The sequence below is a fragment of the Xenopus laevis genome, chromosome 2L (assembly GCF_017654675.1).
Source record: "Xenopus laevis strain J_2021 chromosome 2L, Xenopus_laevis_v10.1, whole genome shotgun sequence".
NCBI classification, from domain to species: domain Eukaryota; kingdom Metazoa; phylum Chordata; class Amphibia; order Anura; family Pipidae; genus Xenopus; species Xenopus laevis.
In genome coordinates this window covers 88079518-88223696 of record NC_054373.1, presented here as the reverse complement: position 1 = coordinate 88223696, position 144179 = coordinate 88079518, and the positions used below count along the sequence as shown (strand labels likewise).

Here is a 144179-nt window from a genome sequence, read left to right as displayed (position 1 = left end):
ACACATTTTGTAACTGAGCAGGTGCCAAAGCTCTCCAAATCTTCCACCAAATCAACATTGAATGGCAGTCACCTGAAAGTCCCTTTTTGATTGACCACTATCAATGCTGAATACTGAATCACTTATAAATTAAGCACACCAATACTTGTTAGGTGATTGCGTTCAGAGAGAATGAGAGGAGATGTTTGAGCATTTTCTCTGCTCAGAGCTTAAAAATGATTGTCAATTAATTGCCATGTGTGCCATCACCCTCATTGTTTCTCGAATAGATGATAGAAAACCAAAACTATTGTGCCTTGGATAATCTATAAGAAGGACTTCCCTAGTACAGCAATGAATTTGGTAAAGTAGCATCTATGCTGCAGCGAGAGATGCATATCATTGTAATAATAGTAATATAATATACAATGATGAATAACAGAATAGACTTGGCTTGTTGATTATAGTAGGTAATAAGCTGATATTCAACATCAGTTAAGATTCATTTAGATGCCTAGAATATATGGTTTGACAGTGATGTCAATTGCGTTTGGTTCAGTTGTGCATGGCTGTTATGTTAAAAGGCATTTAAAGGCTATTTTTTTCATTTGAATTTTGAAACAATTACAAGAAATTGAAGTTATGAGCAATTAGAGTGTATATTTATAGTGGCTTACTGGTCTATTAATATAGTCACCATTTTTCCCTGCTGTAAGCTACCTGCCACTGTAAATGTTCCTTGTTATGCCAGTAGCTGTACACTCTTCTGTACTACAGGTATGGGACCTGTTATCTAGATTGCCTAGAACCTGTGGTGTTTCTGTAATTTGGAATTCCATACTCTAAGCATGCTAAAAAAAGCATTTAAACATTAAATAAACCCAATAGGATTGGTTTGCCTCCAGTAAGGATTAATTATATTTTAGTTGAGATCAAGTACAAGGTACTGTTTTATTATTATAGAGAAAAGGAAATCATTTTTTAAAAACGTGAATTAGTTCGTTATAATGAAGTCTTTGAGAGACGGCCTTTTCGTAAATCAGAGCTTTCTGGACAAGTGGTTTCTGGATAACGGATCCTATACCTTGCAGTTAGTTTCTCTCTTAGTGCATTCAACTGCAGCCCACATAGGGACCTATTTATTATAGTGTATAATATGATTAATGTTGAATTTTACAGTACTGCTGACACAACTTTAGAAACAGCAGATCCAAATTCACCTGGAGAAAGTGTATCTGCCTCAAGTTTTTGTTGGAGGGATCAATAGTCTCTTCTCGTTTCTTCTTGCCATTGTTCCATTCTTTGGTTTGACCTCATGTGATTGTATAGAGTTTAGGCATAGGACTTGTGTAATTACTTGCCAGGTAGATCCATTCCAAACTCTGACTTCATCTTCCATGGGTTTGAATTTTTATTATGATTTATTGTTTGTCTCTTGCAAATGTTTTGTTTTTGATGCTTGTGCTGCTCATGTAGTTTCTTGTGAATGCAGTAATACTTCTGTTCCAGTGTAGGTAATTTTGTTTTTATTTGCCTTGCCAGAAATAGTTCAACCGGAGATGTGATTCCTTCCAGCCCTGTAACTCTCTAGTTTAAAGAGTTACATACTCGGGTCATGATCTGAATCAGTCACCTTCTACAACCTTCTTTTCTGACACCTTATTCTGAGGTCAATTGTGTCGAAGAAACCATTAAAGTAACATGCCTACCCACCATGTTGTATTTTCACTTCTCTTGCCAAAGAGCATCTTCATTTTTTTCCTGGAAAATTCAGTTGATCTGTTATATTTCAGAGTAAATTCTGCTGGAAAATAGATTATGCATCAAAGATTACCAGATGTTCTTTTTCTACCCAAAGTGAATATATTACATCAGATGATATCTTTAGGTCTGTAAGACATTTCTCTTTGTGTTAAAAGAGGATTTACACTTTCCATATGGGAAGTGAAACATCAATTATGTATGCTAGATGATTCTTTATTAACCCAAATATGTAATAAAAGGCACTAAGTTTGCCCAGGAGCAGTAATCCATAGCAACCAATAAGATGTTTGCTTTTAAAGAGATGACCAGTAAGTTCTACCTGTGGATGGGTTTCTGCTCCTGGGTAAACTTGCTGCATTTAATTACATAACCCCAAAGAGTCCTGCCTTCTGCCTTAATTTAAAGATTATGAAAAACTAAAACAAGACTGATTGTTCCCCAGCTTTATTCTGGATAACACATCCATTAACCCAAGATTAGGGAACCCATATCTATAAACCTTTGTCTTGGTTCTGGAAAATGGCAACCAAGTTCCCTTGATCTCTAATGACATATGGGGGCAGATTCCCTAAAGGGCGAAGTGGCTAACTCTAGCATCAATTGCTAGCGTTACCGCCCACAGGGATTTGACCGATTTCCTAACGGGTACAGGCGTCATTTCACTAGCGAAGCATTCACGCTAGCATTGCTTCGCATTCGGATGCCAGGCGAATTTTTGCACTGGCGAATGGACTTAACTCTGCAAATTCACTAAGATGCAGATTTTACTAAATGTAACCTCATTCATCAGACTTGCCTTTGCCAGCTCAGACCAGGCGAAGTGCAATGAAGTGCATAGGACTTCCTCAATTTTTTGTGCAAAAAAACTCTTTTTTTCCTTTTTTCTGAGTGATAGCCTGCAATTTCTAACATATGGAACATAAACTACACAGTGGGCTCATGTGTAGGGCATTATAACAACTCTATTTTATTTTATTAAGGTTACCTGGACCTGGTGTAATGTAATGTATTTGTTGCAACATATACGTCCATGTAACTTTATCATTTCCCCCAGTATGCAAATTAGGCAACACAAGTGCATCTTCATTTTGATTGCCGAAGTAACGCTAGCGAAAATTCGCCAGCGTTCTGAAACTTGGACGCAACTTCGCACTTTAGTGAATTAGCGTTGTCCTAGCGAATTTACACCTGCTGAAGTGTTGTGATGGCTACGAAGCCGCCCATGACGAATTTTGCCCGGTTAGGGAATTTGCCCCATGGAGTCAGATGGAATGGCTCAGTCATGTAAAAGGGGGTTTACATCTTCAAATTGATAGATGAGTGTGCAAATGTCCGACAAATCTTACACAATGTAACTAAAGTGGTTATCATTTTCATGAGGCGATTGTGCACCAGTGATAGGGATCTGAGCGTGTAGGTATAGGTTTAGTTAGAGGGGACCTATAGTATAAGCTTGAGCACTGAACGTGCGGTCACAGCATTTGTGCATACATTTCGGTAGGACATGGGCCCTGGAGGCTTTGTTGAGATAAGCTCTAGCTGTTTGTGTGACAGAGCGCAGTATAACAAGAGGAGTAATAAGTATTGTATAATTATCATCCTTGTATGCAATCAGTCTTAAAGGGATACTGTCATGGGAAAAAAATTTTTTTTTCCAAAATGATAATAGCGCTGCTCCAGCAGAATTCTGCACTGAAATCCATTTCTCAAAAGAGCAAACAGATGTTTTTATATTCAATTTTGAAATCTGACATGGGGCTAGACATTTTGTCAATTTCCCAGCTGCCCCTGGTCATGTGATTTGTGCCTGCACTTTAGGAGAGAAATGCTTTCTGGCAGGCTGCTGTTTTTCCTTTTCAATGTAACTGAATGTGTCTCAGTGGGACATGGGTTTTTACTATTGAGTGCTGTTCTTAGATCTACCAGGCAGCTATTATCTTGTGTTAGGGAGCTGTTATCTGGTTACCTTCCCATTGTTCTTTTGTTTGGCTGCTGGGGGGGGGAAGGGAGGGGGGTGATATCACTCCAACTTGCAGTACAGCAGTAAAGAGTGATTGAAGTTTATCAGAGCACAAGTCACATGACTTGGGGCAGCTGGGAAATTGATAATATGTCTAGCCCCATGTCAGATTTCAAAATTGAATATAAAAAAATCTGTTTGCTCTTTTGAGAAATGGATTTCAGTGCAGAATTCTGCTGGAGCAGCACTGTTAACTGATACATTTTGAAAAAAAGTTTATTCCCATGACAGTATCCCTTTAAGTCTGCCTACCTGCAAGAAGCTGTTCATCAATAAAGTGTGTTTGAGTTTATTGCACTTGACGATGTCTACTTCTGTCAGTACATAGAAGTAGAGTGATAGCCTGCAATTTTTATGTGTATCTTACAGAAATGGGTACCAACCAGCCACAGTTGAACCCTTTACAAGCTAGCAGAGATATTCTGCACTGAATTGGTGGCAGTATCTAAAACAATAGGAACATAGATGGTGCTGCAGTTCTTGTATGGCAAGAAATCCAGTGTATTTATAATTAATAGGCTTACTGCCCAAAGATTTAGCAACTAAGGTAACAGGGGAGTGCCTTATAAATTGGTTTTTAGAACTGACTTGTCCTTTAAGTTAATCACAGATAGGGCAACACTGGCCAAGATCCATATGTGTGACTGATAAAAGAATGATCCTTAAGCTGGCCATAGACGCAAAGATTTCTGTTGCCGAACGACCGATTTTAGCGAAGTCCGACCAATCCTTCGAAATTATCGTGCGTTCAGATCGAACATCTTACGATTTTTCGGCCATCTGTCAGGAAATTGATCGGCCAGGTTAAAAAATCTTTGTCGGTCCCAGTGCAATCTATCTATGTTTGCAGGGCCAAGCAGGCAGCTCCCCTTTGTTTTCCTGGCAAATTGGTCTTGTTAGTCGATGGACAATTCGTACAATTGCTCCGAGATAATCGTGGTCTCACGATGACGATCGGATCTTTTAAAAATCTCAACATCTATGGCCAGCTTAATGATAGCTATGATCTGTGCAAACTTTGAATCTGTCAGATGTCTGGTTTCGAACAGCAGAGCAGTCAAGGCTAAAATGCATCATCTTATTGGTTGCTATGACTTACTAGAATGAACCAATCATTGCACCTGCTATTATCAACCTCATTGTTCATTTTATTTTATAAAACCTGCATTTCTGTACTTCTAGGATGTCTACAAGCATTCTTTTTTGCTGCTTCCTATAACAGAAACATTTTTGGGTCCGTTGTCATTATGTTTCTATAATGAGTGACTTTACATTTAAAATCATGTGTATGTAAAGATTTGGCAGACTATTTTATCTTCTCCTGGTCAACAGGTACAATATTTCACAGAATTGTTGTGTGGAGGCTTCTTTACAGAGAAGGTGACATTGCAATTTTCTATTATCTATCTAATGACACCCTCACTCTGACCCTCATCTCTCCTCCCCCGTGATTCCAAATGATAAAATAAAGAAGACTGTGGAAACTATATCTAAATAAACATTAGGAGAAGTAGAAATTAATCCCTTGCTTGTCAAACAAATGAATCCTTGCTTTTTTCAAAGACCGCAAAGCCAACGGATTTCTATTTTTGCAGCGCTAACATCTTAATTTTTCTTTTGCGGATGCCAATATCAACAAGCCATGAAGAGACGCTCCAGCCGGACAAAAGTACATGAAACATTTTCGGATGGGGAAGTATGAAGGATGTGTTCCTGGAAAAGATGGTACGGGAAAATCAAGAACATAGATAGATTTGTAATTTAATCCCTTCCTGTTAGTAAACACGTCTAAAATGAAACTGGGCACAGCACAGATTGAAAGCAAAAGTTACAAAACAAGTACTTTATAAGGGTAACACTTTCTCAGCTAGATAAACATCCCTTTTTCAGAGAAGCTCTTGAGTTTGTTGCCTTATTATTCTAACAGTACTTCCAAGGGTTTTAAATCATTAAAGCTGAATGATACAAAAAAACAGTTTGCAGAATATAAACCATCTATTTATGCGAAACTCTACTTTGCATTTCATACCTAATTACTTGGTGTGCAACAAAATCCATCCTTGTAATTGTTTGCTTGTTTTATTCTGACACCATTTGGTTCTGAGGATTTTATTATTGGCTTCACTAACATTTGAGGGTTATGTAAATGACTGGACAAACCGTACACGCAGCCATTAAAAACATAAATGTAGAACATAAATTAACAAAAGCAGCAAAGAGTTTGTTAACTTGTTATATGATCCATACTCTGCTTCCTCTTTGGGCTGTATGGAGTCCACCTTAGAAGTTATATTTTTCATATATTAATATGGCCCACCTTAAAGTGATACTGACATGTTCCTATTTTGGTTTGCTTCCAATACCTAGCGGTCTTATATTTTTTGCTGCTGGACTCCTACATTTCTTCCAGTGGCATTTTTGCTATAGGCCTCTATAGACAGCACTATATCGGGGCGTCAGAAAGAAATCCATGGTAACTTTATGAGCTGAATTTCTGTTTTCAAAGCTGTAAATTTGACTCTTTAAGTTACGAGGTCTTTTTGACCCTCCCTTACCCTTGTTTACATATGCAAATAAGGGTATAGATTTCATTCAGATTTGTCAGTGCTGTTATCTTTAAAGGGATACTTTTTTTTTTTTTTTTCAAAATGAATCCGTTAATAGTGCTGCTCCAGAAGAATTCTGCACTGAAATCCATTTCTCAAAAGAGCAAACAGATTTTTTTATATTCAATTTTGAAATCTGACATGGAGCTAGACATATTGTCAATTTCCCAGCTGCCCCAAGTCATGTGACTTGTGCTCTGATAAACTTCAATCACTCTTTACTGCTGTACTGCAAGTTGGAGTGATATCACCCCCTCCCTTTTCCCCCCAGCAGCCAAACAAAAGAACAATGGGAAGGTAACCAGATAACAGCTCCCTAACACAAGATAACAGCTGACTGGTAGATCTAAGAACAACACTAAATAGTAAAAACCCATGTCCCACTGAGACTCATTCAGTTACATTGAGAAGGAAAAACAGCAACTTGCCAGAAAGCAAGTGCAGGCACAAGTCACATGACCAGGGGCAGCTGGGAAATTGACAAAATGTCTAGCCCCATGTCAGATTTCAAAACTGAATATAAAAAAATGTGTTTGCTCTTTTGAGAAATGGATTTCAGTGCAGAATTCTGCTGGAGTAGCACTATTAACTGATGCGTTTTGAAAAAAACATGTTTTCCGATGACAGGATCCTTTTAAAAAGGTTTATTAAAATGTGCCGACCAAAGGTTTAAACCATGTTTGGGACAACCTGTTTTATACTTCCATGAAACATTAGTAAGCAGAAATCTAATATGGGACATGGCAGTGGCATTAAATAATTGTCACATTTTTTTTCCGAAAAGATTAGCCTTTTTGCTAAGGTTGCAGAGCCTTATTGAAGGCCTAACGCCATTAGAAAGAGCACACAATCACTGTGGGATTAGGATGTCTGTGTGGCAGCTTGTATTTGCTATTATATTTTTCCAATGATGTGCAAATTTAGTTTTCAGTTGAGGGAAAACAAGAGTCACACTGGGAAGTGGCACAGAGCTGGCATGTGTGATGGAAGCAGCTTATTCCCTTGTGTTGTGTCTGGCTGAGAGGTCAAAATACTGAGAAATATCATACCTATTCCCCCATATAGGCTATTTTTTTTCGATTTGCCTTGTTACTGGTATAAATGATCGCCAGAGATATTTATGAATGATGAACCCTAGAAATAAAAAAAAAATATTTTCACAAGCAGAATTACTTTTTTGAGGCGAGGGGAATTTTCTTTTTTTCTTACTCTGAAAGCCTTGGGTACAGCGCTGACTATCTGCCTCCTTTACTAGCAGAATCACAGTGCATTATGCAGACATGTCAGGAGAGGGGAATTTCAAGGACAGACAATCCTTTGTACTTACGGGTTTAATGATGGAGGAAATACCATCAAAGTTTTGTAAATACTTAATTTGCCCCTGTTTAAAATGTAAATATTCAAGTATTGTATATCTACTATTTTCAGCTCTTTTATATCTAGACAGTGTTTTAAAAAATATATACTTTTTTTCAGGTGATACCAGGCTTATAATGTATTCTGCAAAGCCCAACCTATTGCATTTGAAATAAATATCCATATCTAATCGTGGCTTTTCAGAACATCTGCAACCTATACTTAGATTCCCAGCATGGCCAGAGTTAGAAACTTGAAATGAGTTGGGTGACAGAGCAGCCAGAGATAGATTTAGTCCCTAAGCCAGCATGCCATGCATTTAGTATAAACTGCTATGTCTCATTTTAATGTTTATGGAAGTTATGAAGGTTTAGTAGCTGCTGTGAATATTTCATCTTTCAACAGCACTGTTTCTGCCTTAAATGTAGACTTTGCTCTAATGGAAAATGTTTTGATGCCTGCAGATGCTTCTTCGCCCTGTATTTGATAATGAATAGAAACTGCATTCCTGACACACCTGATATAGAACTTTTAGAAGCTCCGAGGCCTTGTCTCCATACAAAATGGAGTTTACAGTTTGCCAAATCTCTGTGGAAGGTATAGCCCCCAAAAAAGATTTTATAACACCATATGCCATTCAATAAAATGTCTGAAACAGGTACAGATGAAGGATCAGATCTCACAGTAGAATGACAAGTAGTTAAAGAACAGATCAGCCAATGTTCTACCTCTGACAGCAATCGTACGATAGTTACAGTGGTGTGAAAAACTATTTGCCCCCTTCCTGATTTCTTATTCTTTTGCATGTTTGTCACACAAAATGTTTCTGATCATCAAACACATTTAACTATTAGTCAAAGATAACACAAGTAAACACAAAATGCATTTTTTAAATGAGGGTTTTTATTATTTAGGGAGAAAAGAAATCCAAACCTGTGTGAAAAAGTAATTGCCCCCTGAACCTAATAACTGGTTGGGCCACCCTTAGCAGCAATAACTGCAATCAAGCGTTTGCGATAACTTGCAACGAGTCTTTTACAGCGCTCTGGAGGAATTTTGGCCCACTCATCTTTGCAGAATTGTTGTAATTCAGCTTTATTTGAGGGTTTTCTAGCATGAACTGCCTTTTTAAGGTCATGCCACAACATCTCAATAGGATTCAGGTCAGGACTTTGAATAGGCCACTCCAAAGTCTTCATTTTGTTTTTCTTCAGCCATTCAGAGGTGGATTTGCTGGTGTGTTTTGGGTCATTGTCCTGCTGCAGGACCCAAGATCGCTTCAGCTTGAGTTGATGAACAGATGGCCGGACATTCTCCTTCAGGATTTTTTGGTAGACAGTGGAATTCATGGTTCCATCTATCACAGCAAGTCTTCCAGGTCCTGAAGCAGCAAAACAACCCCAGTCCATCACACTACCACCACCATATTTTACTGTTGGTATGATGTTCTTTTTCTGAAATGCTGTGTTACTTTTACGCCAGATGTAACGGGACGCGCACCTTCCAAAAAGTTCAACTTTTGTCTCGTCGGTCCACAAGGTATTTTCCCAAAAGTCTTGGCAATCATTGAGATGTTTTTTAGCAAAATTGAGACGACCCTTAATGTTCTTTTTGCTTAAAAGTGGTTTGCGCCTTGGAAATCTGCCATGCAGGCCGTTTTTGCCCAGTCTCTTTCTTATGGTGGAGTCGTGAACACTGACCTTAATTGAGGTAAGTGAGGCCTGCAGTTCTTTAGATGTTGTCCTGGGGTCTTTTGTGGCCTCTCGGATGAGTTGTCTCTGCGCTCTTGGGGTAATTTTGGTCGGCCGGCCACTCCTGGGAAGGTTCACCACTGTTCCATGTTTTTGCCATTTGTGGATAATGGCTCTCACTGTGGTTCGCTGGAGTCCCAAAGCTTTAGAAATGGCTTTATAACCTTTGAAATTGAACTCAGGTGTGATAAACCACAGTTAAGTTATTTTTTAACAAGGGGGGCAATCACTTTTTCACACAGGCCCATGTAGATTTGGAGTTTTTTTTCTCCCTTAATAACGTAAACCTTCATTTAAAAACTGCATTTTGTGTTCAATTATGTTATCTTTGACTAATAGTTAACGGTTTTTGATGAGCAGAAACATTTAAGTGGGACAAACATGCAAAAGAATAAGAAATCAGGAAGGGGGCAAATAGTTTTTCACACCACTGTATGTCTGACAAAGCTAATGACAGTCTCCCACTGAAAATCATACGATCTGCAATACATGCAGAGATATTATCGGCAGGCGACAGAAATTTTCTAACATGTCCAATCGACCAAACGACCGCCGGATGAAAAATGACGGGACTCTCCACACACAGTCCGAAAAAAGTAAGAATACACTATTCATATGATCGGATCGTTGCGTCTATGGCCAGCTTTAGTCCCTATAAAAACTCATATTGAAATACTAATTTCTTATTTATGCTATGTGGGGTTGAGGATTGCGCAGACACCAAATTGTATTTGTTAAAGCTGCACCACTGGTTTTTGTGGATCCACCTGTCCACTATGTTCAAATGTGAATATTTTAGGGTAGAGTGCGCTAGTTAATGCTGAAGAGTTAATTCCCAGGAACCTAGATAGAGAGACAGATATATAGAGTAGTACGCCTGGAATAGATATCTTAAATAACTTTCTATGGAACTACTCACATATTTGATGTTTAAAATGCGTGTATATCGTCTCCGATGTAATCCTGAAATACAGAGGCTTCAAATGGTGTTATATCGTCAGAGCCGCAGATGTCGGCCCTGCGAGATGTTTTGCACTTACCAGATGGTAGTGAAGAGAGAGCTTGGGACCCAACGTGTACTCCTAGAGGTGCCGTGTCATCAGATGTTGCGCTCCCTTGTCGGCGGACAAGAAGCAGTGTCACCTATTCGGAGCGGCTGCTGGATCAGATGATTGCGGCGTCTCTGCACATATGTTGGCGTTCGTATCGGTCTCGTGGCTCGTCTCTCTCTGCTTTATCAACTCAACGGTCCGGTATATTGGAGAACAAACTTTTCAGCAAAGGTTTAAGGATCAATTTAAGATAAATTTTATTTAGTTAATTTCAAGCCCAACACGTTTCATATCTCCGAATACTTCCTCAGGGGCATCACACGTGTATCTTCACGTCATAGATTAAATAGAGGTTTAAACACATTAGCCTAATTGGCAATTAGCTAATTTGTGACAATCCCATATGGTTAAAAACGATCACAATTAATTTATGTTCAATAAATACATTAAAACTAACAATGAAATATAATTAATTAATACATGATTAAGAGGGTAAAGATGAATCAAATTCATAAAAGACTTATTCCATTAAAAAACATTTTAAATCGATTTCTATATTCAGGCCCTTTGGAGTTAGTGTTTTAAATTTGTGTATCCAATACGTTTCCTCTCGTGATATAGTCTGTACAATATCGTTTCCTCTCCAATGATTCTTCTTTTGTACAATACCTATAAACTTTAATAATGAAGGGTCTGAATTATGGTGAGTTTTAAAATGAGCCGACACACTATGTTACAATAGCCCTTTTTTAATATTATTCATATGTTCCCTTATTCTAATTTTCAATGTTCTGTTTGTCCTTCCTATGTACTGCAAATTGCAGGGGCAATCTATGTAATCTATGACGTGAAGATACACGTGTGATGCCCCTGAGGAAGTATCAGGAGATATGAAACGCGTTGGGCTTGAAATTATCTAAATAAAATTTATCTTATATTGATCCTTAAACCTTTGCTGAAAAGTTTGTTCTCCAATATACCGGACCGTTGAGTTGATAAAGCAGAGAGAGACGAGCCACGAGACCGATACGAACGCCAACATATGTGCAGAGACGCCGCAATCATCTGATCCAGCAGCCGCTCCGAATAGGTGACACTGCTTCTTGTCCGCCGACAAGGGAGCGCAACATCTGATGACACAGCACCTCTAGGAGTACACGTTGGGTCCCAAGCTCTCTCTTCACTACCATCTGGTAAGTGCAAAACATCTCGCAGGGCCGACATCTGCGGCTCTGACGATATAACACCATTTGAAGCCTCTGTATTTCAGGATTACATCGGAGACGATATACACGCATTTAAAACATCAAATATGTGAGTAGTTCCATAGAAAGTGATTTAAGATATCTATTCCAGGCGTACTACTCTATATATCTGTCTCTCTATCTAGGTTTCTGGGAATTACCTCTTCAGCAATTACTGGCGCACTCTACCCTAAAATATTCACTAATTTCTTATTGAATCAGATTAAGATGAGTGTAGGACTGGTCAGACCATGGATAACTTTGACACAGTGTCCATCTTAAATAGATTGCAATCTAAAAACAATCACTGTTGTGCCCTTTAATTTAATGATATGGGTGTATTCAGAGGCTCTCTTAGTCCAAGTAAATATTGTTAGACCAATAGCAAACTTTACAGTATTTATTACATTACTCCCATGAAGGCGTCCTTACTATGTTCCACCAAATGGTGCAATGGAGCACCACAAATTCAGATGCATGTAAATTGCAGGGCATTGATCACTAATAGTTTGGTATTTGATTAAACCACCAACCTAATCAGGAGCATGGTTAGATTATAAAAAGAAAAAAACAAAATATCCTGAGGCTTAAAGGAGAAAAAGAATGGTCTTTTAACTTGGGCTGCCAAAAATTAGGCACCCCCCAAGTGATCACATGTACTTACCTGAAACCCCGGCCAGTGCATCACAGAGCGATCGTCTTCTGGCTTCTTCTTTTTTCTCGCTGCTTTGCATGACTATTTTGTTTTACTGCACATGTGTCTGCCCTGGGAAATTTGAAGATAGAAGGAGCCAGAAGACAATCAATCCATGGTGCTCCCTTAGAAGAATTTCCGGACTTGTGCAGTTTTCTCCTAATAGGTGCACTGGCCCGGGGTTTCAGGTAAGTATGTGTGATCACTTGGAGGTGCCTAACTTTTGAAACCCCCAAGTCAAATGACCATCTCCTTTAAAACTAATTCAGAAAAACAGAAATTAATTCAAAGCATAATGTTATAGACCCCAACAGTTGCCTAGCTATTTCAGAGACAGTGACCATGTGAACCATGCTCTGAGTAACTTTAACAGGAAGAATGACTTGAAAGTGGGCCTCTAATGATATAGCTTCATTATATTACTTCATCCCTCATCACCTTGGTCTAAGAGTTATTGAATATTACCTCACATGATGTAGCAGTTATTGCTCCAATCTTATCACATATATTTTGCAGTCTATTTAATATTTACTGACACACCGTTTTTTATGTTTGATGGCAGGACTCGCACTGTTGTGGCACAGCAAAGGGAGCTCCATCCTGTTCCAATTATTTTTAGGCTGGTGGGAGGATCTATGCATCTTTGGAGAATGTTGTCAGGCTTACCGGATAGTTTATGAAGCGATGGACCTCTTCTAGATGATAAGGACCCACAAGCGGCTCACACAACACAGAACCCACACGGGGATGAGACAGGGGGAAGCCGTGAGTGGAGAGAAGCCAGTGAGGCTAGGCCGAAGCGAGGTACCAGGGATTCAGAGAAGAGAATAGTCAAACCGGATCCGTAGTCAAATGGCAGGCATTCAGCAGGAACGAAGGGTAAGCAGAAGTCTGGGCAGGCAGCGAAGTCTCAGAAGTCAAAACACATCAAGGTCATACACAGGAGTCAATCAGAAGTAGTTAAATCTGTAAGCTAGGTCTCAGGACAAACCACGATAACCAGGCACAGTTTCAATACAAAAGCCAGTTTAAATACCTTTAATCTTGGCGCCAATTCTGCAGCGTCAGAACGCCTGCGACGAGGAGCCAGCGTGAACACGCTCTGCACCGCAACAAGCCTGCGCCTGAATGCGCGCTGATGCGCATGCTTCTGCGCGCACACGTGACCCGACGCCCGTGACGTCAGGAACGCCGGACGGAGGCACATCGAGGGATCCGCTCGGTAAGTATTTCTTACATTGCCCCCTACCGAGATGCGACCTCTGGACGCAGACAGTTGAAGGCTTGCCAGGATGAGTCTTATGAAACTGAGTCAAGAGTCTAGGAGCATGTATATTTGAAGAAGGTTCCCAAGAATTTTCCTCTGGACTATAGCCCTTCCACTTAATTAAATATTGTAGCCGTTTCCCTCTCCTACGAACATCCAGGATCTGTTCAACCACAAATTCTTCTTGATTGTCGACAATAACTGGAGGAGGCGGAGGAAAACTTCGTCCCGGAAAATGGTGATGTACCACAGGTTTAAGCAATGCTGCATGAAATACCGGATGGATGCGATAGGACTTAGGTAACTTCAACTGGAAAGAGACAGAATTGATTTGACGACAGATAGTAAAGGGCCCCAAAAACCGTTGACCCAACTTCTTACTGGGACAAGATAATTTGAGGTTAGCCGTGGATAGCCAGACTTGGTCCCCAACTTTGAATTCAGGATCTTTCCTTCGTTTGCGATCCGCATATACCTTGAAGTTTTGTTGAGCTCTAACCATTGTCTGTTGCAACAGTTCAAAAATTTTTGTTAGAAAGGTGAGTCGGTCTTGGACTGCTGGAACCGGGATCCCAAAAAATGCAGGAGCTGAAAAAATTGCAGGATTCAACCCATAATTAACAAAAAACTGAGATTGTTTGGTCGAGGAGTAGGGATGTAGCGAACGGCGGAAAAAATGTTCGCGAACATATTCGCGAACTTGCGTCAAAAATGCGAATGGTTCGCGAACGTCGCGAACCCCATAGACTTCAATGGGAAGGCGAATTTTAAAAGCTAGAAAAGATATTTCTGGCCAGAAAAATGATTTTAAAGTTGTTTAAAGGGTGCAACGACCTGGACAGTGGCATGCCAGAGGGGGATCAAGGGCAAAAATGTATCTGAAAAATACATTGTTGACACAGCGCTGCGTTTTGTGCTGTAAAGGGCAGAAATTACACTACGTCACTCAGGTGATGTTTCTGGACACGGAATGTGAAAAAGCTCACACAGCTAGGTGGCACTTGGTTAAAGACTGGGCAAACAATGCCTGCAAGGGCAACGTATACAGTAGTGGGTACGGAATATATTATTGCTGCTGTAAAAACATCACTCAGGTGATGTTTACGGACACGGAATTATTATTGTTATTTAGACAGAATGTGAAAAAGCTCACACAGCTAGGTGGCACTTGCATACCTTCCAACTGTCCCTCTTTTGACCACTCAACCCCCTGTCCCTCTTTTGTACTGGAAAGTCCCTCTTTTCTCTGAACCGAACAGCCAGAAAAAAAACAGTTTCTAACTTAATTAGCTTTTGGCAGAGAGCTCAGAACAGCTAACAGGTGCAAATAAGATACTTTGTAACAATTTTGACTCTGGTTGGTGCTGGTAGTGGTGAACTACTAGGAGGAGCAGCACACCAGTCCCTCTTTTCTCTGAACTGAACAGCCAGAAAAAAAACAGTTTCTAACTTAATTAGCTTTTGGCAGAGAGCTCAGAACAGCTAACAGGTGCAAATAAGATACTTTGTAACAATTCTGACTCTGGTTGGTGCTGGTAGTGGTGAACTACTAGGAGGAGCAGCACACCAGTCCCACTCCCCAACACAGCTAGACTAATAGCACTGGGCTCTTACAGTAGCAAAGTAAAAAAAAACAAAAAAGAAAATAAAAGCAGTCCTTACAAGGACTATTGGGTTACAGGCAGCAGTCAGCAGATGAGAGATCAGCAGCAGGACAGCTGCCCACAGCAGCTACATACAGAGCACTGCAGTAGAAGGTAGATTACTAGCCAGCAAAGCTACCTAACCTAAAATTTCCCTCAAATCCCTGCAGAGTTCTGTCCCTACAATACAGAGCAGTATCAAGTAGATTACTAGCCAGCAAAGTTACTATCAACTGTCCCTCAAATCACTAAACAGCTCTCTCCCTACACTAGCTCTTCCAAGCACACACAGGCAGAATGAAAAAACGCTGCAGGGCTTCAGTTTATATATGGAAGGGGAGTGGTCCAGGGGGTGTGGGGGTGGTCCAGGAGGGAGAGCTTCCTGATTGGCTGCCATGTATCTGCTGCTCTGGGGTGAGAGGGCAAAAATAAGCGCCAGCTAAGGCGAACCCAAATTGGCGAACGTCGCGCGACGTTCGCGAACATTCGGCGGACGCGAACGGTCGATGTTCGTGTGAATTAGTTCGCGGGCGAACAGTCCGCGACTTCCCTATCGAGGAGTGGCAAGAATTATTGTAAGCAAATTCTGCTAGAGGAAGTAAGCTTACCCAGTCATCCTGAAGATGAGAAGAGTAACATCTTAAGTATTGCTCAAGAGTTTGGTTTGTTCTTTCTGTTTGACCATTAGATTGGGGGTGGAATGCAGAAGAGAGAGATACTTTAATCTGTAATGCTGCACAAAGAGTTTTCCAGAATTGTGAGGTAAATTGAGGGCCGCGATCAGAGACCACTTCATCATGTACTCCATGAAGTCTCACTACTTCTCGAATAAACACCTCGGCAGTCTCAGAGGCAGAAGGTAATTTAGGTAATGAAACAAAGTGAGCCATCTTAGTAAGACGATCCACAAATACCATGATAACGGTGTGCTCTTGAGAAGGTGGAAGTTCAGAAATAAAATCCATAGATACGGAGCCCCAAGGACGAGAGGGTATGGGAAGTGGTTGAAGAAGCCCAAGTGGTTTACTATGAGAGGCTTTTGATCGGGCACAAGTCTCGCAGGAGACCACATATTTAGTACAATCCTTGATCAACCCGGGCCACCAAAACAATCTTTTTGCAAGCAAAGAGGTTTTCCGGATTCCAGGTTGACCTGCTAGTTTAGCATCATGAATAATATTGAGTGCTTCAAGGCGAAGATCTTTAGGAACAAAAAGCTTATCATTAAGAAAATAAATCCCATCTTTACAGATTATTTCTTGAGGAAGAGAAGAGCGAGGAATATTTTCAGAAATACTTTTAATCTGATCCAAGAAAGAGGTTTGGAGGAGAAGAAAATGCTTGGGTCGAAGAATCGTTTGAGAGGATTCTTGTAAGTCTGGCTGCGGTGAAAACATTCTGGATAAAGCATCGGCTTTTGTGTTCTTGGTACCAGGACGATAGGTGAGATGAAAATTGAAACGCATAAAAAATAATGCCCATCTGGCTTGTCTGGGCCTAAGTCTTTTAGCTAAACGGAGATATTCCAGATTACGGTGATCTGTAAAGATAAGAATAGGGTGTCTGGCGCCTTCAAGAAGATACCTCCATTCCTCCAACGCAAGTTTAATCGCCAACAACTCCCTGTCAGCTACGTCGTAGTTACACTCGGATCTTGACATTTTACGTGAAAAAAAAGCGACTGGGTGAAGTTCTTCTTTAACACCTGACCTTTGGGAAAGTATGGCTCCTACTGCGGTTTCCGATGCATCAACTTCTAGGACAAAAGGCAGTGAAGGTTCTGGGTGATGAAGAATGGGAGCAGAGACAAAGAGACTTTTTAGATAATCAAAAGCTTCTTGAGCTTCAGATGTCCAGATGAATTTTACATTGGTACGAGTGAGACTGGTGATAGGTGTAATTATATGAGAGAAATTTTTAACAAATTTCCTATAGAAGTTAGCAAAGCCAATGAATCGCTGAACGGCCTTTCTAGATGTGGGTATAGGCCAATCTAGGATCGCCAAAACCTTCCGAGAATCCATCTGGATGCCTTGAGGAGAAATAAAGAACCCTAGGAACTCCACAGAATCGTGTTCAAAAATGCATTTTTCTATCTTAGCATACAGTTGATGGGTACGAAGATGAGAGAGGACTCTTTTCATGTGAATTCTGTGATCTTCAAGGGAATTGGAAAAAACAAGAATATCATCCAAGTAAATAATGAGAAATACGTCTAGAAAATCACGAAACACATCGTTTACAAAGTGTTGGAACGTTGCTGGAGCGTTGCATAGACCAAATGGCATAACGAGATATTCAAAGTGTCCATATCTTGTACGAAAAGCGGTCTTCCCTTCATCCCCTTCACGAATCCTGACCAAATTATATGCTCCTCGGAGATCTAGTTTGGAGAAAACCCTAGCTTCACGTAGCCGCTGGAACAGATCAGGAATAAGCGGGAGTGGGTATCGGTTCTTAATAGTAATTAATTAATGGACGGATTGTGCTTCCGGAGCCATGGCATCCCCAAAATAACTGGAAATAAAGGTGACGCCGTAATATCAACGTTCAAGATTTCAGCGTGAACTTTATTAAGTGACATAAACAGAGGACAAGTCTCTTGGGTAACTGGACCGGATAATATGGGCGAGCCATCTGCAACTTGAAGTAGTATGGGATTCTTCTTCTGGTGCAGGGGAAAACAATGAGCTTCAGCGGTTACAGAGTCCAGGAAACACCCACTAGCCCCAGAGTCAATGATTGCTTGTAGACTCACTGTCTTGCCTTCCCACTGTAAAGAAAGCGGAACAGTAAGTAGGGGAGTAAAGGAGACGTAAATACCGGTGACTTGTTAAGAAGAGTTTTACCCCGAGGAGAAGGTCGTGTGGGACAGTCACGGAGCAAATGGCCAGCTTGTCCACAGTACAGGCATAAATTGAGCCTTCGACGTCTCAGGCGTTCCTCTGGGGTTAGAGCTGATCTAATGGCACCGATCTGCATTGGTTCAGGGTCCACAGTAGCAGATGGAGCAGCAGGCAACCGGACTGGTGGAGTAGCATGAGGAAGAACCCACATTTGAGAGCCTTGGCTCGACCTCTCAGCTCTTCGTTCACGGAGTCTCCGATCAATTTGGATCTTCATATAATACAGCCATTGCTTTAAAGAAGGACTCCACTGTGGCCAGTTCCGGACTTTGCATATCCATTAAGCGGAAGGCCCAAGCCTGAGGGTCCCCCGCCAAGAGGGAAATAATAGTGCCTACACGGGCCTGTTCAGTAGGATAAATGCGTGGTTTTAACGTAAATAAGAGTTTGCAGTTATTTTTGAATAGACGAAAAGTCTTTCGATCTCCCGAGAATCGCTCAGGAAGGTGAACCTTGGGCTCTGGTTGGTCAGAAGAAGGTGCAGAGCTGCTAGAGGAAGATTGTTCGGCCAATGGAACTGTGGCTGAACCACCAGGAGGTGACTGCAGTGTCCTCATCTGATCCAGCATTTGAGCGTAGCCCCCTTGAAGCTCACGGACTGCTTGCGTAAGCGTAGATAACTGTTGTGTGACGACTGAAAATGGAGATGGCCCTTCAGCTTGATCCATCTTTGGCCTGGTTATACTGTCAGGCTTACCGGATAGTTTATGAAGCGATGGACCTCTTCTAGATGATAAGGACCCCTGATGAGACAGGGGGAAGCCGTGAGTGGAGAGAAGCCAGTGAGGCTAGGCCGAAGCGAGGTACCAGGGATTCAGAGAAGAGAATAGTCAAATCGGATCCGTAGTCAAATGACAGGCAGCAATTCAGCAGGAACGAAGGGTAAGCAGAAGTCTGGGCAGGCAGCGAAGTCTCAGAAGTCAAAACACATCAAGGTCATACACAGGAGTCAATCAGAAGTAGTTAAATCTGTAAGCTAGGTCTCAGGACAAACCACGATAACCAGGCACAGTTTCAATACAAAAGCCAGTTTAAATACCTTTAATCTTGGCGCCAATTCTGCAGCGTCAGAACGCCTGCGACGGGACCCGACGCCCGTGACGTCAGGAACGCCGGATGGAGGCTCATCGAGGGATCCGCTCGGTAAGTATTTCTTACAAATGTAATGCATTTTTGAGACACATACAGTAATATGGAAGATATATAGATGATATTTTGCTACATTTGACAGTTACTTGGACAAACAGATCCCTATCTTTTCTAAATGTCACCGGTGTGCATGGAGTTGCCCCTGGACCAAGAGGGGGAAAAATAATTCCAGACCTTTTAAAAAGGGAAGCTAGGGGTATTTCCCATTTTGGTACAGGGCAACAAGATGGCTTAAACTTCGAATTTGATGTTTCCTGTTATGTATAATCAACATCACATTTGATCTGCCACTAAATATATTTATATATATAACTTTATTTATTAATTATTTCTCATCTGTATACGGTAATCCTTATAATCACATCTTTGTACATGCTTTATCTGCAGCCAATTAAAAGTGTTCCACATTGTGATTGGTATTTCTCTTCTCCAATATGACTGGCTTTAATTCCTTAAAACTCTTTGTGTATAGTGGTGATGGTTAGCCTATGATGAAGTGCCCCTGGATGGCAAACAATTACTACATTTTCTGTTATTATGTAAATGATGTAAAATAAATTAGAATAGAATCTATGACAGTTTTTGGAATAGCCTACTTTTTCCACTTTTCATTCATGCACCCAAATTGTAAAGAAACCACAAATTAAATGAGGGAATAAGGCACAAACATACTACAACGAAGCATTCAGATTCATCTCGCAAAAGCATTCAGAAAGATACAAATCAGAGAAACATATATAAATGTCAAAAGAAAAAAAATTGAATTATTCTTTAAAAACATTATGTCATTTATCTGTTTTATTTCAATCCAGATGACACATAACATGTGTAAGTAGCCTAGTTAGATCATATTTGTATTATTCCTGGTGCCTGTGTATGTTAGCGGAGCCTGTCTGGAAAATTATCTTAGGTCTTCTGACCGCCTATACATTTTGATTAGTTTCTATAATGCATACTATCACACAACATCATGTTGAACCCCAACAACTGTTGTATCGCAAAATTTCTCTAACAACCACTGTTTTCGACTGTCATATTGTATTTTCAAGTGCTAGAAGCATTACCTGGTCATACAATAAAGGATACACAAAAGAGTATTAAAAGAAACCAAACCATCCAAAAGGCAACTACACTGATTAATCTTATTCCAGGTATGGGACCTGTTCTCCAGAGTGCTTAGGACATGGGGTTTTCTGAATAAGAGTCTTATGGATCTCCATACCATAAGTCTACTATTAAAAAAAACATTTAAACATTAAATAAACCCAATAAGATTGTTTTGTCTCCGATAAGGATTAATTATATCTTAGTTAGGATCAAATCAAATGTACTGTTTTATTATTACAGTGAAAAGAAAATCATTTTTAAAAGTGTGAATTATTTGATTCATGTCTATGGGACATCCTGTAATTCAGAATGTTCTGGATAATGGGTTTCTGGTTAACAGATCCCCTACATGTCATTTGATTGCCATTCAGCAGTATATATCAGCCCTAAAAGAAGTCTGACAATAAGCACTTTCATGTGTTAACAACGCAATAGGAATGAGCTCAACAGAGACCCAAATACTCAAACTGCAGATACATCAGTCACAACATCATTAAATGTGTAAAGAGGGGCAATCTCAAAATCATGAATAGTGATAACTGCAAAATTTTGATTAATTTGAGCAATTTGAGCTTTTTTCCGCAGAAAACTTGTTAATTTGAGTATTTGGGTCCCCCCCTCCCGAATTCACTGATTCGAGTTTTTATGTTTACGTTTTTCATAAATTAGAATACATTTGAGTTGTGCCTTTATTCGAGGTATTAAAAACCTCACAAAGCTCACAAGTTTGACCTTTGATAACTAACCCCTAAATGTGGGATACAAAGCACCCAGATATTATATGTTCATGGTCAGATTTATTATTAGTTGTTAGTTATAGTGTAGTAGTAGATATCATTACCAGTTGTCCAGAGGTAGCACAGTGTATAGGAGGTTCTCTACCAATGTAGGACATGTGTGTAGCAGTATACTAAGTGCATGTGATTTTGTCCTCCCAAAGCATAAACATGGTGCCACAAAAAATGCCCATAGAAACTAATGCAGTTTTCTGCAAAAAAATATTATATTATAATATATACAAAAAAGTTTCGCAAATTTTTCGGCAAAGCGAAACAGGACAGATTCACTCATTTCTAATCATGAAAACATATGACACACACAGACAAACTGTTATCAGTAAAATGTGAAAACACGCTAAGCACAAAATTTGAACCCTTGATCAATGGAAAAAATGTATTAAGAGACAGACCGGGGGTCATTTATCAACACTGGGCAAATTTGCCCATGGGCAGTAACCCATGGCAACCAATCAAATTGCTGCATTCATTGTTCTACTTGCAGCTGGCTTCAAAAAGCTAATCACTGATTGGTTGCTATAGGTAACTGCCCATGGGCAAATTTGACCAGTGTTGATAAATGAGCCCCGGTGACTCTCTTCCCTACATCCAAACATGTTTAGGTTTGGAGAAAAGTAAAATGCCTTCTTGCATTAGTCCTGAGGGATTTCTCTTCATGATTTTATAATGATACAATGCCATGTTACAGAAGCTGGTATATCCAAAGCCATATATACTGCTACACAAATAGCCTCATGAACACAAGAATGATATCAAGTGGCTTTCAACTACCAGATCGATATATTTTTAAACATTTATAGGAAGTTCTGAGGCACAGATATCCACCGCATTCTCTCTCTTCACTATATTTTGACATAAACTCAGTCAGTTAGGCTTATGCAGAAAAAGTAAACATTTTCATATAAATATTAAAAATTTCCAGAAATAAATATACATGTATTTTTACACACACATATCAGATTCCTCGTTTCTCAAAGCATTTCCCAAGCGCCCTTAAGCCCACAATGCAGCCCCTGCCTGACCTTCTACTATTGTGAAGTGGGTGGTGCACAGATTGTCTGTCTGGAAAGGAATGATTCCTCCAGAATTCTTCACTTCAAAATTGAACAAGGTGAGGGAGCTCATGTCAAAATGGGGGGGGGTTATAGTCTCCTTTTAATGATAGTCCAATATCCTACTACACACTCTTCAGGGATTGTTTTATAGTATTGCAACAGGGTGACTCTACTCCTTATTGGGAACTTGATATCAAGTACTCAATAAAGCATATTGCTTGAGGTGGTTATATTTATAAAGCTGGTTAATTAGAATAGACTGTCTATGGTTTTCCCCCAGATTTTACCTTAAGCCTTTTAGGAGATCTAGAAGCTATTCTACCAAAATCTGTCTCTTAGCATCAGACCACACTATGGTTGGCCAGCCACAAAGTCTGGGCATTAATTACTGCGTCAAAAAAATTGTTCATGGCTGTGTTGAGCATAGCCAATGACGCAAGTCTACTAGCAATAATATATTGCAGCTCCATTTTCTGTTATGCGAAGCAACCATAAGCAATCCTCTGCATCTATTTTTATATTTTTGCAAATATATTTAGAAAAGGTCAAAGAAGTTATTTGGTGATATTGTCAGTCATTGAAATGGTTACTAACTTTGCATCCAGTTGCAGCAAAATACAATATTCTAATTCCTAAAACCTTTCAGAGAAGAAAAAGATAAACACATGCTCACCAGGCACTGAGAAAGCATGTCTAATGATAACATATTAAAATTGTGAGGTAGAATATCTGTGAATTTTCACATTAAAATCAACGGAAAAAACAATCTTGTGATCCTTCCCATTTCAATGCATGACAGCATGCCAGGAAAGACAGCTTCATTTACAATTCTGGCATGGCTTTCTGTTGTGCAGACTCTAGGCTGAAAAAGTGACTTGATCCAAGTATATCTCAAGTGAAAAGTTCATTCAGCTTAGTTTATGCAGGGTTGGGGCACATACATGTATTATAACATTCATTCAGCAATTTACTGTCTGGATGGCTATGCAGAAGAGCATGGTTTAAAATCAGTTCTCTTATGTCAGGCAATGTTTTTGTCTGTATAATAAAGAATGGCGGTTCTTAAATTAGAAAAATGTTGGACAACAGTGGTTCTTAAACACGTCGGGATTTATTCAAAAACTCAGCAATAAAAAAACCAGATCAATAGTAAAACATTTCACTAAACTGACCATAGTTAATAGGGCACCTTGCCATACTGTAATGCAGCTCTAGTTATGTCTCATTTTCTACCCTTCCATTTAGCTTCTATTAGTATCTACTCTGGCGAGTATTGGGGTCTATACACACCAAGATCTGGGCACAACCTCCCCCATTGGTGAATTCAAACAGAGCAGTCTAAATTCCGCCACTGTCGTATGTGAAGATTTGTAATCTAAATAAATGCTGCAAATTTAGATGGTGTGGTAAACATGCAAGTCTCTGTTATCTAATATTTCTATCTATCTTTCTGTCTGTCTGTCTTTCTGTCTATCTATCCATCCTAGTTATTATGAATAATGTACCCACTATTGTAAAATATTAGGATATACTAAGCGACTGAGAAATTAAATGGCCATATAAAAGCACAAAGTCAAAAGCTGATTTTACATTTTCCCAGAATTGACACTTTTTTTTTGTGGTCCCATATAGTCAAGGATTGTCTTTTATTCCCAGATTTTACACAGTTTTGATGCCTTCCCCTGGGAAATGTAACCCCTGGCAAATGTAAAAAAAAATTGGGTTTCTACTATTTTACAACTGGGGGAACTTTATTTATTATAATACACAGATGTAAGAGTGCCATGTGACATTATTAAGCACTGATTATATGACTAAGCATAGTTTATTTGTGTAAAATATATGCAGTCATATCAAAAAGTTTGGGAACCCCTCTTAATACTTTGGAATTTTGTTTATCATTGGCTGAGCTTTCAAAGTAGCATATTCCTTTTTAATATATAACATGCCTTATGTAAACAGTAGTATTTCAGCAGTGAATAAAGTTTATTGGATTAACAGAAAATATGCAATATGCATCATAGCAAAATTAGACAGGTGCATAAATGTGGGCACCCGAACAGAGATATTACCTCAATACTTAGTTGAGCCTACTTTAGTAAATGTTACGGCCTCTAGACGCCTCCTATAGCCTTTGATGTGTGTCTGGATTCTGGATGGCGGTATTTTTGATTCCATCCATACAAAATCTCTCCAATTCAGTTCAATTTGACAGCTGCATGGCATGGACAGCCTGCTTCAAATCATCCAATAGATTGTCCATGATATTCAAGTTGGGGGACTGTGAGCCATTCCAAAATATTTTACTTATCCCTCTGCATAAATGCCTTTGTAGATTTCCAAGTGTGTTCCATTGTCTTGTTGGAAAATCCAACCCCTGCTTAACTTCAACTTTGTGACTGATGCTTGAACATTATCCTGAAGAATTTGTTGATATTGGGTTGAATTCATCCGACCCTCGACATTAACAAGGGCCCCAGTCCCTGAACTAACCACACAGCCCCACAGCATGATGGAATCTCCAAATTTGACAGTAGATAGCAGGTGTTTTTCTTGAAATGGGGTGTTCTTCTTCTGCCATGCAAAGCGCTTTTTGTTATGACCAAATAACTAATTTTTTGTCTCCAAAATGATTGTGGCTTGTCTAAATGAGCTTTTGCATACAACAAGCGACTCTGTTTGTGGCGTGAGTGTCGAAAGGGCTTCTTTCTCACCCTGTCATACAGATGTTCAAATTGCGCTGAATTGTAGAACAATGTACAGATACACCATCTGCAGCAAGATGTTCTTGCAGGTCTTTGGTGGTGATCTTTGAGTTGTCTGTAACATTTCTCACAATTATCCTCATATGCCGCTCCTGTATTTTTCTTGGCCTGCCAGACCTGGGTTTTACAGCAACTGTGCCTGTGGCCTTACGTTTCCTGATTCCATCATGATACTGAACAATCTTTGTTTTCAGATCTTTTGAGAGTTGCTAATTATGTAGTCAGTGCATGGGCATTGGGTTTCCCATTCTGGCACATAAACAAGATTTTGAAAAGATGCAAAGCTGCCTTAATAAAAGTGTCCACAAAATGATAGCTGCCTGCCTGCTGTGACTATGAATTCCCAGACTGAATGAAACAATATTTAAATAATTTAAATAGTGTAAGTAAAGTTTATTTGGTTTGAGTAACACCAGAGAAAGGATTAGGAATTATTTCTTAGGGAAGCATTTGAGAGTTTTGAGAGCTAGGAGTCATGCATTCTGTCTGCCTGCTGCATTGCAGCGATTCTAGCTAGTGAAGCTGGCTTGTTTCGCTTAACTGAAAAATTAGCAAAACTATAAAAAAAACTTGTAAGATTCTGCTTTTCCCTGAATCTACCCACCCACCAAAATAAAAAAAAATGCAGCCCTGATTCTTTATGGGCTCCAACATATTAATTCTTAAACACTAGAAGGAACTAGGGAACTCTCGAGGTCATGATTTGACCCAGGAAGATGAGACAAGCTTCTCTATTAACTATGAGGGCCCTTACCAATTTGTAGGAGACTGCTCAATAAAAAGATCAAACTATTTACCAATCCCCTACAATTGTATTGAGGAGCCATGCTGAAGCTCTAAATTAAGTGGAAATGCTGCATGTTACATCCCACCTGCATTTGTCAGTTAAGTGCAGCCCTATCAGTACAACTTACATAAAAACAAATGGTCTCCCTTATCTCCTGCATTCCGATGTAGTGGAATGCATCAGAAAGCCACTGCACAGGAAAGCATTGGTGAACGCTTGTGTGTAAGAGTCCAAAAACACAATAACAGCCAAGGCAGGAGGACACATTTGTGATGCTGGCTAGAGGATTTAATTCTTCCATGGTAAATAATACCTATTTCCAACATTAGTTGATCTGGGGAACAAAAACAAGCAAAAAAAAAAAAATTCTAAAATAATCATTATTACTACAGAAGTATTTTACCTGAATAATAAAAGTAAACAAAAAAGAAGCACATAGTATCCCTTTAAACTGGGAGAACTTGGCAAAGCTAGAAAGACCATTGGCTTAAAGGAGAAGGAGACCCTGTAGAAAAAAAACCTGTACCCCCCACCCTGCGTAGACCCCCCTCACTCCTCCCCCCAGGCTAACTGCCCCCCCGGGGGAAATGCCCCATACGTTATACTTACCCCTCGTCACAGATACTGGCAGCGGACTTCATGGCATCCATCTTCCTGGTCCTCTGTAAGCTGTCTGGGAGATCAGCAATCTCCATCAATTTTGGTGCATGTGCAATTGTCGAAAACCGGCAAATTGCTCCAACTGCACATGCGCTGACATACCGAACTTCCAGTCAGCTTACCGAGGACCCGGAAGATGGATGCCATGAAGTCCGCTGCCAGAATCTGCGACAAAGGGTAAGTATAAAGTATGGGGCATTTCCCCGGGGGGGCAGTTAGCCTGGGGGGAGGTTGGAGGGGATCTACATCTGGTAGGGGGTACAGGGTTTTTTTTGTACAGGGTTTCCTTCTCCTTTAAATGAAACAGCCTAACTTAATTTCATATGTAGGCCCTTATCTGATGATCGAAGCATAATGTACTTTTATTATAGTATTTGTGTGGCCAGTAATAGAATCTCATCTGCATTCACTTTGGTCTACTATGACAATACTCTCATAAAAAGGCAACTGTATTTCTTTCCATAGCTATGAGGCATAAATACACTGTAGCACTCGTAACTAATAGTTGGTCGCAGACTTTTTCACTTTGAAGCCAAGGCCTTATTACTTATCATTTTTGTCCTAAATCCATTAACAACATTGTAATATTTCAAAAGTAAACAACAAAGGCTTTAAAATGGGATTACAAGGCACATAGGAAATGTATCTAATCATTGTTAAAAATGTAGGCATGTTTATTCCATTAGCCGTGATGTCAGAATTTCTGAGCCAGACACTGTTCTGAAACACTTGGAGGAAGCTGGTTAACATTTGCAAAGAACAATCAGAATAAAAATGTAAGTGGTTTGTTTGAAATTAGGCCTAGGCGTTTCAGTCCAGGAGACTTGGACTGACTTAAAGGAGAAAGAAAGGTTAAATCACAGGGGGTCCAATGTAAAGGCACCCACCAGTGATTATAATTAGGAATGCACCGAATCCAGGATTCAGTTAGGGATTTGGGCAGGATTTGGCCATTTTTTCAGCAGGATTCGGGCAAATCCTTCTGCCAGGCAGAACCGAATTCTAATTTGCATATGCAAATTAAGGGCGTGGAGGGAAGTCTCGTGACTTTTTGTCTCAAAACAAGGAAGTAAAAAAATGTTTTCCCCTTCCAACCCCTAATTGCATATGTAAATTAGGATTCAGATTCAGTTTGGTATTCGGCCAAATCTTTCGCAAAGGATTCAGGGGTTTGGCCGAATCCAAAATAGTGGATTCGGTTCATCCCTACTTATAATCACTTAGGTCAGTGCTGTCCAACTTCTGTGGATGGTTGATAATGGAAGCCAATGTTAGCCACTCCCTGTTACCACACCCACTTTAAACCACACCCATGTTACTACAAGAACTTTTAAAACTATATCAACATTAATGGTGGTAGCACACCTAAAAACCAAATGTCTGGTTCTCACTGCAGGGATATCACTCATATGTGTAAACAGTTAAGCCATATTAACACATACCCTTAAATCCATATGCCTCCTCCTCCCCTGTAGATAACACAGCACCTCCTGGCACATGATTAAACACCTTAGGGCCCCCTAACAACAACTTTCAAATGCTAACAGACCCCTGAAACAAACCCCTACCAGGCTTATGTTCCACAGGCAGAGCAGGGCACACACAGGCAGAGCAGGACATACACAGGAAGCATAGGGAGGGCAGATCATGGCACACACAGGCAGAGTATGGCACACCCAAGGAGAATATGGCAGGCATTGAATGGCACACCCGGGGAGCATAGGACAGGTAGAGTATGACATACAGGGAGCATGCTGCAGGCAGAGTATGGCACACACAGAGCATAGGGCAGGCAGAGTATGGCATAACTAGGGAACATATGGAAGGCAGAGTATGGCACACAGGAAGCATAAATCAGTCAGAGTATGTCACACACAGGGAGCATATGCCAGGCAGAGCATGGCACACACAGGGAGCATAGGGCAGGCAGAGTATGGCACACACAGGGAGCATAGGGCAGGCAGAGTATGGCACACACAGGGAGCATAGGGAAGGCAGAACAGAGCAGGAGACAGGGAAACCTATTAGGACCACTTTAAGATGTACTACATACAGTGACACAGAGCTGGTGTCCAATTAGCATTTTGTAAAAAGTGTGAACAAGGTGAACAATGTGGGCAGTTTCAGTCTGGGTCTCAGATGTGAACAGTTAGGGCTTTAGGGTGTGAACAATAGAGGTGTCATAGGTGTGAGCAATACATTATGTGTGAACAATGCAGGATTTTCATGTGGGAGGCCACACAAGGGGGTCATTTGGAAAGCACTGACTTAGGTTAAACCACACGTTGGTGCTTATATTAGCAGAGAACTGCACCAGCCCAGGGTATTTCTAAACAAGCACCACACTTACATGAAAGATACAGCCAACTGCTGTATCTTAACCCTAATTTGCATATGCATCAGGTGTGTATGTGCACCCGATGCAAACCCCAGCCTGGTGCAGTTTTTTGCTAACAGGGGTGTTAAACTTTCCTTCTCCTTTAAGAAATTAGGCAATGAAATGGGAGATAGCGACCTTTTATACTATGGCCATCTGTATTCAATCAATTCAATTATTCAGTTGAAAGCAAGTTTACATAAGTTAAAAATATTACTAGATGGAGGCCTTGTGCTCCATTCTGCGGCTGGATGCAAAGTGCAAAAACGTGAGTCTTTTAATTCTTTAGGCATCAATGGATTACAACAGATAAAGCATGGTTCTTAACTTGGCACATAAATAATATACTGTATTCTAAATTCCCTGGCCTATTACCTTACAGTATGTGACACTGATGTTGAAAGGTTTTGAGGCCTTTGTGTTCTTTAGGACCTTCTCTCACGGGAGTGTCTTTTCTCCCACCCACTCTTTCTAGTCTAAAGTAGGCTTGTTTTATACTGTTTTATCATATATCATATATCGACTTAAACCCACCCATATATATATATATATATATATATATATATATATATATATATATATATATATATATATATATATATATATATATATATATATATATATATATATCTCCATGAAAAGGTTTATTCCAAACTCAGTCCTGCAAAATCATCAGTCATCCCCAAATGCCACCTGAGACTCCACATTCACACAGTGTTATTAGTAGCTATAATTGTCATATATCTAACATTACCATGAAACCAGACTTTTATTTGCAATAATGACTCCATACTGGAAAATAATAACTGCTATGGCATTATAAAAAATTCACTAACAGGGCAACTAGCCTTATTACTTAATACTGAATCTGGTTGTGCAGGTATGGGATCTGTTATCCAGAAACCAGTTATCCAGAAAGCTCTGAATTACTGAAAGGCCATCTCCAATAGACTCAGTTTTCCCCAAATAATTCCATTTTTTAAAAATGATCCCTTTTTCTCTGTAATAATAAAACAGTACCGTGTACTTGAACCAAACTGAGATATATTTAATCCTTATTGGAGGCAAAACAATCCTATTGGGTTTATTTAATGTTTGTATGATTTTCTAGTAGACTTAAGGTATGAAGATCAAAATTACAGATATCTGGAAAACCCCAGGTCCCAAGCATTCTGGATAACAGTTCCCATACCAGTAGTTAAAGTCATATTTGTGTATCTTGAGCTTCTCATCTGTGTCTGGGTATTCCTTTGAAAGGCCTATTGGCTGAACTTGACCCTTTTTCTCTCTTTAAATGGTGCTATAATTGTTTTGTGTGGGTGCAAATGTACAGCTAAAGGTGGCCTTACATTATAAGCAAGGTCGCCAAACGAGCGGATCTTAATCCAATATGCCCACTAACAGCTGGGCAATATTGGATGAATGTGAACGTTCGGTCCTGGGGTCGAATGATCGGATTCCAATACTACGAATAGGCTCCGATGGGTCGCAGGACCGCATCAACTCCTGGATCGTACAAAAAAATCAAACTTGACCGAGCGATATCTGGCTTTTTTTTTTGGCCTGATATCGATCGGGAGGACACGTCGGGAGCCCCCACACATGGGCAGCTTTAATCTGCCCTTCTATGGCCACCTTAAGAGAGCACATTGATGTAGCTAAAGATATGGTGAGTTTACCAAACTTTGTAAAGGAGGCTAACTATAAAATTAAATAAAATATTATATTGCAGCAGGCTTAGTACATCAATACAGTACAGCAAAATAGATGTTACCGCTTCTTATTTTTTTTCCAAACCACTGCCTGGAAAAAAAAAATTGAAAGGCTATTGTGATACTAAACTCTATAGTTAGTATAGGTATGGGTATATAGAATTTAATTAAAAGTAGAGAGGGGTGTGTGTATGGATGCTGGGTTTTCATTTGGAGGGGTTGAACTTGATGGACTTTTGACTTGATGTCTTTTTTCAACCCAATTTAACTATGTAACTATGTAACGTGGTGAAATAAATTAGATAAGAAAAATGTTTAATTCATGCTTTGATCAGCTAAAAGTTGATGCACTGTAGAAGCGTTTCAGGATTTCTATTCTAAACAACATGCCTAATGGATTCCATCTAATTGTTCTGGAAGCCCCTTTTGGGAATACATGGCTTAGCATGTCCCTTGAAGAGGCTCATTTTCTTTTAACTGAGCACAGTGCAATGAATTATTTAAGCATGTAGTTATGGTATAACCTCTTGCAAAAGGGATTGGAGAGGCCATTAACATAGGGTAAATTATCTGTAGCAGGTTGCTAATCAATAGTGGGATAGAAAAAAGAGATACATGTAAGGGTCCAGTCATTACCTATTTATGTTTAATGGTTTGCTTTCATCTTAACTCTTTCTTTAATCAACAGTGCTTCTATGGTGATACATTTATAATACTTGGAAAGTAAAAGAAATAATAGTTTTTAGTAAATAATAAATAATTAGATAAAATAATTAATTTTAGGTTTTGAAATTCAAAATAGAGACTAAGACAGCTATGATTTCCTTACTGCGCAGGCTCAATCTGCCAAGTCTCTTACTAAAACTCCCTATATTTGCCATCTACCCTTCCTCATTGTTACCAAACACTTCACCCAACCCCTTATATAGAGACAATAAAGATGCCATCCAGCCACATTCTATTTTTTCAGGAGCACTGGGGACACACAGCCCTTTAACTCTGCTGCATGTGTAATCTGCAGTGCCATATCACAAACCGCCGTGAGTGAGGGACATGCTCAAGCTGGGGGGGGGGGATTGTGCACCTTTTGACACCCATGTGCAAAATGCTGGGGCCTAGCCCCCACCCCCTAGCAAACATCCACTGCAAGGTGTGAGAACATAACCAGTCACTCCTTACCTGTTGTACTCAAGGGGAGAGCAGGTGTAAGGCTACTCACAGCTGTGTGGAAGGGATGTCTGGTTCTGTTCATCCCTGCATGCATGTAGTTGGTCGCAGTCGCCAGCGAAGACAAGCCCGTGCGTTCATGCGCGAGTGTGCGGCTTGATGTGCATGCGCATTGTCGCACGCGTGTCTTGGCACGCGTGCGTACGTTCGTGCATGCGTTGCGTCGCCCTGCGTTTCTGCCCATGCGAGTTTACGCTGGGACTATATCAACTCAGTTGACATACAAACAAATTGCTAGGTTATCTTAGTTCATTTCCAAGAGACCCCAGCATTGTATATTTGATCTCCTGTTGTTGACCTGGCTATTCCTGACTCGCTTGAACTCTGCCTGCACCCAACCTCGGCCTGATATTAACTACGAACCTGATCTGCCTGCATCTGACCTCGGCCTGACTCCATTACGAACCTGAGCTGCCTGCCTTTGACCCGGATCTGTTTGACCTCGTCCTTCTCACCCTTGTTACTTTGCCCGGACTCTCCGGCCTCTTTTCACAGCGCATTCTTCCTGTCACACCTTCAGGTTAGTCTGTCGCTGGTTGAAGCTGCTTGTGAGCCCTCCTCTGCAAATTGATCCGCATAAAGCCTTATAGTATAACCTAGCCATGGATCAAGAAGTAGAGGAATCTGTGTTAAGCCAAATGACACAACAACTGGCTGCTCTTACCCAAGCAGTCCAAGAATTACAAGGAGGGTACAAGCAACTCCAGGATCAGCTGCAGAATGTGCAACCCGCTGCTGGACCGCCTCCTTAACATACAGCAACCCAGTATCTCTGCCTCTTCCGCTGCTGCTGAACCCAAGCTATCTATTCCAGAGAAATTTTACGGTGACCGGAAGAAATTTAGACTTTTCGTTAATAACTGCAAGTTGTTTTTTATGTTAAAACCCTTATCTTATCCGACGGAACAAGTGAAGGTGGGGTTTATTATCTCCTTGCTTCAAGGTCAACCTCAGTCCTGGGCCTTTCGTCTTATGGATCAACAGAACCTTGCACTCTCATCTGTGGAAACCTTCTTTTCAGCTATGGCTGTTATTTATGACGATCCCCATCGCACTGAAACTGCTGAAGCTGCATTAAGAGCTCTCACTCAGGGCCGACGGCCTGTAGAGGACTATGCTATGGAGTTTCGGGAACTCGCTGTGGAGACTGCGTGGAATGATGCTGCACTCAAACATCAATTCCGTTTGGGGTTATCCATAGGTTTAAAAGATGAAGTTGCCGTGTGGGAATTCCTGACTCTCTGGAGGAGTTGATTCTTCATAAGACATAAGATTACGTGAGAGGAAAACTGAAAAAGTTGCTGAAACTTCTCCATTTTGGGTCACTCCCAGAGCTCCTCCTCCAGTGAGAAACGTTCCTGTGCTTCCTGACTCTGAGCCAATGCAAATTAGGGCTATCAGACCTACTCTTTCGACTGAGGAGAGATTGAGAAGACGAAGGCTTAACTTATGCCTTTATTGTTGGCTAGCAGGACATCTTCTATGAACCTGCCCTATTCGTCCAGCTTCCACAAGTAAAAGAACTTCCTTTTCCGTTACTAACCAGTCGTTAAGTTATTCTCCTTTACTGATTGTGTCCCTTTCTTTACAGTGGGGAGAGGAACAGGTGAATCTTCCAGCCCTTGTTGATTCTGGTGCAAGTGGGTGCTTTATTGACTCTCAAGTAGTGGATAATCTTCACATTCCTCTTCTGTCAAAAGAGAGTCCTGTCTTTATGAGAGTTGCGGATGGTTCTGCAATCAGCTCCGGACCTGTGACTCAAGAGACTATTTCCCTGATCACTTGTTTGAATAAAATTCACTTTGAGCAATTGAGTTTTGATGTAGTTGCTTCTCCATTATTTGCAGTCATTTTAGGTTCCTTGGCTTTGTAAACATAACCCTGTTATTGATTGGGTTTCCGGAAAAATAACTTTCTATTCTGAACTTTGTCAAACGTCTTGTTTACAACCTCCTGGGAAACAGTTATGTGCGGTGCCTTCAAGTAACAAACTTAATCCTCTTCCGGAACAGTATCAAGAATTTGCTGATATTTTTGACAAGAAAGGTGCGGACATATTACCTACTCACAGAATATATGATTGTCCGATTGAACTTTTGCCTGGCAGTCAAGTACCCTTTGGACGTATTTATCCGCTATCTGAGCCAGAATTAACGAATTTGAACGAGAATCTAGCCAAAGGGTTCATAAGATATTCTACATCCCCAGCAGGAGCTGGTATTTTCTTTGTGGGGAAGAAGGATGGTTCGTTAAAGCCATGTATTGATTAATAACCATTATAAATCGATATCCGCTTCCTCTTGCTCCAGAACTTGTGCAACAGCTTCGAGGCGCAAAGATTTTTTCAAAACTTGATCTGCGAGGAGCCTATAATTTAGTGAGGATCCACAAGGGAGATGAGTGGAAGACTGCTTTTCGTACCCGATATGGGCATTTTGAATATCTGGTTATGCCGTTCGGGTTTTGCAATGCGCCCCCAACATTTCAGCATTTTGAAAATGATGTTTTACGGGACTTTCTTGATATTTTTGCAATTGTTTATTTGGATGATATTCTTATTTTTTTAGTGTCACTTCAAGAGCATCGAATCCATATGAAAAAAGTCTTGACTCGTCTCAGAACCCATCGTCTGTACGTGAAATTAGAGAAGTGTGAATTTGAAAGAGAATCTATGAAATTTTTGGGTTTTATTATCTCTTCTAAAGGAATTCAAATGGATCACAAGAAGGTCTCTTCCATTCTGAACTGGCCAGTCCCTACTAATCACCGATCTGTTCAAAGTTTTATAGGATTTTCTAATTTTTATAGGAAATTTATCAAAACTTTTTCTCAGATTATTCTTCCTATTACTAAACTTACTTGTTCCAATAAAAAAAATTTTTGGACTGAAAAAGCACAAGTAGCTTTTACTACACTGAAGAAGACTTTTACTTTAGCTCCTATTTTTGTCATCCTGATCCAGCTCTACCTTTTGTGGTAGAGGTAGATGCATCGGAATCTGCAGTGGGAGCCATTTTGTCTTAAAGAACTACAGTTAAGGATGAGCTACATCCTGTTGCTTTTTTTTCTAGAAAATTGAATAAAGCGGAACAAAACTATGATGTCTCTGACAGAGAACTGTTGGCAATTAAACTCGCATTTGAGGAATGGAGATATTTGCTTGAGGGTGCTAAACATACATCATGCAAAACATGTGCTAGATTCAATAATCCACGTTCCAAGCCAGTGGGGTTACTCCAACCTCTTCCTATCCCAATGTGTCCTTGGGGATCCGTTTCAGTGGACTTTATTTCTGAGTTACCACCTTCACAAGGACAAACTACGATTTTTGTTTGTGTCGACAGATTAACCAAGATGGCACACTTTTCATCATTACATAAATTACCTTCGGCTGCAGTCACTGCTTAAACATTTATTAGAGAAGTGATTCGTCTACATGGGGTTCCTGATGAAATTGTGTCTGACCGTGGTGTTCAGTTCACTTCCCAATTTTGGAGAGCATTGTGTAAGGCACTTCAGATTAAAGTTTCTTTATCCTCTGCCTTTCATCCACATCCTTTCATAACCAGACTCTTGAGCAGTATCTAAGATGTTTTTCATCCTTTGCTCAGGATGATTGGGTAGCATTATTACCTCTGGCAGAATTTGCCTATAATAATGCTCATCATTCTTCTATACAACAGTCACCATTTTTTGCAAATTTTGGTCTTGACCCTGCTATTTTTCCAGCTTCTGTACCTGAAATACCTGTTCCCGCAGTCCAGGATCGTCTTTCTTTCTTGTCTTCAAATTTTAAAACTCTACAAGAGACAATGGCCAAGGCACAGCATGATTATAAAGATTATGCGAATCGTAGACGTTCTCCGGGGTCAAAGTTCAAAGTTGGAGATAAGGTATGGTGATCTTCTGTCAATTTGAAACTAACTTGCCCTAGTAAGAAGTTGGGTCAGAAATACCTGGGACCTTTTTCCATTATTAAACAGATTAATTCTGTTACATTTCAACTTGAACTACCGTGCTCATGGAAGATACATCCTGTTTTTCAAGTGGCTCTTCTTAAACCTGTGATTCCTAACATCTTTCAAGAACGGATTATTCCTCCTCCTCCTGCGGTTTTGGTTGATGGTCAGGAGGAGTTTGAAGTTGAGAAAATTTTGGATTCTAGATTCCGAGGCAAACGAATCCAGTATCTTGTCAAATGGAAGGGGTATGGTATTGAAGAGAGCTCTTGGGAACCTGCATCTAATCTCCATACTCCCAGTCTTCTTCAGAGGTTTCATCTGGCTCATCCAGAAAAGCCAGGTTCGTTTTGCGTCCTGAGGCTGCTCTTTGGGGGGACGCACTGTAAGGCTACTCACCGCTGTGTGGAAGGGATGTCTGGTTCTGTTCGTCCCTGCAGGTAAGTAGTTGGTCGCAGTTGCCAGCGAAGATGCGCCCGTGCGTTCGTGTGCCTTGATGTTCATGCGCATTGTCACGCGCGCATCTTGGCGCACGTACGTTCGTGCGTTGCGTCGCCCTGCGTTTCTGCGCATGCGAGTTTACGCTGGGCCTATATCAACTCAGTTGACATACAAACAAATTGCTAGGTTATCTTAGTTCATTTCCAAGAGACCCCAGCATTGTATATTTGATCTCCTGTTGTTGACCCGGCTATTCCTGACTCGCTTGAACTCTGCCTGCACCAGACCTCGGCCTGATATTAACTAAGAACCTGATCTGCCTGCATCTGACCTTGGCCGGACTTCATTACGAACCTGAGCTGCCTGCCTTTGACCCGGATCTGTTTGACCTCGTCCTTCTCACCCTTGTTACTTCGCCCGGACTCTCCGGCCTCTTTTCACAGTGCATTCTTCCTGTCTCACCTTCAGGTTAGTCTGTTGCTGGTGGAAGCTGCTTGTGAGCCCTCCTCTGCAAATTGATCCGCATAAAGCCTTATAGCAGGAGGGCAAAGTTGCCTCACTTCTAGTAGGTAAAAGCGGCCTCCTCTTCCATTTTCCCACTAATATCTTCCTCTATCCGGACCTCATTTCCTACATGATTCAAACCCTCTTCTTCCAATACGTTTCCAGTTCTATTAGCCCTCCACTTTTTATTAATCATGCTGTGTAAAAAGTGCAGTGAAACATTACCAGATATTCGCTCTTGTTTTCTAACTGTTGAAATTTACTTGCTGATTGATTTCTTTGGGCAACGTTGATTGTAATACTTCACTCCGCTTTTTATACAGCATGATATATAGACAACCTATTATGACTATTACAAGAATTAAGCAATACTGACATTGTTCAAGGCATCTCTCTGTAAAGGCTAGGTGCCTAATTAGAGAGTTGTTTCTGTGGATAGTATGTCTATATATTACCAGCCATTTTCACTGATCATCTGACCATCCCTACTTAGACAGTAGGCCATCCTGTTGGAAGTAATAATGGATACTAAGACATGGGCTAAGGTATTATCTAGAATCCTAAAAGAGACCTCGCCAGTTATTCTGATGCCCAATGTGAAAATGACTAGAAGAGTAAATAATATGTTTTGGTTAAAGTAACCATTTATTAAAATAAATTCTCAATTTATCTCAGTGTGTATTAATTTCATGTATAATTATTACATATGTACTTCCACAACAGGCATTTTAGAATGCTTCATGCAAAGGGATATATCATTCATGTCTGCAATCTGAATCAATTATCTGAATGTTCGTGACTTGGGTGCTCTGCATAAGGTATATTTCTGTAATTTGGATTATTTACAGTACCTTTCCGGTGGAAGACGCTAAAAAAAGTGCATACAAAATTGACACCATGTTTACACTGTTTTTTAAATGGCTATGCCTGACGATGTGTTGCGAATTATTTTGCCATTTTTTACAATTACTCATCCTTCCAGTCATGCACATTGAAAGATTTTAACACCTGCCTCATTGTACCATTGTGACTGGATCACACTTTTACACATTTGTTAGTTTTAGCCAACACCTTACTGAAAGTGGAACCATTGTGATTGGATATTTGTGACTTTACTATCCTCAATTCTTTACCGCATCAGTTGAACTGAAGAAGCCACTTGAATGAGTGATGAAACATTTTCAATTTTCTTATTATCTTCTGAAAAGTACTCAGACAAAATTCACACAAGTTTTTCCCCTTATTTATCAATACATTTCCATACATTTTCAAGAAAATTTCCTTTGCAGGAAAAAACACGAAAAAAATATGAATTTTTCAGATTTTCTGCACGAAAATTCAGACTGTTTTGGATTTTTGCCAGAAAACCATGAAATTTTAGGATTATTGCATGAAACCCAGCACAGATCAAGATATCTTTGGGACTTCTTCCATTGACTTACCTGTATATGCAACCACGGCAGGTCTGAGAGGCCAGATTTTCGAATTCTGACTTTTTCCATCCACGGGTATAATAAATCCAGAAAAATGTGAGGTTTTTTTTCACTAAAAATTCAGATTTTATAGTTAAAAAAAAACACATTTTTTTTTTTTTTTTGCCATTTGGACTTTAATAAATAACCCCCTAAATGTCCAGTTGCCTTTGACTTAATTCTACTAGATACAGTATAATTTAAATGGCAAATTTATTCACGTGTGTTATTTTACGCAATGCGAACACCAGATTTGCCGCTGTTATTTTACACTGCTTCTGGTGGAAGACGCTAAAAAAAAGTGCGTAAAAAATTTACATCATTTTTACACTGTTTTTTAAACGGCTATGCCTGGCGATGTGTTTATTTTGCTGTTTTACACCACATAATAAATTTGCCGTAAGCATTCTCCCTCAAGTATTAGTTAGGATTATTATCTCCTATCTATGTGACAGCATATTTTTACACTTTACAGAGTTTGCAATTAATTTATTGTATGTTTTGAGAATATAATACTGAGCAAATACAACCCCAGTATTTTCTATAAGGATTTATACAGTTTATTTAGCGGGAACTTATGGCTCTTTGTATCTGATACACATCGGGATCTCCCTGTGTCTGTTGGGAATATTGCACACATAATTTTTTTAACCTCAAACCTTATAGCTGAATATTACTCTCTTTTTGTGTTGCACTTCTTGTTTAATGTATACCATATATTCTCCATGGCTGCTTCCTCAAGGCAAATGTAACTTTTTTATTACATTATCCACATTACCCAGTATGGTGGCCAAAGAACAATATCAGCATTAGGGGGCGGAATTCAAATGTCAGTATGTATGCCCAATTTGAGAGTATGCCTATTGATTCAGATGACTTGTTTCCTGTGGAGCAGATAATCTAAAAAAGATGATCCAGCAGTTTATTGTACAGCAAAAAGCAAGAATAATTGTGACTGTGTGCTTATTAAACAGATATAGTCGCAGAAAAGTAGATAAACAAATTTACTCATTTGCATTTAAACTATATAAATGATTACATATACAGGTATGGGACCTGTTATCCAGAATGCTTAGGACCTGGGGTTTTCCGGATAATGAATCTTTCCGTAATTTGGATCTCCATACCTTAGGTCTACTATAAAATCATTTAAATAAACCAAATAGGCTGGTTTTGCCTCCAATAAGGATTAATTGTATCTGAGTTGGGATCAAGTACAAGCTACTGTTTTATTAATACAGCGAAAAACTAAATACGTTTTAAAGGAAAACTATACCCCCAAAATGAATACTTAAGCAACAGATAGTTCATATCAAATTGAATGATATATTAAAGAACCGTACCAAACTGGAATATATATTTACATAAATATTGCCCTTTTACATCTCTTGCCTTGAACCACCATTTCGTGACTCTATCTGTGCTGCCTCAGAGATCACCTGACCAGAAATACTACAACTCTAACTGTAACAGGAAGAAGTGAGGAAGCAAAAGGCAGAACTCTGTCTGTTAATTGGCTCATGTGACCTTACATGTGGTTTGTATGTGTGCACAGTGAATCGTACGATCTCAGGGGGTGGCCCTTATTTTTTAAAATGGCAATTTTCTATTTATGATTACCCAATGGCACATACTACTAAAAAAGTATATTATTATGATAATGGTTCATTTACATGAAGCAGGGTTTTACACATGAGCTGTTTTACTCAGTATCTTTTAATAGAGACCTACATTGTTTGGGGGGTATAGTTTTCCTTTAAAAAATTGGATTATTTGATTATAATGGAGTCTATGGGAGACTGCCTTTCCGTAATTCTGAGCTTTCTGAATAATGGGTTTCCGGATAACGGATCCCATACCTGTATTATGTTTATAAGCAAATGGGTCATACTTTTACAAGATATGGTTGGTTTGCTTCATAGTGGTGACTAAGTATAAAGAATTTATTTTAGTATACAGACACTTTTTCTGATTTTTCTAGTGCTCACTTTCATCTTGTATGGTACCTATGGATCTGAGGAAAATTGATGTAATAGCAATCTTTAAAAAAGGATTGTAATCTTGGCTTGGCCGTTATAGGCCTGGAAATTCAACATCTATCATGGGCACGTTATTTGAAAGCTTGTTAAGGTATCATAATTAATATTCTGGAGAATGGCATTATATGTAAGCTCCATGGCTTTATGAAGGACAACTTTGTACACACAAAACAAGATCCATAGAAAGAAAAAACATGCTTCTGATATGTATGTATGTATATGTAAATGACACTGAGTTTGGTTTGTGCTATCTGTTTGGCTTTATGTAACACCATATCCTATTGGCAGTAAAGTTTTGAGGCCTCTTGCAGTGGTTAAAGCGCTTGACCACTGCAAACAACAACAACATGGTGAAAGCCCAAGTGTAAAAAAAATTTAGGTACAAGTTGGGTTGCACAGCTGGAACTATTGCTAGTAAAAGCAATATTATCAAAACTGCGGATCATTTGTAAGAGCAAAAATTATGTGACCCAATTTCTATTTTAAGAAAGTTGTACAGAACATGGATTCAAAATGGTTTTGGATGTTTTATTTGTCCATCAATGCTGGATATTAAACATTTTCGTTGAGAAATACCACAGTGATTTTTTGTCTTTTTATATTTTGCATTGATGGGGCCAGGGTGGTCACACTTGGACCAGATAGAAGCCCTAGTGAGTTCTATTATACATCTGTATCTATACCTATACCATGCTCAGGAATCTAAACTTTTGTGCAGGGTCTGGGCATATGCACCCAGGCTACTAACTTTATATGGTGAACATGTAACAAGTGATTAGTTTTAAACTCAATTGATAGACCTGGGCTATATACTGCCAGGACGTACCTGGGTTAAAGTTCTTATTTTTAAATTCCAGATATTTGCATTTTCTTTCTTTTTATTCTATTTCGATGGAAAAAAATTAAAATGTCATACAAGTAAACAATGTCACAATATTATGGATGGTCACATAGAGCATGATTAATACAATCTTTGAATGCAGCTGGAGCATTGCATAAACTAAAGGCATGACCAAGTATTTATAGTTATCATCCTGAGTATTGAAAACAGTTTTCCATTTATCAACCTGACAAAAGCAGGTGAGATTATACGTCTCACATAGATCCAATTAGGTTGAAAGCCCTCAAGATCTTTACCAATCAAATAGCCTGGGCAGAAGCACTGGTGCCAAGTGCAGCTATACAGAACTGCAAAGAGCGTGTTTTAGGGCATATCTTGGTAATACTGCAGAGGAAGAAGTGGCAGGTCTTGCCATTATTATTAATATGATTAGAGAAGGAGAGAGACTGGTCGAAGATGACCCCCAGGTAGCATGCTGAATTAACTGGGTTAATGGTCATACCATCAATAGTAATGGTTAAAAGAGGAGATAGGCTAGATTTAGATGGGAAGAACATGAGTTCAGTTTAAGACAGATTGCACTTGAGATGGCATTGGTTCATCCAAGAGGCGATAGCTAGAAGGCAGTTTGCCAGTGAAGGGGTGTCTACAGGGTGGACTGGACCGCTGGCACTTTCCCAGGCAACTGATCTCACTCCCCCGACATGCTGAAGGCGGCCCCTGTAGGGGGGCGTGGGTGGCCCTGGGGTGGCAGCCATGGTGGGCCCTGCACACAGTCCGACCCTAGGTGTCTACATATATATTGGGCTGTGATCATAAATAAACTGGAGATAAACTGGCAAGGCAAAAATAATAAGGCCACTGATCAAGGCATTCCATTACATTTTGAATTTCTTACAATTCAACTTTATTTTTCTCTAGACATATCTTAAAAATGGGCAGATGGTTTGCTTTGGAACTTGACAGGAGTAAATAACTCACCTCCAGGCTGATGGAAAAGAAAATACTGAGTTTGTGTTGGCAACATGTTCCAGATCTGAGGCTTGTACTGAGCTTATTTCCACCTTATCTCCCACGTATATTGAGAAACAAAATACCTTATGGATTTTCAGGAATTTTAGTTTTGTTGATCCTGCTTATGCATAAATCTTTTTACTGCTTTGTATCATGTCATCTTAGCTAGCAAGTAGTTAACTATGTGATCGTTTTAATCCACCAGTTAAAACATAACAATACTACTATGGAATTGCTATAGAATATTATTAGTCTAATAATCACACACATGGCCAACAGAAATGCCAAGAAAGGAATGTAGAATTATTTGTAGCTTAATTCATTTGACACAAGGTCTTAGGATGCTCCAGGGAAGAAAATGAGCTGTGAACATGTTCTAAATATGAACGTCTGTGTAACTCCTTGTAAAATTGGCCACACGTGGGCTGTTGTTTGGAATATCTGACAACCAGCAATCAAATATATTTGCATTTTACAACAAATTTGTATAGCCACAGGCTAGTTGATCACAATCGTTCAGATTTTGGGATTCATTTCACAAAGCGCTGTTGCAAGGAGCTTTAAGAATGGAAAAATGGGCTCTACAAAAATGTTGCCTTTAGAAATAACTGATAATATTTATAGTATTGTGTAAGAGTCACTATGTGCACTGACTGCTTAAAGTGTTTAGGGAGAGGGGAAAGAAAATATAATTTTAAATTAAATCTGTATCAATATGATTGAAACTGGCAACTGTCTGACCATATCTAAGCATGTATGGCCAGCTTTAGTTGCAGACAGGGTTAAAAAAGTTAGGTTGAAGAACTCTCAAATAAATCATTAAACATTTAAAGCTATAATAAATATAATAAATACTGTTTGTAAAGCAGAGGCTGGAGGAAGTTGTCAACAACTGTCTTTGGAACTGCAGATGACCTTATAAATAGTGAGGGCAACTTATGGTTGCCTCCTGTCTGATTTGACCCTGGCAGCCCTGTTTTCGGAAGGGCTGTCTGGGTTTAAAACTGCCTGCCCAGTTTTACAAATTGGAAAAATGGGACAGGACTCTTCTTGATGTGATGATCGTCCACTAGCAGATCACCACATCATAGTCCCGCCCCCTAACATCACAGGTCAATATTTGGAAAAATAATTTCAAACTTAATTTATTCTGGCAATTTTGGTGACTTTGTTAGTGATAATTTATAGAATGCTATAAACATTAACTATTTGATTATAGGTATATGGCACTTCAAAGCAAGCTAACAATTTTAGATTAAAAAAAACATCAGGGAGAACTTATGTCTTACCAAAAGTGAAAGAAATATTTGGGATATTTTTTTTTTTAAAAAACTATTAGGATTTACCAAAAAAACAACCAGTGAGCACTGTAGGAATTTTTTTGTGAGGTTTTTGTTAGATCCAAGTAAACACGTTCAAGTCAACAACTGCAAATTTTGAAATGGTATTTAGAACCATGAACAAAAAATGTGCTCATGGTGTTAGCCATTAAAACAAGGTTCCTGTAAATATTATGGGACAGTAGCAAAACAGAAATGTTTAACGATAAAACTAAATCGAATGTGCTCTGCTTTCTTACAGTGATGAGTGGATCAAAAATCACATACCTTAAATCATCGTTTCACCTCCTAAACCTGTACAGTATATAGTTATTTTCTGACAGATCTAGTGATCTAGAGGAAAAAGAGCAAGAATGATTAGCAAGGGAAAATGCATAAGGGGAAGAAAAATAAAGGCGGAAATAGTGATGGATTTGTGATGCATATAACATCTTACTGCAGTGCTCTGCAAAGCATCTCTCTGCAAAAAGCCCCTTATAATGGGTCCAGAAAAATGTTCCTAACTGGCAATGCAAAGAAAGACAATTGAAGAAATTGAGAAAGCCATTTGGATGACAGGTGAAACGTCTTCAAGAAAAACACAGCGAGTCCAGTTGATTTGACTTATTTCTACAGATATACCATGATCTGGATGAATGAGAATCTTCAGAAACATAGAGAACAAAGACATTTCCCTCTTTTCTCTCACTTGTCTATAGGAGGAATAACTGTCTAAAGAGCTGCTTACTGATGTGCCCTCAGTCTCAATGCAGTTTGTGTAATGCAAAGCTTTAGTGGCAAATGCTTAAACATGGCTTTTGTGGTACCAAGTATTGACTTTTGCAGTATGAAAAACTTTTTTCCATTAACTTTGCAGTATAATATATTTTGGCGCAACACTGCCTAATGTAGTTCCCCAAGTACTATATGGATAATTATAATGGGAGGGAATGTGTACAGAAATACCCATCCAATTCTGGTTACTACTGTAGTTCAGTACTTTTCCCCCACATAATGTTAATGGTACAGGTCTTATCTGTAAACCCATTATCTAAAAAGCAGGAGGGCTGTCTCTCATAGGGGCACATTTACTAAAGAGCAAATTGTGGTTTTTGACAAATTTTAGCTAAAAAATCATTTCGCAGGAACATCGGCAATTTACTTCGTTAGCAAAATACCTTGAGAAGTTTTATAACATCTTGATTGTTTTTGCTTCATCACAGTCATTCATATATGTATATGGTTTGTCCATGCATTAATGAACTCAGAAATTTAAAAATCCCTTTGCTGCAATTTTTTATAAATAGAGTATCAATTTTGTTATTGAACTGTAACAATAATTATTCATTTTAGCATGTGACTTTGATGTTACTGCAGCTGACAAGAGAATAAGTGTTTTTGTTATAAACATGTTTTAATGTTTTAAATATATCTCCTGAGACTTAATAACACTAGCCAACAATGTGTACATAATTTCTTAAATATATTTATCATAACACATTTAATTGTGTACATTATTTCTTACATATATTTGCCATAAAACATTTAATTCAATAGAGGATCTCTGTCTTCCTTAAAAGAAGTAGCAGCACCATCCAGTCAATATCAGATCATGACCCTGCAAATACTACACCAATCCTACCTGACCCCACTAAGAAGGTTCAAAATGGGATTGCTGGCCAGCCCATCGTGTTTGAGATGCTCAGCAGCTGATGCCTCCCTAATTCATAGCATGTGGTCATGCCCAATTATCAAAACCTTCTGGTTGGAGGTATATGAATATTGGCATTCACTGACCAAAGAACAGTTCGAACCTAAAATCGAATGGGCTCTATTTAGTAAACTCAAGGACACCCAACAAATTACCAGGGCCAATAAAGCTCTAGTAGAACGGTTAGCTGCAGCTACTAGGAAAGCTATATTACAGGAATGGTTATCACCCAACCCACCCTCCATGAATCTAGTGAAAACTAAACTGCATTTCCTATTCCACATGGCTGGAAGCATCCCTAAACAAAATATCCCATACTAGCAAATTTTTTGACATATGGTTTCTAGATTCTACAGAACCACGTGGTACGACCTAGAAAGCCTCCGAGGAACTAACTAACGTTCACAGCGAGGAACCGCTGTAACGGAGGATAGCCACTCCAAGGGGAGTGGATATGGTGGGAGCCCAGGGGTGTAGCCATAGGTGATTGTAGGCAAAGACATGATGAGGATGAAAGTAAATGGTAGGTTTATTGGAGTCGTAACACAGAAACACAAAAGGCAGGAACAGGCAAAAGGCTAATCGAGGTATCCAGATGGTGAGGGAAAAATGGGGAACACAGGAACAAAGGTACTCACTCAGGAAACAAGGTAACAAGGTTTTCAGGAACTAGGCTTACAAGGTTTTCAAGATTCAGGTTCAGGTTCAGGTTCAGGTTCAGGTTCAGATTAGCAGGTCAGGAACAAACAGAATACAATCAATGACTCAGCCCTGAGAAAAGCTCAGGGCGGGGTTTATAAAGGGAAGGTGATTAGGAAATGGGAAACACATGAGTGTAAACGAGGTGGGTGGAAAACACTGAACAGGCATATAACAGAAACAATAGACACAATAGTTCAGGACCAGTCCCGAGAGCCCCCAGTGGCTCATGAGGTAAGTGCTACAATGAGCAGAACAGCACCACTAGAGTTCAAGTCCCGGGCTGATCCTGACATTACCCCCCCTTGAGGATCGACCTCTGGGCGATCCCAGGATCAAATGGTCCCCCAGCCTTTTTAGTCCAAACCCTGGGGAAATGGACAGAAGCCTCGCCAGAAACGAGAACAGGAGCTTCTTGCGGATTGACCTCTGGGTGATCCCAGGATCAAATGGTCCCCCAGCCTTTTTAGTCCAAACACTGGGGAAATGGACAGAAGCCTCACCAGAAGCGTGAACAGGAGCTTCACCAGGATGGGAAAACAAAACAAAGAAATCGCTGGGGTCAGGAGCCAGAACATTGGCAGAATTAGGAGCCAAGATATCATAGCCAGAGTCGGAAACCAGGACATGAAGACAGACAAGACCAATACAGGCACCCATTACAGGTGGCGGATCAGGAGTTTGGACACCCATCACGGATGGCGGATCAGGAGTTTGGACACCCATCACGGGTGTCGGACCAGGAGCACGGACACCCATCACGGGTGTCGGACCAGGAGCACGGACACCCATCACGGGTGTCGGACCAGGAGCACAGGCACCCATCACAGGTGGCGGACCAAGAGCACAGGCACCCATCACAGGTGGCGGACCAAGAGCACAGGCACCCATCACAGGTGGCGGACCAAGAGCACAGGCGCCCATCACTGGTGGCGGACCAGGAGCACAGGCACCCGTTAGAAACAGGAAGAGGCAAGCCAGGACAGCAATACCACCACTTACAGCAATAGACCTGATAGAGACAGGATTAACCGCCCTACCAGGTCCAGTAGCAGGGAAAGTGGCACTATCCAGGGCAGGCAGGTCCTCAGGCCCGGAGGCCAGGGCAAACAGGTCCTCAGGCCCGGAGGCCAGGGCAAACAGGTCCTCAGGCCCGGAGGCCAGGGCAAACAGGTCCTCAGGCCCGGAGGCCAGGGCAAACAGGTCCTCAGGCCCGGAGGCCAGGGCAAACAGGTCCTCAGGCCCGGAGGCCAGGGCAAACAGTACAGAAACTGTCTCAGGAAGAAGCAGTCGTCTGGGAGCTGGCACGGGAACGGAGTCAGGCTGGGCTGCAGGCACGGAGACTGGAACCGGCTGGGCTGCAGGCACGGAGACTGGAACCGGCTGGGCTGCAGGCACGGAGACTGGAACCGGCTGGGCTGCAGGCACGGAGACTGGAACCGGCTGGGCTGCAGGCACGGAGACTGGAACCGGCTGGGCTGCAGGCACGGAGACTGGAACCGGCTGGGCTGCAGGCACGGAGACTGGAACCGGCTGGGCTGCAGGCACGGAGACTGGAACCGGCTAGGCTGCAGGCACGGAGACTGGAACCGGCTGGGCTGCAGGCACGGAGACTGGAACCGGCTGGGCTGCAGTTACAGAGGCTGGATCCAGCTGCCTTGGCATGGTAACGGGCACAGGCAGCTTTCGGGGAGCCGGCACAGGCAGCTTTCGGGGAGCCGACACAGGAGCAAGGACTGGCTGGGAAGCCGGCACAGGAGCAAGGACTGGCTGGGAAGCCGGCACAGGAGCAAGGACTGGCTGGGAAGCCGGCACAGGAGCAAGGACTGGCTGGGAAGCCGGCACAGGAGCAAGGACTGGCTGGGAAGCCGGCACAGGAGCAGGTGACTGAAGAGCCGGCACAGGAGCAGGTGACTGAAGAGCCGGCACACAAGCTGGAGACTGGAGAGGGTGCTGGGAAACCGTAGAAAAACTAATAAACTGGGGTTCAGGTCTGAGAGAAAAAGAGGGTGACCTGGGTTTGGCAGCTGCCACAGGAGCAGAAGGTTGTGGAGGAGACAAGGGCCCAAAAACTGGAAGTGGCCGATCTGACACAGGCCAGATAGCAGTTTGTAGTTCATCTTCATCCGAGTCTAGATCCTCCCAGTCCTCATCGAAGACTGAATCCTCCCAGTCATCATCGGAGACAAAATCCTGCCAGACATCATCAGTGAAATGGATGGCGTCTTCTGCCTTATCCTCTCCATCCCAAGGGAGTTGCAGTTTAACAACAGAGACAGAAGGCATGGAGGGCTTTCCCAAAGGCTTCTTGCAGTTCGGCTGAGTCATTCTGTAACGTTCACAGCGAGGAACCGCTGTAACGGAGGATAGCCACTCCAAGGGGAGTGGATATGGTGGGAGCCCAGGGGTGTAGCCATAGGTGATTGTAGGCAAAGACATGATGATGATGAAAGTAAATGGTAGGTTTATTGGAGTCGTAACACAGAAACACAAAAGGCAGGAACAGGCAAAAGGCTAATCGAGGTATCCAGATGGTGAGGGAAAAATGGGGAACACAGGAACAAAGGTACTCACTCAGGAAACAAGGTAACAAGGTTTTCAGGAACTAGGCTTACAAGGTTTTCAAGATTCAGGTTCAGGTTCAGGTTCAGGTTCAGGTTCAGGTTCAGGTTCAGGTTCAGATTAGCAGGTCAGGAACAAACAGAATACAATCAATGACTCAGCCCTGAGCAAAGCTCAGGGCGGGGTTTATAAAGGGAAGGTGATTAGGAAATGGGAAACACATGAGGGTAAACGAGGTGGGTGGAAAACACTGAACAGGCATATAACAGAAACAATAGACACAATAGTTCAGGACCAGTCCCGAGAGCCCCCAGTGGCTCATGAGGTAAGTGCTACAATGAGCAGAACAGCACCACTAGAGTTCAAGTCCTGGGCTGATCCTGACATTAACCCTCTTATTCTAACAATAACGATCTAAATAAAATGGATGTACTGGCTGCCTCCTAGGACTCACGGACGCATAGATAAAGGAAAATGTATACATGCCCCTTTAACAAGGGCCGAGTAATGGGCATAACTGATCTAAATATTTTATTTTATGTTGTTATTTTGTTAATACTTATTAGGATTTGAAAATAGAAGAGGTCTCTCATAGTCACCTAGACAGAAATAGTGGCAAATTTATAAATGTGACCGCCATTACCAAGTTTGCTATAATATGTTTATATTATCTGAGAACACGCAAACAAAACAGGCTTTACTCAAAATGCTTTTATTATTGTTTAATAAATGTTCAACTTGTAACAATGAGGACATCAATGTATGTAAGTACATTTAAATCTGTGACGAGACTTCAATAATAAAAATAAAATGTAAAAAAAAAAAGAAGTAGCAGCAGCAATTTCACCAACATCACTAATAAATACATACATATGACTTTTATATACTCACTGAATTTGAATTAAAGTTAACAAAGTTTCGATAGGAAGAAAGTAACGTAAGAGAAAATTAGTTATGATATTTTCATGCCAATGAATCATCGCTGATGAAAACAAAAGTAACATCTGACGTAGTTGCACGAAGTATGGCGGAAATTTCCGAAGCAAAAATTTGCAGGTAAGTAAATGTGCTCCATAGAGTCTATTTTAAGCAAATAATTCTTATTTTTAAAAATGATTTTCTTTTTTTCCATAATAATAAAACAGTACTGTGTACTTGGTCCTAACTAAGTTGAATGAACCCATATTGGCGGCAAAACAATCCTATTGGGTTTATTTAATGTTGAAATGTTTTTAAGAAGAATTAAAGTATGGTGATCCAAATTATGGCAAGATTCATTAACCAGTGTCAGGGGCCTATCAGGGGCCTATTGGCTCCTAGCGGAGAAGTTCGGACCAAGGAGGAAGCCCAGGGGTTAAAGTCCAAGTTTGCAGTATCCAACAGGGGTCAGGCATAAGCATAATCAAGTTCAGGCAAGTGTTCAATAAGTCAGAATCAGGGTCAAGCCAAGGGTCAGGAAGCCAGGAAACAGTAATTAGGGAATTTAGGAAACCCAGGAACAAGATTCAGCAATTCCTATAATTGGGCATCAAATTCCGTGACCTGGAAGTCCTTTTATTTTCTAAGGTCGTGCCGGGTGCGTGACATCATCACGCCGGCCCACGAGGGTCATGGGCGCCGCCATATTTGAGATGACGCCACCGGAGGCGGGATCACCATCAGGCGCTCCTGTCACCCAGATACCAAACATTCTTATGATCCTGTACCTTTATCAGTTTTTATTTAAATTCATAACACATAGCTTTGCACTGCTGGAAGCACCACCTTTTTTGTACCCAACTTCCAGAAGCAAGAGCAGTGCAGTGCACTTTAAATATATGATTTAACATCACTTAGTCACCTATTTGTCATGCTGTGTAAAAATAGGAGTGAAATATTATCAGTGATGTTGTTCATAGCAACCGATAGCAACCAATAAGATGCTTTTGTTTTTTAACTATTGAAATGTATTTGTTGATTGGCTGCTATGAGCAACATCACCGGTAATGCTTCACTCCTGTTTTTACACAGCATGATAAATAAGTCCCTTAGTATGCAAATAACACAAATACCAAGCATACATAGTTAGTTATATAGTTAAATCGGGTTGAAAAAAGACAAAGTCCATCAAGTCTCCCTCCAAATGAAAACCCAGCATCCATACACACACCCCTCCCTACTTTCACACAAATCATATATACCCATACCTATACTTACTATAGAGTTTGGTATCACAATAGCATTTGATGTTATGTCTGTCCAAAAAATCATCCAAGCCATTCTTAAAGGCATTAACTGAATCAGCCATCACAACATCACCTGGCAGTGCATTCCACAACCTCACTGACCTCACTGTGAAGAACCCCCTACGTTGCTTCAAATGAAAGTTCTTTTCTTCTAGTCTAAAGGGGTGGCCTCTGGTACGGTGATCCACTTTATGGGTAAAAAGGTCCCCTGCTATTTTTCTATAATGTCCTCTAATGTACTTGTAAAGTGTAATCATGTCCCCTCGCAAGCGCCTTTTTTCCAGAGAAAACAACCCCAACCTTGACAGTCTACCCTCATAATTTCAGTCTTCCATCCTTCTATCCAATTTAGTTGCACGTCTCTGCACTCTCTTCAGCTCATTTATATCCCTCTTAAGGACTGGAGTCCAAAACTGCACTGCGTACTCCAGGTGAGGCCTTACCAGGGACCTATAAAGAGGCATAATTATTTTTTCATCCCTTGAGTTAATGCCCTTTTTTATGCAAGACAGAACTTTATTTGCTTTAGTAGCCACAGAATGACACTGCCCAGAATTAGACAACTTGTTATCTACAAAAAACCCTAGATCCTTCTCATTAAAGGAAACTCCCAACTATACAATGCCATTTAGTGTATACTAAACATTTACATTTATATTATTTATATTATTTATATTATTTTTTCCAAAGTGCATAACCTTGCATTTATCAACATTGAACCTCATTTGCTGCCCAGTTCTCCAACTTAGACAAATCACTCTGCAAAGTGGCAGCATCCTGCATGGAACCTATAATTCTGCACAATTTAGTATGATATGCAAAAATAGAAACAGTACTTTCAATACCCATCTCCGGTTCATTAATACATAAGTTGAAAAGCAAGGGACCTAGTACAGAGACCTGCGGTACTCCACTAACAACACTGGTCCAATTAGAAAATGTTCCATTTACCACCACTCTTTGTAGTCTTTCTTTTAGCCAGTTCTCTATCCAGGTACAAATATTCCAGGCCAACATTCCTTAATTTAACCAGTAACCTTTTGTGTGGCACTGTATCAAATGCTTTAGCAAAGACTAAGTAAATCACATCCACTGCCATCCCAGAACCGAGGTCCCTGCTTACCTTCTCATAAAAAGAAATTAAATAAGTCTGGCAAGATTTATTACGAATAAAACCATGCTGGCATACACTCATAGTATTATGATTTGCTATAAAGTCCAGTATCTTATCCTTTAATAAACCTTCAAAAAGCTTTTCTACTATGTCAGACTAACTGGCCTATAATTTTGAGGCTGGGAACGGGATCCTTTTTTGAATAGAGGCACCACATTAGCAATTCGCCAGTCTCTCTGCACTATGCCAGACTTAAATGAATCCTGAAAAATTAAGTAAAGAGGTTTGGCCATCACAGAGCTAAGCTCACTAAGTACCCTGGGATGAATACCATCTGGCCCAGGACCTTTGTTTATCTTAACATGTTCTAGTCTCTTTTGAATTTCCTCATGTGTGAACCATGCATCATTAGTTGTATTACTAGAATTAGGACTATAAAGAAAGAAACCTTCAATAACTGGTTCCTCGTTTGTGTAGACAGACGAAAAATATGAATTCAGTATCTGCGCTTTTAATTTGAGTTATCTGCAACCTAGAGCATACATTTAACACAATTTCAAAGTGAAATCCAGGACATATGTGTGTAAAGCTTGAATTGCAGCATGCAAAATGTTTTTGACCACTTCTTTTTTAAACTCACCTACTCACAGTCAAACAACTTTTTTTCCTGTGATGTTTCAGCCTTTCCTAGGGGCACTATAGCAGAAAAGGTAAATAGCTGCCTGTAGTAGTAATTACAAGTGCTAACATAGTAAGCATGTAAATGTAAAAGCTAGGAACTAGAAATTTCAGTTCTTACTACGCTATATGGCTAATTTGCATAAGCCTCAGACATAAGCAGTAAAGCACTAAGGGGCACAATATTTTTTCAGACACCTTGCACTATGCATACATTTACTACAATATCTCAATGTACTTGCTCAGACCAGCCAGCCAAGCTGCTCACATATTGCATAGTTTCCAAAACATTAGCATATTTCTCTTGACCAACATCATTGTGCACTGGATATTTATTGTTACGAGCTGGTTTCTTTTAAAATATTTTCCTAGAGAATGACGTGTTGTAGTTTGTAATACAGAAAACCACATTCAAATAAAGCAGACAATTACAAAATAAATACAAAGAAATGAAAAGTATTTTAAATGCAATACCCTTTCATTTATATAGCAATGTTTCATAGTTCATTATGAAAGCATAAAAATGAGCATATTGTTTAGTGTGCTTTTACAGGGACAACGCTGCTAAATATATGTTGCTCTTGGGTAAAAGGGAATGTCAGAGCAAGTATAAATATATCTTTAAACTGTTCAGTGTGCAGATTGAATTAAAGATGAGTAATAAATAATTACACACTCCTTATTTCATGCACGCTTAAGAAAAGGACACACGTAATAATAATAATTAAAATAATTAAAAACTGTATGCTGCAAATGCTAAAACGATTAATCCAATTAAGCTCTGAGTTATAGTAATGATTTAACGCTGATGTGCAAGTGCTTCTACTTTAAAGCCAAATAACTGGAAAACAAGAACTGGAATTTTATGTAAACAAATGATCTGGAATTCTTTCATTAAAATGATGCGTTGTGCATTGCAGCAGAGAGCGCCCTCTTGTGCTCATTGGAATGTGATGATGAACATACCCCACATCACCATCTTCAGTTCTCTGGTGCTGGACACTTGCTTTGTGTCCTGGTAAAGTGAATTTACCTTAAACATAAATTTAAAAAGAAAAAAACTTTAGTTACAGATAGTGCTACATCAATACCAATAAAGTGCCTACCTTATTGTGCGCATATACAATACATATTAATAAGACCTGCTATATTGCTTTCACTATAACAGAAAGCGACTTTTATTTGTGCTCACTATGGTTCATGTATTGAAGACAAGTAGATATCCACAGGAAAGCATCCAGCTTGCTTGTCTTGTTGGTATGACTGAAAATGTCTACAGGAGAATTATGTGTCCACAGGATGCTACGCTATTATATACATAATCTCAAGGAAATTTGATTAGAAAAAATTCTCACCCATGGAAAAATATCATAATGTAACCTTTTCTTCCCCTATGCACTTCCAAAAAAATAAAAAGCAGAAAGTTCTTGATTTTTTGTTCCGTGGCTTTTATTTAGATGTTATTGCATTAAGTAAAGCATCCATTGTTTTCTATTTGGCTGGCCATTACTGTGAAATCGTATGCAGGGAGCCTATACATATTGTAATATTCCTGCCACAAAGGCAGTTTAATAAACTGTTAATAAACATGGTAAAAATTACACAAATGTGGTAAATTAGTACATAGTATATCCCCTTTTAGCCAAGACTAAGCAATCTGGATTTTGCATAATTTCAACTGCAAGTATAAGTGCTAAAGTCCATATAGGTGAACGCACTCTTACCGGATTTGATGAAAATGGGTGCGTTCATCAAAAGATTAATACATCAGGACAAATGGACCCGCACTCCAAGATATTTTGTGAAAATAGTGTTTTGTTTTATTCACAGATGCATCTGTGAATAAAACAAAACACTATTTTCACAAAATATCTTGGAGTGCGGGTCCATTTGTCCTGATATATATATATATATATATATATATATATATATATATATATTCACTTTGCACAATGCTAACAATTATCATACAGGTACAGTATGAGACAGGGTTTCCAGATAAGGCATCTTTCTGTAATTTTGATCTCCCTACTTTGTCTACTTAAAAAAACCATTTAAAAATGAAATAAACCCAATAGGATTTTTTTGTCTCCAATAAGGATTAATTGCATTTGAGTTGGGATCAAGTACATGGTACAGTTTTATTACTTTAGAGAAAAAAGGGAATAATTTTTCTAACAAATTAGAACTGTTCGATTATAATTGAGTCTATGGCAAATGGCCTTCCCATAATTCAGAGCCTTCTGGATAATGGATTTTCCGGGTAATAGATTCCATATATGTTAAAAATAAAGTAAGAAATCACCAATTTTCTTCCCCGCAATGCAGGAGTTTAGTTGTTATTGCGAGTCATATATCTTGTTACAGAAGAAAAATTACGAAACAAATTCCGATTTAGAAATCTAGTTTGTCCTGAAAAATAAAACAGAATATTGTGTCCTTAGTAAAGTAAAAGTTCCCACCAGGGAATGCCTCTAAAATGAAAGAGCACAAAATGTTCAACAATCTGCTGGCAGTTAACGCAAATGAGGTGTGAAAATTGGCTGGCAGCAAAAGGGTTAAATAAAGGTTGTGTGTCACAGTTGCATTAATTCTGCAACTCAGGAAATTATTCATAAAATAGTTGGTCTGTAGCTCCCATTCTTTGGCAACTCATTTGGAACTTTTTCTGCAGTTAATTGCAGCAAAGTTCTTACACGTCTGCATTCAATAAACACCTTGTGGTTGTCCTACAGCCAGGGGCGATTCTGGCTATAATGCCGCCTGAGACGGCCTTCTTTTGCCGCCCCCACCCCTCCCCACGGCACTAACCTTTATAGCGCCGGAGAGGGCAGGGGCGCAATAGCGCTCTCTGCACTAGAAGAGCCGAATTTCCGGTTTGAAAACCGGAAATTCGGCTCTTAGTTACCAGGAGCAGCATTTTTGCCGCCCCTGGCAACCAGGGGGGCGCTGCCGCCTGAGGCGAGTGTCTCAACTTGCCTCATTGGTGGAGCGCCCCTGCCTACAGCCCAACTGTTCTTCATCTCTGGGGCAAGGCAAATTGAAAAGGATCTCATGAAAACTGCACCAAGCTGCAGGTTCCCCAGTCATTTTGAAATGATTCTCAGCTACCATCTGCTGCTATGCAGGGAATGATAGGGTTAATATAACATATTTAATATACAGCATGCACAACAGAATCATAAGAAACCTTAAAAGGTTGACATACATTATTAAATAGTTTTAATAACCCATGGAGATACCATGGAGATATGTTGAGTAAAAATGGCATTTTAGCCAGCCTTATAGACTACTACAGGGTATCTGACATGCTAGTACCAGTCCTTTTTTTCCAACAGAGATAGTAATATACCTACCCAAATCCATTTAAGCAAAGAACTCTACCCAACCTTTAAGAAAGGGTAAGGTTCTAGCCAAATATACACTAGTAGTAACTATTGTAGGGATCCATTTCTTGCACCTCCCTGCATGTTTGTCCTTAGGCTTTTCAGAAAATATTTGCACCCTCACATAGGTTCCTGTTGCAGCAGCATTTACAATCTTATTTCCCTACCAGAGGTACATTGACTTTGAGAAGGGCATTCAAAGTTATGTACAATATCTGTGTTTTCTAATGACTTATTATTATTATGCAGTACTGCAAAATATATCCAGCATGGGTTGTTCTTGCAAAGGGATGTTGACAAACAATTAAAAAATATGCAGTTTACATACACCATTTTCAGGACTAAGGCAGGGAATCCTTGATATAGAAGGTGCTAGGTCTTTAAATAATAAACGTTGCTGTAGCAACGTATGCCAGTCAGAAACAAGTGTATTAAAGGATAAAGGCTCATGGGAGGGGTGCAAGAAGATATTGGAAAATAAGACTTGCCAAGATTATTAGCAGTAAACAAGAGATTATGGGGCAAAATCCCCCCTACATTTCCTAACATATGGCAAATAAACTATACACCGGGCTCATGTGTAGGGATTATAACCCGCTCCGATGCTATACTTTTAAGCGCAGAGCGGGAGAGGGGGGCGGCATCAGGGTTGCTGCCTCAAGCGGCACTAGCAGCCCATGGATCACTGCTGACCCTAGCGCAACTTCACTTCGCTGGGCACAGTAACGATAGCGCAACTTCGCCAGTGTTCGGCGCCCTGGACACAACCTTTAGATTTTAGTGAATTAGCGTTTTACTGACGAATCTACGCCTGGCGAAGTGTTGCGCTGTGATCGATTTTACGGAGGTTAGTGAATTTGCCCCTATAAGGGGGTCCCTATGATCACTACGTTTCAATAAACCATACAATAAACTTTGTTCATGATTTGATCTTTCCAGAGGAGTAATAAAGTCATCCTTCAGATTAGAAGAAAGCATGTTTCATTTTAAGGTGCAAATGTTTACAGTTAGGGGCATATATAATATGCTGTGTTAATATGAAATTTGCCAAAAGAACAGTGTTAAAGGCTCTGGAAAATAAATGGCAAATTGATTGTGTGTGTAATTTTACTCCATGCGAAAACCATAAGGAAGGTTTCGCCTTGCTTAAAGGAGAACCAAACCCTTGCTAATAAAAACCCCTACCCTACATAGACCCCCAATGTTGGAATAGTGGTTTCCAAGACCACCAGTCACTTAGAATGTTTGCAGACCAGACACATAATTGCATAACAGCAATTCAAATGTTAACATGTCTTAAGGTGGCCATAGACACACAGATCCGATCATACGAATCGAGGATTCGTACGATTTTCGGATTGTGTGTGGCGTGTGCCAACATCTTTCATCCGGCGATCCCGCCGGAGCTCATGGCACATCGTAATCTGATCGTTCGGTCATACGGCCGAACAGTCAGATTACCCCCGATATAGCCATGCTTGTTAATGGCATATCGGGGAAAGATCCGCTCGTTTGGCAACATCGCCAAACGAGCGGATCTTTGCATCTATGGCCACCTTTAGAATCCTTTTGAGCTGTTCTGGGTAAGAACAGGTACAGTTGTTTTATAATGGTCTTATTTGAAATACAATTTGAGATAAACCATGGCACAATTTGGGCATTTTAAGTAAGCTGTATCAGCCACCAGCCTCATGTACTTCTCAAGGTCAAAGGGTAGGGGGAAGATTGAAAGATGACATCAGTCACACAAATCTTCTCTTGAGTGCCATTGATTGCACACATTATTTAGAAAAGGGGTTAAGTGGTAATTTAAGGCATTTTTAATAGGCCTTAAACTGAGGGACCTTGACATGTGATCAGTGGCTTGCCGAGGAGCAGCTGTTCTCAGTGTGAATCCGTACAAGCAGGTCACAGCTGGGAATAATGCCCGCAGAATGGATGAGGTGAAACAGGAAAGATTGCTTTCCTTCTGAGCACTTTAGATTATTGTCACATATTCTGACACTTGTGTGGGATCTGCTCCTTTCTTTGCAATCTCCGTTGGCAGGCGTTAAATTAAGGTGTTAATGACAGTGGTTTCAGAACTTGTAAATTCTCATTATAACGTGTTTATTGGAAAAATGACATACTGCCTCTGCATTTAGTTACATTGGGGGATTAGAGCAACAGGAAAAACTGAGAATTAAAATTCCATGTGTAACAAAAGATTTACATCTACATCGGCTTCCCTGTATATTGGGATATTTTGCGGTTTAAAATGCTAGGATGGAAGAAAATACTTCCTGGTGACTAGAAAAACTGTAATGAGAAAAGTACTGACATGTCCCATTTTTCAACAACGCCTAATACTATTATTTTGTATTTAATAAAGATGACTTTTATTCTATTTATGTAAAAAGCCTTGTGGAATTGTGGTTTGATGTTTCTACTGTTTCTGTCAATATCAAGCTTTACTATTGCTGTAGGGGGAGAAGGAATGGCTTAGAGGTTAAGTCACTGGACTTTAAAGCAGAGAGGCCTGGGTTTCATTACTGTGTCAACTCCAATTCCTTATGGCCTTGGGTAAGTTACTCAATCCCCCAGCATCTCAGACATTGAAGCTCTGAAGGGGTGGGAATCACTGCTTGCCTTTTTTTTGCTTACAATGCTGTGTATAATTAGTTTCACAATATGAGATAATAACTATGCCTGTGGCACTGATACAGCATAGATAGCTGGCAACCTTTTACTTGGACAGTTTACATTCTGTGAATGTTATTTTAAAGGAGAATATACAGTGATCATAGCAAGGTTCACTTTCTATAATGTACCCTTGCTCAAGTATGAAGGAGTATGAGCAGATTGTACATATATATATATATATATATATATATATATATATATATATATATAAATTCATTCTGTCTATATGAGGGTGGAGATGCCTGTTGCTTTTGAAGAAGCTTAACAGCATCCGAGCGGTAGCACTAGATGAAAGAGGGAGATAAGTAATAAATTAAGTGACAAAATAAGAGATAAATTAAGCAATATGAAGTGATAAATTATGTGATAAATATAAGAATTTGAAGGAGTCTTTTTAATGACTGGGAGCTATATATTTTAGCGATAGACCATCAATATCTGCTCAGAGATTGACACATTAGCAACAATGTTTATTCAATTTGTGGCTATAGTCTCTAGAAACTCATTTTATGATCTAAGGAGCCATAATGCAGATGCCAAAGTAGTTTAGCACACACAGTATGGAGTCAAGTACATACCTACAGCTTCTGGCCAGAGGCTCAAAGAGGAATGTGGGAACCAGTTGTTCTGTGACAGTTGGGGATCCAGGCTAGTTGTACCTGCTTTAAAGAAGCACTAAAATATAATCTTAGTTGAGATCCATAAAATATTGATCCAATTAAGATATCATTAAAACAAAACAATCTTTTTTTCGGTTTAATTAATGTGTAAATTATTTTTTAGTAGACTTATGTTATGGATATCCAAATTACCTCATATCCTGGAAAACCCCAGGTCCCGAGTATTCTGAATAACAGGTACCAGGGTATATAGGTAAATATTTTCATTCTTTAACAGTGTTTAAAATATATGAAATGGCATGCCATGTCTTCCTGTCAGAGGAATTTTAGTGAGCTGTTTTCTCTGGAGCCTATTCAGCCTAGCTCAGACCTTAGAACTTACTATTTATTTATTAAAAACTGACAGTTTGCGCTATGTAGAGAGAAGGCAGCAATTTTTCAGTTTCAAAAGTCACGCATTTATGATAGGCTCTCTCAGAAAATGGAAATACTCCCCTCCTCCTCTCAAGTATAAAATGTCCAAAAAAAACAACAGCAAGCAACTTTCTGGCTTACATTGTAAATTCTGCTGCCCTGCACAGCACAAGAGGAGTTAAAGCTTTTCCTTTCTAGTAGGGGGGTTTCACTCTCATGCAACAGATATCTCCCACTCTACCCTTGAAAAGCTAGATGCTCTAGAGAGAGAGAGCAAGAGACAGACAGACAGAGAAAGAGGGAGAGAGAGAGAGTTAGCCTCATGCACATGAATGTGGTCGGGGCTGGAGAAGCTTTTTTTTCTCACTGGACAATTTGCTTAGAAGTGAACACTAGGTTTTGCTGATAGACTGCAATACAGACACAGGCAGATCTCTCTGTGAAAACCACTTGGAGCTTTCAGTGTTTGGTAGAGAAGCACTTTCTGCAGTGTTTATTTGTGCCAAAAATTTACCTTTTTTTCTTTGTCTTCTTTTACAAACATATACAAGTCTTTGCTTTTGGACTTTTTGATTGCCTTTCTTGGTTAATTCTGTATCCTTTGGTCGAACAGGGATTTCTAAAAGGAAAAAAAAGCTTGTGGATACTACAGCACAGGTAAGCTTCATTGATTTAATGTGATTTTTCCTACACTAGTCATTGTTCGTTGTTAGATACCTGTGACATTGCCTTAGACATACATTTGCTATAAAAAGTGTAAATATCACATGCTTATCAGTCAATTATTTTAGTCCGGGCATTGGATTGATCAATAAGATAGATAGTTTAGTAGATACGCTTATGAGAATTGTTGGATACTGTTTTATATATCTCACAGAGATTACAGTGATGCCTTTTATATGCCAGATACAGGAGTATAATTTAACCATAGAAATAGAAATGTCTTATTTATTGTACTCAGCACAGCAGCCACACAATGAGGGATACTCTTAGGCATTATAATTTGGTCAGTTTAAAGCTGACCATAGACGCAAAGATACCATTGTACAAAACGAAGATTCATACGATTTTTGGACCTTGAGTGTCCTGACATTTTTTTGTACCATGTTGTTCGGTCGGACAGGTTAAAAGATTTATATTGTCTACCGATAAGATCTCTGCATGTATTGCATATCGACGATATCAATGGAAAACTGTCACTAATATTTTCAGACATGATGTTCGTATGATTGCGGTCTGTCACTTAATGGCCCGAGCATTCTGTGATTTGATCTCTTTACTACTTTATTTTAATCTGAATGGTTAGTTGCAGGTCAGAAAATTGGCACTGATGATTGTTCATCTGACATAGGCTCTAATCTGCACGTCTATGGCCAGTTTTAGGACTATGATTACAATACACAAATGATTATGTTGCATGCAGATTGTAGAGGTCTAATGAATGGCAATGGCAATTTGGCATCAACTGTAGAACTATTGAAAGCAAACATAGTGTTTCTTATCCTGTTGGACTGTTCTGCAAATTCTGTGCCAGGCAGATCCTACAGTTATCAGATTTGGAAACCAAAATTAGTGGGTGTAATGGGGGAAAAATGTGTTTTTGGTTTCTTTTAGGTTGTTTCATACTGCATAATTTGAAACACGTAACTAAAAATGTACATTCTACACTAAAATCACATCGAAAGTGTTAAAAACAAGAGCAAATGAACAAAAGTCTCCACAAGTTTGATTTCTAGTTGCTTTATAATTTAAACCAGGCAGAACTGGGGTCTCAGTTTCTTAAATGCTAATGCTGGACAGAAACTCTGTTTTCATCATGGATATTGAGTTAAAAAAAACCAAAAAACGACTACACGCTGCATTCATCTGACAGTTTAAGTGTCTCGTGTGACTTTTAATATGGTTTTAAGGAAATTCTGGAGCGGAAAAAGGTGTTTTCATGCATTGCATAATATTCTGTGGACATATGTACCAAGATGACAAATATATTTGTTGCAGATTATTTGACCACAAGACCTTTAATCTGATGCTCTTTAATTTAATTAGGAAGAGAAGCACGTAATTAATGAGGGATGCTATGGCCAGTTTTTGGGCTGGACAGAGTTAAACTTTGCCTCATGATCCTTTGTCAGTGAACCCCTAATTAATGAAAATTTTCAATTTATCTTGATAGAATATGTCAGGGGTCCCCAACAGAGTTCCTGGGTTGTGCAAATAAGGACTATGATTGGTCATTTTGTAGCCCATAAATGGACTGGCAGCTTACGGGTGGAGTTGTCCGGCATTATATCTGGTTTACATGCAATTAAAACTTCTCCAATCTTGGAATTCAAAAATAAGCACCTGCTTTGAGACCACCAAGAGCAACATCCAAGGAGTTGGTGAGCAACATGTTGCTCACAAGCCACTGGTTGGGGTCCACTGGAATATGTCAATTTACCAATTGGGCCCAGTAACATCTATTTACAGCACTGCACTAATCGGATTATCCCTATTAGTATCTATATGGAGTCACCAGCCAAACGTAATGGTCCCACAGAGGCACATTACAATGTTACTGATTGGCCAGATCAATCAGATAAGTACAGTTTGGTGACCTGTATAAATATCCTGCTTATAGATTTTGCCAAACCGACAAGGAGCTGACTTATGAATCATCACTAAATTCTTGCAGTCAAGTGATTGTCGGTTTCTCAGTGTCAGTGACACTCTTCATCCAGAGATAACAATTAGCTCCATATCATCAGGAAAACAATGATATATTCATTCAATCCATTTGAACTTTTGTTGTTAGTATTTGGTGTAAACTTAAATAAACCTTTGATAAAGAGCTGTAGTTAGGAAGTACAAATAGAGGCTCCAATGAGTGAAAACAATTGTTGTGTGTGTGTCAAATAAAATATGTGTGCGTCTAAAGAATTTTATCACCCATAGAGTTCAATGGATTTTGTCAAATTTTCAGTTAAATGGGTCAGATTCGCCCATCACTATACAGAACAGAAGAGTCAAAATCTATAAAACACACGTCGCTCAAACTTCTGTACAAATTAGTATTTTGTGTCCATGTTAGTTGCAGGCACCACAATGTGCAAAAGATTTAACTATAAGGTCCAAAACCTCCTAAAGACAGGTAGTAATTCCAGGACTCTTTTGCATCGATGTCTTTACTCTGCGTCTTGCACCTTATTCAGAAAAGTGGAAGCAACTGGCATTTTGCCACAAAGCAAAACCATAGAGCAGGGGCCTTTTTGTAAATCTGGTTTAAATTCATAACTAAGGTGTACACAAAGGAGGCCGGATTCTGCTGGAGGATCTTCTTGCTTCAATTGTCTTGGTGGCCCTGAAGAACTAAGAATAAGGATTTGTTGTGCATCCAGCCCTGATATTAATGCCTACAGCCCCCAGCATGTTTTCCCCATGATATTATGTTGGTATATATTGAGTGCTGTAGTTTACCAAAATTTGGGTAGAGCAACACTGCTGTGGATTATTTGTCCTTTAAATTTTTGGCATGATTTTCAAAATGCAGCTCATAGCAAATGCATTATTATTATAGGAGTTAAAAGTCCATCCCCCATCTTTTAGTGTTGGCATTCAACAATACTGTCAACATCCCTATGCTGACCTAGAGAAGTGAAAATCTGGAACAATAGCGAGACTCGTGATATCACTGTAACCACATTCTCTCATTCATGTGAAATTCTTTGTGACACTGGGGATCTTCCAGCAATGCATAGGACTTTGCAGATAATACCACCAAGAGCAGGGATTTTGTTAGAGACCCACATATCTGACAGCAGAATGACTACAATCAAATGTATAATTTATCCAAATGATGGTACATAGCTTCTCCTGTGAGTCTGTTATTGTGATTGGAACCTCTAAGCTATATGTACTGCTAATATGTTATTAACTAAAAATGTACAACACTTCCACAGTGCATCAAAAATGGTTTTAATTTGGACTCCCTTGGCTAACAGTCCAGTTTCACAATGATTTATTCAATAAATTGTTAAATGTGATATCATACATTGGGCCAGATTCAATTCAGTGAGAAAAAGGTTTGGATTCAATGGGGTATATGTATCAAAGAGTGAAGTTAGAGATAACCACAGTCCGCTAGAGTTAAATACCGCCTCTCTCCATTAATTTCTATGGGATTTTTAATGGCATATATCAAAGGGTAAACATTCACTTCCACCCTATATTAAATACCCTTTTAAAAATCCCTTCGAAATTAATGGATAGAGGCGGTATTTCACTCTAGTGGACTGTGGTTATCTCTAACTTCATTCTTTGATAAATATACCCCAATCTGAGATGCAATTCAATTTAGAAAAACATATTTCACTGTTTATCACAAGTGACATTCAGGTTAGCTGGGACCATAGCCATGGCACAGTTTAAGCACAGAAATTGAGTCTGACACCACCATAAGTTCAATGCAGCTTTGCTGGCTTTTATTATGAACAAAACCAACAGATGCAGCTCACTTGCTTGGCATAGGATTAGTAGTCCCACTTAACACCAACATTAGTGTACACAGAAACACAAATACATCCAGTGTTTACAGCCTTGGATATAACAAGTCCCAGAATCCTCTGTTAGACTTTCACTTAACACAGTCTCTTACGAAGGTTATATGGTTCTTCTCTCCAGTCACTTGTTGCTTTCACCAACACTTCAGTTTAGTGGGGAAACACACAGATTCCTTCCTTGCTACTCAGCACACAGATGTCTACAGGGCCACTCACCCTCCTCCAGCACAAGGAGGTCTCCAGGGCCACTCACCCTCCTTCAGCACAAGGTGGTCTCCAGGGCCACTCACCTTCCTTCAGCACAAGGAAGTACCCAGGGGGCACTCACCCATCTCCAGCTCAAGGAAGTCTCCAGGACAACTCACCCTCCTCCAGCACAAGGAGGTATTCAGGGGGCACTCACCCATCTCCAGCACACAGAGGTCTCCAGGACCACTCATCCTCTTCCAGCAGAAGGAGGTATCCAGAGGGTACTGAAGTGTAGTCCCACACCTCTTTTATCGGCAGCTCATATGCAGGCTAATGAGAACGCTACCTCTAGCTGGGCAGCTGCAAAACACTCAATGGAGCATGGAATAGAAGGCCCACCTTGCTCTCCATTCACTCCAGGGACCCATTTATCCAGCTTTTCCTGAGCTGGTAAACTTGCCATACTTGTTGCAACGCTATATATATTTCCCTGGAGTTAAAGGTTTACCAGTTCAACACTGGCAGAAAAAACACCTGTAATTGTGGTTATTCCAAGCACAACCCTTACAAATCTGAAAACTCTATAGAAGTATATGGGAAAAAACTGAAACTGAATTTGGAGAAAAGTTTTACCTCCTCGAATTGAATCTTATCCATGAGTTTTCACGTGATAACATATGAATCATATGCAGCTCCGGTCAGTGAGTCATTTGTGAACTTTGAGCAGCCAGTTACACGTTCCAAAGTTACACGATCCAAAATAAAGCAATTATAAACATTTGATGCGTGATAGATAAAAATCAGAACAATATTGTGCTCATATGGCATTGGGGAATATGTTGCACAGGGACAGCAGACACAGAGCTGGGAAGACTTTGGACCACATTAGGGGTGCATGTTATTCTACCACTAATATGTTTAATGTTAGGGTTAAAATTTAAATGGGATGCCCTCCTCCATATATTCCCTGTTTATAACATATTATCATTTAGCAAATTTGTACCTGGGCAGTAACCCATGGCAACCAGTCAGCGACAGGCTTTGTTCAGTCAGTGCAACATGCATTCAGTGACACAAGCTACTGTATTTTATTACGTGTACCTGTATAAATAACATTTTCACCACCATTTCTTGTACATGCCAGTGTAGTTTGGCGGAAAGTGTCCTAGATCTCATTTGCCAATGAAAAGGAGAGATAGGAATTTATAACCGTACACATTGAAGGAACACAAGGGGTGTACAACATATGTATATACCGTATGTCACTCTGCCAGTAAGAGGGTTGAGGAGAGTCCATGCAATCCTTCTAGTACTATAATCCTTTATTTTTACTGAGCCCACATATTCTCTAGCACTTTACAGAGATTGTATATGATTTATATCAGCTCTTGCTCAGTTGAGGTCCCTATCACATTTACTTGCACTATTTTTATTAGGACACAATTAACTTTTTACATATGCTTTTGTACTGTGGTAGGAAATAAGAGTTGCTGGAGTAAACCCATGCAGACACAGGGCATATCCTAGCACTGCAAGGCAGCAATTCTAGCCCTGCACCATTTTGCTGTCCTTATAATAAAAGCCTTCACCAATCCCCTTGGTTAGGTGCAGTTAAGAACCACTATGCCTCTTTTACAGCATTTCATCTGCCTCTGTACAATGAAACAACAAAATATAGTTTACACCCCTGAAATATTGTCACTGTTTCCAAGATAACATTTAGCATTTTGGAGCTTTCATGACCATTGTTTTCCTAATTACAAACAACATGCAGTCTATGGCGTATTTATTTATTCTTATGTTATTTAATAATACATTTTCTACTAGGATCCATGGAAGTAGCATACATTATAGATATAATGAAATTAAGGGTATGAAATAACTTCAGGCCAAGTAACCCATAGTGACCAACCAGATGTTTGATTCCAATTTATTCTGTTGATTGGTTGCTTGGTTGCTAAAATGAGTGCTGTTGCAGTGAGTTTGCAAATGTGCCATATATAATGTAAGAACAGGTGCTAAGTTTGGTCCACGTCTAGTTGCTTATAGCAACCAACCAGATGTTTGCCTTCCAATTGTGTGTAGATTCTACCAGCTGATTAATAAAATAAGCACTGTTATAGTGAGTGACCGAGTTACAGCTGACTGGTAAGAACTATATGCTGCTTGGCTGCTATGGGTTACAAGAATTGGAGGAAATTTTGCACCTGCTATTATATTACCCTAGATCTTATTTACTTTCTGGAACAGTTTTTATAAAAGTACCCCATAGAGCTGAACTTTTTCAGTTACCACAGTCTTTGATGCTGGTAGATCATCATTAGAGTACAGTTTATTTTATGGGCAACCCAATAAAGTTGTGGAACCCCTTAATAAGGTCTGTGATATCTGGAAATGTCCAGAATTCGGCACTAGAATTCGGGGGGGGGGGGGTCTATACACTCAATTTTAAAAAAGTCTACTACAAAGCCAGGATTTTGCCAAATTTGGGAGAGGGTTGCAGGAACCCTGCCACCTTTCTCCTTCTACAGGAAAAGCCCTTATGTGCCAAGGTTCTTGATCCCAGATATGTCTGTTTGTTTTTTTGGTTAGTTTGATGATGAGTGGTCTTATCATGAAGTTATTAAAAGGGTAATGTATAATTTCACTTTTAAAAAAATGCCATTTCACAAGTTTTTGGATGTTTTATGAAAATACAATTATGGGATCTATTATACAGAATGCTATGGGCCTAGTATTTTCAGGATAATGTGTATTACTGAAATATGCTATAACTATTTAGATCCATTTAAAGGGGTTGTTCACCTTTAAATGAACTGTTAGTATGATGTAGTTGTAGAGAGTAATACTCTGAGACAATTTTCAATTGGTTTTTAATTTTTTATTATTTGTGGTTTTTGAGTTATTTAGCTTTTTATTCAGCAGCTCTCCAGTTTGTAATTTCAGCCATCTGATTGCTAGGGTACAAATTATCCTAGCAACCATGCATTGATTTGAATGAGAGACTGGAATATGAATAGGAGAGGGCCTGATTAGAAAGATGAGTAATAAAAAGTAGCAATAACAATATATTTGTAGCCTTGTAGCGCATTTGTTTTTTTATATGGGGGTCAGCTGGAAAAAGACAGAAGAAGAAGGCAAATAATTAAAAACCTGTACAAAATAAATAATGAAACTGAAATATTGCTAGGAATAGGCCATTCTATAACATACTAAAAGTTAACTTAAAGGTGAACCACCCCTTTAAGTTATGCTAGCCTAGCATACAAAAGTTAAAAATTCAAGGCATTTTGAGCAAACTGTCTCTGGCTTCTTAGATGATGACTTCTGTCTTATTATTCACATAAATAAAATATAGATCAATTCAAATAATTGTTAATTTATTGGGCACTTAGAATACAACTGTCTTACATCAGCGTACTATAACTGCAACATGGGAAAATAAATGTAATACTAATAAAGTTTTTGTGCGCCATTTAAAACATACCGTACATGTTTGGGTTTAGTACTGATTCTCAATTTCCCTTATTTGGAATTCTTGCAAAAAGTAGCACTTAGAAGTAGCATTTAGGAGTTTAAAAGTGCTGGAACTATTTCAACAGCTTTTATTACAGTATTTATAGAATCTGTATGGATTTTTGCTGTATCACAATAAATATTGCATGTGTTACTGTCTGCAGTTTGCTAAATCTTTTGAACTGAGAGATGGTTAATGACAGTTATCACTGAGAAACCCAATACTCTGTCATTCTGGGAAAATCTGACAAATGAGAGGTTTAAATATTAAAGGGATTCTGTCATCAACATTTTCATTTGAAAGACAAAACAATGTGCTAAGTAGAATAGCACTGAGAAAAAGTATTTTTTAAAACAATTGCTTGCATTGAGAAATGAATTTAAGAAGGAATGTCCATATACATTTTCCCTGAAGAATTGTGCTCATGCAGATACGGGATTCGTTATCCGGAAACTCCTTATCCAGAATGCTCCAAATTACAGAAGGCCATTTCCCATAGACATTTTAATCAGATCATTAAACGTATTTTGTTTTCTCTGTAATAATAAAACAGTGCCTTGTACTTGATTCCAACTAAGCAATAATTAGTTCTTATTTGTGGCAATCTTTTAGGGTTTAATTAATATTTAAATGTTTTTTTTATCAGACTTAAGGTATGGAGATCCAAATTATGGAAAGATCCCTTTTCCAGACAAACCCAGGTCCCAAGCATTACAGGTCCCATACCAGTATACGGCAATACCTATGCTGGCATAGTTTTATGTTTTTACTTTCTACTGTGGGGAGTTACCTTTACAACTGTGCTTTAGAGATAAAAAGCAACCCCTACAGTTTTTAATCCTGTATTTGATCCTGGTCAGGCTGGGAGCTGCCACAGTCCACAACCCCATAATATCCTAAAAACTGCAGCACACCATTGCAAAGTAAAAAGTTGTTTATTTTAGGTCACAAAGTATGCCATCCTTAACCGAGCCCTTCATAACAGTGATCTGAACCAATGCCAAAATATTTACTATTAAAATATTTAATATTAATAGTTTAATTTATTCCCATCCCCTAGTAAAGATAGAAATAAGAAAAAAGGTAGCATGCTATTAAGTTTTCCTAGTAAGTTACAGAACTATGCCTATAGCTTCCAGTATTACATATGCAGTGCAATGGCTTGTATTTAAATACTCACACATTTCCCATTTTGTTTTTATTACTTCTGGCACCCTGAACTAGAATGCAACACTTGTTATAAACTAGGTATGCATGTTATACAGTTTTGACTTGTCAATAAAGGTTTGAAATTTAAAAAAAAAAAAAAAAAAAAAAAATATATATATATATATATATATATATATATATATATATATATATATATATATATATATATAAATTAGCTAGTATTTAAATATAAATATGAACATAGTTATGGGATCGGTTATCCTGAAAGCTCCAAATGAATGGAAAGCCCACAGACTTTTTTTAAATCAAATAATTCTAATTTTTAGAAATTATGTCTGTAATAATAAAACTGTATCCTGTACTCGATCCCAATTAAAATAATTAATCTATAGTGTCTCGTGATGTATTTACTGTTTTCCATGTGCTCTTAATTCAGATTGCGGTACTGAGTTGTTAATATGCTTATTTGATCTAAGGTCTCAATCGGCGAGAGTCCTACCCTCTTCCCACCCCTCCTTTCCCTCTATCGTTTTTTTCCTTTTCTTTTCATGCTTTCTTCTTTAAATGTCTCTCTTTCTACAACAATTACATTTTCACAGTCCGGACATCAACATCTGTCATGAGCTGCTGAGATAATCTATACCTTGTATTGTCTGATTTTCATTGTAACTCACTTGCCTTGCTATATGATTGGACTGTTGAAAAGATAAATAAAAAGTTTAAAATAATTAATCTTTTTTTTGGAGACAGTACAATCTCATTGGGTTTATTTAATGTTTAAATGATTTTTTAGTAGACTTACAGTATGGTGATCCAAATAACACAAATACCCCTTATACGGAAAACCCCAGGTCCTGAGAATTCTGGATATCAGGTCCCATGTATTATAACAGGACCTGTATTAAATATAAATAAAAATTATAATAATTATGTTGTCTCCAATAGATTAAGTAGCTGTTCAATATATAAAGTAGAAAATCTTAACATCACTCAAAATCACAGCAAAATTCCTTTATTTTCACGTACTTTATTTCCTAGTATTGTTTCCTGGGGGACAATATTTGAAAACAGTTTATTACTGAATTACAGGACTTCCCCAGAGGGATACATTTATCAAAGACTGGACTGTTCTTTCCTAGCAAAATGTAGATTTTTATCATATTCAGAACGCTTTTCCTAACATTCAAAACCTTTTCACAACCTTTTTCCAGAATGGAAAAAGTTAACAATCTGGCTAATTTATCATTTTCCCACTTTTTCCCTCCACATGTTCTCAAGCCTTGAGCAGCTGAAAATTTTATCTTGTAGGCCAAAAACTTCAAAGTCTGATTAGTCAATTGAGGTTAATAGCTGTGAATTTTTTTTTTCGTATTGCAGCGTAAAAACATCTGTTGAAAATACACAGCCACACATATTTTTAAATTGCCCATGATTCATTCTATTTTACCACAAACCTTTGCACTAATTCACATTTTCCCATAAACCAACACAACATTACAGCAAACCAAACTGACACATGCATTGGTGCATGTAAAAATGTGATGTGCAATAATGACAAGCTGTTTGTAGCACTGAATGTCATAAGGACTCACTTAATGATGTACACCAAAATGCCTCCAATAAATATAGGTGTAACTACGGAGGAAGCAGACTCTGCGGCTGCAGGGGAGCCCAGGAGGTATAGGGGACCAATGAGGCCCTAATTCATATACAGTTTCAATAATTATTGGTAAAACAGGTCAACCTCTAGACAGGCCTAGTAATATCTAGTTATGCCATTGGTGGTATTGCAGAAATTCTTTAATAATGTCATGCAATAAAGTTACATTATGACACCACATAATTCCGGAAAATGAAATACTCACCTAATTTCAGTGACCATTTTCAAATATCCAATAAGGTATATTCATTTGTTTAAATAGATTTAGATTTGTCCTTGCGTATCTGCTCCATTGCAAGAAAACGCACATTCTATTGCTATTTTTGGCACATATAAGCATGTAAAATATTTGTTACAAGTGTTCTCTATCATTCTGCTTATTTGCCAGCACGTTGGAACTTTGTAATAAAACAGGAATAAAACCTCCACATGTGACATAATCCTAAAGCTAATGGCGCACCAGCTGTTTCTCCGCCATGCAAGCCAATCCGCTCCCATCCCACTCCCATGCTATGGGATTATCTGAAAACAACTCTGACCAAATTCGTATGGGTTTTTCTCCTTATCTATCAATACACTTTCCTGAACGAATTTTTCAGATATTCCACCCGAAAACTCGGATTTTTTCTGGGGTTTTTTTCCAGAAAACCGCAAAATCTTCGTAATATTGTGTGAAACCCAACGCAGATCAAAATATCTTTGGTACTTCTCCCATTGACTTATATGCAACCTCGGCAGGTCTGAGATGCCGGATTTTCAGATTCTGACTTTTTCCAATCACAGGGTAAAATAAAATTTGGATTTTATACTAAAAAAACACATATATTTCGGGTTTTTGGCATTCAGAGTTTAGTAAATAACTTCATATAGTATCAGTTCCCATCATTATTAACACAATTCTTATTCAGTAGCACCTGTATCACCATACAGTATTCTCCAAAGTCAAATGTAAACTTCCAATCTTGAAAGGCTATATCATCATGCTAAAAACAGTTTTCTATTCCTACTGCCACATTCAGATTTCTAAAGAAAAACAGGATGATGCTGTAAAAGTTGTTGTGGATTGAACTCATTCAACCACTTTATGCTTAGCAGATGCTTCACTTTCCAAGCAGTTTAGAGACTAGAATGTTAAAAAAAAACAGAGCTTAATTGACCAGGATTGACAGAGGAGTGCGAGACCTTATTATTAACTTATCTATTTATTATTTCACTACCATTTTTTGCATGTACAATGCAAGTGGCAGGGGTCAGGATTGACTCACTTCCAACACTCGCCTTTATAATAATGTTTATGTGCAAATGACCCTGCTAGTCAGACCAGAAGGTAAGAGTTTTTGCAACCATTTTAAAATGGTAATTGATACAGTAGGTCAATTCTGTCATTTTAGAAGCTTTGTGTAGAACACCCTATGCTTTAATTTTACTGAACACTTACATGTATAAAGTAAAAGCAATACGTAACATAGTAACATAGTAAGTTAGGTTGAAAAAAGACAATCGTCCATCAAATTCAACCTTTAAACTTTTTTAACCTGCCTAACTGCCAGTTGGTCCAGAGGAAGGCAAAAAAACCCAATCTGAAGCCTCACCAATTTGCCTCAGAGGGGTAAAAATTCCTTCCTGACTCCAAAATGGCTAGTCCCTGGATCAACTTGTACTATGAGCTATATTCCATAACTCTGTATTCCCTCACCTGCTAAAAAGCCATCCAACCCCTTCTTAAAGCTATCTAATGTATCAGTCAGTACCACTGCTTCAGGGAGAGAATTCCACATCTTCACAGCTCTCACTGTAAAAAAAACCCTTCTGAATATTCAGGTGGAACCTCTTTTCTTCTATTCAGAATGGGTGACCTTGTGTCAGCTGGAAAGACCTACTGGTAAATAAAGTATTAGAGAGATTATTATATGATCCCCTTATATATTTATACATAATTATCATTTCACTCCTTAAGCGCCTCTTCTCCAGCGTGAACATCCCCAATTTGGCCAGTCTTTCCTCATAGCTAAGATTTCCCATACCTTTTACCAGCTTAGTTGCCCTTCTCTGTACCCTCTTATGTAACTTAGACATTTTCCAGTTCAATTTTAAAGGAGTGGTTCACCTTTCACATACATTGTATCATGTTAGAGAATAGTTAATTCTCAGCAACTCTATAATTGGAAGTAATTTTTTTCTTTTCTTTATACTTTTTGAATGATTTGCCTTTTTCTGCTGACTCTTTCTAGCTTTCAGATTTTTAGCAGCTTTGGAGTATAATAAATCTCTTAAAATGCAAGGTTTTTTTCCTCTAAAAAAAAACTAGAGGTTTAATAAATGGCCTCTACTTCTTTATCATTTATAAAAGTAGTTCAATTTATTACATGGTCAACTGACTGCAACTGGAATCATCTGGAAAATATTGCCCCTTTATTTTAATGGTAAATTGGAGAAACAAAACCAGATTATAGAAAGGAGTATTAAAAGTCATACTAGGGGGAATGTAATATCGGTCGCTAATGCAAAAATCGTTTGCAATTAATTTGCAATGCGAATAAATGTTCGCAAAGTGAACATTTTTGCCAATCGAATTTTGCCCCTCATGCAACAGTAGGATAATGATTGTGAATTTTATAGTCTGCAATAGTGCGCAGTGTATGTAATAAAATTTTGCATTCGCAAATGTTTTTTTTGTGACAAAATACTTAATGAATCCCCAGAGCAGGTGTTAAAGGTTTTGATTCGCAAAGTTTTGCACTTTGCAAATTTTATTACATTTCCTCCATACTGTGTTAACATCAGTTTTCTTCTGCATTACCCCCTGTAGGTCAAGCTGAACTATGTTTCCTATTGGCCATCCTTTGTGTAAAGTATGTGTGCTCTGGGCCAGTACCCCCCCCATCTTCAGAGCATGACCTCTTGTTCTAGCACATCTCAGACATCCAATTCCTCCTCCTCCTCTATAGATTTTAATAGCCTCTCTTGCGGTGTAAATCTTTTTCAAAGATTTAGTGCTATAGTGTCCCAGACCATTAACCGTTGAGCCAAAGAATGTCTTTCTTAATATTTATGTACATGAATGATGAATGAGGGCTCAGCAATAAATTCACCGTCTCTAATAGCAGCTTTTTCAACTCAGCAATTAATTTCAGAGACCATATGTCCATTATTTGAGTCTTCAGTTCCTCTGAGCTACAACTAGTCCAAAGATTGACTCATTTAGAAGAAACGTTCTCTTGACTCATTTTATCAGAAGCTTGCTATGGATCTGGTGCAGTAACCATAACATAAAGCAGAGTTACATAAGTATGTCGAAGTATGTGGAAGAAAACTAATTTGTGATGATAGTACACACACATTTGCCCAATTTGTTCATCCTTGTATGCAATTTGCATCTGGGATTAGCAAATTAGATGGTTATAAGTATTCCCTTAGGAAGTTAATGTGTTTGCCTGCACAGAGAAGTCAAGGATGTACAGGTATGGGATCTGTTTTCCAGAATGCTCATGTAAACATTAAATAAACCCACAAGGCTATTTTGATTCTAATAAGTATTAATTATACCTTAGTTTGGATCAAGTACAAGGTACTGTTTTATCATCACAGAGAAAAAGGTAATCATTTTTAAAAAATTGGACTATTTGGATAAAACGAAGTCTATGGAAGGCGGCCTTGCCGTAATTCGGAGCTTTCTGGATAACAGGTTTCCTGATAATGGATCCCATACCTGTACTGATGAACTGACACCTTTACGTTATGATAAATGTTTTAAGTCATTAAAAATTTTCTGACTGCTTGGAAAGTTATGATCTTACACTCCGTATCACAGTACACTTTTTTGAATTTATGTATTAACCAGACAGATTTGGAGAGAATATATAAATGGCTTAATCTTGTACACTGCAACCAGTGAGGTTTTAAGAATATTTTTCAACATAATGAAATTATAAAGAAACTGGTGAAATTATGGTGAATTAATGTAGCACAATGTACATACAGTATGTACAGCTATAGCTCTTTATCACAAATTTTAGATTAGATTATAATTTTTATAAATTTTAGATTTAGCTATAAATTCCTAAAATTATTTGATTATACTTTAATTTATTTCACTTCAGGCATTCCACATCTCTAAAGTATTCACAATGCAAGAGTTTTCTGGTAAAGACTGAACTGATTATTCACAATATAAAAGCATTCTGAGAACAACTAAACTAATAGTGCTGTCACTATGGTTCTTAAGGAAGTCATACACGGGCAGATTAAGATACAGATTTCGCCCCATCTGGACAAGTTAGCAGCTTTTCTTCCCTTGTATGAGGAACGCCAACATGCATACCTGACCTATATCTTTCCAAAACTTGGTCCAATATAGATTGGGCAGGTTTCAAAATCCCATTGAGGCAAGCACCGTATCAACAAGCTAATGGCACATGTGTAGGGCAAAATAAAAATTTTATTGGCTGATTTGAAGGTTTTCTAGGCATTTGTAGTGCAGATACGTGTTCCTCCATTGAAATTTGAATTTCGCGCCGTATGCAAATTAGCCTTCGCTAGCGCAACTTCGCTTTATATAGCGAAACAACGCTAGCGCAACTCCGCAACCTTTCGGTACCCCTGTGCGCAACTTCGCATTTTAGTGAATTTGCGTAGCGCTGGCGAAAATTCGCCTGGCAAAGTGCAGCGAAGTGCGACGAAGTTGCGCCTGGCGCAACTTCGATTCTTAGTGAATTTGCCCCCATATTCCACCACAGTTAAAGGGTTAATGAATATGTTGGAGATTTTTCCAGTAACTCTGGCCATAAATTAGGAGATTCGCTTATTTGGTGAGGTCATGAAATAAGTGTATGCTTCCCCAATATACTAACCATGAAGTGGGCAATACCAGGCTGACATAATAATACTGCCCTCAAGCCAACAATCAGATTGTAATTGCTGCTATCCAGGAAGTCGAATTGAGGACCAAATCAATGCACAGATGGAAAATCAAACCTGTCTGATTGACATGTGGACAATTTTCAGGCAACTATTGGTTGGTTAGGCCTTTGGGAAGGCTCCATATGAGGACAAGTTGCGAAATCAGTCTGAAGGAGCCGAATCAGCAGTTTAAATTCGCTCATGAATGAACATGTTAACACTGTGGAAGCTTGTGCTGGTTTTTATTTTGTATTACAAAAAAAGAGTTTCTACTTTTTCTGAGGTACAAACGGAACATAGAGACTTACCTACCTCCTTCCACAGTTCACTTCTGTTAGGGGAGTAAGAAATCCTAAAATGAAAGCAATTCTAGGGAGATTCTAGGGTCTGATTTCTAAGAAATGTGTACTGATGATCGTGTGGTAACTATAAAACACTCACTTTACAGTTTAGTTTAGCTTAGTCTACGATCAGCTAGATGAAGCTGGCTTTGGGAACTATGATATTCATTGTAAACAAGACCCATGTTACCATTTTTTATACCCATTTTATTGACCTAGAATTATATCTATAGATATCTATAGCACATATTTGCAATAAATTTTGCAAACTGTCGACTGGGTTGATAGGTGGCACATTAGCAGCTAAAGAATCATGAACAATACATTATGAGTCCCAGAAATGGCACAGCCCAGACTTTGCTAATTAAAAGCGAGGTTCTCCTTCTTCTTTACCCATACTGTATTCAAAGTAGAACAAACACATCACATAACAGTAAGTAATTCTGGACAGCCCTCCCAACCCCAACTCAACCCACACCAGTGTGTCCTCCAAATCCATGTACTTTTCTGTGCTTGTTGAAAAAAACAGAATGACACAACTGGACTGAAGGGTTCCATCTCACGCCACTGAATCCTCTCTTTTGTGTAATCGGTGGCACTGGCCATGCAACTTGAAGGATGTTTCCTATATAGTTTTAGAAGTAGAAATAGTTGTAGAAATCCCCCTTGCAAGCCACATGTGTGGGCAGTGGATTGCTGTGAAAGCCTCAGAAGTTTTTTTATTGGGGGGGGGGGTTTCAGGGTAGTTTCATCACCAGTCAGCATCATTATTCACTATACTACAGAAGCAACTTATACTTACAGAAGCAAGAAAAACAGAGGTGGGATCATTACTCTTAGTGCTTGTGGAAGAAACAGCGGTCATGTTGTCTTTAGCTTAATGAGCATAACCAAAGATAAAAAATGGTACAGGATCATGATGTTTTGTTTTATCTCAATCCAGACCAAAGCCAGATGTATTCATTGAAATCCCAGCTGCACTAACTGATTAATTAAGTTGTAATTATAGTCATCTTAAAAGCATTGATTCCACATGCTTTTTTAAATAAAAATTGGGTATTGGGTATTTACAGATTCTGCCTGTAGTACTTCCCGAGTAGTCCTGTTTACTGATAGTAAAAATCTATAGAAAAAACAATATTTGAATGGGCATATGTTCCAGATTCAGTTCCCTATTTATCTTCAGTTTGGGAAAGCTGTAAATTCTAGAACTAACTTTGGGATTTTGCAGGTGTGTTAAATCCCTGGCCTGTCTGCATACAAATGTAATCTACAATGATTTAAAGGAACAGTAACACCAAAAAATGTTTGCTTCAGAAACACTACTATAGTTCATATAAACAAGCTGCTGTGTAGCAATGGTGGAAATTTAAAAAAAGGCTATATGGCACAGGTTAAATAGTGGATAACAAATAACATTATGTTCTACAGAGCTTATCTGCTGTGTAATCTGAGCCTTTTCTCATAAACAATAGTAGTGTTTCTGAAGCAAACACAGTAATTTTACCAGTGCAGGGCAACACTGTATTATTTACTTTAAAACAATTAAATTTTTTGACATTATTGATCCTTTAAAACAGACTGAATCGTGTTGTTTTTTATAAGGGAATTTGTTGCCTTCCGTGACACTTTCTCCTGTTTCTCCAGGATAAGATCATTATTCAGAGGTTATTGTGATGCTATGGGTCTAAGTTATTAATGATATGGTTACATTTGCATTTGAGATACAGCATAATATTTTTATTCTTAAAGGATAAAGTCTTGACCAACTCAATAGATTTTGAATTGCAAGCTTTCAGGACTACTATTGGCGTGGGATCATGAAAAATACTATAACTGCTTACAAGGAATTAGGCTGAACAAGGTGACAAAAAGTGACAGCAAACCAGGCACAGAACCATGCTTGAGGCCTGTGATTACAGAGGGCTTGTGAAATTGCTGATTGATCTTTACTCTTTAGGGCTAGTCCACACGGGGAGATAGCCACGCGTTTGCGGTCGCGGCGACAAAGCGCCGCGCCAGTCGCCGCGACCGGCGCAGGCGACAGTTTTGTATGGGCGCCTATGTAAAAACGCCTGTGCTAACCACACGAGGCGATGCGCTTTTCAACAGTCGCCTGAAAATGCCTCGCCAGGCTTTTTCAGGCGACTGTTGAAAAGCGCATCGCCTCGTGTGGTTAGCACAGGCGTTTTTACATAGGCGCCCATACAAAACTGTCGCCTGCGCCGGTCGCGGCGACTGGCGCGGCGCTTTGTCGCCGCGACCGCAAACGCGTGGCTATCTCCCCGTGTGGAATAGCCCTTATACCCGGAGGTTTGGGGGATAGTTCCCAAAACGTTTTCATGCATGGCTCTTCGACTTCAAAATATAAAGTATTAATATGGTACCTATTATTTGTTCCAGTTTATAGTAGTAGTAGTTAAAAGGTTTACACGGTAAAGGCGTGGAAGCAGAAAAAAATTAAACCTCATTAAAACCAAGCACAATTCACTATTTTGTATGCAAAACATATGGCTACTTCAGGGGTGCAACAATGCTTCTGTTCTGCTTGGTCTGACAAATAACACACATAGGGGCACATTTACTATGGGTCGAATATCGAGGATTAATTAACCCTTGATATTCGACCGTCTAAGGATTTGCCGCAATTCGTTCGTTTGAACGATCGTAGGAAAAATTGTTTGATCGAACGATTAAATCCTTCGAATCAAACTATTCGAAGGATTTTAATCCATCGATCGAACGATTTTCCTTCAAAAAAAGCTAGGAAAGCCTATGGGGACCTTCCCCATAGGCTAACATTGTACCTCAGTAGGTTTTAGGTGGCAAAGTAGGTGGTCGAATTTTTTATTGAAGAGACAGTATTTCGACTATTGAATGGTAGAATAGTTGACCGATTTTTAGTTCGAATCGTTCGTTTCGAAGTCATAGTCGGAGGTCGAAGTAGCCAATTCGATGGTCGAAGTAGCCAAAAAAAACATTCGAAATTTAACGTTTTTTTCCTTTTAATCAGTCACTCGAGCTAAGTAAATGTGCCCTTTAGATACTACAGAACCCTGGGTTCAGGGCTTTTTTAAGGACACGGGTCCCCCTCATTCCACACGGACAACTTGTTTACACTCACAATATTTTGATAAATTACAACAAAACAGAATTGTGTTGCATTTAGATCTTGTACTGATAAAAAAAAAGTCAGTAATAAATATCAATGTGGACGAGACATGCAGTGGGTAACTGTGCTGGGCAGAATAGCACTGAGTCAGAGCCACCACACAATTCTGACAGGGAGATTGGCTCACAGTACATCACAAAACATTTTTCTTGGCTGGAACTGGCCTTTGTTCAACTGTGTGCATTAGTGATGTGCAGGTCGACAAATAAACAATGACCCACATCCGACCCAAACCCGAGCCCTCCCAACCAAAACCCAACCTGGCACAGTTGCTCTATACATAGATCTGCGTAGGCAGACGTGTGCCTTTAAATAGATGCTGCTGAAGCCAGAAGCCAGCAGAGTAAGGTTATGGGGGGAGAGAGCAGATGTAAGAGCTCAACGCAAACCCACATCATTCTTGTGTGGAAGTTGGCCCTCTATTTGTAATTAAAGATGAACAAATCCGTCCCATTTTTCTTCACTGAAAACTTTTTGAAACTGCAAAATAATTCACGAACAGGCAAAAAAATTGTGAAAAGCTTTGAAGTTAATAGGCGTTAATTTTTTTTGGCATGACAATATTTCCTCACACCAAATGCATTAAAGTCAATTGACAACTTTTTGTCTTTGCGACTTTTTTGTCGTGTCAACATTTTTCATGGAATATTTTTGCCTCAGTTTCACAAAAAAAATTGTAGATGGTAATGGCAAAGGCCATATATCTGTGCCTGACTAAAAAATTCGCTCATCACTAATCTTTGTAACAAAAAAGTGCAGCATTTTTGCAGATATTACCCTGTCAGGAGATATCTAATAAAGGTATTTTTGGAAGTTAGAAATTATACAATCCATCACTTTTGAATTCAAATCCTCCCAACACATTGAGCCAAATGCTTAACTGAATTCCATTTAGCACACGATTAATAAAAAAAAATGTCAAATACAATATACACTGTGACACTTTTCTACAGAAAATTATCATAGCCACCGCAGGTTTTGGGAATCACATTTCTGAGAGCTCAGAGATGCCAGCTCTATTCTATGTAATCTGGTTTGTAATAAGTATAATTACTGTCATGGACTCTAAATATAGAGTATTGGGAAACATGTTAGTGTGCTATAAATAAGTGGTAACAAAATTAATATGAACCAGATGAGATACTATTTGACATGCTACATAATAAATGGACTAAAGCCCAAATTGTTCTTGTCTTTAAAATCTCAGAAAAATACATATGACATGATGTAGAAGGGAAATTCCTAGTTAACAAAATGTTTATTTCAGAAAACAGTTTAATTTTATGCACAGTGAACAATATACTGTATATTCATACTGGTTTAGCAACCCAAATACTCACTGAGGAACCATAACTTGCAGCCAACCCAGTACAGCTTAGTGCTGACATGACATCTCAAGGTAGATGCACTGAGTTGCACTAAAGTTATGGTTCTCTAGTTAGTATTTGGGTTGCTGAACCTGTATCAGTTAGGACCTGTGTTTTTCCAGATAAGAGACATGTAACATGGAACATTATGCTTTAAAGGTTGCACATTTAACTTTAAGTACAAGCTACTGTCTCATTGCAGAGAAGAAACAAAGTCCATACACACACACACAGAAATGCACACACACACACTTGTATTTTACATAGTTGGGGCTGGCCTTTTACCACAATAGGACTGCCCACCATATACTGTGCATCATATTTGACACCAGGCTGCAGTCTTTAGTTTTTCTCCATATTTGAAACACATTGGAAAAAGTGACAATATTGCTATCAAGTTCTGGTTTTGTGCTCATTAAACCTGTAAGGTTTTTTTTTTACCCCAGGCCTTGTTTCCAAACAGTATCTGCTTAGCAGCCTTAAAGGAGCACTAAACCCCAGTACCAAAAAAGCCCCCCTTAACTGCCTGCCATTACCCCCTTCCCCTCTTCCTCCCCGCACTGTGCATTAATTAAAAAAAACCCCTGACCCTAAAATGCAAAGCAGCACAGCGTATCTCCAGGGCAGCATCTTCAGTCACTTTGCATTCTTTCGGGACACAATGCTGATTTGCACAAGCACAGTTGAAGCTGATTCCTCACTTGGCCCAACTGCACATGCTCCAACAAGCTTTGTGTCAACGTTGAGCCCCAAAAGTATACAAAGCGGCGGAAGAAGATTACCTGATGTGACTGTGTGTCATGTGCTAATACCTCATCTGTGTACGTGAGTAAACCTGGGGACATTGTCTTTGGCTAATAAACAGTTCTTTGTTTGCATCATAAGAACCTCGGCGCCCAATCATTTTGTATATTTTGTATGCACTACACCTTAAAGGGATAGCTTCCACTTAGCGAAGGCCCTGATCCTGATATGTGAGTCCAATGTAACCCATGTTCATACCAATAGCTGGAAACTTTAACTATCTGTGGTCTGGACAGCCCAGATTGGCGTTACATATAGTATAAAGGCCCCAATGGCGGCACAAATGTTGGACAAAATCTGGAGCAACCACCTTGCACTCACCGACATTCAAATTAGGAGTTGGGTAAGGATTGGGTCTGAGACACAAATTACTTGATTGCCCCCCCCTTTATGTCACTTCCGAGAATGTGAATTTCTGTGAATGCTGAAGAGAAATTATTTCTCAAGCATTTTTGCCTAGGATTTAAATATAAAATTGAAAGGATAAAGAGTATGGTAAAATGCTCTACCACATGTAACTAGCTATGCCTTCAGATTTGTGACCAGTAGATATAGTTTCCCATGATGTAGATGATTTAAATTAATTTAATGAAATGCATACATTTTCAAAAGATATCAGCTGCATGTGAAATGTAGGGTGGGGCTCTGTGATACAAAAGGCATTTTAGGTAAAACGATGACAAGGAGATGATGTAATAAAAGGAAAATGCAATTAAACAGGGAATCAAAGAACCTGACAAAGAACACTGAATACACAAACACATTTAACAAGACATTTACTGGTAGCAAGAATGTTTAGAGCATATTTCAAGTCAATTACATCATGCTTTATGAGACCCTTTCATACTATCATCTTCATACAACGTGTTTAACTCACAGTAGCATTGCTGCTGCTAGTTTGCTCTCTCCTCTCCTATAATCTAATCTTTTGTGCTACAAAATCTAAGCTTAGTACTGTAAAAAACATATCACCTTTTGTTTTAAGAAGGCTTTCATTGTAAATCTTGCATTGTAATGGGCTCTTTGGCCCCTTTTAGGCCTTCTCACTCTAACCATGATGGTGTATTTGTCCAGCTTGTACACGTATGGGGTCTAATATCCAGAATGCCTGAGACCTGAGGTTTTCCGGATAAGGGGGTCTTTCTGTAATTTGGATCGTCATGTCTTAAGTCTACTAAAAAATCATGTAAACATTAAAGGAAAACTATACCCCCAAACAATGTAGGTCTTTATAAAAAGATATTGCATATGTAAAACCCTGCTTCATGTAAATAAACCATTTTTATAATAATGTACTTTTCTATTAGTATGTGCCATTGGGTAATCATAAATAGAAAATTGCCATTTTAAAAAATAAGGGCCACCTCCTGGGATTGTACGATTCACTGTACTCACAAACATACCAACAAACCATACACGTTAGGTCACATGAGCCAGAGTTCTGTCTTTTGCTTCAACACTTCTTCCTGTTGCAGTTAAAGTTGTGGTATTTCTGATCAGGTGATCTCTGAGGCAGCACACAGACCATCATGAAATTGTGGTTCAAGACAAAAGGTTAATATGCCACTTAATATGATGTAAACTATCTGTTGCTTAAATGTTCATTTTGGGGGTATAGTTTTCCTTTAAGTAAGCCAAATAGGCTGGTTTTGCTTCCAATAAGGATTAATTATATCTTAGTTTGGATCAAGTACAAGATAGTGTTTTATTATTACAGAGAAAAAGGAAGTCATTTTAAAAATTTGGCTTTGCTGTGCAGGAGTCACTCAATATGCCCGTCCCCCCCGTAACCAATGGGTTAGAGCAGCCCAGGTTGTTCCCAGCAGCCTTGGTCTGGCTCTATCCACTCGGGGATGGCTGTTGGGTGAGCTTTCTCAAATATTTCAGCTACTCTTTTGATTTTATTTATCTTATTTCTATATGACTTTCCTACAGTTAAGATGACCACATGTGAAATGCAAACATATGAATGAAGCATCTCTCAGAATGGCAGACTTCTAAATGTAATAAGCTTTATGCTTTCATAGCAAAGGTGGTACGATTCCTTTAAAAGAAATTGTGAACATTCTATATGGTCATTATTGAAAGAGGCCTTGCAAGGGGGTGTTTTTCTCCAAATTAGACTGTAACTCCTGCTGCCTCCTGGCATTTAAACAGAGAATGAATCCATAGAGAAGTATTCACATCTGCCTTGAATATGTGACTGGCCGAATTCTTCTGAGATCCCTACATTTTAAAATAATCACTTGAAACACTAATGAACGATTTATTAAATGTGTCAATATCTTTTGACTATCGCAGCATGTTATCATTTCACATTTACAAACACCACCACTCTACTGAATAAAACAGTAAACATTTATACTTACATTCTGGCCATCTGAGAGATAATTGTACTACTTGTAGGAATAATGTGGGCATTGGACAGCGTTGTTTCATTAGAAATGTATGTATGGTATTTCCTCATCTGAGTCACAATGGATTCAAACACAATTAATACACATATGACGATGATACTTTATTGGCTATGAAAATATTATTGCCTAGATAGATAAGCAGCCCTTAAGAAACCACTCCTGTGCTACTGATGTAATTGGGGCTATTTACAAACAAATGTTTCTCTTACTGATGCTATTCATTAAAGGTACCTCCATCCAAACAAGCTCCTTACACCCCTTTTGCTGAGTTGCATACAAGTGCACCTATTCACATTGAGGAACCCTGGAGCTATTGCCACTATTGATGTGGAGGTAATTTCAGGATTCCCACAGTGGACTGCATTAATAGGTGCAACAAACTTAACACTAACTTAAAGGGGTTGTTCACCTTTGAGTTAACTTTAAGTATGATGTAGAGAGTAATATTCTGAGACAATTTGCAATTGTTTTTTTATTTGTGGTTTTTGACTTATTTAGCTTTTTATTCAGTATCTCTCCAGTTTGCAGTTTCAACAATCTGGTTGCTAGTGTCCAAATTACCCTAGTAACCAGGGCCACCATTAGAAATCATGGGGCCCATATAACAACATTTTTGGAGCCCCTTTGGCCCCACTCCGGTAGAGTAGTACCCCCTGATGGTGGCCCTACTAGGAACTATACATTGATTTGAATAAGAGACTGGAACATGAATAGGAGAGGGCCTGAATAGAAAGATGAGTAATAACACGTAGCACTAATATTACATTTGTAGCCTTACAGAACATTTGGGGTCTGTAAACACCATTTGAGAGCTGGAAAGAGTCAGAAGAAAAAGGTAAATAATTAAAAAAAACTATAACAAATAAATAGTGAATAATTTGAAAAGTTGTCTAGAACTGGCCATTCTATAAGATACTAAAAGTTAATTTAAAGGTGAACCACCCCTTTAATTTTAAGGTTTCTAAAAGTATCACTATATATATAAAAATATGGAAACAAGCAATACAGATAGTTCTCAAGGTGCTGTCCTTAAAAGCTACTTTTGGGGGTTTTTTTTCCCTGTTCATTGAATTTCTACTTTTCTGCACAAGAACTTTTGCTCCTTATCTATACACTGCAGCTGCCATCATTCTTTGGGGCTTTACTAAAGCGTAATTTTTCTCCTTGTCGAATTTCACCAAAGTTTTTTTGCTGTGACATTGCACATTTAACTTAAAGGGATACTGTCATGGGGAAATTGACAAAATGTCTAGCCCCATGTCAGATTTCAAAATTAAATATAAATAAATCTGTTTGCTCTTTTGAAAAATGGATTTCAGTGCAGAATTCTGCTGGAGCAGCACTATTAACTGATTCATTTTGAAAAAAAAAATTTTTTCCCATGACAGTATCCCTTTAAAATCTTACCTACACCATTGTGAGCATAAAGTGCCAAAATTTTATAGCGTGAATTCTCAGCCTATTTTCACTAAACAATTGTAGTGAGTAAAATTCTCTGGTATGAATTCAGAATTAGACATAACATGTTTTTATAAGACAGCATCAGAAAGTGTCAACTTGTATTTGTTTGTTAAGGTTTTTTTTCCTATTGGATAACTAATTGTATTTTCTTGTTTTTGTCCTTAAATATCATCTTGTTTGTAAAGATATTTATCCTATGATTATGTACCTTGTGGGCATTTAATCATACTTGTCCTGTATTTTGAGAGTTTTTTGAGAATGCAAGTCCACTACATTGTTTTTTTTAAAGCACTGTGTAACTTGCTGTCACTATATAAATAAATGATGATAATGAGAAGAATGTGCCGACTTAGAGTCGGCGGAAGCAGTGACATAGATACTGGGGCAAAGGGGTGCAATCATACTCAGGCTTGCACCCCTTTGGGACCTGTCAGAGCCAGCATGAATACTACACCCAGGCCTGGCCACGTCTCGTTCCACCACTGGGGAGGGGGGGAGAAAAGAGGGCCTGGATGAGATGGTATGCAGTACAGGTGCAGGCTAGTTGCCAGCTGAAAACATGTGGGAAAGGGGGAAACTAAAGGCAGTGGAATATCATAACATTAAGCCACTGTTGATATCAACTAACTTCTATAGTAATAGAGACATTGTGAATTGATAACTGACTCTTAGAAGCACCATAAAGCTGCACAGTAAGTTAAAACAACATTGTAAAGACTTGCTGTGGTCCTTTCTTGTTGCAGTTCTAGTAACCCAATGCAACCAATCATATGTTCGCATCCAAACAGGTGATCGGTAAATGATACCCGTTCATTGGTTGCTTTAGGTTACTAGACCTGATGCATACTTGCATTATATAACCCCCATGGCATTTCTTTAAACAAGAATTAGGAAGTTAATGCAGTTTCACTTGTAGGGTTGCCACCCGGCCGGTATTTTACTGGCCTAGCGGGTAAAATACCTGTCAAGGCCGGGGCCGGTATTACAAATTTACCGGTAATGTAGCTGCCGGTAAATTTGTAATACGAGCAAAAGGAGCCTTCGGCCTGCCCCCAATCTCCTGCAACTTACCTTTTCTTTTGCCTCTTCTAGCATCCGCGGGTGTCCGTTGTGTGGCCCCGCCCCTTTTGATGTCACGTCCCACCCATTTGAGGCCCCGCCCCCCAGCAGCCGGTACATTTTTTTATAAAAGGTCGCAACCCTAATCACTTGTAAAGGTGATATAGGTATGGGACCTTTTATCTAGAATGCTCGGGACCTGTGGTTTTCCAGATAGCATATTTTTCCATAATTTGAATTTTCATACCTTACAGCTACTAGAAAATCATATAAACATTAAATAAACCCAATAGGCTGGTTTTGCTTCCAATAAGGATCAATTACATCTTAGTTTGGATCAAAATTTGGATTATTTGGATAAAATTGAACCTATGGGAAATGGCCTTAATGTAATTTGGAGCATTCTAGATAATGGGTTTCCGGGTAACGGCTCCCATATCTGTACTTTTATTATATTACCCCTTATTAGAGTTATGTAGTAACAGTGGCAATAAGCTATCCTATCTTGACACAAATGCCTGTGTGACTTCTTTCTAAACAACTGCATTTTAAAATTGGACATATGATTTAGAATCCTTTGGTAAGTCACTCTTGGCGATGGTGCCCTCATAACCTTGGTAGGTGGGTTTATATTTGTTCATAAATCATAAAGCAGTATGTATTTTGCACACAGGAGCCAAAGTATTATTTGTGTTTATTAGAGAAACCTGCCATAATAGTTGCTCCATTGAGTATGTGAAATCCCATTCATAGACTTATGAAAATGCCCAGCAGTGGCCGCATTGTCAAAAAGAATTAAAAAAAAAAAGCTTTTGATAAAATATCATATGTAAAAGTACAGGTATGGGATCCATTATCTAGAAACCTGTTATCCAGAAAGCTCTGAATGGCCATCTCCCATAGACTCCATTTTATCCAATATAATCCAAATTTTTAAAATGGATTTCCTTTTGTTCTGTAATAATAAAACAGTAGCTTGTACTTGATCCAAACTAAGATATAATTCATCCTTATTCGAAGCAAAACCAGCCTATTGGGGTTATTTAATGTTTACATGATTTCCTAGTAAACAAGGTAAATTCCAAATTACAGAAAGACCCGTTACATGGAAAATCCAATGTCCTAAGCCTTCTGGATAACAGGCCCCATACCTGTACCATTGTTTTGCAAACCAAAAATATCATACAAACTTTATCAGTGTTTGGTTATCTGAATTTTTATACAACTGTATCACTTCAAAAGTACTACTTTTTTTGAACAGCAACTGAAGTTGATATTTCATAGTTTTGATATATAGCCCAATGGGTTCAATGGTAGAGTACAATCAGACTGCATTTGTTCTTCACGTCATAAGCAAGGACTTTTACATGTTTAACGCATTTAACCTCTGAAAACATCAGTACTTGTCATTCTAACATGTGTCTCCAGCAGCCAACTCCTTTCTACTAATTCCCCTTCCATCCTCCACATCTGGATCTTGTCTTTGCTCAGTCACTAATCCTCTGAGATCCCGTTTACATTACAGATAACTTAATATGCTCAGAAAAGTGCAACATCAGTATATCAATATGATATTTTTAAATAGCTGACATACCAGCCAGGACCTTGTACTTAACACACGTGGACGATTTGATCATACTCCATAACCATGTTTGCATTTCTTATGGTTGCTACTGTCATTTATCTGCATATGTTGAAGCACATGTACATACATTTTCAAAGAATGGGTTTAAATGTTTTAATGGGTTCATTGAGACAACAGGCCTCATTTTTCTGTTACTGGGAACTTGAGAAGTATAAATTACCTCTATTAAGATCTGCATGTTCTTCTCTTTATATTGTAAGTCCTCAAACATCAAGAAACTCTTACTGCATATCAAGATAAGGGCTAACTACCATACTTACATTGCATTATTGTTTGCTGGATAATTGTTCGTATAACCTTTTTGAAAACTCCAAAAATATTGAAATCGACAGATATAACTAAGCCACAAACCGCATGTTTCACTAGTAGGATGGCAGACCAAAGGATCCATTTAATCCAATGTTTTTCTTTTTTCACGTATTTTCAGTAGTCATCAGACTCTTTCTCATATCTTTACTAATGAAAGTTGATTCCTTGCCTCCTACATACATTTTTATCTATATTTATATATTGTTCATTCCTGCATAACTGACACACATTCTTTAACTCTTAGTAATAATAATATTAGTAATAGTATAATAGTAATAATAAAATCCCCTAACATAAATGTGTTGATGACCTTTTTTCTCTTTTTAGTCACTTTTCCAGAGGTTTGTGAAAGAGATTACTACCCTTGAGGGAGTGATTTTTTTGTGCTGAATATTCCCCTACCATGGTTTTTATTTTAAACTATAAAGCTCAATTTTACCTAATATAATTAAAATGTTTGGGAAGATTCATAATACAACAAACTTATTTCTATACCATAACATTTCAGTTCCATGCTAAACCTTAATCGGAAATTTTCAGAACACAAATATTAAGAGAACAGTTAAAGGAAAACTATACCCCCAAATGAGACTTGAGCAATAGACAGTTTACATCATATTAAGGGGCATATTAAGGAATCTTACCAAACTGATCTATATATTTAAGTAAATATTGCCCTTTTACATCTCTTGCCTTTGAGCCACCATTTCATGTTGGTCTGTGTGCTGCCTCAGAGATCACCTGACCAGAAATACTTCAACTCTAACTGTAACAGGAAGAAGTGTTGAAGCAAAAGACAGAACTCTGTCTGTTAATTGGCTCATGTGACCTAACAAGTATGATTTGTTGTTATGTTTGTGTGCACAGTGAATCGTACGATCCTAGGGGACGGGCCTTATTTTTTTAAAATGGCAATTTTCTATTTATGATTACCCAACATTGTTTGGGAGGGTATAGTTTTCCTTTAAAAGAATAAAAAGACACTCACAGATTACCCTTCTATACTGTGGATTCACAAGGCAGGTTAGTGACCAATGACTACCTTAGGTTAAACTTTAAGGTATCAGCTGAAACCTCAATAATCCAAGGTCTGTTACCAAGCTTTCCAAGATATAAATATTGTATGGGCAATGTCTGTAGAGATATAAGCCGTCTGAAGTAGGGGATTTTTTTTTTCCTTTAAAATGCAGAGCCAGATGCCTTTCCCACACTAAGAAAGACTGTAGTGAAAGCCTCCATAATTAGGACATCCCAGTATCAGTACTAAAACCCATTCTGAAAATACAGTAAAATAAGGGAAAGAATCAATGGCCCACATGTATAAGGCAATAAAGCAAATTTGGAAACTTGGAAATTGTGGCAGGAAAATTATTCAACACTGAGAAGGGTTCACCATAAATTGCAAACCCAGTACACATATATGTCAAAAATAATACATCAAATCGGATTTTTTATGATTGTTGTAATTAAAAAAGTCCAACCAAACTAGAATCCACTATTGGACCTTATTTACGATTCACGATTTAATCGGATGGGAGACAAATTAAAACGAAAATCTGAATCGTAGTTTTTTCAAAAATGACTTTGATTTTTTATGGCTTTTTTCCCCTGAAAAGCCTGAATTTTTCGGATATTTGCCCGAAAAGTCAGAAATAGCCGGATTTTTGGGCTAAATCCTGTGCAGACCACTGAAACTTCCAAAATAGTATAGGGTCCTCTCCCTCTGACACATACAACCTCGGTAGTTCTGTGATGCCAGATTTTCAGACTTTTTCCATCCTTGGGGTATAATAAATCTTGAAAAATGTGAGGGTTTTTTTCCACTAAAAATCCTGATTTTATAGTTAAACAACTCTAATTTTTCAAGGTTTTGGCATTCAGACTTTAGATAACTCCCCTTGATCTAATTTTCGGCAGTAAAAAACTCAAATCACTCGAGTTTTTGGGCAAAACCCTCAGAAAAAACTTGAACATCATGCAGGCTATTAACAGCTTCAAATGATTCAAGGGACTTCTGCCATTGACTCCTACGTGATCTTGACAGGTTTTATATGGTGTATGTTTGGATTCAAGCTATTTCCAGGGTCGGGGTATAATAAATCTTGACAAATATAAGTTTTTTTAACCCAAAAATGAATTTTCGTGGAAGACAACTTGTACCTTAATAAATAACCCCTAAATATATATAAATCTATCTACACTGCGTTGCAAGCTGATAAATGAGCCGTATGCCAAAAGGCATCATTCACTTACTGTATCATGGGAACTAGCCCATCACTTATAAAGTATGGATACTTGAATCTCCTCACCTCCTCCAGACATCTGCAGGGAACTAATTTCAGCTTAACTGGCAGTAAATTATAGATTTTTTTCACACTGGAATTCTATCATTTTGTGATTCTGCTATGGAAATTATATATGGAACAAGACATAAGAAGTACAAATCAGTTGTATTCAAAGCTCTCAACAATGTTTAATGATAATGGAATCAAAATTTATATTAAAAGTAGGATTCTTCAAAAGAAGCACTAAAAGTGGTGGGTGCATAGAAATTGCCAACCCCAGATAGAACTTGATTTATGATAGCTGGTCTGTCTGAAAGATTGCTGAATAGGAACAAGAAAATTCCTGAGTTTCTGTAGCTCAGCCAGTGGTTCAGGAGAGCACAGACAATATTACAATGTGATTTATCAACTCTAATTTATAACATTGTGCAATAGTGTGTGGTACATTTCAGGAATGCAATAAACACAGCTGGAAAAATCTGACTTAAATACCCACTTATAAGGGAAATAGTAAATGTTCATATTTTAAACGTGAAGAACAGTGTGTCACAGTGTGTGCCTTTCCCCCCAAAGTGTTCACTTATTTCCTGGCATATTAGAATACCCACTGGCACAAGGTTTAAATAAAATGAACTGAATTCCACATATTTCTAATTAAGTGCTCCTAGTATGTCATTGTGCCTGCTATGCCAGTTACAACTTGTGCAGTACACATTGGTGTTCTAGGCAAGTAACAGACACAGACGTAGCCAGAAGTGTCTTCTCTGTGTTTACCCCCTACATATAAGGCACAGGGCCAGACCATAAATGAATTCTATAACTGCTGCCTGTTTCAGGGTGTCATTACTTACTGTGTATGGTTTGCTCTGTGGGTAAGTTATTAAACTTTCTTCCCATTGTGTTATGGTTTTTTTTATTTATTTTTTTCTCTATAATAACAGTACATTGCACTTGAGTCCAACTAAGATGGACTAGCCATTGTTTGGAATTTGCACACCGCTGACCACCATAACAGCACATCATTACTCATGGTAAGTAATCCTATGGTAAGATCTATGGTACAAGATTTGCTGCAACTAAATAACAAAATCTGTGTACAGCACAGTGTGCAATTATAAGTAATATATTAGACTAAGGAAAACAACAATGATACCATGGGGCACATTTACTTAGCTCGAGTGAAGGATTAGAATGAAAAAAACTTTGAATTTCAAAGTTTTTTTTGGCTACTTCTACGACTTTGAATCGAACGATTCGAACTAAAAATCGTTTGACTATTCGACCATTCGATAGTCGAAGTGCTGTCTCTTTAAAAAAAAACTTTGACTACCTACTTCACCACCTAAAACCTTCCGAGCACCAATGTTAGCCTATGGGGACCTTCCCCATAAGCTTTCTAAGCTTTTTTTTGATCGAAGGAAACTCCTTCAATCGTTCGATTTGAAGGATTTAATCGTGCGATCGAACGATTTTTCCTTCGACGGTTCGATCAAAGCATTTGCGGTAACTCCTTTGACTTCGATATTCGAATTTGAAGGATTTTACTTTGAGGGTCGAATATCGAGGGTTAATTAACCTTCGATATTCGACACATAGTAAATGTGCCCCTTGATGTGCCCCCATGTGTTTCCAAAAAGAAGCAACATTATTATGCAATGCCTAGAAGAAAAACAGATCCACATTTTTGCCTCAGCTCTGCCAAATGATAATTTGGGCTCTAAACTGCCTCATTATGTTTTTGTCATTGCTAGCTTTTTTATTCAGTAGTCACAGGCATAAAAATAATTATACTAACATGATGTTCTTAGAAAAAGTAATCCATATTTATAACATAATTTAGTTATATACAATGTAAAGCTGGCACGATTGCTGTAAGGCTGGCTGCCATGAGTGGAACATATGGAAAACAGGTTAATCTTGCAAGTAGGCCCTCTGATCCTATATTTATATTGTAGCCAGAGCCTTTTAAAGCCTTTGGCGGGCCCTGGGCAAAGATCAAAATGATGGGCCCCTAACATCCTGCTGCACACAGTGTGGAAACTTTTGCCCACACCCATAAACACCACACCTATTTTACTAAAACACAACCCAGATGTAAACCCCCTAAATAAAATGGATAATGCCATATTAACCCTAGGCATGCCCGTATAAATACTATAGAAAATGGATAATCAGCTTATTAACCCCAGCTGTACCAGTATAATCACTTTAGAAATGGCCAATGAGCATTCTATTAATCCCAGACATGCCAGTAAATTACTAAAAAATGTCAAATAAGCACTCCTTTAATTGCACATATGCCAGTGAGATCACTTTGGGAGACACTCCTGCTAATAAACCACTGCCCATGTTACAGATACATCATCAGTTAATATATAAAATATAAATATATAAATGGAGTGGCAATTTCATATATTCCTCCAGAATTTTTAGCAGAATGGCACAGTGGCAATTACATGTATAATAACCACAGAACCCTAACAGGATGGCACACTGACAATTCCATGTATAATACTCCCAGAACTCCAGCAAGATGGGACAGTGGAAATTCTATGTATAATAACCCCAGAACTCTAGCAGGATGGCACAGTGGCAATTCCATGTATAATACCCCCCAGAATTCACAGCAGGATGGAACAGTGGCCAGCATCACATTCTCAGCATAAGCAGAGCATGTGGCAGATTTTTGAGGTTACTCATGGGCAGGCTCCAGACTGGTGAGGTGTGTTGCCCACTACCAAATGAGCGGCAAGTTGAAGTATGCAAATGCAACACTAGCATGTTGTCCTTTTTGGCCTTGTTGGTATGAGAATTGGGGGCAAACTTTCATTTGGTCAGTGCATTTATGCTTTGAGATGTACCATGTCCTTTTCTTTTTTCCCAAAGTTCAAAAGTGTTGTCCAGATTGTTAATCCCTCCATGCAATTTGAATCAGTCCTAATACTTTGTATGAGTGTTAGTGTTCTGTAAGTACTGTCTCTTTAAGTGCTGTTTAAGCCTATGGGGGACCTCCTAAAACCTGTATGGAGGCAATTGGGGGATTTGGGAGATCAAAGGTCGAAGTTAAAAAAACTTACGATCGAAGTACGATCGTACGATTCGAAGTATGTTTTTTCAAATTCAATCGAAGTTGGACTATTCGATGGTCGAAGTACCCAAAAATTACTTCCAAATTCACTTTGAAAATTCACTTCGACTCTTGATAAATCTGCCCCTAAGTGTTGGTAAATGGGGAAAAACATCAGTTCAGTCTTCCTTATATTTGTCCCTAAAATGATAATACATTTGCTCTTTAACTAGTATCCATCAGTTCATTTTTGTATCTTTTTCTATAGACAATGGACTTTTCACAGCTAGGCACATGTTTATATATTCACTGTATTGTAAATATCAAATTCAAGGAAGAGAGCATCCTTACAAAAGATTAAGTGTAGGCAGGCCTTGTTCTATATACATTTCAAACAGTACTATGGTCTGTACAATACCAGCACCTGACGTTGGTAGCTTACTGTGTCTCAAGACATGTCCTCAGATGAACTCCAAACCAATACAAATTGTGTGGGCTTACAATAGTGTGATGATGATAAACAATTTAACAATACAGGATGTTTCATTCAACTCTCAGAGAACAATGCCTTTGCTCTCAAGCTATATAATAGCAGAACTACTCAAGGAGAAGGAAAGGCAATTATCCTATGTTTAGATGTAAGAGGGCACTGCACAGGGTCTCCTACTACAAATTTTCTAGTTCTCACACTTCCTACACTGCATAAAAGATTAAGTGCTCTGCAGCTGCTCCTTGGTGGTCTGGGCAATGTGTATTCTTCTTATGCATTTTAGGGCAGTTTAGTGAACCAAATTAGTGCGGGATTAGATGGATACATAACTGAAAAGTGTAACAGACAATTAATCAGTTCCCTCCAATGAACATGATGGAAGAATAAAAATGTATATATAAATATTTTTGTTGGGAACTTGGGGAGGTCCTATTTGTTTATTTCATAAAACACCTCCTTGGATTTTTTTTTTAAATCAGTTTTTGTGGATGACCAATTAAAATATCCAGACCAGTGCTGAATAATATGATCAAAAATGGATGGCTATACAATAACTCACTATCATTATCTTTAATGAAAGACACATTCCTGTAAAAATTCAAAAACTAGGGGATGGACAATTTGTACAATTAAAATCAGCAGGTGGCCTATATGTGATTTGGGGTTGACTTATACAATTCACTGGGAGTGTTCTTTTTCAACTGACAGACAAAAGCATAGAAGAGATGTCCACATTTAATATAAACAAATAAAAGGAGATTTTTTTTACTTTATTTTTGTGGCCCTGTGTTCAGTTAATTCTGCCCCCGGAGCTGAGGGTCTGGGGCTGGTGCACCTGGACCACCATCTCAACTTTGTGAGTGTACTTATACCAGCTATTTGTGACACCCTTTAAAAAAATTTATTTATGTCTAGAGTTCTTTTTCTATACAACCATAAGTAAAATTAAGGTTTAATGCAGTTTTAAGTTACACAGGTGGTGCAACTTAGTTCCTTTTTCAACATAACCTAATGCTGGTACCTCATAATAACAAGCCCTATATTGTGATTGGAAAATCTTACAATTGATGTTTAAATTCTGTGTGTGTTGGTCTTTTGGACAGAAGAAATAGAACTAAAACAAAACCTTTTATTCACTTACTGAATAGATTTGTATTTGCAATGTTTCACAATGATCTAGGTTTCTTCATTAGGAAAGTTTGCTAATAAAAATATATCATATAGTCGAGTGACTAACAAGACACAACATTCTGCCTAATCTTAATGATAGAGGTCATCAATATTGTGGATTAGTAAGTGGTCTTGTATCCAATTCTAAAGGTATTGGTTATCATTCCAAAACATACCCCCCTCATTGCAAAGACAGTATTTGGCATGCTTTCTATATTAACAGAAGTGGCCACTCCTAAAACTATTAGAAATATTAGAAATATGATTATTATTATTATTATTATTTACATGCAGGAAGGCCCTATGCAAAAAATCATACACTCTAAAGGGAAGGGAGAAATACACAAGGTGTGGGAGTGGGCAAGATCAAATTAAGTGGGTGAGAAATGTGGTACTGTATGTGGTTTTGCATTTGGTAGCTAAGCTGAGCGATGGTAGGCTTCTCGAAAGAAGTGCGTTTTAAGAGATTTCTTGAAAGCAGAAAGGTTGTGAGAAAGTCGGACAGACCGTGGGAGAGCGTTCCAGAGGATGGGTGCAGCCCTTGCAAAGACTTGAATGCGAGCATGTGAGGAGGTAATGAGAGAAGAGTTGAGTAGCAGGTCAGTAGAGGAGCGTAGTAAGCGGTTGGGTGAGTATATAGAGATGAGTTCAGAGATGTAGGGTGGGGCAGAGTTATGAAGTGCTTTCAATGTCAGGGTCATTAATTTGAATTTGATTCTGAAAGGTAGCGGAAGCCAGTGCAGGGATTGCGTGGCAGAGGAGTAGCGGTTGCTGAGGTGTATAAGCCTCACAGCAGTGTTCATTATGGACTGGAGAAGTGACAGTCTCTGGAGGGGAAGGCCAATTAAAAAAGAGTTACAGAAGTCTAGACGTGATATGACGAGAGAGTGAATAAGAATTTTGGCAGCATCTTGGGTGATAAATGATAGTATTTTGGATATGTTCCTTAGGTGGAAGTGACATGATTTAATAAGTGACTGGATATGAGGAGTGAATGACAGGGCAGCATCTAGGATAACCCCAAGGCACCGGGCCTGGGGAGAGGGGGTGATAGTGGAATTGTTAGCTATGTTGGATACTTCTGGGATGTTACTGGTGTTAGTTGGAGGAAAGAGAACCATTTCAGTTTTAGAGAGGTTTAATTTAAGATAGTGTTGCGACATCCAGGTAGAGATAGCGGACAGGCAGGAGGAGACGTGAGTTAGGAGTTCTGGGTTGAGATCAGGAGATGAGAGATAGATCTGAGTATCGTCAGCATAGGTCCCAGGACAGAGCCTTGAGAAACCCCAACAGAAAGAGGAAGGGGAGAAGATGCTACTCACTTGTAGGAGACACTGAAGGAATGATTGGTGATGTAAGAAGAGAACCAGGACAGGGCTGTGTCACGAAGGCCAAGCAAATTGAGGGACTGGAGGAGAGGGTGATCTACAGCAGTGATCCCCAACCAGTAGCTCGTGAGCAACATGTTGCTCTCCAACCCCTTGGATGTTGCTCTCCGTGTCCTCAAAGCAGGTGCTAATTTTTGAATTCCAAGCTTGGAAGCAAGTTTTAATTGCATAACAACTAAGTATAGTGCCAAGTAGAGCCTCTTGTAGGCTGCCAGTTCACATAGGGGCTACCAAGTAGCCAATCACAGCCCTTATTTGACACCCCAAGGGACTTTTTAACTTTCTTGTGTTGCTCCCCTAATCTTTTTACATTTGAATGTGGCTCACGAGTAAAAAAGGTTGGGGACCCCTGATCTACAGTGTCAAATGCGGTTGAGAGATATTAACATACCTCAAGCAGGATATAGAAAGACCAAGAATCCCAGCCTAATAGGAAACATTTTTTGTTTTTTTGTACTCAAAGTTTTTTACCCAATCAGACAACACAAATGTGATATTTTGGGGTGCATATAGTGGTGCATATGAAGGATTTCATTGTTGTTGCCGGTTGTCATAAACTTTAGCTACTAGAGGAATCAATGACCAAAATATTCAAATCGTTATATCATTCAGTACCATGGACAGAAGGTGTTGTGGCAGTTCCATGTGGACTGTTTTGACTAGTGTACAAAGAGAACATAGCAAGAAGATTTAAAGCAGAAAGTAATACATGGACGAGCCATTTGACACTTATAAGCAAAACCAGCTTTGCACACCATCATACAGTATATAATAAATGTAATAAAATTATTTAAATATACAGTATAATCCCTGTTATTGGCCATACAAGTATGGGACCTATTATCAGGAAAGTTTGGGGTCTGAGGTTTTCCTGATAAGGGAACTTTCTGTAATTTAGATATTTATACATTGTCTACTAAAAAGTAATTTAAACATTGATTAAACCCAATAGGATTGTTTTGCCTCCAGTAAGGATTCATTTTATCTTAGCTGGGATAATGTACATGGTACTGTTTTATTATTACAGAGAAAAAGTAAATCATTTTTAAAAGTTTTAATCATTTGTATAAAATTGAGTCTATGGGAGATGAGCTTTTCCTAATTCTGAGTTTTCTGGATAATGGGTTTTCCAGACAACGGTTCCCATACCTGAGAGGCCCATTTCTTATATAATTTATGGCTGGTTATTTTAAAGGTGGTAGCTCGCTCTATTATCATTCGTGTTGTGAATGTTCTAATGCTCTACCTAGTGTTCAAACTATTAACATTAGCATTATCTGTCCTGCTCATAACAATATAAGTGTAATGAGTGTTCAAATGTAGTACCACTGGAAGTAAGAAGATTAACATGGATATTGCAGGAGTACTCTTTTTGTATATTTATCCACTGATCCATTTAAAAATGAGAATTTATAAAAATATACATAATCAATGATCTTTCAGCAAGAGTCTAATTAATAATTCTAGTCATGCAAAATGTGCCTATTTTAAAATGTATTATAAAACACACCCCTGTGATTTCTATTAGCTCTAACAAAATGTAACAACAAATGAGTTGCAACAGGTTGACCATCGCTGACTTGCTGTATATCTCACTTGGAGTCTGGCACAGCATGTGGATCATATCATTGTCAGAAACCCTAGTTAACAGTCTGATTTAAACACTTGAACATGTTTATTATGCAAGTCTTAAATCTGCTCATGTTCTAGACATTTTTTTTCCATTTTCAGACATATGCTTTTCAACAAGAACAGACTGTTTATCGCATTGACTATTTATTTAAAGATTTGGTGGAGCTGAACTGATCATGCCTTTGGTGACTTCACATTACATGTGTTAGAAAGGAGGCAGTGCTTGCATTGTGGACCTGCATTCTATCTGCTTAGTCATGAGACTGATTTCTGAGTTCTTTGACCTTTTTAATCAGAGATGAGGGCTTACAAGGGATTGCTGAATAAAGCCTGTAAAGTAGGAGGTCCAAACCCTGATCAGAATAATGACAAAAAGAGATCATATTTTTTTTTTTTTGCTAAGTCTATAATTTTTTAAGAATCATAAGCTGTTATTTGTCTGCAGGGCCAGAACTAGGGGTAGGTAGAAAAGGCAGCCACCTAGGATGCAACTATAGGGGGCCGCTGTGCAGGTACCTATTCTGTTTTTGCTCCCCTCTGCCACTCTTCCTTTCCTCACCTCCACTCTATCACTCTTCCCTCTGCCGGCCCTGTTTTCAGAAAATACCTAAATTTCAGATTCAGAACATGTGAGTGTGTTCCTTAAGCTAAAACAAGTCAAGCTTTATTTTTACAAATAATAACTTAGTGGGAAACAAGCCAAGGCCAAAGCAAGCTACTGTATTGCTGAAAATGTGAGTGATTTTCTAAACCTGGACAGATGAAGCATCATAAATCTTCTCTCAAGTGTTAAGAAAATCCCCAAGTTCCCAATTTTTACAAAGTCTTCTAGTATATTAACGGAATGTCTTGGTTTTCTGTTCTTGGGAAATTGTATCACTGCTTATCAGACATAGCAGCAATACATATATTTTTCATTTGTGTATGGTGTTGATATGAAATCTTAACTATATCTGCGTATAGACTGACTCCATACAGAAGTATATTTCTCACATTTAAATGTTTGTACTGCCATTGGTATATTACTTTGTTTACCTTCGTACTGTGAATGTTCTTTTGAATGGCTCTAGGCTACAGAATTTTAATGTACAGTAGTACAATAAAGCTGATATGTTAAACGTATAATGGCCTGTTAAACTTGGACATGAATAAGTCTCTGTTGATTCCATTAAATGCTCTTTCATGAACCTATGTCTAAGCCATGTTTAATTTTAAGACACCTTTCAAATTTAAAAGCTTCCCCTGCAGTCTTTAATATGTGTTGTGCTTTCTAGTGTTGTGTTATAGTAACATTGAGAGTGGGATGCTGGTTGTTATAATTCACCAAGAGTTGTGGGGCCACAGATGTGAAATCCCTGACATGAATACTAGAAATAGTATAGTAATAGTAACAACAACAGGTATGAGACCTGTTATCCAGAATACTTGGGACCTGGGGTTTTTCAGATAAGGGATCTTTCCATAATTTGGATCACCATACCTTAAATCAGTTTAAAAAAATGTAAACATTAGATAAACCAAAAAGGATTGTTATGCCTTAAAAACGGAGTAATTATATCTTAGTTAGGATCAAATACAAGGTACTGTTTCATTTGTACAGAGGAAGAGGAAATCATTTTTAACATGTGGATTTGATAAAAATATCTATGGGAGATGACCTTCATGTAATACAGAGCTTTCCAGATAATGGATCCCATACTTGTATTAATTACAGGCAAGGGGACCATGGCATATGTATCCTCTCCAATAGCAGCTATGCATTACTTGTATGCTATATTTGAATGATAAATCCAGCTCAGAGGAAAAGGAAAGGAAAAATAACAGAAGGTGGATTGTTTAGACCCGATACAAAAAAAGTCCAAAAGATTTAGTAAACATCAAATACGACTGTTTATTAAGAGCCTTCTAAAAAATAAATATTGACACAATGATCCCAAATGACAAAAAAGGAAAAGTACAGACATAAACGTGAAACAGAACATTAGGACAAAAAAGTAATTTCCAGAAGTTTGTGTTATCCAGTGGTTTATTCTAGAGAAAGTGTTTAACTTATGTGCGACTGGTTTAACTCACAGTTCGTGGTCTCTGACAACAGAAAATCATTTAGTTCTGCTAGCTGTTTAGTCGCACGCAAAACTTTATTTTGCTTGTGCAGGAAAAGATAAATGGAGATGGTCAGCCCTGTTTCGAAGCAACCGTTGCTCTGCACACTTGAGAGACAAAGGCCTGAACAAACAGTGACATCAATAACAGATGTGTATAAAGGCTTTACATGCAGACAGGATTTTCTTTTTTCCTTTATTTCGAGGATTATGGTTAAGTTGCCAAGTGCCCACTGTTTTGGAAATTTTTTTATGTGGGTCTGGATGGGAAAGTAGAATGATCAGCCTTTAGACCACAAATTATGAGGGTCTAGATATCAAAAGCAGGTTGAAGGGACATATTGAGAATTGTCACTTTTACAACTACTTTTATGGGGTTATTGCTGCAATGCAACTCAATTTGACTCAAACTATTTGACTCAATCAGTGAAACTTGAAAGCCCTTTAAGCTCACACATATTCTATGGCTTAATATATGCTTGAAAAATGATTTAAGTTGCCATGCTCCCACTTTTCACTGCTATTGTAATGATATCAGCAAAGCTAATCCCCATAAATAAACAGAAAAAAAGCTAAGCATTAAGAGCTACTGGAAGTGAAATAAGTTGCAAAATTTTGCACCAGGTCTAGAAGCCATAGCAACAGATATCAGGTAAAATGTACTGCAACCCTATTTAAAAAAACAACAATAAGATTGGCTTGTTTGGCTTCTATGGGTTGCTAGAAAATATTTAGAATTTTATTACATTAGCCAGTTTCTCAGTAGTTTTAATGACATATTCAAAATTAAGTACCCTTTTCTTTGAAATTTGAAAATCATTTAAATTATTACTTATTTTGCTTAATAACATGTCTTCAATTATACTCAGGACTATTCTATTATTCTAGATATCCAGTAGTCATCTATTTTAGAGAACATGTAGTTGTGAAGAATGGCTGGAACCAGGCTTGAACAGATGGAATTAGAAGGACTAATGAGGAGGACTAACTTGGGACAAAGATACCCATCAGCATTAGGATATGGCAGAGTGGAAGAAGCAGGATTGCAGTTTCAATAGGTAAAGAGTTTGGTGTGAGTGAAGAAACAGGCATGTGAGAAAAGAGCTAAGTAAGATAGGTAGGAGAGCTAAGAGAGGCAATGAGGAATTGCATTAGGAGGAGACAATAGGGTGGGAGTTGGTTGAAGCATTGGGTAGGAAAGGAAGCTAAGGCATTAGAAGCAGATAGTCATAGACTAAAGCAAATGTAGTAGAAACCTCCGGTCAGGCTGTAAGATGTTATATAATAGGAGCAAGTGGGTTTCCTTGAGTGAGAAGAGGTGATAGAAGCAGATACAAGAGCTGAGATTGTGAGGAGGAGAATCAGAAGAAGAGCTGTTGGTAACAAGAAGACCTGCAAGATTGATAGAAAAGCTAATTAAAATGGGATAGAGATAGATGGGACAAACTAGTGATAAAATAAAAGATCCATATGCACTATGTATTCTCATATTAAGGGTTTATTTTATACAGAACAGCCTTTGTGCATCTCAACTTATGAACTCTTACAAGTTTTTTGAATAATTTCAGAGTTGATATTATTTTACAACTTGATTAGAGCATCCCAGAGAATGTGTTATTAAGTCAGAACATGGAATACCTTTCCATTTTTAAAAATTCCCAAAGATGTTGTAAGCTTGTAACATCTACAACAGCAAACCCTAGAGGGGAGGTATTTCTCTCCCGAGATGCTCTCTGAGACAGAACAGGACTGTGTTCATTCAGACTGAATTTATTAGTCATCACCTGCGATAAAGAGGTTGGGCTGTGAGTAGACATCTCTCCGGGAAGTGAAGACAAGATGGTGCAGCTTGGATAGCTGAGGAGAGAATAAAAATATTGTGAATGAAATATTTTCATTCATGCACTAATAGTGGCCGAGGCCCTATCAAAGACCAAGTTTTCTATGTATTCAAACTGCTAGTGGGCCAGTCTGTTTTGGTTTAAGAAGAACAAATGTGTGTTAATTGGCCTGTTTTGTGGAAACCCTGCTGTGAGTAAAATACAGGCACATACCTGCTTAAACTTATGATGGATGTTGCTGCATTTCCCTTTAAAAAAGTTCTGTCATTTGAGTGAATTCCCATTCACTGTTGTATTAGTCTCTCAAGAGCTGTGCTCACTGATTGCCCATCTAACATTCATATGTTCTTTTTTCTGAAGACAAGCATTTCTTCCAGTTTTGAACAGTAATTTGTTGATATTGTTTGGCCCCTGGTGGTTTTATTGTCAAATAAGGAGGTCATTTGCAATTCTCCCATTAAGGCGGCAGTTTGGCAAACATCTTTTTCTTGTACTATTATAAACTTTATTCAGTTAGTTTTGTATATTTGGCACTGCTATGTCTTATAATAAAGTTTAGCTTGATATGCTGGTCTTCAGATGCTGTTGTGATGAAATGGTTTGAGTAAATCTCTCCAATGTACATTGTGCTGCTTTTTTAGAAGTACTCATGGGAACAATCTGGCCTTCATTAAAATGCTTTAACATGACTGAAAATAGCTGGAAAATGTATAGCTATGTTCTTTAAACAGTAGCATAAATAGCCCTTAGAAGGCTATATTAATTCAGTAGCTTTCCAGTTCTAGTTGTTTAAAACTAAATATTTTCATAGCTTAGTAGAAGCACACCTGTTTTATAATTATGTGTTTCACCCAAATTCTGCTGAACTACAACTATACAGCAAAATATTATAAAGTAAATAGAAGCTATAGTCTAGCAACAACAGACATTAATTCTTAAAGCAAAATTGAATAAAAAAAACTTTTTACAAGTCACCAATAGACAACTGATGCAAGAGGATCTCTAATGTCAATGCTTTCTGCTCTTTTTACACATAGCCGTCTCTCCTTGGTTTTATATGATTGTCACCAAATCCTATCAACACCTAACAGTACTATATCCACCCATCTGAATTTTGATTACAGAGTAATATCAGTGAGTTGAAATTTCACAGTAATCTCAATGTGTTAGCTAGCAATAAGATGGCTTAGAGCACTAGCTCAGATAATTTTTATAGAAGAATATTTCTGCAGCTGGGAGGCAGCAACTGGAGAAAAACAAGTGGAGATAAAACTTTGCTGTAAAGAGTAGAACTTGTGTGGCCAGACTGTCAGTGAATCAGGCTGTTCTGGCTAATGAACAAAATATATGAGTTACTGTGGCTTTTGTTACACACTGTAACACTGTACACATTTCTGTCTTGAAAACTCTGATTGTCACTGCATTTCTACTACTAAAAAGTGATTGCTAAGGCTAACATTATATATATATATATATATATATATATATATATATATATATAATCAATAATATACCCTCTACTCTCAAATATATGGACATTTTTAGTCTCCATGGCCATATAAAAGCACAAGGCTGAATTATAACTATTTTTAAATGATTACATCACTAAACGCTATTTATAAGGATAAAATTGATGACATATTCAGGTTTTTATGTATTATATAACTATACTGTAGTAAAAGCACACTCTGTGTCTTTTCTTAAAAATATATATTTTAACTGGCTTGATTTCCTACAAGTTTGTTAGTAAGCAAAATGTGTCCATGTCTAAATTCCACTATGTGTACCTTTTATATGGCTTTGGGATCTAAAGCATTAAAACATTGTGGAGACAAGACATGAGCAAGTAAGTCTTTCACTAAGTCTTTCCTAAACATTTAATTGTTCCCCTTGCAGAACACCAGCGTTGTTATGACATCTCAGTTAAACAAGTCATGAGTTCCACTTGCCAAAATTCTAAGATCATATTCTGTTTCTTATATAATAATTCATTGGGTTTGGTTTAGCTCGTATGCTAGTACTTCAGTAAAACAATGGGCTAAGAATAGTCTTTTGGGTTTTAACAAATGACACAAAACAAAATCTGACAAAAAATTTGTTTTTTTTAAGGCCTTAACCTGATATTTAATTAGATCTTGGCCTATTCCTTGCAGTGGCTTCTCAGGTCATTTTTCCAACAGAGGTGGCAGAGTCATGCACAGATGCTCCACTTACCTTCCTTCTTGCTAGATAGGGGCAGGAATTGGGGGAAATTGAAAGATGGTGTCTGTCAACCCTGCAGCGTGAATTTGCATTTTTACAGCAGGTGAAAAGATAAGGATAATTTGGACAGTAACAAGGAGTATTTTAAGGGAGAGGGAATGGCGCTAATGGAGGTTGCCTAAGGTGGGGGCAAGGATTTGTCCTCCTTGCAATCTTGCTTCCTGATTACAGTGACAGTAGCTCCTCATTATTTTTAGGTGCATTTAATTATCACTCATTTTACAAAAAAAAGAACATATGTATCTTCTGCCATTGTTGGATGACATATGTTGAATGAAACATTAGAAAAGAAGACATAATGTTCAGTGAGTTTGTGTTACTTGTACTTAATGCTTGAAAATGAAAATGTTTAGTCTAAATCTCAGCTGATATTTGCAGTCAGAATAAATGCTAACTGTAGTCTACAAAATTAACTATATAATATGGTCTCTTTTTGTAAGTGTGTTGTGTTGACAAAGCCTTCAAAGTTATTTTGAATGCATTCAAACAAGGATATATGCACACAAAATAAAAGTAGAGATTTCCTTGAAATGAGAGTAATTAACACTTTTTAAATCTAATCAGTGGTGTTAAAGAAGTGCTATACCACCAGAAGGACAATTACAAAGTAAATGAAATAAGTGCTAAGTAATGTATTAAATGCTTAAATTATAAGATGAGTTCTTTCCTTAAATGGATTCTGTCTTGATTTGTACTCTGTATATTGCAAATAATTTCAAATGTAATTTTGTCGTTTAATAAAATTGCTGTGTAGGCAGCCATCTCAGATCATTGTGCCCGATCCTGTGCTTTTAGAAAGAGCCAGCACTTCACAATGAAATTGCTTTCATTTAAGCTATTGTTTCCCCTACTCAATGTGTTTTACTGTTGAGTGTTATTCTCATATCTATGAGTGCAGGTGTCAGGGAGGTGTTATTGTGTTACCTGTTCATTGTTCTGTTGATAGGCTGCTGGGGGGGGGGGAGGAAGGGAGATGCTTGCAGTGCACCAGTAAAGAGGGACCGCAGTTTATCAGAGCAACAAAATCACAGGACTGGGGGCACTTGGAAAACTAAGAACATGTCTAGCCCAATGTCAAATTTTAAAATTAAATATTAAAAAAATCTCTCTGCTCTTTTTAAAAATGGATTTCAATGATTGAGTTTGCTGGATGAATGAGAGCTTTTAAAATAATACATTTCCCTGTGATAGAATCGATTTAAGAGGGGAATACCAGCTTCCCACATAACACAGAAATCCCTAATATACCCGTCACAGTTACCTGTATCTTCAAAAAGTATGAATAATTGCCATTTTGCCATTGCCATGCTGAAATCCAGCAGTTCTCTTTCTGTATCATTTGAAATCCTGGCAGGAAGGAAGGACTAAAACACTGATATTACAAATTGTAACAACTTTTCCACAGTTTACAGACAGCATGCAGGAACTACCCACAATGCATTGCACTATGACGTTCTGTTCCTTATTGAAATCACATGTGCAGGGAATTGTGGGGTTTGGAGGATGCAGGCTAAGGACAGCTGGCTGTTGATACAAAGTAACAGTAGTCAGACAGATCAGCAGAAAAGCAGGGGGAAAGGCTTAGCGAACTGTTAGAAACCATTAATAATCTTGAAACATCTGCATATTTTTTCATTGATGTATATTGCAAAGTTGCTTGAAATTGTGTTTACTTTTCAAAAAGCTCAAGTTATGTTTTTGTGGAGTTCCCCTTTAATAGGCATTTCTAGACACTACCCCTTATACTGCAATTTATAGGACACATTTAACACTAGGCAACAACTCATAGAAATCAGTCAATTACTAGATATTTTCAGCCAGCTGCAGGTAGAACAATGGAAGCAAAAATTGTATGTATATTGTATATTGCTTTTATTTATAATTATGTTTTCTTCTGAGAAGCAAACAAAAACTGGAGATAATTTTGTGAACTATGTAAATATAAGTAGAATAGTATTATAATATTGTGCAGAAGTTCTTAGACTGTGCCATCATAGAGATGAGGGTGAGCAGGCAAACCAGTGGAAGAGGACACATATTGAAGTCAAATTGGGGTTAAAACTGGGCTATATAGGATATTTACTTTATTGGATATTTCTGTGACTGTTATGCAATGTTTTCATTTTTTTCATCTTTGCAACACTGTTGTTAGCTTGTTGTGGGATGTCTACCGATGCAATAAGATATACTACATACTGTGGGTAGTCATATTTTGCATTGGGGTGTCTGGCCAGTTCTATTAAATGTAATATGTGTCATGCATTTATATAAAATTATACCATGTGGTCAATATGCAGCCTTTACTATGCATCTATACGTTTTAAAACGTGTTGCTATTCTGGTGTAGTTTAGGCCAGCTGTATTTAAACGTTCCTCTAGTGAAAAAGTCGTATCTTTGTGGCATTTAAAAGACAACATGTAACTTTAATTTACTAGACAATGAAAAATGCCATTTTTCACATATGATGCCATTTTGGCACTTTTAATATGTTATTTAGAGAACATCTAATGTGCAGGATGAGCCAAGAATTTAGTGGCAGATGTATTAAAGGGCGAAGTGACTAACGTTAGCGAAAAATTGTCATTTCGTTACTTTGCGGATTTACTAACAGGCACAGTCGTAACTTCGCTAGTGAAGAAGATAGACTCTAGCGGTAATTCGCTCCCTTACGACTGGCGAAGGGACGTAACTACGCAAATTCACTAAGATTTAACTGAACTTTACCTCTTGTGTCAGACTTGCCATCGCCACCTCAGACCGGGCGAAGTGCAATAGAGTAGATAGGACTTCTTGAAAAAAAATTTCTAAGTCCCAAAAGCGCTGACGACTTTTCATTTTTCAGGGTGATAGGCTGCAAACATCGTAAATATTTTCTGGGGTACCCGGCTTCCCCCCTACATTTCTTAACATATGGCACATAAACTTAACACTGGGCTCATGTGTAGGGCAATATAACAACTCTATTTTATTCTATTAAGGTTTCCCTGGGCTTGTGTAGTGTAATGTATTTACTGCAACATATACGTCCATTAAACTTTAACTTCCCACCATATGCAAATTAGGCGATGCTAGTGCAACTTCGCCTCGCTTGCCGCAGTAATGCTAGAGCAATTTCGCCTGGATGCAACTTTGGATTTTAGTGAATTTAACGTTGTCCTTGCAAATCTACGCCTGTCGAAGTGTTTTGCGATGTCAGCGAAGCGGACGCTAGCGCAAATTCGGCGCTTAGTGAATCTGCCCCTTAGTGTTCTTCTAGTTTCCTGGGTATGAACTAATATTGCTATCATAGAGCTATTTAAAGGTACATCAAAAAGTCAACCATGCAAGAGGGAAAAAAAACAGAGGTAAGCTTGGCCCTCCAGTATTATATTAACTATATATATTATATAAAATATATATCCCTTGTTCAACAGGAATTCAGGGAATAGAGCATGCACTGAAAAAAAGTAATTTCTTGCAAACATTAAAGTTTTCTTATTTTATATCTTCCTGGTTTTTAAAGCAAATTTGGGAGGTGGAGAAGGTAGATAATTCAATTACATGTTCCCAGAAAAACATCCGGTATATTAAACTCCTCATCGTCTGTAAGCCTTAGACACATGCTGCTGGCTGAGGAGGGAAGGGGCCAGTTTATACACAGCACACACTATCTGTTTCTACACAAACTCTCTAAAGAGGCAGAGGAAGTAAAGGTAAAAACAAAACAATTATGTTTTGCTTTATAATGGAAAATAATGAATTTGAAAAGAATAGACGCAATACATATTTATAAAAGTACTGTTTATTTTGCTCATGTTAAACAAATGTTAATTTAATCAATATTTGATTGTGAATTATAATAATATATATTATATTTTATATATTATATTTTAATTATAGGTATATAATGCCCTCTTAAAGTGTGTATTAGGGTTAGGGTTAACCCTAACCCTAATACACTGGCTTAGTGTTTCTGATTCATTATATGTGATCACGTGGCATCACTCTATGCCCACATTTGTTCACTGGAAAGTTGCCCATGATGAAAGTTTTGTACATACAGGCTATAGGACATTAGAAGGGTCATTGGCAGGCACCAACCTCAGATATGGTCAGAGCAGTGGTGGATTCCTGTCCCTACCAATGTCTTTTATTTTCTGTTAAACCATTTTTTTTGTCATGTTAAAGGAATTGTTTAGTGTACGAATAAAAACTGTGTAAATAAATAGGCTGTACAATATAAAAAATGTTTTCAATATAGTTAGCTAGCCAAAAATGTAATGTATAAAGGCTGGAGTTACTGGAGGTCTAACATAATAGCCAGAACACTACTTCCTGCTTTGCAGCTCTCTTGGTTTCCACTGAATGGTCACCAGGCAGAATTGCATTAACCTTCTTTGGTGTAGCTTGGCCAGGTATACACACTCCAAAGATACAGCATAATGTGTTCTGTTCTGCTTTGTCATGTGCAAGTGAAGAGTTCCATAAATTGAATCTAAACTTTGAAATTATGGATCATCTATCTATCTATCTATCTATCTATCTATCTATCTATCTATCTATCTATCTATCTATCTATCTATCTATCTATCATCCATCTATTATCTATCAATCATCTATCTATCTATCAATCTGTCCCCTCATCTCATCTGTCTATCAATCTATTGAATGCTGTGTGCATATTATGACATGCATGGCTTTATTGCCTTTAAGTGACATCTGCTGGTTATGGCAAGAAAAAAAATATGTTGACACAACCAGAAATAATCTGTGTGCAAAGTGCATTAAAGGGTGTAGCCAAGGGTTAATGTCACTGACTTTTAAATCCCATTATCTCAGATCATATACTTAAAGTTATGGAATAATGTGCGTAACAAGTAAAACAATCACAGAGGTACAAAGAAGCACAGGAATGTATGGTATCTGTTAATATATGCCGACTCTAAGCTATGCTGTGGATTCATTAGAAAGGATATGTGTCTATTATGAATAAGAGGTAACTCATCTTTGTAAAAGAGGATGTATATTATTTGTGACACAAGAACTCATGGCAAACTTTAAATGTTCTATGTGAACTTTAGTCAATAGAATGAAAATGAGTTTGTAAAAAATGATTCCAGTATGATCTCATTTAGCAATGGTTACTGTTTTACCTTAACATGAAAAAAAATTACAATGTACTGATAATGTATGTATCTTCTGATCTGTGCAGGTAGCTGTGGAAAGTTCTGTATACGCTGTCTTGTGGCATACCTTTCCTGTCATACCCAATGGGACTGGATCCAAACTCCTGTGGTCCTTACAAGGATGAAAGCAGAACCATGTTACCTGTCACCTAAGTCTGAGGCAACTGCTATGGTTTTCAGAGATGATCCTGTACCAGGCATGTACAGACTTGCATTTCTGATCAGAGTCTGCAATTACTGAGACTACCACAAGGGTGGAATTGACTCCCTCCAATCAGCCAGCTTTTCGGGTACTTAGTACTGGAGAGTTACTATGCAGTTTGGACTGTTTGCTGTGCTTGTCTTGATCTTGATGGATATTGCAGACAGCAACAAGTTTGTGAAGGGGAGGCGACACAGGAGAAGTAAGTGTCACACCCTGCTATGTAAACTTATTGTCACTGAGACTCTTCTATATGATTTTTCTTTAAATCAATAATTTGGAACACAGGCCAAAGCTGGCATAATAAAAATAGTGAGTTCATATAAATGGAATGAGAGAACTGCATGCCTGTATTATATTATATTATATTGTTTGTGTGTGTGTGTGTGCGTGTCTTTTATAAACAGCCCCTATTACTGTAATGCAAATTAAAACATAAAAACATGTTTACTTTAACATTTCTTAAGACAACTAAATTGCTTGAGTACAGTCTTGTCATAAAAAACCTTAATTGGCCCACAATTAAAAATTATATTTTTATAATTTTGTATTGCTGTTATACACCATACCTAATCTTCCTTGGGATGTTCTCAGACTACGGAAGATCTATATTATACAATAAAGTTGAGATAATTCTTGCTGAAATACTATGTACAGGATTTGGCACCCTGACATTTTTTACATACCAGAGGGAATGTTCTGTGTGGGCAAGTTTCCTTTTAGGCTTAGCAGTTAGGACTAAATCTGAACTCACCCAGAGGGTGTTGCTCTAGAAATCGAATGCACCCCCCTCCTAAACTGCTTTCTAGGAACAGAAAGAGAGTATTAGAGTGGAATGATTCAGTAAATGCTTAGTGAGTTCAGCTTAAAGCACAGTGACACACACACAAACTCACACACACATAAACAGCACAGCATAAGTGAAGAGAAATAGAAAAGGGACCTCATAAAAACAAAACGGTAAATGTGAAAATTTAAGTTTTTTAATAATAGTTATGCAAAGCTCAGTGTAAATTTTGCACTTGCTCCTAACCTGCATATAACAGCTAGCAATGTAGGTGTAATTCGCTTTATTCCCTTTTATTATCAGAAAATATTCACACTTAATGACTAGCCTGCTCATTGTCCTGTGATGATATTGCTGTTATGGGAAAGTAGCCAGATTGGCACATTGTTTGTGTTTTTTGCAAGTTCCTGAATACTAGGATGTGCCTGATGTTGTATAATCTAACGGAAATGCTTGTATAAGGGAAGCAGTGAAGTGAGCATTGCCCGGGAATTATCCAGCCATTTGTTTGCTAATCATTAGATCAGAAAAGGAAATTCAAGCAGACTGAATCAACTCATTCATAATAAATTGCGTTGTTTCCATAATATTTTAATTAACTCTCAGAAAAGAAATTTTTACAAATAAGGCAAAAGTTTGGCACATGTTGATAAACTATGATGAACGCATTAACTGCCCGTATTAACAGTAATTCGGGCTTTTGCAGGAGGATTAGCAAAGCATCATTTGCACTCTAATAGACATGCAACATTTGCTGCGTTTCTATTTAAAGAACGGAAGGGCTGACAGTGCAATCTTCTAAATGTTACAGTTCTCTATCTTGGGCGGCCATCAATGCTTACACTCATAGATGTTTCCATTTCATTTTTAGTTAACTCGTTAGAAAAACTGAAACCAATTAAACTGAACCTGACTAATTATATAGCTAGAATTGTTTTAGAACTCATTACCCGTCAGCAAAACAGATAATGGCTGGTAATGATATATATATATATATAAACAACACTAGGTCGTGCACCCAGAGCACAAAATGGATGCCTAGGAGCTGGAACTTCAACAGAGCAACAAAAGAGTCCGCACACTCTTTTGTTGCTTTGAGATATATATATATATATATATATATATAAAGTCCTTGTGTTTTCTCCGCACTCCAAACAGCAGTAAGTGACCCAGGTGCTACCCGTAATGGAATAGATAAATACGTTGTAGATGGGTGCACACCAGGAACGTTTAAAGTCAAATTACTTAAAGATTAAAACATACTTTATTGAAAAATTTTTTAAAACAGGCCAACGTTTCGGTCTCCTTCTCAGACCATTATCAAGACCCGAATAATCATAGGGAAACAGCTTAATATAGATAAAATGCATAGGCACTCACCCAATCACGTGTATGGAGACAAATCATGTGACAGAACCCAATCACCTGAATAGACCAAACATGTGAAAACGAAAAAGGGAGAACACCTGGACCAGAGATAGACAGGAAGTAGAAAAAGAAACATGATTAAAAACATACATAACAATGTTTCAAAAGGCCACTGATAAGCAGAAAAATTGTAGCAACAAGTCAGGTTATATATACACAACCATAAATAGCATAAAAAAAGGGGACAGCCTATAAAATATGGTGTTACCTCAACTGAATTATAATGCACATAGTCATACTTCACCTTTGATTCAAAAAGCACATAAAAGAACAATGTTCATTTAACCCTAAAGGGGCCATCGTATTTAGTTTTTTATCCAAAAAACTTCTCGCTGAAGTAGGATTTTAGATCTATCACCACCCCGTTTCAGGGGCGGTACATGATCTATGGCAATATATTTAAAAGTGGGTAACCTATGTCCCTGTTCAAGAAAATGCTTGGCAACTGGTTTAACAGATACACCATCCCTAAATGCTACGCTAATTGCTGAGCGATGGGCATCCATTCTCAGTCTCAGGGTAAGATCTGTCTTGCCAACATAGGGCAGGCCACAGGGGCATGTGATCAGGTATATGACATGGCTCGTATTGCAGGTAATGTGGTGTCTAATCAAAAATCGCTTACCCGATTGCGGGTGTAAGAATGAGTTGCCCGGTGTCATGTACCTACATGAAGTGCAGTTAGGGCAGCGGAAACATCCTAATTTAGTGCCAGACAACCAAGTCCGTGTAACTTTAGTGTAACATTGTACAGGATCCGTTTTGACCAACAGGTCACGCAAATTTGTGCCTCGTCTGTAACATATCTTAGGCGGCTCTGGAAGTACTCTGGCCAAATCCTTATCGGCCTGTACAATGTTCCACTGTTTCCTAACAAGCTGCCCTAAGTTTTTTGTGCACGCATTGAATTTTGTACTGAAAAACTATTCCTGTTTGTCCTCTGTCAGGTGTAGTGCTCTCACTGCAGCGTTTTTTCGCTATCTCCAAGGATTGTGATAAAAGTCTATCAGGGTAGCCCCTTTCTTTAAAGCGTGTCCACATGTCCGATATTTGTTGCATGCAGACTGAGGGGTCAGAGTTATTGCGTAACACTCTACAAAATTGTGAGATAGGAAGAGATCTCTTCATAGGACTGGGGTGACAACTGCTATAGTCCAAAAGGACATTCTTATCGGTAGGTTTCCTAAAGAGAGTATAATCAAGTTTACTATCGTTAATCATGATTTCCACATCCAAGAAATTGATTTTAGATGGATTAATGCAATAGGTAAATTTTACTGGACTATCTGCATTGTTAAGTTCTTCCACCATTTCAACAAAATCAGTCTCATTCCCCCGCCAGATCATAATCATGTCGTCGATGTAGCGACGAAAAAATAAAAGTCTGCTTCCAAATTTTGGTACAATATAGCGCTTCTCGTATTGGTGCATATATAGATTGGCATAGGCCGGTGCCATGGCTGCCCCCATGGCCGTACCGGACACTTGGAGATAGAAATCATGCTCAAAACGAAAATAGTTAAGGGACAATGTAAGTCTCAATAAATCAAGAACAAAAGATATTGATGGACCAGAATACATCTCAAATTCATCCAATGATAATCTTACAGCCTCAATGCCTGATTGATGTGGTATGATGGTATAGAGACTAACTACATCCATACTCACAAGCATACAGGTTTCATTCTTTGGTAAGACAAGATTTTTAATGCATTCCAGTAAATGTGGTGTATCTTTTAAATAGGTTGGTGTATTGCAAACTACCGATTGTAAGATTGAATCCAGGTAAATACCCAGAGGATGTAAGAGTGATTCACGGCCAGACACAATAGGCCTGCCTGGGGGATTGGTAAGGCTCTTGTGTACTTTGGGTAGAGTGTACAGGATCGGGCATTTGGGATGTTCATGTAACAAAAAATCTTTTAATTGCTTATCAATTATACCCGAGTCAAAAGCATTGTTCACTACCTTTTGAACCTTTGATTTAAACTGAATAAGGGGATCACCAGGCAGTTTGTTATATACCTTACAGTCAGATATTTGATTCAAAATCTCAGCCCTGTAATCTTCATAATTTAACACCACTACACCCCCTCCCTTATCCGCAGGACGAATCACAATGCCAGTGTCGTTGGTTAGAGTCTTAATTGCCGCACGTTCCTGTTTAGTTAGATTGTCCTTGAAGACATATCCAGAGGCATTATGGTCAACTTCTAACTCCACTGACTGTTTGAACAATCTAATAGCAGGATTCACTGTAGGTGGGGTAAAAGTACTTTTTAATTTCAAGTGGCTAACTGTTGTTTCTGTTTGCACAGTGTTCTTAAAGTAATCCTTTAGATTAAGGAGTCGGCCGAATTTAAAGCAATCCACCTCCCAGTCCAAACGGTTAAAGGGCCCAGTCGGTACAAAGGACAATCCTTTACGGAGTACACTTGTCTCAGCTGATGACAAAGTGTGTCGAGAAAGGTTGAAAATTGGGGCTACTATAGTCTGCGGCCTCTTCCCCTTCTTCTTCCCCCTCCTCGTTGGGTATTTTTTGCCATGCCCCGACCCGAAGGCGGTCGGTCGGTCACTAAGGGGGTATCCTCTAAAAAAGGTTGTGATCCAGACTGTGCCTGGTCTAATGCTATGCCAGATGCCTGTGATGCACCTATCGGGTTATCATCACCCTCTGAATCCCCCGAACTAGTGTCAACAGTATTGAGGGGTTTATATAACTTACGTCTCGGTGCACGGCGAAAACGTGTATTCTGATGGCCGTATTGTCGCTCACCATTCAGCCAGCGATATACCCGAAATTGCGTATAATCCTCATTTACACGCCTGAGTTTCTCACGCTTGAAGCGGAGTAGCTCCTGCTTGTATGCCTCAATCTGTGTATCGGTGCGAGACAAAACCTCCGGCATCGGGCTTCCTTTGAACAACGTCACGTGATCAGCCTCTAGCGTAGCGCACTGTTTGCACACTTTCGTCAGCTCTCCCGATACTTCCTCCAGGACAAGAACCATCAAGTCGAAGGAACAACGATTCAAAACCCCGATCCACTTTTTGCAAAAATCGGTGTTAGATCTGCCGATCGTAGGCACATTGTGTATGCGGAAGCCACGAGGTATGCGCTTAGCCCGATAGTAGTCAGACAAGAATAGTCCGTGTAGGTCCAGGTCTATCTCTTTTTTCTTCAATCTTTCCCATTCTATAGCAATATCTCTGTCACTTGTTTTACATGGCAGATCTGTGTGAGTCTGTTGCCATAATACACGATCGGCATCCGCTTCAGTGATGTGCCACGTCTCTGCATAATCAGTGGATAGACATGCTCGATCCACGTAGTCCTCCATTTTCAGTAGGGGGATGCCTGTTACATACAAAAATGTTTAATTATGTCATCAAAGCCAAAAAAAGCCGAAAGACGGCCCGGGTGCTGGAAAAATATATACCGTTCACTGGTAAAATTTACAAAGTCCTTGTGTTTTCTCCGCACTCCAAACAGCAGTAAGTGACCCAGGTGCTACCCGTAATGGAATAGATAAATACGTTGTAGATGGGTGCACACCAGGAACGTTTAAAGTCAAATTACTTAAAGATTAAAACATACTTTATTGAAATTTTTTTTAAAACAGGCCAACGTTTCGGTCTCCTTCTCAGACCATTATCAAGACCCGAATAATCATAGGGAAACAGCTTAATATAGATAAAATGCATAGGCACTCACCCAATCACGTGTATGGAGACAAATCATGTGACAGAACCCAATCACCTGAATAGACCAAACATGTGAAAACGAAAAAGGGAGAACACCTGGACCAGAGATAGACTTCCTGTCTATCTCTGGTCCAGGTGTTCTCCCTTTTTCGTTGGAGGACTACGTGGATCGAGCATGTCTATCCACTGATTATGCAGAGACGTGGCACATCACTGAAGCGGATGCCGATCGTGTATTATGGCAACAGACTCACACAGATCTGCCATGTAAAACAAGTGACAGAGATATTGCTATAGAATGGGAAAGATTGAAGAAAAAAGAGATAGACCTGGACCTACACGGACTATTCTTGTCTGACTACTATCGGGCTAAGCGCATACCTCGTGGCTTCCGCATACACAATGTGCCTACGATCGGCAGATCTAACCCCGATTTTTGCAAAAAGTGGATCGGGGTTTTGAATCGTTGTTCCTTCGACTTGATGGTTCTTGTCCTGGAGGAAGTATCGGGAGAGCTGACGAAAGTGCGCAAACAGTGCGCTACGCTAGAGGCTGATCACGTGACGTTGTTCAAAGGAAGCCCGATGCCGGAGGTTTTGTCTCGCACCGATACACAGATTGAGGCATACAAGCAGGAGCTACTCCGCTTCAAGCGTGAGAAACTCAGGCGTGTAAATGAGGATTATACGCAATTTCGGGTATATCGCTGGCTGAATGGTGAGCGACAATACGGCCATCAGAATACACGTTTTCGCCGTGCACCGAGACGTAAGTTATATAAACCCCTCAATACTGTTGACACTAGTTCGGGGGATTCAGAGGGTGATGATAACCCGATAGGTGCATCACAGGCATCTGGCATAGCATTAGACCAGGCACAGTCTGGATCACAACCTTTTTTAGAGGATACCCCCTTAGTGACCGACCGACCGCCTTCGGGTCGGGGCATGGCAAAAAATACCCAACGAGGAGGGGGAAGAAGAAGGGGAAGAGGCCGCAGACTATAGTAGCCCCAATTTTCAACCTTTCTCGACACACTTTGTCATCAGCTGAGACAAGTGTACTCCGTAAAGGATTGTCCTTTGTACCGACTGGGCCCTTTAACCGTTTGGACTGGGAGGTGGATTGCTTTAAATTCGGCCGACTCCTTAATCTAAAGGATTACTTTAAGAACACTGTGCAAACAGAAACAACAGTTAGCCACTTGAAATTAAAAAGTACTTTTACCCCACCTACAGTGAATCCTGCTATTAGATTGTTCAAACAGTCAGTGGAGTTAGAAGTTGACCATAATGCCTCTGGATATGTCTTCAAGGACAATCTAACTAAACAGGAACGTGCGGCAATTAAGACTCTAACCAACGACACTGGCATTGTGATTCGTCCTGCGGATAAGGGAGGGGGTGTAGTGGTGTTAAATTATGAAGATTACAGGGCTGAGATTTTGAATCAAATATCTGACTGTAAGGTATATAACAAACTGCCTGGTGATCCCCTTATTCAGTTTAAATCAAAGGTTCAAAAGGTAGTGAACAATGCTTTTGACTCGGGTATAATTGATAAGCAATTAAAAGATTTTTTGTTACATGAACATCCCAAATGCCCGATCCTGTACACTCTACCCAAAGTACACAAGAGCCTTACCAATCCCCCAGGCAGGCCTATTGTGTCTGGCCGTGAATCACTCTTACATCCTCTGGGTATTTACCTGGATTCAATCTTACAATCGGTAGTTTGCAATACACCAACCTATTTAAAAGATACACCACATTTACTGGAATGCATTAAAAATCTTGTCTTACCAAAGAATGAAACCTGTATGCTTGTGAGTATGGATGTAGTTAGTCTCTATACCATCATACCACATCAATCAGGCATTGAGGCTGTAAGATTATCATTGGATGAATTTGAGATGTATTCTGGTCCATCAATATCTTTTGTTCTTGATTTATTGAGACTTACATTGTCCCTTAACTATTTTCGTTTTGAGCATGATTTCTATCTCCAAGTGTCCGGTACGGCCATGGGGGCAGCCATGGCACCGGCCTATGCCAATCTATATATGCACCAATACGAGAAGCGCTATATTGTACCAAAATTTGGAAGCAGACTTTTATTTTTTCGTCGCTACATCGACGACAAGATTATGATCTGGCGGGGGAATGAGACTGATTTTGTTGAAATGGTGGAAGAACTTAACAATGCAGATAGTCCAGTAAAATTTACCTATTGCATTAATCCATCTAAAATCAATTTCTTGGATGTGGAAATCATGATTAACGATAGTAAACTTGATTATACTCTCTTTAGGAAACCTACCGATAAGAATGTCCTTTTGGACTATAGCAGTTGTCACCCCAGTCCTATGAAGAGATCTCTTCCTATCTCACAATTTTGTAGAGTGTTACGCAATAACTCTGACCCCTCAGTCTGCATGCAACAAATATCGGACATGTGGACACGCTTTAAAGAAAGGGGCTACCCTGATAGACTTTTATCACAATCCTTGGAGATAGCGAAAAAACGCTGCAGTGAGAGCACTACACCTGACAGAGGACAAACAGGAATAGTTTTCAGTACAAAATTCAATGCGTGCACAAAAAACTTAGGGCAGCTTGTTAGGAAACAGTGGAACATTGTACAGGCCGATAAGGATTTGGCCAGAGTACTTCCAGAGCCGCCTAAGATATGTTACAGACGAGGCACAAATTTGCGTGACCTGTTGGTCAAAACGGATCCTGTACAATGTTACACGGACTTGGTTGTCTGGCACTAAATTAGGATGTTTCCGCTGCCCTAACTGCACTTCATGTAGGTACATGACACCGGGCAACTCATTCTTACACCCGCAATCGGGTAAGCGATTTTTGATTAGACACCACATTACCTGCAATACGAGCCATGTCATATACCTGATCACATGCCCCTGTGGCCTGCCCTATGTTGGCAAGACAGATCTTACCCTGAGACTGAGAATGGATGCCCATCGCTCAGCAATTAGCGTAGCATTTAGGGATGGTGTATCTGTTAAACCAGTTGCCAAGCATTTTCTTGAACAGGGACATAGGTTACCCACTTTTAAATATATTGCCATAGATCATGTACCGCCCCTGAAACGGGGTGGTGATAGATCTAAAATCCTACTTCAGCGAGAAGTTTTTTGGATAAAAAAACTAAATACGATGGCCCCTTTAGGGTTAAATGAACATTGTTCTTTTATGTGCTTTTTGAATCAAAGGTGAAGTATGACTATGTGCATTATAATTCAGTTGAGGTAACACCATATTTTATAGGCTGTCCCCTTTTTTTATGCTATTTATAGTTGTGTATATATAACCTGACTTGTTGCTACAATTTTTCTGCTTATCAGTGGCCTTTTGAAACATTGTTATGTATGTTTTTAATCATGTTTCTTTTTCTACTTCCTGTCTATCTCTGGTCCAGGTGTTCTCCCTTTTTCGTTTTCACATGTTTGGTCTATTCAGGTGATTGGGTTCTGTCACATGATTTGTCTCCATACACGTGATTGGGTGAGTGCCTATGCATTTTATCTATATTAAGCTGTTTCCCTATGATTATTCGGGTCTTGATAATGGTCTGAGAAGGAGACCGAAACGTTGGCCTGTTTTTAAAAAATTTTTCAATAAAGTATGTTTTAATCTTTAAGTAATTTGACTTTAAACGTTCCTGGTGTGCACCCATCTACAACGTATTTATATATATATATATATATATATATATTATATATATATATATATATATATATACACACTTTCAAAAGCTGGAGCACTCATAAAAATGGCAACCGCCTGGGTGCTGGTTATAGGAACATGTAACCAACCTGGAGAAAACCGCACACACAGGCCTTGTGAGTTGTGCAAACAAAAAAAGTATGGAATTGGAATAAAAAACACTTTTTTTGTTAGAACAACTCACAAGGCCTGTGTGTGCGTTTTTTTCCAGGTTGGTTATATATATATATATATATATATATATATATATATATATATATATATATATATATATATATATATATATATATATATATATATATATATATATATATATATATATATATATATATATATATATATAAAACAAGCCCTGACTACAAATCACCTTGAATATTCTTTTTGTAAGTGCTGTATGCGCAGGTGCACTGGAGGCCAGCAAATAAGTTCAGAACATGTATATAATACACATGAGCCATGAATATCCTATAAATTATATCCTTATAAATTGTGCTTAGTGATGTCATCGGTTAAAATCAGAGTTAGTGATGTAATTTCTGTCACGACCCACTGAAACTTGTTGTTATTATAATAAATAAAGTACCTACTGTTGCAAAATATGAGCATATTAGAAGTCACCTCGGAGTTCCATGACCTGTATAAAAACACTCGGCCTTCAGCCTTGTGTTTTTATATGGTCATGGAACTCCTTGGTGGGTCCTTATATTTTACAAGAGGGGGTACTTTATTCACTATATGAAATATAGGTCAAAGAATACATTGTTTGTTTCAGCAGCTAAGAGAATGACTAAGACAGCTTCAGCCATTTTGCTGCTGTGATGTGAGGCTTAAACAGCATTAATTTGCCTTTTGAAAAAGCAGAAGCAAAATGCACATCAAGGCACTTGGTTTTGAAACAAGCTAAGATTTTTTTAAAATTTTTGTAAATATTTATTAATATTCATTAATAATAACCATAAAGTAATTTATAATTATAATTCAAGCCAATGTATTTTGTTGGTTATAGTAGGCACCAGTTCTTAGTAGTCATGAGAAATAATCTAATGAATCCTAACTTTTTTGCATTGTGCACTTTTTTTAAACTTCTCTATGTTTGTGATCTTCTAGAATAGTCAGTCCCACATTAGTCATAGGGGCAAATTCACTAAGGCGCGAAGCGCCGAACGCTAGCGTTAATTCGCTAGCGTTTGGCATTTTCGCTACTGCGCAAATTCACTAACGAACGCTGGCGTAGTTTCGCTAGTGTTACTTCGCAACCTTACGCCAGGCGAATCTTCGCTAGAGACGAAATTACGCAAATTCACTAACTAGCGCAGTGTACTGAACGCTACCTTTTACGCTAGACTTCCTTCGCCACCTCAGACCTGGCGAAGCGCAATAGAGTAGATAGGGATTGTTTAAAAAAAATAAAAAAATTTTCTAAGTCCCAAAAAAACGCTGGCGTGTTTTCTACATGATGGCTGATAGGCTGAAAAAGATCGAAAATTTTTTGGGGCTCCCCTTCCTCCCCCTACATTTCCTGACTCATGGCAACTTACCTAGACAGTGGGCACATGTGTAGGGCAAAACAAAATTTTTATTTGCTGATTTGAAGGTTTTCTAGGCATTTGTAGTGCAGATACGTGTTCCTCCATTGAAATTTGAATTTCGCGCCGTATGCAAATTAGCCTTCGCTAGCGTAACTTCGCTTTATATAGCGAATCAACGCTAGCGCAACTTCGCAACCTTACGCTACCCCTGTGCGCAACTTCGGATTTTAGTGAATTTGCGGAGCGCTGGTGAATATTCGCCTGGCGAAGTTGCACCTGGCGCAACTTCGCATCTTAGTGAATTTGCCCCATAGTGAGGGACCATTTATTGATAGCCTCAACTCTTTGATAATCTGACTGGTTTGTTTGGTGGTTACCCCCAGGGCGGCAGTTAGTAACTAAAGTCAGTGAGTAATATAATCATGGGTTTCCCACGTCTCAACAATATGTCCTGTTTCCCAGTACAATCTGAATCAGTGAATTACAAGTATATTGAATATTTCTGGCAACAGTAATACAAAAATAACGTGATTTAGAATTATTTCCTTGTTCTGTGTCATAAGAAAACTGTAGCTTGTAGGTGAGCCCAACTAAGGTATATATATATAAAATCTGTGGGAGTCAGGGCATTGATACTAATATTATGTGTGTGTGTGTGTGTGTGTGGGGGGGGGTAATAATAATTAAATGTGAGATAACACAATCACTTTTCTTTTTCATGACACCAGACAAAGCAAAGAGTGGTCTCAATTAATTATATTTAAATTATTATTTTCTATTTATAGACTAATAAGTCAACAGTGGGAGTTCATAAAGTTTTAATTAATAAATCACTAATTAGTTTCTCATTTTTACTACTTATGAATCATACCAAATTTTGGTCTGAACGACAAACAATAGTATAGACATTAGGGTAAGGGTCTGCATTGATCTATTCTAAGATCTCCACAAGACACTTTTGACAAATAAGGCTTAAAGGCCCATAAACATTGCAGGTCTCTTTAAAGGATTTCTAGCGATTGCCTCAGACCTCTACAGGATGAATTTCAACATCCATGTTTTTTTCCAAGTGGTTAATCAGTAATTTTCTTACTCATGCATTTCTCTTGTTATATTTAGTTAAGTGACATCATATAGGGGAATCAGCTGTTTACTTCCTCTGAACATTGTATTGCAGTTTGACTGTTTGTCAAGATGAAACAGCAAAAAAGCATACGAATCAAAGTGTGAGCAGTATGTGAAAATGTAAAATTATTATTTTATATGTTTGCTATAACATTATGAATTTGAATGATATTCTGTGATAATGGTTTAGAATGTTTTATCAGCCCAGGACATCTCATTGCGTTTTATGGCTTTCATCGTATAAAATGCATATTTGTCAGCATCTTTGCTGCAGGTAAAAGAGTATTTTTCTGTATGTGAATAATATGTAATCTAACCTCTATAGAAAAAAGCTTTATGATTTCTGTTGACAGGAATCACTGAGTAAAATTCAGGGCTGTAAAGCAGTATGGATTTTGATGAGGATCTTATTATAAGAGTACAGACCTGACTGTTAATGGTCAAATATCGGAATAGATTTTGTTTGATGTTTTTAAGGAAGCAAAATATGTGAGTGCCTTTAAACCTCATGCACATTGTGCTTTGCAGATGATTCAGATCTGACGATCAGACTGAGATCTGTTTGATTATATTATAATATTGTAATTAATTTCTATGGACGTCCTATCATTCCATGTATGCCATGAATCTAATATGAGGTCAGTAAAAAGTTGCAGCATGCTGCAGCGTCAGATTGACCCAAAAGATCTGACCACATTTCTATATATCTTTCTGAAATTAGATTTACAATACATTAGAAAGTGAGTTGTGTGATATTAAAATAAAGATATCGGTATTATGCCATGAAAGTCATGTCATTGCATTCAAGTCATGTCATTCAAAGGTAATTCAAATGCACATATTTGCAGCAGGATGGGATGCCTAAAGATTAAAAATGAACCTTCATTCATGAAGAGAATATTATGCTATCATGATATGCTCCTTTTGTTGCTTTTCACCTTTTTTCTGCTGTTTTCATGTTTGGAACTGTTATATGGTCACTAGCACCATATAAAATAATAGCAATGGAAGGGCTTAAATATTTAGACAGTATTTAAAGAAGTACCAGATGTAATAGATAAAAAAATAATAAAAATCTAGCTAATTATAAGGTGACTTTCACAGAATTACAGCAATGAGTAGCACTTATAATTTCAAATTATAAGTTAAGGAAAAGTTCTCACACATGAAAAATGTAGCCATGGAGTAGTCCTGGAGTAAATCTGTTGAGTGAGCATGTTTCAGCAGAGCATAGGTTTAAATGATGTCTGGAATGTAATGTGATGCAATTGAGTGTAGATAATCAATGACTAGTGATGGACGAATTTATTCGGCAGGCACAAATTCGCGACCGAATTTCCGTGTTTCGCCGGCGAATCAAAGTATTCCTGACTTTAGACAACTTTGCGTTTCGCTAATTTTTCACCCATTACGTGAATTTCGGGGCAAAGCGAAATGGGACAAATTCACCCATCACTATCAACGACATTTCAACATTAATGCTTTTTGTGGCATAGGGGCAGGATTCATATGATATCATGGCAAATGGGGGAATGTCGTATCGGTCGCTAACGCAAAAATCAATCGCAATTCATTTGCAATGTGAATAAATGGCCGCAAAGTTAAAAATGTTGCCTTTGCGAATGCTTTGCCCCTCATGCAACAGTAGGATAGCGATTGCAAATTTTATATGACTATATTCACAATGTAATAAAAGCCTAATGAAGAATATTACATTGCGACATGCACATTTCTATTTGCAGTGTTTTGCTCTCTGTGCATTTTATTACATTTCCTCCAAAGTCTATTAAGTCATGGCAAAAACGTTGTTATGTTGCGGCCAAACAAATGCTGCAATTAGCTTGAAATAGCTTATTTTACAATTCTGTTTTCAGAAAAGTTCAGCACCAAGCTTAGGATGGAGATGGAATACTTGCAATGTTCTATTAAGCATAACGATACTTGTTGCTATTTTCTTCCCCATATTACAAGAGTAACATTGCACCAGTCACAACAATATAGACACCCATCATATTTAATGCTCTGGTGACGGGGAGCATGAAGTGTGATGTTTGAGTTACTCGAGCTCTCACGGCTTAATCTCACTCAGTTTGTAGCCACTTTTCCATTACCCTGCCTACAACAACCAAACTGGCTGGATTTGAAGCTTATGTAGTGACCTGGGGTTGTAGAATCACTTACTTACTTGCTTGCTCTTCCTCTGCTATTGGCATGGGCCCTCTAGCAGAAGAAAACAACAAATTATTTAAAGGAGAACTAAAGCTTTTAAAGAAGTAGGCTTGAAATGTTATACATTATGTTTTGGGTTTCTGTACCAGCCCAATGTAAGCCCTTTAGCAGTAAAGATCTGTGCCTCTAAAGGTCCTCCAATAACTCTCCATCTTCTTTTCTGCTGATTCATTGCACATGTTCTGTGCTGCTGTCACTTACTGAGCTTAGGGACGATTAGGGACATTATATAGAATATATATCATATAACAGGTAGCTTCAATTCAGTTAGAAAAATTTGTTTTGTTGGTTTAACTTGTGAGAATTTGTATACGAGATTCAATTTGAGGAGAAAAAACATTTCTCCTAATTCAGTTCCAGTTTTTTTTTTCCTATAGACTTCAATAGAGTTTTCACATGATAAAATAGTGAAATACATTTTTCTGAATTGAATCTCAAATTGAATCTCATCCATGACTTTTCATGCGATTAACTAATTTCTGACAAAATGTCACAATGTAAGGCTGATATAGTCATAAATTCAGATTATTGGTACATGGCAGCTTAGAAACCAGCACAATTAGCATCAGAATTTAGTTATCAGCCCTGTAACATCAGCTTCTATAATAAACAAACATCATTTTCTGCTTGATGATTTGAGATGACCCCTAAGCACAGCTGCTGAATATATATATATATATATATATATATATATATATATATATATATATATATATATATATATATTGCAACTGGGGTACTTTATTTATTATAATACACACGTTTCAGTGCGTCATGTGACAGAAATGACATCAGAACTCACCGTTTATAAGGATATAATTTACATGATATTGATGGCATTTGTATAATTTTTTATATATATATATATATATCTATATATATATCTGGTAGTCAAGCAGCCGCACTCAAATCCGGATTTGTGATATACGTGTGGGTGCAGGCTCAAAGTATATTGTTACTTAATCAGTTGCTTAGAGCCGCACTTCAAATTGAAAAAGGCCCCAAGAGGGGCCGAAACGTTGGACACATATGCTAATATAAACGATTTGATTCACAAACTATTTGGAGTGGGGCTCTATGCAACTGATAAGTAAATATCTATATATATATATATATATATATATATCTATATATACAGTATATTATATAGTTTAGCTCCTTTAAACCCTGAATAAATCAAATACTGCCTGGCCTGAATCCAACTGCCTTATACTCTGGGACCTGGCTTGCCAAAGCTAAGTGGTTATTAAGCAGTGTTTGGAGGCGGCATAAGCTAATATTCCATGTGACTTTTCTACTGCTACTGATTGCATCTTTGCACTAAGAAATTTTGTTTTATAATAGGTGCTATTATTTATCATTGAATCTCTGCAGTTAAACAACGCAGAGAGTATTAAAATACGTCTTCTCACACAAAATACATGGCAATGAATCAAGCAAGCACAGATATCGATGATGATTAAATAAAGCTTAATGGTTGATTTAAAGAGGTAGTTTATGTCTGTGCATTCAATCCCCCAAAAGTATGGTAAGTATACATACAATGCATTGAGAAAGAGAAAACATAGTAGCAGGTTAAAAAAAACTGTACAAGAATAAAATGCCTGTTTGTAAGCCAATGGCCAGTTCCATTTTAAATATAGGAATAGTTAGGGCACAGTGTTTTGCTGTGAGTGCTATACAGATCAATTATTTATCTGTTCTGATCATGTGTCACTTACATACTTTCCTTCAAAAGACATGAGCTCATCTTTAGCATAAAATATTTAAAAGTGCTTACAAAGAGATACTTCTTTTCTTGTGACACTGCTTATTGGTTACAAAAGGTTTCATTGTTACTCAAGTGTAACGTTTGGAAAGCAATTTAGCCGTAACCTCACTCCCCGTTGTGACCCATTAAAAGAAATGTGGTTCACTCTCTACATACTGTCTCTGGATGTCTGATGGCTTTTAACATTCTCTAAACAGCAGTGCCACCTAGCAACCTTTTAACAAATCTCACATTTTTCTAGAAACTGCAGGCCAGTTTTGACAGCAAAGCGTTTGTCATTTTCTTTTGTAGCTGAGGAATTAGCATGGCCAGTGATCAGAATCTGCACAAATGATTAGTATGTTCATTTACTGAGCCTAGTGTTTTGGTTTTTTATCAGTTTTTGCTGCTGTTTTTACAGAGGTATATAAACCATTTCAATTTTGTCTAAGCATCAAAGATAGCATGCCATAGGTAGATAATGTGTTGTTGGTGCAGAGTTCATGCAGGCGTTCGCTAAGAGCGATAAATAGATCAATAATATATTAAGTACATCGACAACATTCTGATAGGAGAGTGGGTGGAAAGGGGAGGAGTGCTAAAAGCAATGGCAGGTAAAAAGGCTGAATTGCAGGGAGCTAGCACAAGGGCAGCTTTGGGTGATTTAGTCGCCTGGCGACTAATCATCTCTTCTGCGGGGCGACAATCTCCCCGAACTGCCTTCGCTGTGCCTGCCTCCTGCTATAATGACAAAACGCTAGTGTCAATGCCCTTGCGGCGCTTTGATTTCCGAAGTCGCCCAAAGTTAAAATAAGGTAATAACCTTATTTATTTTAATAACCTTATTTATTTTGTTTTGTTCTATTGTGCTTTGTAATGGAAGGAGGGCCTTAATGTGTATAGTTGTTAAAAAAGAGCAGGAAAGAGAGGAACAGTGGCCATTTTGTTTTAGAAGTGTGGGAAAGCTGTTATTTAGGAAAGGGATTAGGATTGAGTCCAAGCTTTGTAGGACAACCGTACCATTGAATATCATACTGCCAGAAACTGCTCACTAGAGTGTCACTATACTTATTTTCACTAAAATATGTAAAAATAATAATGTTTTGCCTATAAACACCCATTACAGGATATCTGGTTACATTTAAAAGAAGGGCTTGTGTATATAAAATGTTGACCAATTAAATTACTTTGGGACACGTTATTGCCTCTCTTGTGGGTGACAAAGCACCCAGTACATACTGTGAAATTAAGAACTGCAGGTTCTTGCTGCAGTTAAAACTAATGAATCGCATCACCTTTTGTGAAATTCCACTTAAATACAAAATCCATTTGTTTTGCCTGCATTGATTCTCATAGTTCCCAATGGCAAGGTATTTCCTGTGCTTTGGGGAGCACAATTTCGAAGGGTGACAAAGCACCCACTGTGCCATCACCTTTACTTACAATAAGCAGCTGTGCATGGTGTGCTTATATCTCTGCAGCCCCACTACAGGCTCTTTTTAATCTTATTATGGCATTGTTGCAAGGAATGCACTTGATATGGAGCTCTTTATACACCTGCTTTTATAAAATATTATACATTTTTCAAATACTATGATAATTGTTTTGTTTACAAGTGAGACTATGCAAAACTTATACAGCCTTGTGATATCCAAAAAATAATAGATATTTAAATTCAGATCAACAGCAATCATTGAACATCTTAAAATTAAAAATGGAAATTTTACAATAGTAAAATACTTAAAGCAAAATCCACTTAATTAAGGTAAGAATTACTGATTAAGCACAAAAGAATACAAATCATATAATTGTGCAGTCTTCAGGTTAAATTTCAATACTTTCAGAAAGAGTATGGCATACAGGTACAGGAACTATTATCAGGAACCCCTGGGGTGTGATATTCTCTGGGTAAGGAACTATCCTTTACTGTGAAGCACAATGCCTGAAGTCTACAAAAAATCTACATAGGTTACTGAATGTGAGAATGTGAGTTGCCACAAACAGCGAATCATGAAAAAATAAAGAATTGGCACTATGGGAAGCAGGATTGGAGTAGTAATAACCAATTAACTGATAATGTGATTGGGCTTGTGTGACCATTGTGACTATTATGACTTTGCCAAAGTCATGACAATTTTGTAATCAGATCCAAGCCCATTTTATTGTCCAAAATAAAGCCAGTGCTGTTCACTATACAGTCTTCATACAGGTGGTTATTGAGGATGATGGAGAGCAATATAAGTTGGAAGTTATTAGGCCTGTGTTATATCATTTCCCAGAAAAAGGCTTAGTTAGCTTTATATATAAATCTATATCTATAAACAGCTATGAATATGTCAATCAAGACGAACATCTCTCCTACGCCTTTTTTAACAGATACATTAATGATTAGTCTCCCTGTGTTCAGAAAGTGAAACCTTACATAAATGGCAAGCAGTTGTGAAAGTTTTATTACCCTTTACTGCATATCCCCTCCTCTCGGAGAAGCATATAAAACCCAATAAACAGTTTGACCTTGACAGTTATTATCTGACAGCAAATTTTATGCATTTTGGTTTCTTTTAAAGTATGCTAGAATATAATTTTTGCCAAATTATTAAGCCTTCATTTACTTGCATTGCATTCATCTTAATGCAATACACGCACATTTTGGAGGATTACAAATTTCGTAGGTTGTTAGAGTTCAACAGAGCACAAAATGGTCTTAAACTGCTCCAAGCTATCACACATTCTAACAAACGGACACATTAATCTGCTTTAAAAAAAATGTGGTAATTTTTTTAACACCTTGCTGAAAGTCAGAAAAGTGTTAACATCGTTAAGAAAATCCACTGGGAATCTGCCTGGATTTCCAAGTTTGCCATTTTGTAAATGTACCCAATAGATACAGCTTTATTAACAGTTTTGTATGTATATCAGTCATTAACCAGAGTTCTCTAATAATGTACTATCTCAATGTCTAGGAAGTACAGAAGTGAGCATGGTCTGCGCAAAGGGATGCGATTTGTGTTCAGAGTTTAACGGATGTATGAAGTGTTTGCCAAAACTTTTCATCCTATTGGAGAGAAATGATATCAGACAGACTGGGATCTGCTTGCAATCTTGCCCTCAAGGTTATTTTGATGATCGCAATCGGGAGAACAACAGGTGTCTGAGTAAGTACATCTTTGTTATTGCCTTACATTAATGGAAAATAATTTATTACTTTTCATCCAAGTTTGTCGTTTCCACATCTTCTACTACTTTACTTTAACTCTACTTCTATTATTCCCAGGGCCACTCCTACCACGAGGCAAGGTTAGAACCCTGTCTCAGGCGGCAGTGAGAGGGCAGTTATCAGGGGTGGCAAAAACCTTGCTCTGATAAATTTTAGTATAAAATTTCCATTTATCATAATGGAAATTAAACTCTTCTAGTGCAGAGAGTACAATAGCAAAAGCAATCTCTGCACTAACAATGAACATCCCCCCCCTGGACCCGCTCCAACGCTAAAGTTGTAAGCATGAAGCAGGTGAGAGGTGGGCAGCATAGGGATGTTGCCTCAGGTGGCAGTAGCCTAAGACACTCCCCTTATTATTACTGTTTGTTAAGACCAAAGCTTGTCTATTTTAATTCATGTCCCTCACATGATGTAAATCATCATTAAACTAAACCCAGTGCTTGAACTTGATATTCTGATCTCAGCCAAATCTGGTAAATTACACACATCCTTTCTTCCATTTACCATGACGAGTTATCAGCATGTTTTTGTAAACAAAAATGTAAATGGTGTACAAATATATTTCTTTATAACCCTATTTCTGAGACAGCTATCATGAAAATATCCTACCTTTCAACCTTTTCATCTCATCATTCCATATATGCTTTTTCTGGCTCTCTCTTTACTTTCTGGCTTTTTTATGTTTCTTTCTCCTCTACTCCAGTTAAAACCCCTTTCACACCTTAAGATGAACCCTTCTTTCTTCCAATTTCAAAAGATGCACTTTATCTACTGGCAATTAAGGCATTCAAGAGTACAGTACTTTATGAATTTATAAATAGTGGTTTTATCCCTCTTTAAGTGCCTCAACTGTAATGTAAACATTCCCAATTTGTCCAGTCCTCATGAGAAAAAAAAATGGAGATCCTCCATACCATTTATTAGTTTAGTCGCCCTTCTCTGAACTCTCTCTATTTAAAGGATATCTGTTTTAAATACTGGGAACCAAAATGGGGTCTTTCTGCTTACAGAAGTGGTAAAGAAGAGCAAAAAGTACATTGAGATCATGGCACAACAGCTACTAAATCACACACACAGAAGAAATAAAAAAAACAATCCATAAACTTTATAACATTTTGCAGGTATGCCTCTGTCAGAGACCCTTAAGCTTCCCATAGACGCAACGATTCTTCTTGCCGAACGACCGATTTTAGAGAAGTCCGACCAATCCTTCTAAATTATCGTGCAGTTAGTGGGATTTGAACGATCGTACATCTTACGATTTTTCGGCCGACATCTGTCAGGAAATTGATCGGTCCCAGTGCAATCTATCTATGTTTGCAGGGCCAAGCAGGCAGCTCCCCTTTGTTTTCCTGGCAAATTGGTCTTTTTAGTTGATGGTCAATTCGTACGATCGTTCTGAGAAAATCGTGGTCTCACGATGAGGATCGGATCTTTTAAAAATCTCGACATCTATGGCCAGCTTTAGAACCAACAGCATTGTTGCAGTTGCCAGGGAAAGTTGGCCCTTATGTTATAATGGTCAATATTTGTAAATGAACTCAATTGTGCATGCACAATTGTGAAAGTTTTACAAGTATGGTTTGCATTATTTCTGATGTTCAGAGTGAAATTGACGTGTGCATCCATTTCTTTAGTCATAAGTCTGCTGCGCATATTAAGCCAAGATGACTGGAACTAGTGCCTATTTCAGAGGTGTCAGTAGATCCAAAGTTCCCTTATGTAAATAAGTAAGCAACTATACGGATGTGCAAAGAGTGTATTTTGACGCAAGTAGCTTTACGATCAACTGACTTAGGGTCAATTTTTGTGAACCCAACTGCATAACTGACCTATTTTGTATTCAGGTACTCTGCTGTTCATTTTTCATTCTGATTTCCAAACTGCCTCCAGCTTGCTATGGCTAATAGTCCTATGGCAACCTGATATCAGTTTTATTTCCAAGTTTGAAAGCTGCAGAAAAATATTTTAAGAATTCTATTAGAATACTACTGTCTAAAACATGCTTAAAGTTCATTTCAAAGTGATCCTAACACGTTCCTATAAAAATCATAGGAACGTGTCAGTATTAATTAAATCCTGCACCTAATCGTTTCCCGCAAAGCCCCCCCCCAGCCCCGCGAACCTGTGTCCAGCAGACCGGCTGACACCACTGACAGATCTTCTGCGTTGCTTCAGTGACGCTGGGATGGGGGCGGCGCTATCCTTCCATAGGCTGAATTCCTATTTTCATTCATAATCAGCCTATGGAAGGATCGTGCTGCCCCAGCCCAGCGTCACTGAAATGGTTTGGAAGATCATTTAGCAGTGTCAGAGGGTCGGGTGAATGCAGGTTTGCGGGGGCGTCTTTGTGGGGGGGCTTTGAGGGGAACGGTTACGGATGCAGCATTTACTTGATACTGACACGTTCCTATGATTTTGATAGGAACGTGTTAGCATTGCTTTAAGGTGAATTGCCCCTTGTAAGTTTAGTCCTAAAATGAAAAAAATTACATTAGAAGTACAGGTATGGGACCTGTTCTGCAGAATGCTCGGGACCTGGGGTTTTCCAGATAACAGATATTTCCGTAATTTGGATCTGCATACCTTAAGTGACAGTCTACTAGAAAATCATCATGTAAACATTAAATTGACCCAATAGGCTGGTTTTGCCTCCAATAAGAATTAATTATATCGTATTACAAGATAATGTTTTATTATTACAGGTATGGGACCTGTTATGCAGAATGCTTGGGACCTAGGGGTTTTCCAGATAACGGATCTTTCAGTAATTTAGATCGTCATACCTTAAAGGGATACCGTCATGGGAAAACATGCTTTTTTCAAAACGCATCAGTTAATAGTGCTGTTACAGCAGAATTCTGCACTGAAATCCATTTTTCAAAAGAGCAAACAGATTTTTTTTATATTCAGTTTTGAAATCTGACATGGGGCTAGACATATTGTCAGTTTCCCAGCTGTCCCCAGTCATGTGACTTGTGCTCTGATAAACTTCAGTCACTCTTTACTGCTGTACTGCAAGTTGGAGTGATATCACCCCCTCCCCCCCCCAGCAGCCTAACAAAAGAACAATGGGAAGGTAACCAGATAGCAGCTCCCTAACACAAGATAACAGCCTGTTATATCTAAAAACAAGTACAAAAAAGGGGGTTGTGGGTGCACTCCTAAGGCCATATAAAAACATATTTCAAGGAGAAGGAAAGGCTAAAATTAAGTAAGCTTTATCAGAAAGGTCTATATAAATACACCAGTAAACCCTCAGAATAATGCTGCTCTGAGTCCTCTGTCAAAAGAAACACAGCATTTATTTCCTTTTATTGTGTACACATGGGCTTCTGTATCAGACTTCCTGTTTTCATCGTAAACCTCCAGGGCAGGGCTTGAGAATGCTCGGTGTGCTCCTCTCCCCCTCCCATCTAATCTGAGCTCAGAGCTGTAAGTGAGCAGGGAGAGACTCAGGCAGGAAGTGATGTCACACCAAGTTTATACAAACAGAGACTAGTGTCTAGAGTGGTTTACTCAGGTATGGTAAAGCATTCTGCAGAATAAATATAGTGTTCTAGATTGCACTATTGAGGCTAATCTGTTGACAATAAACCGTTTTGGAGCTTTCCTTCTCCTTTAAGTACAATAATCCCCTGTCTAAATAATTCAATGAATATGCAAGTGCATGTATTTAAAAAAAAAAATACAAAGTTATGATCATAAAGTTGATAAGCCACCATACCACATCAAGGTAAACCCCATACGGTGGTCCTTAACTTGTTTACCTGTAATCAAAATATAAAAGATCATATACCTCTCTGCTTAACAGCATTACTTGGAGTAAAAATCTCCTGAGGCTTGGTTTCAATCTGTGGACTAGATCCTCCCCTACCACCTGCATATGTGGCTTTTAAAAGGGAGACTGCAAAAACATAAGTACAGGTAAGGGTATAGATGTGAACAGAAAATGGAGAGCTAAATGAGAAGTGCAATTGGTGTAGTATATGTGAATTAGTGCAGAGGTGTTACCTAGTGATAAGTGCAGCAGATATGATGAGTGTCTCACAGGCGTAGGTTTCAAATAAAAGGGCTAAAGCCTCCCCTGCCGCTAGCATTTGTGGCTTTTATGAGAGAGGAAATGCCAAAACCAAGAATTAATAAAAAAAAATAAAAAACAGGGACATAGGGCCACAATTAATTTAAAGGGGTGTGTATGAGGGTGCACTAACCACATGAAGCTCTGCCACAGCTTCTGGCTACATTTCAAGTACAAAAAAGGGGGGTTGTGGTTGCACTCCTAAGGCCATATAAAAACATATTTCAGTACAATAATCCCCCACGGTTTCCAGATAACGGATCCCATACCTGTACAGAGAAAAAGGAAATCATTTTGAAATAATTGTATTATTTGGATAAAATGGAGCCTATGGGAGATGGCTATCCCGTAATTCGGAACTGTCTGGATAATGGGTTTCCGGATAACGGATCTCATACTCATACTTGATGCTTTATACACAGAAACCAAAGTTTGTTCTAAAAACTAAGGTGTGCAAGCATTTCATATGGAAGATGTTTGGTGATCATTTAACCTCCCAGTGAGTGTTCATTTCATATTATTTATTTGTATTTATGTTGTTTTATTTCAGAATGTAAAATTAATAATTGTGAGACCTGCTTCAGCAAAAATTTTTGTACAAAATGTAAGGAAGGTTTCTACTCACACAAAGGAAGCTGTTACTCTTCATGTCCCGAGGGTTTTTCTGCAGCCAACGGCACATCAGAATGCAGCTCTGGTGAGTATCTATACCATATGTCCCCATTTTATTGTCTTCTGTTTCTTCTTTAAAGCTGGTAATGTAAATGATTCTTTTAGTTCATTAACTAACTAAAATGTTCCCAGCTGAAATCACTGATACAGAGTTTTGTGTTGCAAAATGATTGCAGTCTCTACCCTGAAAAGATTAAGGTGATGAATCGCTATCATTATAATCCTTTATATAGCACCAACATATTCTAAAGCACTGTTACAGAGATCAAGTCCCAAGTCCAATAATAAATACAAATAAATACAAAGTGTAATTACAAATTGTCAAAGACACAAGAGGAGGGAGACTTCTGCCCTGTAGAGCTTACAATCTAAGTTGATGGGTAACCTACATACACAAATAGGAGGATATTAAGTGATGCACGTTATAATGGCTGACACTGCAATATAATTGTCAGTTTAGGTGTTATGTAAGTGCTCCAAGAGATTTATTTTTGAAGAGACTGAGGGAGGATTCTCTCTGGAGAAATTCAGGGATGACATTCCAAATATAAGGAGCAGCAAAGCAGAAAGGTTTAAGGTGGGAATCAGCACTAGTATTGGGGGGGTGACCAAGCAGTCGGCCAAAAACATATAGAGACACAAGAGAAGAGATGTAGATCAGTGAAGAGGAATGAATGGCTTTAAAGTGAGGAGTTTTTTTTTTTTTTTTTATATAGTGCGGCCCAGAGGAAAGTACAGTCTATGGTCCGTATTGCATTTATAATCACTATGGTCGATTTCTCAAAAAATCAATGAATCTGCCTATATGTTTGTGGGGTTTGAGAGGAAACTGGAGTACAGCTTACTTGGTGGAAACCCAAGCAAGCACAGGAAGAACATGCACACCACTTGCAAATATTGGCTGGGACTGAACATAGGATCCCAGTGTTAATCATTGTAGCACTACATATTTTATTTGAGAGAAAGCAAAGCACCAATAATATCTCCTTCCACTGTATGAGAATTTCATGAATTAATTGTAAAGAATCACAGTTACATAAAATTCACTGCTCAAATGTCATTGATGGCGATATTTATTCTGAGCTACCTTCTATGTGTACACAGATAGGTTTAGAGTACCAATTTAAGCACACATGAAAAACATTTTTTATGTATGCAATCAAAAATAAATATTTTGGGGACCACTACAGCCAAGTGCAAGTTTTGGGTGTTAAAGTGTGTTTCAAACAAAAAAGCAAGCTTCTTCTGCATCTTTTTTTGTGCTAAACTGCACTAGCGCAACTGCCCATAGCAAACATTAAGTAATTGGGGTTGAATCTACTTTGAGTCTACTACCAGTTAGAAAATGAAAGTAAAGATCTGATCCTATTTCAAGAGTTTACAAACTTGTATTGGCATTACCATTGCTCTGGGTTCAGCCATCTCCAATGAACTCCAAATTTCCATGTTTTACAGTACAATGTGAAATGAGTGAGTGGGGAGCCTGGAGCCCATGCTCTAGAACAGTGAAGTGCGGAAGAAAGAAAGGCACTGAAGAGAGAAGCCGGATGGTTGTGAAGGCACCTCTTGGAGACCTTGCTCTCTGTCCACCTACCACAGAGAGGAGAAAATGCACAATGCCCAAAATCCCTTGTATAAAAGGTAGGTGGTCCAAAATAGCTTTGTACTAACAGACATCATGATCTCTGTTATAATGCCAGAAATTGAGGATTCATTGTCCTTCTAGGCCAGGAAAAATAGCGCAAGTTTAAAACCTGTCCTCAGGTCTCACAGTTATGGGGTTATTTATCAAAGGTCGAGTGTTAGAGTTTTTTTTATACCTCGAATGAACTCACAACTCGAATGGTATCTAATTTAAGAATAAATTCAAATGGAAAAAAATTTGATTCTGCGACTTTGAGATGCGAAATCTGAAAATTTGAATTAATCGAGTTTTCTGAGGGTAAAAAAACTCAAATCACTCAAATTATACAAGTTTTTGGGCAAAATCCTCAGAAAAAACACCATGCAGGCTATTAACATCTTCAAATGGTTTGCCATTGACGCCTACAGTACGTGACCTCAACAGGTTTTAGATGGTGTATTTTCAGATTCATGCTATTTCCAGGGTCAGGGTATAATAAATCTCGAAAAATTTGATTTTTTTTTAAAAACAACTTTTTTTTTCAACCCGAAAATTCAAGTTTTGGCCAAAAGAATCTACTCGAAAACTCAAACCTTAATCAATAACCCCCTTAATGTTTTGTTTCTATTTATTTAGAAGCCCAGTTGGAACCAGGGCCAGAACTAGGGGTAGGTAGAAGAGGCACCTGTCTAGGGCGTAACAATAGGGGGTGCTGTGTAGGTACCTCTTCTGCCCACCCCCAGTTCATAGTTACTTCCTTGTGCTGGTCTACCCTCCCCTCTGCAGCTTCCCCTCTCCTCTGCTGCTTCCCTTCCCCACTGCCTCCTTCCGACCCTTCCACGCTCCACTCCAACCCTCCCTTTTGCGTTTCCCCTCTCCTCTCTGGCCCTCCCCTCTGCAGCTTCCCCTCTCCTCTCTGGCCCTCTCCTCTGCTGCTTCCCCTCCCCACTGCCTCCCTCCGCCCCTTCCCCTCTCCTGCCCTCCCCTCTGTGCTTCCTCCCTCAACTCTGGCCCTCCCCTCTGCTGGTTCCCTTCCCCACTGCCTCCCTGTGCTGCTTCTCACACTTCAACCACGGTTTATGAGTTCATGTGTTAGTTTGTGACATTCATGTCCTGTTAGTGGATCCCAGCGTCAAGTTGCGTGTGTCCCTATGGCACTTCTAATTCCCTCATCCTCCAAGAGGTGTCCATATTTTCATAATCAATTCCACTCTGAATCATCTTTGTATTAAGCAAGCCTGCCATTTTAAATGAACAAGTTAAAATTTTATAGCTTCTGCTGCCATTCCTAGAGTGATTACAAAAAACAGTAGTGGATGGTGCTGCCTCCCACATGCATAGAAGTTTCCAACAAATGCAGGACGAGCCACAGACGTCTTGGCGGCTGAGCTTACAGAAACGGATTTCTGTTTATGATACCATACGGCTTCAGGAATTTTGCTGGAGCAAATTTGTAGGCTCTGGTTTAGTCTGATAAGGTATCATTTGTTAAAAAGGGCATTCATTAAAAGGGGCCAGCTTGCATTCTTCTAGTAGAAACTTGGCTGGCCTTTTGCATGATATCTTCAGAACAAAACCTTACACTTGAGCTGAAAGAAAACAGAAGAAGGTATCAACAGCAAAGCCATTTAAAGGGAACCGTCACCCAAAACAATTATTCAAAATCCTATTTTATTACATTAGTCAAGCAAAAAGAACTTTAATTACACTATATAAATTATTTGAATCTTGCTTCCTTCAGTCTGGGATTTCAAAAATATAGCAAGCAGGCAGCAGCCATTTTGTGCACACTGTTATTAAGACAAGCCGTGTATCATCTCAGAATCTTTTTTGTGCACCAGAACGGGGGACCCAATGTCCATCCCCATGCCCTGGCTACGGAATTAAATGGTAAAGAGAACGGGGAATGTGTGGAGAGCAGTGACATTTAGGAAGTGCTGAATGGAAAGTGAAAGTAATTGTCTGCCCTGCCTCTATGCCCAGGGCATAGAGGAGTGGCAGACAATATTTGATTGACAGCTGAGATTTTAAATGAGCTTACAACAGCTATGAATGATTTAATAAAAAATAGAAATTGGATTTCATATTTAATTTGAAAAGGACTACTATCATATAGATTTTTGTGTCTGGGTAACAGGTCCACTTTAAAATAGAAAAAATTATCTGCACCGTAATGTGTTCATTAACGCACAGCATTACTTACACTGAGATAGCACATTATTATAATCAAATACATATTTTTTTTAAAAGATACATACAAACATTGGGTAGTTCAGGTATTCTTAAAAACTAGAAAAAGGATTTGCAAGAACAATGTAAAATATACAGTTAGGCCCATAAAAGACAACTTTTTTCTAATTTTGGTTCTGTACATTACCACAATGAATTTTAAATTAAACTCAGGTACAGTTGAACTGCAGACTTCCAGCTTTAATTCAGTGGGTTGAACAAAAAGATTGCATAAAAATGTGAGGAACTAAAGCCTTTTTTAAAATAATCACTTCATTTCAGGGGCTCAAAAGTAATTGGACCAGGGGTTCAAAAGTAATTGGACAATTGACTCAAAGGCTATTTCATGGGCAGGTGTGGGCAATTCATTTGTTATGTCATTATCAATAAAGCAGATAAAAGCCCTGGAGTTGATTTGAGGGGGGAGGTGCTTGTATGTGGATGATTTTGCTGTGAACAGACAACATGTGGTCAAAGGAGCTCTCCATGCAGGTGAAATAAGCAATGCTTAAGCTGCAAAAACAGAAAAAAACCATCTGAGAAATTTCTACAATATTAGGAGTGGCAAAATCTACAGTTTGGTACATCGGGAGAAAGAAAGCACTGGTGAACTCAGCAACACAAAAAGACCTGGACGGGACGTCAATGGAAGACAACAGTGGTGGATGATCGCAGAATCATTTCCATGGTGAAGAGAAACCCCTTCACAACAGCCAAACAAGTGAACACCACTCTCCAGGAGGTAGGCGTAGCAATATTCAAGTCTACCATAAAGAGAATACTGCATGAAACTTAATACAGAGGGTATACTGCAAGGCGCAAGCCACTCATAAGCATCAAGAATAAGGCTAGATTGGACTTTGCTAAAAAAAAATCTAATAAAAGACAGCACAGTTCTGAAAAAACAGAATGATGGCAAGAAAAAAGTATGGAGAAGGTGTGGAACAGCTCATGATCCAAAGCATACCACATCATCTGTAAAATGGTGGAGGCAGTGTGATGGCTTGGGCATGCATGGCTGCCAGAGGCACTGGGACACTAGTGTTTATCCATGATGTGACAGGACAGAAGCAGTCGAATGAATTCTGAGGTGTTCAGAGACACTGTCTGCTCAAATCCAGCTAAATGCAGTTAAACTGATTGGGAGGCGTTTAATAATACAGATGGACAATGACCCAAAACATACAGCCAAAGCAACCCAGGAGTTTATTAAAGCAAAGAAGTAGAATATTCTTCAAGCCAAGTCAGTCACCTGATCAGAACCCAATTGAGCATGCATCTCACTTGAAGACTAAACTTTGGACAGAAAGGCCCACAAACAAACAGCAAAAAAGGAGGAAACCCAGAATCTGGTGATGTCCATGAGTTCAAGACTTCAGGCTATCATTGCCAGCAATAGGTTTTCAACCAAGTATTAGAAATTAACATTTTATTTTCAGTTTTTTCATTTGTCCAATTACTTTTGAGCCCCTGAAATGAAGTGATTGTGTTAAAAAAGGCTTTAGTTCCTCACATTTTTAAGCAATCTTTTTGTTCAACCCACTGAATTAAAGCTGAAGGTCTGCAGTTCAACTGCATCTGAGTTGTTTCATTTAAAATTCTTTGTGGTAATGTACAGAACCAAAATTAGAAAAAAAATAAATTGTCTGTCCAAAAATTTATGGACCTAACTGTATACATTAAACATGTTCAGTACAGTTGCATATTGGATAGTGATTTGTTTGAAATCTTTTCTGTCCATAGAGATTGTGTGGGTATGGTAAGAGGATATTAAAGGGAAACATGCCTATTTATAACCAAGGTTCTTAAGGTCTTAAGTTTCTACCAATATACAATATTAGGAATAAAGTAAGGATCAAAAATCCCTTTCTCTGCACATTAATACTTACTCATATACGTGGAAGATGCCATATTGCTTACCTTGGCACTAGAACCTTGCATAGACATCAATGAAGGATCACTTATAAGACTATGACATGCATCCTTAATCCAGTAATTATTTCAACAATATACTGTATAAATGAAAAACCTACATTATGAATGAAAGCGTTTATGTTGCTTGAATTCATAATGTATGTTATATATCTATGTGTGTGTGTATACAGTATATACAGTATATGAATATGGTATAGTTAACAAAGAAGTAATTAAGTGGTATATGACAACTTTATACAAATACATGCAGTATATTTACAAACTTTATAAAGATGAATTCTTGTCCCAAGGGTATTAAATGACAAGAGAAGTTAGAGAACATTGCTTACCAGGTTTTTCAGTTATATACTTTTGAAATAATCTAGTGTTATCTAGTCAACATACTAAATCTATTACAGTTTAACAATTTTCACCTGATGGTTCAGATACTTGCAGTTTTAAAAGTGCTGTACTTACAGTTCATACATTAGTTCTATCATGTGCAACCCTCAGGCCTGCAGCAGCCCTGATGCTGCCCCCTCTCCTGCTCCACGCTAAAACTTTAGAGTAGGAACAGGTCAAGGGGGGCCGAATTGTTAAGTGCAGATAGTGCAATTGCTCTCTCAGCATTATCAGAGCCAAATTTTCATTTTAAAAAACAAAAATTTGCCTCTTAAAGTTACCAGAGGTGGCTTTATGCCACCCATGCTACCTGGCCGCTCACTGCTGCCTGACACAAGGTTCTCACCATTCCCCATGGCATGAGCGTCCCTGAGCTCTATACAAGTATTCACTTCTCAGCACTGAATCCCATCTGGTTGTTAGGCACAAGTTTCTTTTTTTCCAAAGATACTAATAATATGCATGGTGTCCAAAAATACGAATAAGTTGCACAGCAATTCAAGCAGGGCAATGGTTTGAATTTTCTATCCAAGGCAGACAAACAGTTAAAGCATTTCCTACCTCTCTTTTCATGAATTTGTAAAGGAAGCTCCTTTAACTGCTTTAACGTCAACGGGACATAAATAATTTGAATTATGTACAAGTCCCCTTAGGGGCCTGTGCAATTGCCATTTAAGGAACTACGGTCTACATTTCCCGTAACACTGTGGTATGGCTGGGATATAATTTAGTGAGCTGGATGATTAGTTAAAAAAATAAATAGAAGAGAGAGAGAATTTAAAATCTTTGTTATTTACACTGCTTTCTTCAGGTTCTAAAGTGTTGAGAAAGTTATTCTAGCAATAATATTTACTTAACTAATCTAAAAGATCCATTTATATAATTGAAGATACCAACAGCATAGATGTACAGGTATTCAACCTATTATTGCATTGGATCTCTCTGGTGCATCTATTTTCCAAACAGCTCTATTTAGGCAAACACCTGATTAATATATTCTTCCCCAGCTTACCCTTCTCTTCTTTATCCTACAATAATGTACAATACCCTTTTTATTTCCCAAACATTTTGCCACTTCTGCTTACCACTTTATTTTTCCGAGGGTGCTCCGAAGTTGCCTCACAAGGAAATTTTGTGTGACTTTCGAAAAACAAAGCACCACATATGTTTTACCACCGGTAGTTTACATTATCGCCAGTGGGGAAGCGTTTAGAGGAGATTAGTTGCCTGCAGAAGAGATTTAGGAGGAGGATTTATTAAGGGCGACTTATCTACTTGTGTACCATTGCCCTAACATGAACAAAAACAGTGAAAGATGAGACCCTCTTTAATTCATCTTATATAGATGAAATGAAATACAACACAACACAAGCAGGAATACATGTGTTTTTTTTTTTAATTTTGTCTTCTTAAAAACTAGTGCCTTCTATTACATAACCCATATAGAGTGCAATAGGTAAAAAGGGATGTGTTAGATATACTAAGCATAATATTAAACTCATAACTGTTGTATGCTCCTAAGAGTATACTTAAAAATTAAACTCATGCCTGTTTTCTACTATTTATGAAGAGGTATGCTACACAGTGGCATAACTAAAGTGGGCGGGGCCTCGCTGCAAAAAAGCCTTCAGAGGGGCCAGGCGCATTCCTATCCCCATCCTCCCGCCCACTTCCCACCCGATTCCGCTCACACCCCACCCTGACTTGTGTCAGTGGCTGGGGAGGAGGGGGTTTTCTTTCTAGCTATAGAAGAAGCAGACCCCACAGTCCACCCCCCCCTGCGGCTGCAGGGGTCTACTTTATAGTTACTCCACTGATGCTACAGTATTCCTCAGATAACTAACTGCAGAACCACATTATGAGTTGGGTAGCATCTTGAAATTATTTGCAGAAAGTATTTGTTTTTTTGTCAAGGCATCTAATGTGAACATTTGTGGGGGTGTTAAATAGATTTTGTTTTCATTGCAGGAGAAAAGGTAAGGAAAAAAGACAAGAAAGACGAACAAGGAAAGAAGGAAAAAAACAAAAACAAAAAAAAGAACAGTGAGGAGGGTGGAAACAAGAAAAGGAAAGGCCAACAAAAAGTGACTTCAGTGCCCAGTACTCCTTCTCTTCCGGTACAGTAGCTGCCACTATAGGGTGATAACCAAGCAAGACAAAAGATTATTGCTGCTATGTATCTAAAAAGCTTTCTTGAACTGGAGCACCGCTACAACTTAAGCACCTACACGATATGCGAATACAAAACTCCCATGGTTAAGTGGATGAGTTTGACTGCACATGGTTTAAGTCGTTTTGCTGCAGGATTTCCAGTGAGAAGACACTTTATGAACAATGCACAGAAATCCTAATATTTCATTTGGATATGGACACCTTCTAAGTTGATGCAATGAATATTCCAACTGAGGTGCAATGTATGGAGACTGGAGTCTGAATCAAAATTAGCTGATGAACCGTGGGTTTCCGTATCGCCTAGAAATAGTCCCAGTGTCCCTATACTCCTGTCAAGTCTGTGTTTTAAACTGTATGACTTAATCTATGGAGAATATATGTTAAACCATTGTGAAATAATGTCAAAAAGTAACCGAGATAAAATGTCATCAAAAGTTTATTTCAATTTTAAAAATAATAATAATATTCTAACAGAGGGTGTTAGAAGGATATGTATGACTGATGCAGGACAGTGAAATTGAACTAAAAAATGTTTTATTTTCGAACGGATTTTTAAGTGTTTTATTGTTATGAAAAGAAGGAAATTAAATATTACAAAACAATAAAGGGGTTTTGTGACAACAGACCTCAACAAGAATATTTTGCAAATGCACTTGGTATATGTTTGTGTAATATGGAGTAATTGAATAGGAATACAGGTATATTTTTATAAAAATTATAGTTCATAGAAAGCAGTATGGATATTATGAAATATGTTAGTTTTCACATAAGTGTGTGTATAAATGTTTTTGAAGCTGCAATGTATGGGTAGTTACTCCTTAAAGGAGAAGAAAAGTAAAAACTAAGAAAGTTTTATCAGAAAGGTCTATGTAAATACACCCATAAGCACTCACAGCACTGTTGCTCTGAGTCCTTTGTGAAAATAATTACTGCATTCCTTCCCTCCTATTCTTTACACATGGGCTTTGGTATCAGTTTCCTTCTCTCAGCTCAAACCTCCTGGCCCGGACAAAAGCCTGTGCAGCATCTTCCTCCCTTCTCCATCTCTACCCCTCCCTAAGTCATACCAAACTGATATGACAACTGCTATCTCACAAACCGAGAGTCCTTCTATGGTTATCGGGAATGGTAAGGAATTAAATTGGAACAAAATTATTCATACAGCACCAAATAATTAAAGGTTAAAATGCCTTTATTGAATTTGCATGGCAGAACCCCAGGTTCTGCCATGTAAATCCAATAAAGACATTTAACCTATAAAGCAACGGTTCAGTGTGAAAATAAAGACTGGGTAAATAGATAGGCTGTGCAAAATACAAAATGTTTCTAATATAGTTAGTTTTTAGTTTAGTTTTTTATAGAGACCTACATTGTTTGGAGGGTATAGTTTTCCTTATATTGCTTGGTGCTGTAGGATGAATTTTGTTCTAATTGAATACAAGTGGATGATGGACCACTGACGGTACATGCACCAATATTCACGAGAATTGGGTGATTGAAGCTGACTCAATCGTACTTCATGGTAAGGCATTCTACAGAATCAATATCGAATTCTAGCTTGCACTATTGCAATTTATTGCCAAAAAAACTGCATCAGTAGCTTTCCTTCTCCTTTAAATGAAGCTTTTATATGATGTAGATGTTATATAATGTTAGATGATAAGTAAAAGAGGGCATGAAGAGAAAGATAAAAAAAAGTAAGTAAAATATTAAAAAACATTGTAGCTGCACAGAGCAATAGGTGTTTCGGCTGCTGGGGTCACCGACCTCCAATAAACAGATATCATTTTTATTTGCAGACTGTAGTCT

General features: G+C 38.5%; 1 protein-coding gene across 1 annotated transcript; it reads left to right on the top strand.

Moving 5' to 3' along the window:
- Positions 1-59726: 59726 nt before the first annotated feature.
- Positions 59727-143156, top strand: rspo1.L (R-spondin 1 L homeolog). Its single transcript, XM_018246716.2, has 6 exons — positions 59727-60255; positions 109576-109953; positions 129020-129211; positions 133908-134054; positions 135485-135670; positions 142167-143156. Exons 2-6 carry the CDS (start codon positions 109863-109865, stop codon positions 142322-142324), a joined length of 774 nt encoding a protein of 257 aa, XP_018102205.1. The 5' UTR covers positions 59727-60255; positions 109576-109862; the 3' UTR covers positions 142325-143156.
- Positions 143157-144179: the final 1023 nt, after the last annotated feature.

Excerpts from the sequence above, each read along its gene's own strand:
- rspo1.L (XM_018246716.2), top strand. The coding sequence starts at position 109,863 with ATGCAGTTTGGACTGTTTGCTGTGCTTGTCTTGATCTTGATGGATATT. Across the intron at positions 129,212-133,907 it reads GGAGAACAACAGGTGTCTGA|AATGTAAAATTAATAATTGT; the intron begins GTAAGTACATCT and ends GTTTTATTTCAG. Across the intron at positions 134,055-135,484 it reads CACATCAGAATGCAGCTCTG|TACAATGTGAAATGAGTGAG; the intron begins GTGAGTATCTAT and ends CATGTTTTACAG.